A 140173-nucleotide genomic window follows, 5' to 3' on the forward strand; every position below is an offset into this window, starting at 1 on the left:
CCCTTACTTCAGACCGCCCACGGTATTTCTCATGTGATTATGGCTGAAACGAAAAATCTATATAATAGTAGTATGATTTATTTAGCCCACCATTTTGATTCTTGGAAAATAATTATAACCACTTTTCAGAAATACAAATTTCCAATTAAATTTGTGGCCTTGGTTGGATTAAAAGGGAGTAAAGTAGAAATCCTGGAGAGAGAGGAAAATTGAAAAAGAGAATAATCCAACCTTTGAGTATACACCAAGCAACATCTACTTCAATAGTATTTTATAATCCCATAAATTAAAGTGCAATTTGCTAAATATCACCGATCACTAATACCCTCTCAAATCAGGATAGTTAGATTTTCGCAGTTTGCTGAAAGTCCATCCGACAGTTTAGTTAGAGAGCTTAGACTAAAAATAATCATTTAAACTAAAAATACATTATTATATTCCAATTCATCCGTCCTCAAAACCACATTCACTCTAAAAAAATGATTTTTCTTCTACTCTTCAACTAAGTTATTTATTTTCAATCTAAATTGGTCGATGGACTTTTTGCAAAGTCAAAATAACCGAGCATAACTCCCTGTTGATGTCACATAGTCTGCACATACACCTTGTGCGCCGCTCTATACATAAAGACGATCGAGTGGTACAGACGTGCGCGAAATGGTACTGAAATTTCTCATGGCAAAAGCCACCTACATTAATTTTTTGGTGAGATTTTAACGAAAAACCAATATATCAATGTCTCTCTAAAAAAAAAATGGCGTACGCAACATATAATTTGAGATGAAAATTGCTAATTTAAAAATATTAGGGTGCAAAATACCAATTAGTGTTGATTTTTGAGGTGCATAACGCAATTCACTCCTAAAGCAAACTAGGAATGCCTAGGGAATTTAGTTTGTCCCTTAAATAATAAATAATGGACATTCCTAACTCTCTTTCTTTCTCAATAGTTGGTGGTTTACACTTTTATTTTATATGTGGATTACTAAAGTAATTGACAAATATGCAAATGGCTAACTTAACTACAACCATGTCAACCTAAGTCTTGAACTCTCTCCTCTTTGGACCACAACATATGGTGTAAAAATATAGTAGCTTACATACTAAAAGCTCCCAAATAAAGTAGAATTTAGGACAAGGTACAAGTGTTCATAGTTTCTCTCACTTTTAATCTCCACCGGTCCACCTTCTGGTTTAAATACGGTCAAATCAGAAGTCACTGGTGAAGGATCACCGATAAGTCAAAGTATGATAAGTACGGCGGAGTTTGACCCATGGTTGACGAAGCAAAGTAGCAAGAAAACAGTCAGAGGGGTTTAGAAGAGCATAAGGTATTTCAGGAGAAGCAAACGAGAAAATAGAAAGAGAGAGAAGAGAAAGGTATTTAAATGAGAAGTCAATAGTTTGGATCCGACGGATTGTATTAGAAGTAGAGTTTCACATTAAATACAACTGGACTCTCTTCTTTGTGGTATACATCAAGAATGAAATGGGCCTTAAGCCCATCAATTCATTTGAGCCGAGATATATATATATATATATATATATATATATATATATATATATATATATATATATATATATATATCAACAATATAATTTATTACTACTACATGATTCCCCAGAAGAAGCAAAAGTAATTGATGGTAGTAGATAGCAATATTATGTAAGAAAAAGTAAAGAAAAGGGCTAAACCCCAAAAAAAGAAACGTCACCACTCTTAATGGAATTTTTGTTTTTCAACAAAGTTAATAAATGTCCATACATTTTTTATTCAACACTCCTCTCTTGCTCCATATATATATCTACAATGCTCTGTTTTATTTATTCCAAAGCATAAAATTAAAGTTCCCTAGAATGAATGTTTCAAGGCTTTACTTAAATATATAAAAAGTAACTGATCACACACACACACACACACACACACATTATATATATACACACACAGTGAAACACACATATTGTTCACAAAACTCCAATATCTCCTCACATACAACTTCAAATCTCCAGAAATTAACTGGAATAGATAGATATACTTTGTTACCTCAGAGGTAATGTAATATGTATATTCTTACAATAATTAATTATATATTTTTTTTCAAATTACAATTGTTTTTGAATATATTCCTTTAATTAATTAGTTGGTCTAGTGAATGCAGTTCCTTTGATATGAAGAAGAAGACGATCGGAAAGAAGAGAAAACGGGGTTCGCGTTTCGGATGGCTACTGCAAATTATTATTCTTCTCCAGTTTTTCTTGCTTGCTCAATCAACAAGCCAGTTGAGTTTTTTTTTCTTTTCCTTTTAACTATTTTATTTAATCAATTATTTTTTTTTTATATATGAATAAATTAAAATATGCATGCATCTTTACCTACAATCTTTAATGACATGATTTTTATTCATTAATGCTCATCACTCCCATATTCTTTTCAATTTTTTTTTTGTCAATTTTTTTTTCTTTTGTCAATTTTAGTAATTTTAATAATATGCATGCATCCACTTAGAAATATTGTGGGAATATAATATAAATATTTATCTTACACGGCTCAAGAAGCGCATAGGTTGTTGTCACAAGATGAATATATGTAATGAAACAAAATTAAAGCAGCAAACCCCAAATTAAACCTGTGTTTGGTTCCAGGGTCTTTTCTGTTGACAAGATTTCTTCTTGTCCCCCCTCTCTCTCTCTCTCTCTCTCTCTCTCTCTCTCTCTCTCTCTCTCTCTCTCTCTCTCTCTCTCTCTCTCTCTCTCTCTCTCTCTCTCTCTCTCTCTCTCTCTCTCTCTCTCTCTCTCTCTCTCTCTCTCTCTCTCTCTCTCTCTCTCTCTCTCTCTCTCTCTCTCTCTCTCTCTCTCTCTCTCTCTCTCTCTCTCTCTCTCTCTCTCACACACACACACACACACACACACACACACACTCTCTCTCTCTGATCTCTTGAGAGTGAGAGAGATGTAGATGCATGCACATGGGATTGTGTGTATATGTATGATTCCCCAAAGACGCAGTCCCGTGATCACCTCAAATTTAAAGTTGAAAAAGTGCATTCCTATATTTCCTCCTAACAATATCTCTCTCTACTTAATTTTCTCCACTTTTTTCTTTTCTTTTTTTTTTTTTTTCCTCCACTTCGTTTGAGCTTTTAATATAATTCTTTATTTTAATTTTAGGTGCCCTTTTATATATATATATATATATATATATATATATATTTTGCTAGTGAATGGTAGTCAATGGATATTTGTTTTCTTTATTCGTTTATACTTGATTTATGGCCATTAATGAATATTAACTTACTCCCTCTATATACAATACATGTCGCTCACAAATAACTTTTTTTTATTTCATATTATCTGTCACTTTAAATTTTTAATACTGCATTAATTTCTTAGTTTTTCAGTTTATATCATTATTAACTCTTTCCAACTCTTTTTTTTTTTTTTAACTCGTTTTTCTCTCTTATTAGTTTATAAGACAATATCATTTTAAGTGTAAAAGTATACATTTTACTAAAATCAAGTCACATTTAATAAAATGGGTGCAAATTTAGACCGGATGGCCTGTTTTAATAGGAAAATCGGATGCCATAGAATGATTGACACGTGGATAGTTTAAATAAAAATATAATTAGAATTCTAATAATTGGAAAAAAGAAAAATCAAAAAGAAAATCCCAACATAACCCGTAACCTCTCTAACCATAATTATAATAGCGTTGATTTATTAAGAGTTATGACTTGAGTGTCACATGTCAGAAAATTAGTGGAATCCAATTTATATTAAATACTTGAGTGTCACATGTCAGAAAATTAATGAAATCCAATTTATATTAAATATCGGCTGATCCGCTCAAAATTTAATCTCTAATAAAATATTTAATCCTTGTAGAAAGCTAAAAATGACAATTTAAAGGAAACAGGGGGATTATAAAATTTTGCATTACATCCTACCTCTTACTCCCATTCGTTCCTAAACAATACTCTGTTTTTTTTTTCCAGCTTTGCACAAATATTTAGGATTTCAGTAAATATTTCTTAATTTTAGGAAAAATATATTAACAAGACTAAAATAACCTTGATTATTTAAAGATGTAATAGAGAGAATTAATATTAAAACTGAATAAATATGGGTAAAACAGGGAAGAAGATGTATTTAATAAAGTTTTGAAATTCTGAACTGACGGAGCAAAAAAATTTCTCTAATTAAACTAACAGTTACTGTGGAACACAAAGAGTAATTAGTTTTTATACAGCTTGTCATATAATTTGTGATTAACAAAAATAATATATTGAAAAAAAAATATACATATATATATATATATATATATATATATATATATATATATATATATATATATATATATATATATATATATATATATATATATATATATATATATATATGCAGCCCGTGAGATTCTAACATATACTTCCTAGGTAGGCCCCACTGAGTCTAATCTTTTGTTTTTTGTCAAATTATATTACAGAAGGATTCACAAGAAAGACAGTGACGATGATGATCAGATGTATTACCCTCCTGTTCAGTTGCATTTGTTTGAAGACCATGTAAGTTTAATTAAAGTCGCATTTCTTATTTCGCGATTTTATCTTAAAAAAATATAATATGTGTATATACACTGCAGGTGGTGTTAGATAACGGCATAGTCAACGTTAGTTTGTCAACTCCCGGTGGTATGGTGACTGCAATAGAGTACAACGGAATTGATAATTTACTCCAATTTGATTACAAAGAAAACAACAGAGGGTACATACAATACATTATACCATTTAATTTTTGGGTAAATTACAACCAACCCCCTCAGGTAAGGCCTATTTACACAAAGCCCCTCATTTTTGTAAAATTACATCCATCCCCTGCAATTTGTAAATTTCTTACATTAACACCCTTTTGTAGGGGGTGGACGTAAGAAATTTACACACTGCACGTAAGTGGATATAATTTCAAAAAATTGAAGGGTTTTTTTCGTAAATAGGACTTACGTCAAGGAGGTGGTTGTAATTTACAAAATTAGAATCATGTTTATATAAGTTTGAACTAATTTTTTTAGTTAATTTGATTGATTTTTTTTTAATGTAAAAATATTTATATAATCGAGAGGACGGATCGAATGCAGGTATTGGGATCTTATTTGGAGCAAACCGGACCATCCACACGACGTTTTCGATAAGTAAGTACTTCGTTTTGTTCGATAATTCTGCACCGTTTATCTTGTTGTTAGTATTATAATTTTAAATGAATAATCGAGGGGCGCGCGAATTTAACGATCCAGGCTCGATGGCGATAGTTTCGAAGTTATAATGGAAGACGAAAACCAAGTGGAGATCTCATTCTTGAGGACATGGAATTCTTCAGAAACAGGGCTTCCCCTTAATATTGACAAAAGGTGCATTTTTTGTAAGTCTTTAAGCTGTCACACTTCATTTATTTATTATTCACACAGAGCAAAATATAACATTTTATTTCTCAATTTCCTAACTGAAATACATATAAAATTAGGTATATAATGGTACGTGGTTCGTCCGGATTTTACTCGTACGCAATATTCGAGCGCCTTGAAGGTTGGCCCGACGTTAATATCGCGCAAGGACGAATCGTATTTAAGCTTCAGCAGAATCTGTAATAGTTAATTAAAGATCACTCTCACTTCATTCTTTTTACAAAAAAAAAATAATAATAATATTTAAGCTTCAGCAGAATCTGTAATAGTTAATTAAAAATCACTCTCACTTCATTCTTTTTACAAAAAAAAAAATATAATAATAAATTAATTAATTTAATTAAAAATCTTGAATATTGTTTATGTTTATTTAGGTTTAGATATATGGCAGTGTCTGATGACAGACAACGGATCATGCCGACTTCCGAAGACCGCGATAACGGTGAGGCTCTCGATTATCCGGAAGCCGTTCTTCTCACTAATCCAGCCAATGATTTTCTTAGAGGAGAGGTATTTATAATTAGTGTAATTAACATATGTAATAAGTGTTAGAATATATTAATTAATGAGGAATTTGTCTTAGATTAAATAATTCTTGCCCATCTACATTAGTAGATTTTTACATGTCTTAGGGAATAAGTCTTTCCTACTTGTTATTAATTATATCAGGTTGATGACAAGTACCAATACTCGAGCGATAACAAGGATAATCGGGTCCACGGGTGGATATGCTCCGACCCGCCTACTGGATTTTGGATCATTACACCGAGCAACGAGTTCAAGACTGCGGGCCCCGTCAAGCAGGATCTCACTTCTCATGCGGGCCCCATTTCCCTATCCGTACGTATTTTTCACCGTTACGTTATTATAATGTAATAGTAAGATCCCCAAATTAAACGGGCTGAATTAGTCATGCATGCATGAGTGTGCAGATGTTCTTTAGCACACATTATGCTGGACAACCGTTGATTCTCAAATTCCGCGATGGAGAGCCGTGGAAAAAGGTCTTCGGACCGGTGTTTGTGTACCTAAACTCGGTTTTAGAAGGCGAAGAACCACTTGCACTATGGCCTGATGCCAAGGAACAGGTACATCTCGATCTACAATTAAACCTCTATAAATAATACAGTCGAAAATGAGAAATTTCTATTAATTTAGCGATATATTAAATAATAGAACTAATAATTTAGTACGTCTTTACCGAATCGAGACCAGAAGAAATTATTATTTAAACGAGGTTATTAATTTATCGAGGTTTTACTTATGTATTATATGATATTCATTGGTGGAGCCGGCCATCATAGGGCCAAAGGGGGCCATGGCCCCCACCGCTAAAGAGATTTGTTATTTTTCAAGTCCCCCAAAAGAGAAACTTTAGTGTATATTTGAACTTATAAAAATTTTAGCTCCGCCACTGATACATTAATTTATACGTTGTTAGATGCTCATAGAAACAGAAAGCTGGCCGTACGATTTCCCAAAATCCGACGATTTCCCTTATGCCGACCAGCGCGGTACGGTGAGTGGCCGTTTAGTGGTCCGCGATAGGTATATATTGTTTTCTAAGTACTAATAACATATTCATGAAAAATGTTCATAACTTATTTTATTTATAAAAAAAAAACAAAAAAAAAGAAGAGAGAAAAATAAAAGAAAAAACTTATGTATACATGTTTAATTGCAGTTATATTAGTGAAAGGCTTATAATAGCAAGGTCTGCTTATATTGGATTGGCTCCACCAGGTGAACCTGGATCATGGCAAAGAGAAAACAAGGTTATTTATTTATTTTATTTTTTTCGATTCTTCGCGTAAAATAATTCAATTGTATAACAAATTGATACAGTCGAGGCTAGCAAAATTCTATTAATTTAGCGAAAAATTAAATTATCGAACTAATAATTTAATACATTTTCACCGAGTCAGGAACTGGAGAAATTATTATCACTAGTAGAAAATTTGCTTATTACTACGAATTTTTTTGCTACGGTAAAAAGCCGTAATAAAAGATACGTTTTACTACAGAATAATTTTGAAGTCGTAGTAAATACTAGGATTTACCGTAGCAAAAAAGTATTTGGTACGGCCATTTACCGTAGCAAAACTTTTGTCACGCCTGTATATGCTACGGGACAAATTCGTAGCAAATGCGTAGCAAAAGCTTTTTTAGTACGAATTTGATACCTTTTGCTACGGTTAATGATCGTAGTAAAAAGCATCTAGTTTATTTAAGCAAAATTATTAATTTATCGAGGTTCTGCTTAACAAAAAATATATTTCATCACAGGGCTATCAGTTCTGGACTGAAACTGATGATATGGGGTATTTTTTAATTAACGGTATACGCTCCGGGAATTACAGTCTCTACGCTTGGATCCCGGGATTTATCGGCGACTATAAATGTGACATTCAAATCGAAGTCCGGCCAGGTTAGGACATAACTCTTGCATATAATATTTATTAGCAAGGTATATTAATTAATATTATCTAAAACTTGAAATAATATTTTTTGTTCAATTTAAGGATGCAAAATTAGGCTCGGGTATATAATATACGATCCTCCAAGAAACGGACCTACACTATGGGAAATCGGAATCCCTGATCGTACAGCTGCTGAGTTTTTTGTGCCTGACCCGAACCCTACATTGATGAACCAGTTATACAATATCCAGCCCGACAAGTAAGCAACCGTACATATAAACGATCGATGTTTATTTATTTATGCGACGCTATGTTATTACATTGAACGCAAGAAAATGTTGGCTAACCGATTGTTGTACGAAATCGGACAGGTTTAGGCAATATGGATTATGGGATCGGTACACGGACCTTTATCCGGACGAAGATTTAGTTTATACGATAGGATCGAGCGTTTATCAAACAAATTGGTATTTTGCACATGTGAATAGGTAGGTAATTAAATTAAAGAGTATTTTTCAAATCGACATGTTAGATGCTACATCAGATGAAATATACTGGTTCTGGTATGCAGGAATATCGGCAATAAAACGTACGTACCGACAACATGGAAAATCTTGTTCGAACTCGACGATGTGGATGAATCAGCTAACTACACTCTCCAAATTGCTCTGGCTTCAGCTAATGATGCTGAGTTACAGGTAAAATTCTATAACAATTTTTTTTTTCGCATTCTCAACATAATTTACTATAATTCTATAAAAAAAAACCCTATGTTAATTTTATTAGCATTAAAAGAGTTTATGCTAATAAAAAAAGGTAAATTACGAAAAAACTCCTAAACTTAGGCTAAATAACGAAGAACACCCCCACTCATCCATAATAACCAAAATCCCCCTCTGATTAACTGTTGATCGAGTTTTTTTAACAGAAAATGTGTACAATCTATTATATCTTCAGTTAAATAGGTGAGAAATAAAAAAAAATCCGTGAAAAGTCCCACTGTAAGGGGTTGGTGTAAGACGGAAACAAACTCAGGGGGTTTTTGGTAATTACAAATAAGTGGGGGTGTTCTTCGTTTTTTAGCCTAAGTTCAGGGGGTTCTCGTAATTTACCCTAAAAAAGCAACGATTTTTTTTTTTTTTCGATTTATGGATTTATAATGTGTTCGTAGGTTCGAATAAACGACGAGACGACGGAAACTCCGTATTTTAAGACAGGGCTCATAGGAAAGGACAATGCAATAGCAAGGCATGGAATACATGGATTGTATTGGCTGTACAGTGTAAGTATACCAGGTTCTACACTTGTCTGCACAACTACAAACACAATCTTGTTGACTCAGTCAAGAGGGTCAACTCCATGGAAAGGAATCATGTATGATTATATTCGTCTTGAAGCTCCATCCTCTAATATGCATGCATAATTAAAAAATATATAGATTTTTGTTATTTAATTAAATGCATTTTGTTTTCTTTGAGGTGTATATTTTGGGTAGATTTTATTAAAATTTGAAATCTTGCATCCAAAAGGATTTTCTAAAAATTATTCTTATTTTTAAAAGGTTTTTAAAATAAAATATTATATGGGTGAATTACAAATAACCTTTGAGGTATATCTAAATTGTTATAACTAATTTAAAATTTGTATATAGAAGATATTATTTAAATATAATCGATGATAAATGGATGAAGTGAAAGAGAAAAAGAAAAACCATTTTATACTCATAGATGACTAAAATTAATCTATTTCATATTATCTGGAAATTATTAGCCGATCAGAAAAAATAGAAGAACAAAATGCACTTCGCTTCTTAGAAATTTAAAAAAAAAAAAAATCACCCCTATAAATTCAAAAAAGAGATTATCCTTCTTAAAAACATTGTTCTGGTTGCACTTTGCCCCAAATTACAATTCCTTCGTAATTTCAGTGGGATTGCAATGAATCCGTTCAATTGATGAAGGGCATTTGCGTCATTTTAGAGACAAATAATCGTAATAGCTGCTGCTAATTGAAGATTCTCACAATTTGAGACCACAATTGGCACAATTCATTTTGGAAGAAGAAAAAAATCCTAATTTTGTTTTCTACATTACTGAAATGAACTGTGTTTTTCGTCTATTAGAAAAAATATGAAATTAAGATTTGGATGGAATTAAGGGTTCAAGTTGGAATGGAATTTCCAATTTTCGCCGGTTCCGATCCGAAAAGTTCCAATATTGGAACAACTTTTTTCATTCCGACTTCCGAAATTCTGATTTCCGAATTTTCCGATTTTTTTTTATTGGAATTGGAATTATATAAAATAAATTTGGAATTTCCGATTTCCAATCCGATTTAATTCCAAAATTAATTCCGAAAAATTCCAATTTTTTTTCCGAAAAATACACCTATAAATAATATACATTATATAATACTTATTTTCCGAAAAATACATCTATTAGTTTTGTTATATGATTTTGACATAATGAATTGTTGTTAGAAGTTTTATTGAATATTATGCTGAGTTTATTTTTACTTATTTATTTTGAACCGAAATTGACTAGTTATTAGTTTTTCTTTTATCAACGTGGATGTTCTTATTTTTTAAAAAATATGAACATTTTAGAAAATTTCGCCTAAGTTTTGAAATTTTAAAGCTTATGTGATCGATTTCCGATTTTTTTCCGAAATCTAAATTTCCAGGCCTTTTGGAATTGGAATGAATTTTTAGATTTCGAATATTTTGGAATTGGAATTGGTTTTGTACTTCCGATTTTCTTTTTTGAATTTTTTTTCCGAAAAAACTAATTTCGATCCGATTCATCCGACTTTCACCCCTAGATGAAATAATTGAATGAGTCAAATAGATTGTGAAAATATTTGAATTTAATGTGAATGTATGAATTATGATGCAAAAAAGTCACAATAGAAAGATAAAAATGGAAAAATAAAATAAAAAATGTCTTCGTTCAATTATGCAAAGATGCCATCATAAATCACTAAAATAAATATACAAAAAAGAGTATTACAGCAATAATTAGTGGTTATTTCATTTCAGAACCAGCTAATTATTATTGGTTGGGCTGCCCAATTTTGTTCATATTTTCTAAAATTTCACAAATAATATATTCTAATAAAGATATTATTCTGAATTCAGTAACAACGGAAATAATTTTCATTTATGTGCATGCAATATCACGTGATCAAATTACATTACATATAAATATTGAAGTGATTTAGGGAATATTCCTTCGAGATTAACCTTTAATGAAAATAATTACATAAATAAATTTATTCTAATTATTTTCTGAAAGAAAAAAACAAGAAATTGTATTATTTAACTATGAGTCTTTATGTACAATTTTTTTGTTTAGTATAACAATTATACATTCAAATTTTATTATAAAATGACCCAATTAAAGTAAAAATAAATAAAATCAAAAGTCCCCTCTTTTTATAATTTTCTTGAGGGTTGCTTTTTTGTTTTCTTATATGTTATATCCGATTACATTGGATTAGGTAAGACTGTATTTCATTGTACTAACGATTCAGATGGTGTTTGGCTAAGCTTATAAGATGTTAAAAGGAGCTTATAAGATGTTTTAGAGCTTATAAGTACTTCCAAAGTGTTTGGTAAATTTTAAAAAAAAAATCTTAGTTTTTTTTTTTAAAATAAGCTGTTGGAGACCAAATAAGATTTTTTTTAAATAAGTACCTCTACCCCACATTTTTATTTAAGATCTTATAATGAGTAAAAATAGGAAATACGTTCATTATCCAAACACTCTAAAAATTAATCATAAAAATAAGATGTAACAGCTTATCAACTCTAAAAACATCTTATCAGACGTAAGAGACTTATCAGTTGTTTAAAATAACCTTAGCCAAACACCCTCCCAGTTGGTAAAATGTTTGATTTAGTATATTACATCTTGTATAAAAGTTATTAAATTATGATATTAATTGTGAATTGTCTACACAATCTTTTAATTAATAAAATTAGGATATTATTTGAAGGACAAAATTGTCATTTCCTTTTTTAATCACTCTCGGCAAAATTAATTGCATGGGAGAAGTGTATTACTAATTTAATGCAATATTTGTCTGTATATTAACATTATAGTACTTTTATAGGTTCTTAGTTGTAATTGACTCAATTCCATACAAATAATACACTCCCTCCATTTTAAAATTAGTGTCCTCTTGGATTGGTTAACACAGATTAAGAAAATTAATAATTTTAGGTTGGTGGACACATTTTAAAAATAATTAATAAATATGCATGAATTTTAGGGGGAATATATACCGCGTGACTAAAATACTCTTCTGATTAATTTTATTTTTGGAAAGTTCATAATCCAGTATTGATTTTAATTTTTTTGCAAACAATTGTGAAAAGAAAAATAGACGATTAATACATTATTGAAAAGTTTAAAGGGACATATACTATAAGAACAAAATAATTCTGCAAAATGATAATTAATTTAAAACAGAAGGAATAAGATACAATATATATATATATATATATATATATATATATATATATATATATATTGCAGATTTTTTAAATAAAATCGGATTTTATTGATCAAAATATCAAAACCTAGCAAAGCAACAAATCAAAAACTGCCTAGATATTAGTCGGCCAACCCTTAATTAATTCAAAGAAAAATAAATTCTCACTAAAACATTTAATTTTCATTAAAGTCCATAAGTAATTAATTTATTTGCATTTCCATAAATGAAACTGTTAAAGAACAAAGTGACCTTTATTTAATTTTTGAATAATCCTTAAATTAAGCTCATCCTTTTCCATATATATGCCTTTACCATATTTTCATTTCTTAGCTTTTGAAAAAACAATTTCACCTTTTTTTTTTTTTTTTTTTTTTTTCTTTTTGGGATTTTCTATATATATCTATATAATATATATGTATGAATCTCAGTCTGACTAATTAATTTCTTCTCTATTGACTCACCATTGTTGTTCTTGAAGAAAACATTATAAGCTCAAAAGGTACGTATTCGACTATTCGTCGTTCGACAAATGGTTTTCGGTTTTCGTTTTATTTATACTATTTTCAATTCTATTGTCTAACTAAATTATTTTTGCAGCCATATATACATACATATGATCTCGAGTTGATGTTGACGTCAAATTTACTTGTAAGTCATTTAATTATTCAATTGTATTTTCTTGATTTTTCGGTTTCTTACACTTTCTGCAATCCATTTCAGTTTTAGTTTTTGCCTTGTTTACAGTATTGCTGCAAACACACACATACACACACACACACACACACACACTTGAACGTGTTTTCGATTTTTCGATGAAAGATGTTTTCGAAAAGTATGTTTTGGGATAATAAATATGAGGATTGCTGTAATATCTGTCTGTGGGACTCATAAATATTTAATTATAATAATACATAATAAAAATACCAAATTTTGCAATACATGCTCATTAGGGGTAATTTAGGGATTTCGCTCTGAAAATATATCCAGTCATTTTCATATATGGAGAATTCTTGTATAATTTCAAAGAATTGTAATAAAGCCACCAAAACTCGTCAAACATTTTCTGGAAATCCAAACTTTGGTCAATCTCTTATAAAAATTATAATCTTATCATACACAAGAAAACATTTACTAAAAAATCTAATTAAAAACAATAAACAACAATAATTAATAAATTATATGAGTTCCCTATATATTGTATCCATTAATTAAAATTCCTAATTACGAGCGAATGAAAATTAAAAATAATTAATTTATTAAGATTAGAATTAATTAATTAATTAGAACCTATAGTAGTACAACCTAAATTCTGACTTCAGCCTTGTTGGGATTAATCTCCAGTCATTACAATAATTAATTATTAAATAACTAGGTACAGCAAAAGAATTAAAATACCATTCAACTACATTTGTACTACCTAGTGGTATATATCTATTCTATATGTATATGTGTGTGTGTGTGAGTGTGTGTGATTATTTTATTTTATTTCATTGTATTAAATTTGTAATCTTTTAGCAGGTTATTTAATGGTGGGAAATATGGTGATGGGTCGAAAGAACTTATTTTTGGGATCGCTCGGAATCGCGTTTTGCTTGTTTGTGCTTGTTGATTGTGCTGACAAATTCCCTGCAGACAGGTTAACGTAAATCCTTAATTAATCTCGAAATAAAACATGTGTTAATTTCGTGTATGAGGTTAGCAATTAGTCTGCATGCACATAACATATAGGCATTAAAAGACTCGGAATTAATGTCATGTTTAGTCATCGGTTGTAGTAATTTATGCGCGCCATTAAAGAAGTTGAAACTAATGGAATAGCGTAAAGGACGTAATTAAGTTTGGTTATTAATTCCAGTGGACTCGAGCATCGTCTGAGATTTTGGATGTCCTAAGCATATTCTGAAAAATTGTCCTTAGATTATTATTATCAATATTTCAAGGAATTTGTGGAATATGATTTTTTTTTTTTTTAATAATAAACTTAAATTGATTTTGTTCTTTTTGAAAGAAATGTGCACTTATAAGGCCCTTTAACTTGAGATCTAATTTTTGAGCAATTTTAATTGTCTGTTCTAATACTTATAAATTCTGGTATTATATATTAATACTTGATAATAAGTATTCATTATAAATTTATAATTATAGCTCTGTTCTACATATACGAAAATTAAAAAAAAAAAGGAACAAATTTGGTGCAAGTTTTATTAATACATATAAGCTCATTAATGCAAACTAATTAGTTACTTATTTGAAACTTGAATTTCTTTAAAAAAAATTAATAATAATTTCAATCGCACATAAACGTATTAGACTAAGGAGTTCTCATTTTGTGCAACGAAAAATAGAACAAATCGGAATTTTGTGAAACTATTATTTAATTACACGGGATTATTTACAGGTCGATTCCACAGATCAATCATGGCTCGTCTCCTCCGCTCAACCTCCATGTTTCGCGTTCTCATGTAAGCCTTAAAAAATGAACGACATTTAATATTGTTTAATTTCACGGGATCATTGTTCTTTTATTTTAAGAATTTTTCATTGTTTTTTACGACAAAATAAAAGACGGAGGAAAATGATTTACGGAAATTAATCCACCTTTTCAAAAAAAATTACAGGTTGACATAGACAACGGCATTGTAAAACTTACGTTAACAAAGCCGACAGGCTTGATGGCTGGACTTGCTTACAAAGGAGTCAAAAATATCTTGGAACGTCGCAATAAAGAAACACAAAGAGGGTATGTAAAATTTCGTGAAAAAACACACACGCACACATGGATGTGTGTATAGATGAAGGGTCAAAATTGTATTTCACTCGGTGTAGCATGCATGCAGTAGAACTTTTTTTTTACTACTCTCTATTTATTTTTTATTTAGTTTTTATTTTATTATTTTTTAATTTTTTTCCCTAATTTGTGAATTTTTTTTAGGTATTGGGACATTATGTGGAGCAGGCCAGATCAGCACAAAAAAAGCCGTTTCGACACGTAAGAATATTTTGAAATTAATTCAAGAAACAACATTTTTATGTATATAAAAAAAAGATTAATTTTTATTTTATTTTATCCAAAATATTGAATGAGAAATTGTTCAAAGCTTTTTTTTTTTTTTTTTTTTTTTTTTGCAGTATGCAAGCAACAAGGTTTAGGGTTATAGAACAAACTGAAGATCAAATAGAGGTTTCATTCTCTTCCACGTGGCGTGTCTCCCATGGTGAAAATTTAGTTCCTCTCAACATAGACAGGAGGTACAATATACTTTAGTTATTGAATAAATGTTGTCTTAATTAATTTATAAATCTACTAATTCATTATTTTTTTTTCTAATGCAGGTTTATAATTCTGCGTGGAGTTTCCGGTTTCTACTCGTATTCGATATTCGAACACGAAGAAGGATGGCCTGCTCTTAATATCGACGAAGCAAGAATCGCGTTCAAGCTCGATAAGGACATGTAAATTATATTCAATCTTATGTTTAGTGACTATTTTTTTTTTTTAATTAAATTATTATTTTTATTTAACTAATTAATTAATTGATGAAAAAATTGAATGAATTAGGTTCCGTTACATGGCTATTTCGGACAAGAGACAGAGGATTATGCCGACGGCTACCGACAGAAAACGAGGCCACGAGCTTAGTTACAGAGAAGCAGTTTTATTATCAAACAGTACCAGTAACCCTAGACTCAAAGGAGAGGTATTAATTAATTAATTAGTCATTATTTCTTTTAATTTAATAAAATTGCAATAAATAATTATATATATAAAATCCAGGTGGACGACAAGTACCAATACTCGAGTGACAACAAGGACAGCCACGTGCACGGTTGGATAAGCAACCGGCCTCACATAGGATTCTGGGTGATTACACCAAGTGACGAGTTTCGAGCGGCTGGGCCCGTTAAACCGGATCTTACGTCTCATGCGGGCCCCACTTCCTTAGCCGTAAGTAATTTTCGTTTTTCTTTAACCACAATTCAATCACAACTTGAATTTCTAACTAATAAACCTAAGATGTTTTGGCGAAAGATTTGTCGAATTTAACATGTTTTAAGATATAGTAAGTACTAATTGTGTGTACTAATTATGCTTATATAGGTGTTCTTTAGTGACCATTATGCCGGTGCAAATTACGGAATTAGATTACGCGACGGTCAACCTTGGAAAAAGGTCTTTGGCCCCGTTTTCGTCTACGCAAACTCGGATTCGGGCAATAACCACACCACACTTTGGGAGGATGCAAAAAGAAAGGTCATTTTACACGATTTTTTTTTCCCGCGAAAATACTAATATGTACTCTCAATTTTTTTTTTTATTTTTTAACAAAATTAGATGTCGGAAGAAACGGAGAAATGGCCGTATGATTTCCCAAAGTCAAAGGATTATCCACATGCAAATGAGCGTGGGACCGTTCGCGGTCGTTTACTAGTCCGTGATAGGTACATCGAACGAGACCTAATGCCAGCTAAATCAGCTTATGTGGGATTAGCTCGACCCGGTGATGTCGGATCTTGGCAAGATGATTATGAGGTTATATATCTATTTCTTACCAAAAAAAAATTATATATATAAAACAAATAATTGATTTTTATTTATGTTCTTAATTTGTGTTTGATCATAAAAAATATATCTTGTTTTATCCTTCGAATTAGGGCTATCAATTTTGGACAAAAACCGATGAAACGGGACACTTCACAATCAGAGGCGTTCGACCGGACACTTACAACTTGTACGCATGGGTTCCGGGAATCATTGGCGACTTCAAACACAAAAACGACGTTATTGTTCGAAAAGGTCCTAATTTCTCAACACATTATTTAAGTAACATAAATAATCTATTAAAACAACAAAAAATTAAAATAAAAAAATTCGAAATTTTTCAGGAAATGAAATTCTCATAGGTGAAATTATATACGATCCTCCAAGAAACGGTCCAACTCTATGGGAAATCGGAATTCCTGATCGGACGGCTTCCGAATTCTTCATACCTGATCCAGCTCCCGGGCTTATGAACAAACTATACATCAACAATGAAAAGTAAGCTCTATAATCACATTTATAATATGTTGTAACATTTTTTCATTTTTGTAATATTTTTTTAAGTTTACTGAAATTCGACGATTTATAATCCAGATTTAGGCAATACGGATTATGGGACCGATACACGGATATATATCCTAACAAAGATCTGATTTACACCGTTGGAGAAAGCGATTACCGCAAAGATTGGTTCTTTGCCCATGTCACTAGGTACTAATTTAGTACATTTTTTGTCTGTATTTTTTTTTTAATTCCCATATATAATTTTATTTATTTTTCAAATAAATATGATTATTGACCTATGTACAAAATTTCAGGAAAATAAACAAGAAAAATTACACAGGTACCACATGGCAAATCCAATTTGATGTAAGAAAAGTCATCACCACAGCATCATATACTCTCAGGATTGCTCTTGCATCTGCTAACTTCGCCGAAATACAGGTACGTAAAATATAATCTCGAAAATCTAACTATTCAATTAACACATTCGTCGTAAACAATTATAAATAAATAAATAAATAAAAATATATATATTGAAGCTGATATAAATTTTATTGGATCTAAATATATATTTATTTAGGTAAGGGTTAACAATCCGCCAACAAGGCGTCCACTTTTTTCGACGGGTCGAATAGGAAAAGACAATGCAGTAGCAAGACATGGAATTCATGGGAGATATTATCTTTACGGTGTTAGTGTACCGGGTTTTCAGCTTCAAAACGGAAGAAATATAATTTATTTAAGACAATCACGAGGTTTAACTCCTTTCGTTGGAGTAATGTACGATTATATTCGTCTCGAGGGACCGCCCGACGAAGATTACTATTAGGGTTCATCATGAATTTCACAATTGATCATCACAGAAATGTGTATATATGAAGTGATTTTTTTTCTTCTTGGTGGCATAAAGGTAAAATATAGCTGAGATAATTAAAATTTGATTTTTTTCCCATTTATTTAGACAATGAGAACAAATTGTTGGGTTTTTTTTTTTTTTTTTTTTTTTGAATTTTTTTTGGGTAAGTGATATAATATATAGTTGGTGCTTACATATTGATTGGCTTTATTGTTGTGGTTAATGATTATTGAAGGTATTTATATTATGATACATTTCATTAACAGTTTAGGCTTTTGCAATGATACGTCTCAATCTGAGGATGTCTCAATCTGAACATCCTCGTATTTATCAAATGCCCTATTTTTTTGGGCGTAAACCAATTTAAAAAATAAATGTTTTCATAAAAATAATATTAAAAGAAGATGGAGTTTAGGATGCTAGTACTCGAAAGTGGCATATAAGTTTCGGGTAAATCGCATAAAAAAAACTCAAAAATTCGAAAATGTGTGTTTGTGTCTGGAATAATCAAGATTTTCGAGCATTTCGTAATCTGTTAGGCTGAAAATTTTCCACTCGATATTGGGGCCCCACTTCTTGGGGCTGGGATCACAACTTACAGCCCGCTCAGGGATTTCGGGCTTGACAAGCCCGGGACTCACGTTGGGGTGGTTGGGCTTGGCGAGGCTAGACACATTGCAGTGAAATTTGCTAAGGCTTTTGGTTGTAGGGTGACGGTTATTAGTACGTCTATTCATAAGAAGGACGAGGCGATTGAGAAATTTGGTGTTGACGGGTTTTGATCGGATGCCGGTAACTATTTATTTACCTAAACTCGTTTATGCTTGTTAAAGTAACTATTTATTTATGCAATCCGAAAACTTCCAACTTTGGAACAAGTGTTTCCATCACAATTTTCAAAATTTCGATTTCCGATTTCCCCGTTTTAGTAAACGGAATTGAAATGTGTTTTTTCACTTAAAAAAAAAGGAATTTTTCCGAAAGTGTTAATTTTTATCCGTTCCGTCCGATTTTTTCCCCTAGTCCAAGATACAATGAGGGAATTTATGCTAATAAAACTAAGGGTAACCAGCAAAAAATCCCCTAAACTTTGGACGGTTTTGCACTTTACCCTCTTAACGGAGAAAAATTGCACGCGCATACCTGAACTTGTTAAATTGTTGCACCTGACAACTAAAAAGCTCATTTATAGCAAAATTTATGCCTGAAATGCACACGTGCAACTCACGTGAAAATGAAATAATGGGGACAATGAGGAAATTGATGCTAATAAAACTAGTATGTGGGATTTTATTAGAAATGGAAAATAACGGGGGATTTTATCAGTTTCGGGACCTCCATATATTTGGACTCACCCGTAACGTGGCCGTGTCTAGTAATCATTTTTTCCATTTGAAATTGGAATAAAATAAAATGATAAATTACAACCACCCTTGAGGTATTATCAAATTAACAAAAACTCCCTTCTGTTTGGGTAATTACAACCATCCCAATTATAAATCTTCTTACACATCCACCCTTGCGGTTTCAAATTTAGTGGATTCTTCGAGATTATATGGAATATTATCACCTTTGTACCTGTTTTATCCCATTCGAACTTAACATTTTGAAGCAAGATAATCATAATATGTGTTTTTTGGCTTGTATATATCAAATTGTGGTGTATCAGAAACTGTATTTTTACACAAAACGAGTACAAACTAGAGCACATTCCACGAAATCCAGATGATTATGTTGAATTTAACAACTATAAGGGTGAATGTGTAAGAAAAAATTATAATTGAGGGATAATAATTATCCAAACAAGAGGAGTTTTCTCGTAAATTGACCATACCTCATGCAGGTGGTTGTAATGTACGCTAAAATAAAATAACACTAAATACAGGTGTGTTGCCGACTTGTCGGTGGTGACCGGCCGAAATCATTGGTAATGCCTTCTCCAGCGGTTACACAAGCTACGTTGAAAAGTCAACACAAAAGTTGTGATATGGATTTTTTACAGTGACGTGGCTGAATCCCATTCATTCACAAGTGGGAATACCAATGATACGGCGCCGTTTTTATCAAATCTCCACATGCCGGTCTAGGCGGGTGAGAGTCGGATGGATCGGATCGGAATTAACTTTTTCCGTTTTTCGGAAATATTTCAAAAGTTTTCGAAAGTACAAAATCAGTTCCAAATTCAATTAATCTAAAAATTCATTTCAATTTCAAAATGCCCGGAATTTCGAAAATTAAATAAGTTTTAATATTTCAAAACTTAGCGGAAATTTTCTGAAATTTTCATAATTTTCCCAAATTAAGAATATCTGCGCCGATAAAAGTAAAATTAATAACTACTAAATTTTGGTTCAAAAAAATAAACAAAACTAAATCACATCATAATATACAATAAAACTTCTAACAACAATTCAATATGTCGAAATTCTAAAGCAAAACTTAAATCAAATTATTGTTTCAGAAAACAAAAAAGAAAAACTTTAAATAAGTATAATATAATATATATTATTTATATGTTTATTTTTCGGAAGAAAATCGGAACTAATTTTTGAAACTAAATCGGATCGGAAATCGGAAATCGGAAATTCCAATTTTTTTTTTATATATATATAATTTCAGTTCCAATCTTAAAAACGGAAAAATTCGAAAATATGAATTTTGGAATTCGAAATGAAAACAAATTGTTCCAAAATCGGAACCGGCAGAAATTGGAACCTCCGTTCCAACTTGCACCCCTATGCTTGTCAATTTAAATTAGTTACACTTCCACACAAATTTTCTCACTAATTACCCTAAAATCCCACTAATACAGAGAGTCTAAATCACATTTAGCGGGAAAAAGGAAATTATTCAAAACGTTAACTTGTGCAAATTGTATTCTTTCTAAAGCAATTAACGTGTGCAATTATACGATCACTCATCAATAACCGGTTCACAAGTTCGAATTGAAAACTAATTGGGCGGATTTCAATTCGATGACGTCAGCTGTGACGTCAGAGACACGGCCCCGAATAAAATGGAAACAATACATTTTTGGTATAAATAATACATTTTTTGGTATAAATATATGATATATCCACAGTGTGATTAACCCTTCACAGAACCTCCATTGCAACTTTCTGCTTGAGATTTTTTTTAATTAATTAATTTTTGACGAAAATGGCGAAAAATCACGAAACAGAGCATCCAGTCGGGGCATTCGGATGGGCTGCCAGAGATACTTCCGGCGTCCTTTCTCCGTTCAACTTTTCTAGAAGGTATTAATTATTATTATTATTGCAGGATTTTATATCTCGATTGATTTTTTTTTTTTTCAAAAACCTTCTCTCGAATTTTTGTTTCTCCATTTCCGAGGGTTTTTTTGATTTTGATTTTGATTTTTGTTTTGATTTTTGGGGATGGTGGTGCAGGGCTACCGGAGAGTATGATGTGCAGTTCAAAGTATTGTACTGTGGTGTTTGTCATTCAGATCTCCACATGGCGAAGAATGAGTGGGGTGTCACTCTCTATCCCGTTGTGCCTGGGTATCTCTCTCTCTCTCTCTCTCTCTCTCTCTCTCTGTGTGTGTGTGTGTGTGTGTGTGTGTGTGTGTGTGTGTGTGTGAAAGCTTATAGTATAGTTGTAGATCTGTTTCCCCTGTTTCTGTGTGTGTCTGTGTGAAGCTTTCTGAGTTATCAATATAATAAATATGCCTAATACATTAGCTTATGTATTGAATCCAAACTATTAAATTTTACACTGAATTTTGTTTATCTTCACTTGAATTCATCAACATGTGTGTGTGTGTGTGTGTGTGTGTGTGTGTGTGTGTGTGCATAGGTATAGGTATATTATTTTTTTTTTCTTCTTAATGTGTCACCTATGGAAGATTAAATAATGAGAATAACTAATGATGTTCTCTATTAATACTCAAATGTTTTGTCCATATTAACATACTTTATGTTCTACCAACTCGACACCGATTTAGTTATAATTAAATATACTACTCCCTGTTTTATCTTAATCAGTAGTAGAACAAAACAAACTCGTTTCGTTTTAGATATGACCGGTCTCCCTCGTAACTTACTATCACAAATATATCGCCTTCAATAGGATTTTATTCCTCTGGAATGTGATGACTATACATATGTCTATATATAGTAAAGAAAAGCCATCTTGTTTCATAGATTTATTTTAACGCAGGCATGAAATCGTGGGGGTGGTAACTGAGGTAGGCAGCAAGGTCAACAAAGTCAAACCAGGTGACAATGTAGGAGTAGGAGTCTTGGTCGGATCATGCCGCGAGTGCGACCAATGCACTAACGATCTCGAAAACTATTGCGCCAAACAAATACTCACGTATGGGGCTCAGTATACCGACGGTTCAATAACCTACGGAGGCTATTCAGACATCATGGTTGCTCACGAGCACTTCATTATCCGGTGGCCCGAAAATTTCCCACTCGATATAGGGGCCCCACTTCTGTGTGCTGGCATCACAACTTATAGCCCGTTGAAGTATTTCGGGCTCGATAAGCCTGGTATGAGTGTAGGTGTTGTTGGGCTTGGCGGGCTTGGCCATGTGGCGGTGAAGTTTGCAAAGGCTTTTGGGACTAAGGTGACGGTGATTAGTACTTCAATTGGGAAGAAGAAGGAGGCGATTGAGCTTCTTGGTGCCGATGAGTTTTTGGTTAGCCGTGATCCCGAGCAAATGCAGGTATGTCATATATATTATATTACTTGGGACTTAGGTGGGATAAATAGATTGAGTTTATTGCGTTTAGAACCCCTGTGATCCCGATAAGCTTTTAGGTGCCGATTTCCACTGATTTCCACTGATCCCGTTAAATATATTATATTTTCGAAAATAATTCCGAACATTTTTCATTTTCTTTTCCAGAAATAATATCAAAATTATTATGTATTTTACATTTTAGGTTACTAAAAAATGGAATTTTCCGAGTTCCGCTGATTCGGATACGAAAATTTCTGATTTCGGAACAATATTTTCATTCCAATTTCCGAAGTTCCAGTTTTTGCTTCTTCCTAATTTCTTTTTTTGGAATGGAATTGGATTGGTTTTTCACTTCCAAATAAAATTTGAATTTTCCGACTCCAATCCGATTTGTCTTGTTTCCACCCTACTTATGTTATATTGAATTGCCAAAAAGCTCTCTATATTATAAATATTCGCGTAAATCCCTCCATATGATGCATTTTTTTACTGATTAGTTTTTCTAAAACAAATTGCATCATATGGAGGTTTTTGTTAATGTTTATATCATGGGAGACTTTAAACAATTAGATTACATATAAGGGTGCTGAATGCAATAGACCCTAAATAAATTCTTGTAACTTGGGTAAAAATGTGATGAAATTTAAATAATTTGTGTTTTTTTTTTCTAAAAATTGGTAGGCGGCAATAGGCACGTTGGATGGTATAATTGACACAGTGTCGGCAACTCATCCTCTTCCGCCACTGCTAGCTTTGTTAAAGCCTCACGGCAAGCTTATTGTCGTCGGTGCTCCTGAAAAGCCACTCGAGCTTCCTGCTTTTTCCATGATTGCCGGTAAGTATTTCGCCCGTCTGTTTTTTTTTTCCGGGTTTTTTTGCATCAAAATTTTAATTGTCAAAACAATGTCAACATTAGTTTTTTATCATCATAAACTCTTTCCATTGGAATTTTTGGCCTTCATTTAAAATTATTCTCGCTTTTCTCCAAAATGAAATTATATTTGTTTAAACTTTTCCAATTGCTCAAAAACTTTTAAATGGTTTTCTTTAAAAGACAAACAATTGTATTACTTATTTATTTTTCAAAATTATCCTCCAAATTATATTTCTCTCCCATCACCTTCAAACACGATTTTGGAAAGTGAAGCTTAAAAACGATATTTGTTTTTGTAATAACGGCTGAGAAATGAAAATATGGCCTCGTTTTGGAATTGAGTTGTCGTGTATTTATTTCCATGTTATTAAGTTGGAAAAGGAGAGTATATAAAAATATAAAAACATAACAATGAAACGTGTCGTGAATAACAGGGAGGAAAACGATAGCGGGGAGCGGAATCGGAGGATTGAAGGAGACACAAGAGATGATTGATTTTGCAGCAAAGAATAACATTCTGCCTGAGGTGGAGGTGATCCCCATTGACTATGTCAACACCGCAATGGAACGTCTCTTGAAATCCGATGTCAAGTACCGCTTCGTAATCGACGTTGCTAAATCAATGAAATCCGAGTGAGATATTTTAAATCATTTTTTGGGGGCTTTGTTTAGTTATCTTTGTTGGATTTTAAGTGTTTTTTCTCTTGAAATTATCGGCCGCCTTTTTTTGGTACTTGCATATTTTACTAGTTCAAACTAAAACTTGTTGCTATAATTTGTGCCAAATTTCGTCGTACAATTAATTTTTATTATTATTATTATTATCATAATAATAATAAAAAATTATTATCATGAAGTGTTATTGAAATTATTCTTGTTGCTATTATTGGTTCCAAATTTCATGACATTAATTGTTGTTATTTTTATGATTATTCAATCTGTGTGACATTGTTTTGTGTGTTTGCGATGTTGTCTGATCTTTGTGTTGTAGTCAAATTGTACGTACTGTGGTCTGTATTTTGTGTGGACTTCGTAGAGAGTAAAGATTATTTTTTTGTGAATTGGTGAAAAGAAAAATTAAGAAAAGTGAAAAGAATATTTACAGATTTAGAAGATTAATTACAAACTTAATATAATTTTTCTTTCTGTCACTAATGGGCTGAGAGGCTGATAACATTGAACATGTTATAATCCGTTTCCATTACCCCAAAGAAAGAGAAAAAGAGAAAATACATACTACTTATTCGGATATTATTCTATGAAATTACAGATTCTGACATACAATAATATATATATATATAATATGAGTGTGAGAAAATTTTGGAGTATTTCTTATTTTTTAAGATTGAGAGCAAATAAAACTTCAAGTACGTGTAAAATAACCTATTTAATGTAGCTCTTTGGTTTGTGATTATGGAATATAATAAGAACGTAAATACCAATAATATAGAGTGGAGAAGGAGAGAACATAAATGAACAACAAGAAAGACAAACGTAGAGACATAGTTGTAGGCATCCGTGTGGAGTGAGTGTTTTTCATTTATATAGGTGTAACCACCGGGATGTTACCAAGAAGTTACATGTGGAAGTTACGTAGGAGTTACATCGCCACTAACACCATAAAAAAGATATCAGAAGTTAATAAACTAATGGGATAATTAGCAAGAACCCCCTCATCTAGGAAATATAGTTAAGGAAACACCCCCTCCAAAAAATAATTAGATAAAACCCCCTTATCTAATTTTCCACTCAAATAATATTTCATAATTCCAAAATTATCCTTAATTGAATAATTGTTCAATACACTCTCTCACCTCATTTTTCCTCATCTTCTCTACTTTACGTACTTTTCCTTTCTCTCTCCTCTTTTTTCTTATCTTCTTCCTCTTTCTCTCTCCTCCTTTTCCCCCTCTTCTTCTTTTCACGTACATACAAACTTTCTCTCTCATTTTTCCTCATCATCTTCTTCTTCTTGTACCCTCTTTCTCTCTTCATTTTTCCTCTTCTTCACTGTACAAATGGAAAAGATCGTCACTCATATCATCAACGGGATTGAAGCCATATACACATTAATATCTTTTTTTTCCTTACAATAAATCGCGTAAGAAATTAAGAGAGAAAAAAACAACACCCAATTTGTTTTGGGATTAATTTATGCAAATATATCACGAGTGTGAGTAGATCTGTCAGAATTTTCTGTTGATTTGGACAAGTTTACAGTTTGTTGGGAACAAAGTATGAATTTTCAGATTCTTCATCTTCTTTCTTCTCTGTGTTTTTTTTTTCTTTTTTTTTTCTTCTTGTTATATTTTAATGGAGTTTTTCAGTAAAGTCGTTAATGGAGGATTCTATTTCTTGAAACTGGGAGACTGGGAGTTCGAACTCCCACTATGGTTGACAAAGTGTGGTGTGGCGACGGTGTGGTGACGAAGTGGAGGTAGATTTAGGGTTTTTTGGTGGATCGGGCGGATGACGGCGCAAGTAAAGAAATTCGTGCAGGCTGAAACCTTAATCGACTATGTATGTTTTCAATAGTCGATTAAGTTAATCGACTATGATCTGGTAGTTGATTAAAGTTAATCAACTCCAATTTTTTTATTTATTGATTCCAATTGTATAAATCAATTATAATGCTTGTATATTTTTTGTTTTCTGTAAAATATAGTTGATTTTGCATTTTTTCGCAATTGTGCAAAATCAACCTCGGTTAGTACTACGCACAATCTTTTCAATCAACATATATTGCTTCATTAAAACCTTGTCGAGTAGCGAAAACCCTGTGGAAAAAAAAACCTCGCACAAAGGAAAAAGAGTACAACAGGACACTCGAGTATCTTCTGGAAATTGAGTATCTACAAGGTACTCCCCCTCAAGTTAACTCCCCCTGATGTCTACATGGGAGCGAGCTCGTATAATATATCAAAGTCAATAACATTAACATGGTTTTCCAAAGTGACTTTAGGCGAAAATATAGTAAATAAGTTTGCGTAATTAGCTTGAATCATGATCCGTGGCCAGGAACTAATTGCTTCAGGAAATCGAAGTTCTTCTGGGACTTTCATATAAATACTTGTATCTAGATCCCCATAAGATACTTTGTGACCACGTATTTAATAACATTTATCATGAGAGAGTATACCTCTTTAAAATCAAACTCAGGATGTTGAGGAAATTCTTGAACTATGAGATGAGTCTTCAAGCTCCCAATCTCATTTACTCATAAATCATTGTATTATGAGACGAGTCTACTGGCTCCCAATCTCGTTTGAGCTATGAGATGAGTTTTCAGGCTCTCAATCACGTTTAAGCTATGAGATGAATCTTCTGGTTCCCAATCTCATTTCATTCCTTGAGCTATGAGATGAATATTCTGGTTCCCAATCTCCATGCTAAACCCTTGCTGCCACCGCCTCCACTATTGCCATAACCACCCCCACCATAACCCACCACCACTCATATACTTGAACTCATCTCTTCCCAAAAACGATGCCACCTCCGCTACGCACTCCATCGCCGGTTCAGATCCACCACCGCCACCATATATCCGACACGCCACCATTACCCACTCCGTCGCCGCCTTCAGATCCGCCGTCACCATAGGTTCACTGCAGCCGCCACCTTAAGATTCACTGCCGCCCACTCCGCCGCCGCCTTCTTGTCCGCCGCCACCCCTGTTTGCTTCTCCAAGCATATGGCACATCTGACTCATGAGCCCAAACAAAAAACTGGTCCAGAGGGATATATATGGAGATCGGGAGAGAAAGAAAGAGAGGAAGAAAGAAGAGAGAGAGAGAGAGGAGAGAAAAAGAGAGAGAAAGAGAGAGAGAGAGAGAGAGAGAGAGAGAGAGAGAGAGAGAGAGAGAGAGAGAGAGAGAGAGAGAGAGAGAGAGAGAGAGAGAGAGAGAGAGAGAGAGAGAAAAGAGGCGAAAAAGGGGAGGGGAGGGAGAGAAAGAGAGAAATAACAAATATAAATAAATTTAGTTCAGAAAAAACGTGAATGAATATATAGATTAAAAGATTTAGGGTATAATGGCAATTTAGGGATAAAAAAATAATTAAGAATGTATGTCATAATCAAATTAAGGATTTAATTAAAAGATAGGATTTGAATTTGTCATTTACTTCAAATTAAGTTTCATTTGAGGGAGTCCTAGCATATTACCCCAAAAATTTATTCTCTCAAAATATAAAATGGAACATTAATACGAGAATGGTGCTGAAAGAGCACATCATCCAAACTCAAGATGCACGTAAAGTTTTTAACGTGGTAAAGATATTCAACTATGGATAGGTGTGTTTGGGAGAAGTTTATGCCCTTGTTGTTGGGCTTTAGTCGCGTATTGCTGGTGAGCCGAATGGTCGTGACAAAAAAATAGAAGTTGTTGAAATGTGCTACTGTTATGCCATTCGTACAAGAATTGATTGACATGTAAAATAAGATGTTTCCAAACAACAAAATGCGGATATCCACTCAACTAATATAGGTAACTCTAAGTCATATCCATGAGAACAAAATTAAAAAGGAGACTACTTAACTGTTGACGGGTTATGCCCATCAATGGTCCATATGTTGGTAAATAGATTTCCTAGCTTTAGTATCAATGAAGTGAAATCTCTTAAGGGTGTTACAGTGGATGAAATTTTATTGAACTGCAATAAAAATTATATCAACTCTTATTAAATGAGAAGGACCGAGAGTGTAAAACGGTGCTGAAATTAATGACCAAGTTGAAATTCTATAGGAAGAACATGCCATAAATTTGCTTCCTTCAACGATGAAAATTATGGTCATAAAAGAATCATGGGGTATTTTCTGGAGTGACTCTGGTTATGCCAAAGTCTCGCGTGACTTGATCACGCATTGTGGATGTAATATTCACCCGTTTGAAATGAGAAAAAAAGTGAACTCTTAATTTTGTCTAAATTGCTGTACTTTTTTCTTTGATTGGAAATTTTTGAAACAAAGTGCCAATGTGTTTGACAAATCTATACTTCTATAACTTTATGTTGTATTTACAAGTTGGTTGGTTTACAAATGGAATTTTATTCTTATATACAGTATTTCACCTCCCTAATTGACGATAAGATTGATTCAATACTACGGTCGCCAGTAATTCTATACAACATTCCATATTCTATTACATTTTAGAAGGTAAGTATACTCAGAGAGGTATTAGAGAGCTCTAACAAATCTTTAGAACTTAACAAGAAGTTCCCTTCAAGTGGTCTACTTAATTAGGTCTTTTTCTTTTGGGCTATTTTTTTGAAGGGTTTTTAAGGGATATAAAGCTAGAAATTCGATTTGTTAAATCTTAGTCTATTTAATTAGATTATATCTTAACATGTAAGATTTAAAAAAACTAATGTTATATAAAATATGAATAGTACTATATTATTAAATTTTACTACATTAATGTACTATATTTTCTTATTATGTATTAAATTGTTAATTTTTTTCACTATTTAAATAATATCCCGTGCATCGCACGGGGGAAAAATGCTAGTTATATAAATAAATGAAACATTAATGTATATGCCAATATTACCCAACCCTTTATACTCAATTCTTAATTGTAACCCCAATTTAATTAATTTTGTCCACAAAAATCCAATTTTGACCTTTTTTTTTTCAATTTTTTTTTTTGCCGCCGGATTCTGGCATTGACTTTTCGATTTTTTTTATTTTTTATTTTTTCTTTTCTTCCGGATTATTTCGCCTGTTTCCGGCGTTGACCCTTTTTAGTGTTTTTTTAAGTTTTTTTTTGCGGTTTTTTTTACGTCTGCCGCTAAACGTTGACCGTAATTGTGTTGTCACTGACAGTAAATTAACGTAATTATACTGTCAATGACAGTTAATTAACGTAATTGTACTGCCGTTGACAATACATTTATGTAATTGTTCTGCCATTGACAGTAAATTAACGTAATATTATTATTTTTTTTTTTGTTATTTTTTTTTTTGATTTGTTGACAAGTCAACATAATTATATTACTGTCGTTGACAGTAAAATAACTGTAAACGCAATACTATTACTGTCAACAACATCAATATTATTATTTTTTTGGGTTTTTTGTTTTGTTTGAGTTATTCACGGAGTAACGTAATAATATTACTGTCTATTATTGTAATATTACTGTAAACACAATAATATTACTGTGGTTGACGGTAATATTACTGTTGTTATAGTAATATTGCTGTCAACCACATCAATATTATTATTTTGTTTGGATTTTTTTGTTTGTTTAAGTTATTCACGGAGTAACGTAATAATATTACTGTCTATTATTGTAATATTACTGTTGTTATAGTAATATTACCGTCACTCACAGTAATATTAATTCTTTTGGCTTTTTATTATGTTTACATTTGTCGAAAGGTCAACATAGTAATATTACTCTATTACACAATAATAATGAGTTTTGTTGTGTTAATATTATTGTGCTAGAGATTAATATAGCAATATTACTGTGTTAAACTGTAGTTTAGTTAATTTTACTGTATTTAACAGTAATATAGTTAAGGGATTATTAGCAATACCCCCCTCATCTAGGAAATGTAATTAAGGAAACCCCCCCTCCCAAAAATAATTAGAGAAAACCCCCTTACCTAGTATTCCACCAAATATTATTTTTATAATTCCAAATCTACCCTTATTTGTCAATGTATTATTTTGAAACCCTAATTCCTCTCATATTTAATCGAGAGCATGTTGTCGGAGCTCGGCAGCTCGAGTAACGGATTCGATATGATTTCCGGTAATCAAATTGGAATCTCCTGCGAATCTAATGGGCACGACGACGACCTCAGGGCGATTCCCGGCGGCGCAATTTTCAGCAACAAATAGAAGGACGACGCCGTTGACCTCCCCGAGAGCGCTAATAAGAGGACGAGATCTGAATTTTCCGAGACTGGGTTTCTGCATGCCGCCGCCGCCGCGGCGGCGCTGCCGGTGATGGTGGTGGACTCGCAGGAGGCAGGGGTGAGGCTCGTCCACACTCTGATGGCGTGCGCGGAGGCCGTCCGGCAGGAGAACATGAAACTTGCCGACGCGCTGGTGAAGCACGTGGGCGTACTCGCGGTGTCTCAGGTGGGGGCCATGAGGAAAGTCGCCACCTACTTCGCGGAGGCGCTGGCGCGGCGGATCTACAAAGTCAGTGGTGGCGCGGCGGATCTACAAACCCTTAATCGTCAACCATCTCTGCCCATCACCACCACCACTATCTCTCCTCCGCCGTCCACTGCTACCGTTGTCAGATTGATGAAAGGTGCCTCCGTTGACCAACGCCGCCTGCCCAAGGATTCCGACTCCGTCAAGGCCTCTCTGACTACTGTTCGGACAAGAAACCTGCTGCGGTGAACTGGATTAAAGGGAGGGAAAAATCGGTTGTGTGCGAGGCCATCATCAAGGAGGAGATTGTGAAGAAGGTGCTCAAGACTGATGTTGCTTCATTGGTGGAGCTGAACATGCTCAAAACCTGACGGGTTCGGCCATGGCAGGAGCTCTGGGTGGTGTGGTGACGATGGGGAGGTTGTTTTTGGGTTTTTTTGTGCGGGTGTAGAGAATTTCGTGCAGGCTGAAACCTAAATCGACTATGTACATGTTCATAGTCGATTAAGCTAATCGACTATGTTCTGGTATTTGATTAAGGTTGATCGACTCCAGTTTTTTTTTATTTTTTTGGATTTCTTGTTTATTGATTTCAATTGTATAAATCATTTATAACGTTTGTATATTTTTCGTTTTTTGTAAAATATAGTTGATTTTGTATTTTTTTCGCAGTTGTAATTTGTTATGTTTAGTAGCAGATTCTTAATCGACTATGCTTCATCATAGTCGATTAATATACCTGATATAGAAAAAAAAATAAAAAAAACAAAAAAAAAATGAAAAAATGAAAGAATTTCCTTAATCGACTATGAAGCATAGTCGATTAAGGCTAATCGACTATGCTTCATAGTCGATTAAGAAAACTGATACAGAAAAGACGGAAAAAAAAATGCTGAGCGCGGACCCAGTGATGACGTGGCGGGCGGGGCAAAGCTGGAAAACATAATAGCTGAAAATGGGTGTGGGCTTTTCTCAAATGGTCTAAAATATTTTGGGCCTATCCCTATTAAAAAAAGTAATTGGGGGGTTATGTCAAAGAGCCCCTATAGTTAATATTACTGTCAATCACAGCAATATTACTGTTTAAACGAAAAAAAAGTTACAGAAAGAAAGAAAAGAAAAAAAAATTGAAAAGTCAATGCCGGAGACCGGCGTTGGCCGCCGGAATCCGGCGGGAATTTTTTTTTTGAAATTTAAAAAAAAATAAAAAAAATATTTTGGGTCAAAATTGAATAATTTGTGAAATTTTGGGTCAAATTGAGGTTAAATAAAGTTAAGAATGAAATTGGAGCATATTAAAGTATGAGAGGTTATTTTAATCCTTTACAAAAATCTGGACCATATGTAGATTTATTGATAAAAAAGTTGTTTATCTGAATCTCTTTATGAATAAGTACTCATTAATAAACTTATTTGTAATGACCCATTTTCTTTATTCGAATGAGAACCTTTAGCGAAATATCATGAAAATTGATCCAATATTGACGGACCGTGAAATCTCATCCTTTTCTTTTTTATTTAAGGGATAATTAGCAAGACCCCCCTCATCTAGGTAAATGAGTTAAGAAAATTCCCCCTCCCAAAAATAATTAGAGAAAACCCCCTTACCTAATATCCTACCCAAATATTATTTAATAATTCCCAAACCACCCTTATTACCCCTAACCCATTGCCGTTCTTTTTTTTTTTTTCTCCTCTTCTCGTCTTCTCTCTTCTGCCGTTCTCTCTTCTTCTTTTCTCGTCTTTCCTCTTCTCGTCTTCTCACTTCTCTCTTCTCTTGGCAATTACCTCCGCCATGGATTATCGGTTAGAGGAAGATGCCTTTGTATTCGCCACCCAACTGGCCATGGCGGCGGTGTTCTTCGGATCTGGATACAAGCAGCGGCCGAAATCTTCGGATCTGAAATATCCGGTGATCTGGTGGACGGAATCTGAGGAGGAGGAGGGGAAATCGTCTGCGGCGGGGTGCATATCGGTATGTTTTCGGGAACTTTGAGCTCCGTTTCTTCCTTGTCTCTCTTCTGAGCCATAGATTCGGTCGGGATGAAAGGTGTTCTAGGTTATCGGTGGGGAAAGAGAAGAAGAAGAAAGAAGAAGGGCTTGGTGTGCAAAAAAAAAAAGCAGAAATGAAATGAGTGGAAAATGAGGAAATGGGAAATGTGTGTTAGAATATAAAAAAATCCCTCCATTTGATAAATTTAGGGGCGTTCATTCGGTAAAAATTGTACCGAAATTTTGGTAGCCAAAATTTCACACCGTTTAGCGTTCGGTTCGGTAAATAACCGAATTACCAAAATTTTATTAAAAATCTGATTTTTTTTAATTAATTTTAGTTTAAATGCTAATATTACATATATAATTATATAATTATATTTACATATATAATAATAATAATAATAATAATAATAATAATAATAATAATAATAATAATAATAATAATAATAATAATAATAATAATAATAATAATAATAATAATAATAATAATAATAATAATAATAATAATAATAATAATAATAATAATAATAATAATAATAATAATAATAATAATAATAATAATAATAATAATAATAATAATAATAATAATAATAATAATAATAATAATAATAATAATAATAATAATAATAATAATAATAATAACAACCAATATAACCAATGACCGTAATCAGGATAGAAAAGATCGAGAGCCAATAGCAACACGTACCTTGAACAACTGCCTTCAAGGTCTCCAATCGGCTGGCGTATGAGAGCGTATGACCCGTTCAAACCCCTATGTCATGCTCAAATAGCAAAGGGGAACGTTCCAGTAGCAAAGTGGAATTCCTCCTCAATAGTCGTACGGTCGGCCACATGGACTCCAACAAGGAATAAGTTGGATTTCAAGTTATTCACTTGGAGCCCCGATGCTCGCCCAAACTCAAGCACCATCGTGGCAAGCGTGCGAACAGATGCAACATCACCTCTCGAGAAAAGCATCAAATCGTCAGCAAAGATAAGTTGCGTCACTTTGTGCAAGTGACACATCGGATGATAGTTGAGCTCTTGCTCCGTCGTTCTCACATGCAGCAGTCGGGATAGATTCTCCATGCAAATAACAAATATATAAGGTGATAACGGGTACCCTTGTCGTAATCCTCTCATCCCGGGAAGAAACCCCTCGTCACTCCATTAACCGACACCGTATAGGAGGCCGATGTCACACACTACATAATCCACCGAATCACCGTGTCCGGGAATCCAAGTCCCGTCAACATAGACCGTAGAAAATCCCAATTTACGGAGTCGTAGGCTTTTCGTAAATCCATTTTGAGTAAACACCGGGACGAAATACATTTGCGTTCCTATCCCCTCATAAGTTGTTCAACCATATGAATGTTGTCCTGATCGATCGACCACCCACAAAAGCCCATTGGGCTTTATCGATGATGGATGGTAGAACCTTCTTGAGGCGTTTCGTAAGGACCTTTGCACTTACCTTATAGATGACATTGCAGCAGGCGATGGGTCGGAAATCCCCCACCGTTTGTGTTTGGGCCGATTTCGGGATAAACACCAAGACCGTGTTGTCCCATTGTATGAGCAACTCACCACTTCGAAAGAACTTCAAAACCGCTTCCGTGAAGAGGGGTCGCACCGTCGTCCATGCGGCTTTGAAGAAGAGGGCCGTATATCCATCCGGGCCCGACGCTTTATCGTCTGAAATATCGAAAAGGGGTTCATGAATCTCCACCCCCATCACTGGCTGCATCAAACCTGCCCAATCATCCTCTCCAAGAACCGGACCGGTGGCAATGATTTGTGGGTCGACCAGTTCACACGGAACCCGAGTACCCAAGATTTTTTTATAAAAAGTCTCGAATTCGGCAAGGACTTCATCCCGAGAATTAGTAACCGAGCCGTCTTCCTTGCAAAGCGAGACAATATTATTCCGTTTGGAAATCCCATGGAAAAATTTGGTTGTCCGATCAATGTCCCGTAAATAGTGAAGTTTCGCCTTTTGGTAGAAAAAACTATCTCCGCTTTCCCCAAAAACCGAAATCTCTCCACATTGGCCAACATCTCCCCACGTAACTATGGATTGTGGGGGTCGTTGTGGTAAGCTTGCTGGATTTCCTCAAGTTCAATATCCGTCCATTTGAACCGCTCCGATATATGCCCAAACTCTCGTCGGTTGAGGCGCTTAAGTGGATGCTTAAGATCCTTGAGATTTTGGCATACATGCCATTGGCGGCTTCCCGGGTGGCAGGACGACCAAACCTCCCTTGTCATTGGAAATCTCCATGTTGTGTCCACATGTTGAAAAACCGAAAAGACCGAAAGGCTGGGTGCTCTGTTCCTCAAAGTTTCACAATTATCAGAGAGTGATCCGACACCGCCCCAAAAAGGAGGAATTGTGCCGAACTACCCTCAAATACATCCCTCCAAGATTGGTTCACAAGCGTACGATCGAGTTTGCTCCACACCGTTTGGTTTGTCCAAGTGTAGTGGAAGCCCGTTGAGGGCAAATCTTCCAATCCACATTGACGAAAGCATTCATGTATATCATTCAGCAAATAAGGGGTAAGCACATTACCTCCCGAATTTTCCGTGGGTTTGAGCACCACATTGAAGTCAGCCAAGCAAATCCATGGCGAGGTAAGGCTCGTCCCAAACCCAACAAGTGACTGCCCCAGCAGCCGTCGCATAACTGGCATGAAAAGGCCAATAGACAAAACTAACAAAGTATGGCCGTTGGGTGACAATACGTGTTACCTTGCAATGGATCACATATGCCGTCATTTCAACCACTTCCAATCGAGCCACGTCCAGGTTCCGCAATTAGAATTCGGCCTGCCGTGTGGAGATAAAAGTTGTTGAAGTTCTCCCAATGGTACAAACATCGACCCATGATAGAGGTCAGGGTTCCCGGGTTCCAAATCTTCGTTTCTAGTAAGCCACACCACAAGTTTTTGCTTCCCAATGAGGTCCACGACCTCCTTTTGTGTGAGAGAGTTGAGCAACCCCTTACATTCCAGCAACTAATGATCATTTCGACCGTGGGGGAACGAGGCCCCCCCGCGGCTCTTTCTCCTCTCGGTCCTCTCGATCCGAATCTTGCTAGGTCGACGGTCCCGTGCTAGCATCCTCTTCTTTGGGTAGAAGGATCGCATCCGGGGGGATGAACTTTTTCTTGGTGGTAATCATCGATTTTGGAGTTGTTCCCGGGGTTTTCAGAGAGTCAAGGGATTTAAACTCCACCAAAGAACCCTCGTCATCGTTATCCACTTCGTAACAGTCGGTGGATGCATCATCCGAGACTCCCTCATCGCCAACCACGGTGTCTTTTTTTGTCCCCGCCACAGTCTCCACCACCGTGTCATCTTCAATTACCGTGCGCTTGCCCGCCCAAACTGTTGTCACTGGTGGATCTTGTGCAACACTCACCACCGGTTTGGGCTTCCGGCTTCGCCCTCTCTTCAACACCGCCTCCCCCCGACATTGGTCCGTCTTATGCATAAAGGTTTGGCCTTTCGAACAAAATACCGGTTCATAGCTATACTCAATAAGGACCTCATAGCTTTTACCTTTCACATTGATCAACGTAGGCGATCGTCGTAAGGGTTTGGGCGCATCCACTTCAACTTGGAGTCGGGCAAACCCCAACCGTCCCATTTCACTCGCCACTTTGTCCATTTGTATTGGTTTGCCGATTTTATGAACGATCTTACTCAACGCCTTTTTGTTGTAGATTTTCGTCGAGATGTTTCGGAAAATCACCCACACCGGCACAAACATCATATCATTGATGTCGAAGTTGAAGAAGTCCGGCATGGCTCGGATATATAACTTCGCTAAGCCATGGTCAAACATCCACGTCTCCACCACCTTCATCCTATCTTGGTCCGTTGTGAATTTGTACACAATTCACCCCGTAGGATGGATTTCGAATTTCACCGGGACCTGCCATCGCGTCTTGATCTCACGTATAGCATCAATCCCGGAGAATTTCCCCGAAAAGTAACCAATAACCAAGAACACTCCATTCGTGCCCAAATCAACCTCGTCTTCTTCCTCAAATTGGAGGATGTTTGTGTCATCCACACCCTTCACCGGATCTAGTGCCAATTCCTCCGCTGGGGGAGGGGCGCCTTTGAAGAATTGGGACCAATTCATTCGTTCACCCTCCCCAGATGTTGGGACCGTCGTCGGACGTCGTATTTCACATGTCAATGATGTTTCGGCATGTGGGATGGTCTCTGTCGTCTTTTATGTAGGAATTTTTCTGCAGCAATCGCGACGGGGGGAGCCGTATTCGCTCCTCTTCCACCCCCGCCCCTGGCCTTTTTTCTCGCCGATGAGGCGCCTCACACCAAACCCTAACCCCTAGTGACTCCCTAACCCTAGTCTACCCAAACCCTAGCCGTCAAAGCCCACCGAAAACCCTAGCCGCCAAAGCCCACCGAACCCTAACCTCGAGCCCACGCCGCCAACAATGGCCGTCAACTCGCGGCCGCCGGATCCTGGTGCACCGCCCTAGGGCCGCCGAAAACCGCCCACTAGATCCAAATCCTAGCCACCGAAGCATGGCCAAAGCCCTAGAATTCGTAGATCCAACCACCCCACCAAGCAGCGAGCAATCTCTCACACCAACACAACCAAGCCGTCGTCCAAAACCCTAGATCTGCCAAAGAAGATGACAAAACGACACTCCCATAACCGACGACAAAACCCCACAAAATCACACTCAAATTGAACGCGCCGTTGAGACGAGTTTAATGGTGTTGCCACCGATCAAGTCCGCCCACCGGAAGAGGAGAAGCCGCTGCCCAAAGCACCTCCGTGGCCGAGAAGGGGAGAGAGGCGGAAAAATCTTTTCCTAACTTTGGGGAGCGTTTTTACTTTTTTTTACAACACATCTTACATGTGTTGGGAACTGACTCTCAAGACCCAAAATAAATGCATATAAAATTTATTATATATTATTTATGTACTTAATATGAAATTACTTATGATTCAAAAAAAATATTTTTTTTCCAAATAAATTAAAGAATTCATTGACTACAAAATGTAATATTATTTGCTAAATCACATTCACGTGTACATTTAAGTTGATATATTATAAGGGACATTTTAATTTTATTTGAAGAAAAAAAAAATATGCAAAGAAATAAAGTAAACAAATAATATAGAGAAAACTAAAGTAATACTCGTAATTTGGTTCTTTCAACTGCTACGTTTAGGAAAGTCGCTTGAAATTAAATATACACTTGAGCTATTCTACAAGTGATATAAAGTAAATAATAAAAGTATATAATTAATTATATTTAACTTCTATGATAAGTGAAGTTCAAAAGGCAAGATTGCAAGTGATAGATTTTACATACGAGAAATGAGATTCAAATAAATGAAATAGTAAAAAATGGGTAAATTAGAATAGACACGATAAAAACTGAAAGTTTGATAAATGAAATCATAAATTGATTTTTAAATATAGATTAATTATAAAATATAATATATTTATACGGGTCGGTTCCAACAAGACCCGTAAACACATACCCATTGCCATCCCTAGGCGTCTGGCCCTAATTTACACCCATAGCATATTTATAAATACATGCTACATAGCTAATGTGTCCGAGTCCTTTAAATTAATCAAATTCTTTCTATTTGTTCAAATTGCTAAATATATTCAATCCATAAAACTTCAAGACAAATTTATATATTGCTAAAGAAAATTCAGAAAACACAAACATCATGACAAATACAACCAATTCAGTAACAACAATAACTTTCAGCTACAAAGGCATATTTCAATGAGGTGTTGTACTTTGTACACACACTTGTAGCTGATAAAAACACTAATTCTCTACAGGCATTACACACAGTGTGACACAACAGAAAACACTACACAAACCCCACATCCGAATCATCATCAACAAAGTCAAACTCAAAGTCAAACACAAAGTCAAAGCTATGTATATATCAGTATTTCTAGTCATGCAATTTTATAGAGTTTTTTGACTTATCTTGACCACATTCTCTTCTTGCTATCCCTCTCCTTGACCGCCTGCACTGGATCCCTGCTCGTTTTGGTTCGAGCAACGGGCCCCGCTACGGGCCTCTGTGGGGCCACAACGGGCTTAGCAGTTGCCCTCGGAACTCGAGAAACGGGCCTTGGAGGATCCGAGTGCCTGATTTTGTTGTTGTTGTTGTTGTTGTTGTTGTTGTTGTTGTCACTTACTGCAACACTACTATTGTTTTCGACCTCACTGTTTCTTGATAATCTTTTCTTCCGAATTTCTTGAAGAGATTCGCTTTCCTTCACTACTACTGTGTGTGACGAAATTTGGCTCCCTCTTCGGTTTATTTGATGACTCAAACTTCTTAAAACTCGATGCTCGGAATCGTTTGTGATACTCTCTTCTTTGAGTGATTGCTTGCTTTCTTCGACCGGTGTGGATTTTAACGAAAAGGGTGTTTCTGCAGTTAGCTGCTTTTCTTGATCTCTCACTTTATCTTCAAGCTGCTTTTCTTGCTCTCTGGCATTTTCTGCGAGCTGCTTTTCTTGCTCTCTCACTTTATCTTCGAGCTCTTTGATCTGCCATTAGCAAAATAATACAATGTGTGTTAGCACTTTTGAGCCAAATTGTGAATTACATATACGATCATATTGCCCGCAGTGCACCTATAAATCGTTACTTAGTTATAATTTATAAACATAAAAAAGAGTCACCTTTTGGTTAAGTGAGAGACACTCTAGGTTGTCTTCCTGTTCTTTCAACTTTCCTTCGAGCTCTTTGACCTAAAAAGACGAACAATTTATTTAGTATTAATACTTTTTAAATCATTATAATAATGTCAATGAATCTCATTGCCTTATTAACGCAAATAATAACAACGTTTGCAACCTTGTGTTGAAGGATTATACAAGTGGACTCAGACTGTTGTACTTGCTCCCTTAGCTTGTTTTCAAGATCATTTACCTGTATTACATTAGGATGACAAATATAAGAAGCATATATATACATATATACATGTGTGTGTGTATATATATATATATATATATATATATATATATATATATATATATATATATATATATATATATATATATATATATAAAATAAACCAAGAAGAAAAAACGCTGAAAATTGCGGTATATGATAATAAATTTTTAGAAACCTTATTTTGGTAAGTTATAGACTGAATTTCTTCTTGTTGTTTGAGCTTGTTCTCTAAATCCATCACCTTCAAAAACGAAAAATAAAAATAATACAATAATAGATTAGAAAAAAAACACGGAGAATATTATTAGTAAACATAAATCGTTGAAAATGAAGTCCAATTTCTACCTTCTGTTTAAGTGTGGAACAATATTCTTCCTTGGCTTTTAGTTTCTCCGAAATACTTAAAACTTGTTTCTCGGATTGGCAATGTAACGATGCCTTCAACTCGATTTGTCCTTCGAGCTCTTTTATTTTATCCAATTGGTTCTTGTAAACCTGGTCTTTTCCTTTGGCCTTGTTTTCTAAGTTGTGTAAGTTTTCTTCGAGCTTTTTCACAGATTCGTCTTTCGACCTCGATTCTTGCCTTACTTTCTCAAGCTATAATAATAATAAAATATATAGATATATATATATATATATAGACACACACACACACACACACACACACATATATATTAGACAAATACATAGAAATAGTGATTTTCAATATATTTGCAAAGAGGACATACCATTGTTTTCATCCTTTGAAGCTCACTTGTATCTATTTGTTTTCTAATGGGACCCAATTCGACCCCTCTAACTCGGGTTGCAAAATTTAGCGAACTAAGCGTTTCGCTTAAATCTTGATCCGACGGACTGATTTGTACAAACATCAATGTTTTCGAATCACCACCTATAAAAATGAAGAACCGTCATTATGTGTATTTAAAAAAAAATTAAGTAATTTGTAAAATGCCAAGGAAACAATTAATCAATCCATTTACCTAATGAATCCTGTAGTATATGAGTCAGCTTCGAGTTCCTGAAAATAATAACCATTAAATAACAAAGTCAGGCTTTTATATACACCAGTGACAATAGTGAAGAATTTCTTTTTCGAAATTCCAATTTTTTTTTTTTTTTTCCAAAAAGAAAATTACAATTGTGAATTAGTGAATTACGGGTGAAAATCGTGATGGAATTTTTGAATTACGTCAATTCTCGTCCGAAAATTCTCAACTTTTTTTTTTCATTCCGTTTTCCGTAGCGGAATCGAAATTAGTTTTTAAAATTGGATATTTAAAATTTACCTGTATGGAATATGGCTGCTTTTATTAGCTAAAGCAGAGATGACATCACCGAGAGCCGAAAGTGACCTATTAATATTCTGAGCTTCTTTAAGCCTTTCACCCTGCACATCAGTCTTTGCAAGCCTTTCACTACCTGCCAAATCTACGAGCCAAAGCTTGCTCTTCGTATATTCCCCCGTGATCAAATTCTTCGCTTTTACCGCAATGCAAAGCATGCTGATTTAAAAAATAAATAAATTAAATAACACCCTTTATTTATATAGCCATATAAATCTTATTTAGAAAAAAAAAAAAAAAAAAAAAAGTAGCCGTTATACCAATGAGAGCGACTACTATGCTCATTCACATTATTTGATCCAACGGCTCTTGCACTACTTCCAGCCTGTAGAACATTCCACACTTGCTGTGTGTTTTCGACTTTTGCTTCCACAATTCCAGGTATATGATGAAGCCCTTCAGAAGCTTGTTTGATCTCCAACCTTGTAATAAATCAGACAAGAATATATATAATTAGTATAAGACAAAATGTAATGAACTATTTCAAATATTGAGGAAACACGAGTTTTTTTTTTTTAAATTACTTTTTTGAGGTTTCTACAGCGAGCAAATCGCGTATCTGTTCGTTGTAGACTTCGAGGACACTAACGGAAATATTGTAAGTATATGTTTCGGTTCTTTCATTGGCAATCTTGAACAGTTCTTCGAGGGTTCTGTAGTTGACTCCTCGGTTGACCTCAGTACCCTCCATTGTGAATGTTTTTCCCGTTCCTGTTTGTCCGTATGCAAATATACATACATTGTATCCGTCTAGTACTGATATTACCATAGGCGCAGCATCCGCAAAAACATCAACTGTTCAAACAAACAAAAAGAAGGAGTTAGTAAAAGACTCACACACACACACACATACACATGTGTGTGTGTGTGTGTGTGTGTGTGTATATATATGTTGAATGAAATAAATTCGTATAGTGTTTATTGCATTTAATAACCCTGTGTTATATCAAATTAGCAAAAACCCCGTATAATGCAATTTTTTTTTTTTGCACACACCCCCCTAAATGGTGAGGTTTTAGGGGGTAGTATGCTTGCATTACGGGGGGATTTTGATAACTTTAAAAACATGAACACTTTTTTTAAAATTAGAGTAAATACAGATATGTGTGTGTATGTGTGTGTGTGTGTGAAGCACCTTGATCATCTTTTGGAGTGTAAACGCGATCGAATTTGAAGGTTTTTTTGTTAGAGTTGTTGCTTAGAATTCCAAGTTCTCCATCTTTGGCAGAATCGAAGTCGATCACTGATGCACATCCACTTACAACCTCTGTCTTGCTTAAGGGACGGCACCGACAAAATACCCTTATATTTCCTGAAAAATTCAATAAGATTAAATCTTGAATATAACCAAGGAAATAGTTGTTTACGATTTTAAGTTCGAAATGACAAAAAATAAACCTTTTGCCTCCTGCAATTGGTTATGGAGCTTCCGTCTCTTGATTTGCTCTTCGTTGTACTTCACTTTGAGTTCTTCACACTGGTCAACTGTATAGTAATCCACATTAAATTTATAAAATTAAATAAATACAAAAAAATAGTATTTTATTGGAATATGGGGAGCTTACCAAGTGATTGAACTGCGAAAACCATTTTATTCAAGTCGGGGATTGAGTCGACGCATTCGTGTGCTTCACGAGAAAGCTGAGAGTGCTCTCGTTTCATCACCTGTACAAGTAAAAATTTCAACTTTGCTTTAAATATTGCAAATAAAACTGAACTCCATATATAGAAACAAATGATTTATTTTCGAGTCTCGGGTTTCGGGTTTTTCGAGTTTTGCATTATAATTAGGAAAAGCGACTGAAAAATCAATTACCTTTACTTTCTGCTCTAAAGTATTAACTGCAACTGTCCAGGACTTCTGGTCGTGCTCATACTTGCTAGAGATGTCCCTAAGCTTGTCTGCTTGCTTCTCTAATGTTTGGTCTGTAAAATATCGAATAACATTAAAATATTCTGTGCTTTTTATTACACACACACACACACACTATCCAATCATGTTAAGAAAATTTATGCATATCTAAAAGAAAAACTTAAAAAAATAAAAATAAAAAACTGAATTAGGCAATTGTAAATCATACCAAGGGAATATGCTTTGAACGTCTTATTATCGAGGTCCATTCTGACCTTCTCAAGCTGTTCGTTAGCAGAAGTCCAAGACATCCAAGACTGATAACACTCGTCAGTCTTCTGCTTCAACATATTTCTCAACTCTTGTATATTTTTCTCGTACTTTGCTATGGATTTCGTTCGCATAACTTTTTTCTGCATTATCCAAAAAATGTATAACTAACTACGAAAAAAAACAACACAACACTATATTTGGGGCCTTGCCCTTTAACTTAGTCGAAGCATACGTGAATTTCTATGCCATACCTGGGCTGAAGGTAATTCGATTTCAGTTGAACAATTCTTGCAAACGAAAAATTCACGGTCGAGCTGAGAAGCTGCAACCAATTAAATATTATTATAAAAAATCATAAATCACTTTCTACAAACTCAAAGAATTAATCCGAGAAAAAAAAATACCCGAAGTTTTAGGTGCTCTTCTAACACAGATTCCACTAACTACCGGATGTCCATGTATCCCTTCAAACTTCAAGACAAGAATTCCATCATCTTTAACTGCAACTCTAACACCAACCAATTGCAAAGGTTTTTCCGATCCAACAATCGAGAAAATGTCAAAATCAGACAGAATCTGCAGTAAGAATAGCTCTAACTGTAAACAACAATCTTACTCATTATAGAACAGTAAAAGCGATAAATAAAGGTCACTTGCCTTCTCATCTTGCATAAAAACGTTAAAAACCCGCATGCCTTTGGGCCCGTTAATGTTTATAATTTCTACGAAATGAAGATCGAGGTAATAATCGCCAGGTGGAAGATTCTTGATACTGTAGGAGAAACTTCCCAATCGTGCTGATTGATAAATGAACGAACAATCTCCACCGTTGGATATGAACTCCTCGGTTTGAAATGTGTCCCCCCCTTCGAAAAAATCGTCTTCGAGGATTTTTATACCGGAATCTAATTCTTTTGACGTATTAGCACCAGCATTGACGAAAAGCACAATTTCATCTGATTTGAACAGAGAAATAGGTAATCAGAAAAATAAATTGAGTATAACACACAGCACATTTTGTTTCAAGTTCAATAGTATTGAGGATGAAAAGGCCGATTTTCAGAATTTTTTTAACATGTGCCTAATTTTCAAAATCGAAAAAACACGGAATTTTTATAGCAAGTTTCAGAAATTTACTCTCTACAGCAAAAAAAAAAATGTTGTAAGAAATTATCCATCTTGATTTATACAATTATTTCTTACAAAAAAAAACAATAACCCCCAAAATTGAACTTAATTACTCAGATTCTGACATTTTCCCCAACTAATTTTCAGCAACATTGACAAAATCAATAATTTATAAATATCACTTAGGGTTAACAAACGGGTAAATTTCCAAATTTCCCAGAACATAAAACCCCCAAATGAAAACCTAATCTTGAGTTCACAAACCTGAACAAGGAGGATTGATAAATCCACTCGGGACAAGTCTCGAACCAGAATCGCAAACCATTAAATCAGCTAAAGACTCTCCATTCTCATCTTCTTCCATAGCAGAAGCTTCGATTTCTGGATTCGATTTTTTCGTATTTTCCCAATTAAAATCGCGGCAGGAAACACACGGATCCGGGATTTGAATTTCTGGGTACTGCTCAAACGAGTTCTCCATTGGAATTTGGCGACTAGGTTTTTTTGAGAATTTGAAAGAGAATTGGGGGGTGTACTTTCTCTGCAGCAAGAGTGCGTTTTTTGTGTTTGAATTTTTGGGCGTTTTGGGGGTTTGAATTTGCATTCACTGTCCGTTCAAATTATATGACCGTTACTAGACGTACTGCCTTTTTTGGGACTACAGACTTTAGAAAAATGTTGAGGTGTGGGTATAACTACAATTAACTAAAGTGTGAGGGGCGGAAGCGCAATTAACTTTTGTTATTGTACTCCTTCCATTTCAAAATAACTATCACTCTCGGTTTATCTATTTGTTTTTTTTTTTAATATTAAGTGCCACTTAGAAATTTTAAGGTAAAATTTAATTTCTTGGTTGTTGAAGCTGACTAAATTGTCCAACTAATTATCTTTCCTCAAGATTAGTAAAGGGCAATTTAGGACTTTTTATTTGAAAATTTGGCTCTTTATTAAGTTTCTTAGTTTTTGCGCAATTACTTTAAACGATATTTATTTTATACTTTTATGTTTTTACTTTTTTTTAGTCGTGTTACAGTTTGAAAGAAATTTGTCTTGTGGAATTTGGAGGTGTAAATGAGCCGAGCGAACTCGACGAAAGCTCGAATTCAAACTCAAATTTTTGAGCTTGAGCTCGAGCTCGCGAGCTCAAGCTTTCTGATGAGTCGAATCCAAGCTCATTCTTAATTGTTCGTGAGGTGTTTTTTTTTTTTTTTGGTTTTAATTTATTCTTTTTATTTTTATTTTATGTATTATTGATATAAAATAAATACAAATTCATAAAAGTAATAAAATAAATAATTTACATGTCATTTTTTTTTAATTATAACTTATAGTAATAATATTTTTTTATTTAAAAGTCACAAAATAGCTAGAGCTCGAGTCCAAAAACAAATACTCGAAGAGCCCAAACTCGTCAAATCAATCAAACTCGGCTCGTTTACACCCCTAGTGGAATTTTATTCTAACGTTACTGACATACTAATAAAGTGAGAGAAGATAAAAAGTTCCAACAATATAAAGGGGCAATTTGCTATAGGTCCTCCTATAGTATATTTTATGTCCATAAATCCAACTAATAAATTTTTATTTTTATTAAATTTATTGTTCTTATTTTGTCAAAAATACCCCTAATAATATATGGAAAAGAAAAATACAAAATAAAAGTCTATATTTATAAAACTTTTTAATTCTGATTTTTATCCAAAAGATCCGTAATCAACTCTTCCGCAAAATTCCCAAAATCATTGTGATACGATCCGCACAAGCTCCAAGACAAAGAATTGGAAGAAGAGAAAGCGAGTGAGATTAATGGAGCCGTTCGTGTTGGGATTGAAGAATAAAGGCTTGAATCAGGCATTTGAAGAGTCCGTGGTTTGGAATTGGAAGAAAAGGAAGAGGAAGAATTCGTTGGACAAGTCGAATTCCATGCATCCGAGATTCTCGCCTATTCTGGCAGAGTTTACCATTCGGGTTATAACTCTCGCATCCGAAGTCCGATTGAGATGATTCAAAATGATTCGGAAAGCTAACTGAAAGATCTACAACTTCATGTTTTGAGCGAAGAGATATTCGAAGTGGAACAGTGTCGAAATTGAGCTTTAATTGCATGCACGTGCACAGCCCAATGTCGCGAGATTAGAAGGGTGATCGAGAAGCCGACTTGAAGATCAAGTTATTTAATTTATTTATGCACGTTTTTAATTTAGGTTTTATTTATTATATTTTTATTATTTTAGAGTCCTTTATGGTTAGAATTTGCTTATTTATTTATTTCCTTATTATAGTTTAGGTAGGAGTCCTTTTCCTTGTGAAAAAGGAGTCTTTTTAGACCTTATAAATAGGTTGCCACTTTAGCTTATTTTAGAAGACGAATTTTAATGAATATTTGAGTATTTTGAGAGTTAATTCTCCTTCGCTGTTCTACAGCAAATTTCGGGATTTTACAAGTGGATTCTTGTAACTTTCTTAGCGACATAATATTGGTTTCTGGTTCTTTATAATCACGGGGTCAATATTATATTTCACCTTGATAATAATGGTTTCTAGCTCTTTATAGCTATGGGGTCATTGTTCCTTGCTTCCGCCAAACTTGAATCTTGGTTTTTGGATGTTTTCGATCTTGCTTCCGCGTAGGGTATTGGGTCTCGTAACAAGTTCTACGGGGTTCGTATCACATTGAAATTTTCAATTCTCTCCCAAAAAACCACTGCAATCTACTAACGCTAAATTTCTCCCGAAATTCACTGCAAATCGCAGGCCCTAACTACGAATTTAACCCATAAACCGTTTGTTGTTTGCGAACCCAAAAACCGTTTGTTGTTTGCTAACCCAGAAATCGTTATATTTTGCTTTGATTTTCGTTCGTTATTTGGTGTTAAAGAAGATTGTATCTACGTTTTGATGTTCGGTTTTTCAATTACCTCATAACACCAACAACGAAGGACCTCAATAGCAAAAAAATGGTGCAAAAGCGTAAAAGGCTTGGTAAGTAACTTTTTCGCATTTATTCCAGATATTTTGGAAGAAACAATGTTATAGGTTTTTTTTTCTGTTTTTTTCGATGTTTTTGAGGTCTGCATGTTGAGTTCTTGTGTTGGAACATATTGTTTCTGATAATTGGGTCTGTAGATTATTGTCGTATGTAACGTTTAGGAAGTATTGCTAGTTGTTCTGTAATTTGATTATATTCGTAATTACAGTTTGCACATTGCATCTCTTGATTGTAATCGAAGTTGTTATTTGTTGTTCGCAAATGGCAGTTTATGTTTGCATTTAATTTGCTTGTGTTATGCATTTTGTTTGCTATTAATTTGGTCTGAATTTTATCGTATCAAACATGGGGTGGACATTTTAGAAAAAAAATCTCTTCCGTTTGTTGCTTGTAAAGCAAAAAGTACTTGTTTGCAACTTCAATTTGCACTTTACAAGTATTTGTAAGGCCAATTCTTGTTTGCACGTGTCATGCTCTTGTGTTATGCATTGGTTTGCTTTTTTTTTTTCTTTGTAATCCTCGTACTGCACGGGCATTTAAATTAAAAAAAAAAACAATCAGTTTCTACATGTTCGTAAGATGTACATGTTTACATGTTCTGTTTGCACTTTACAGTTATTGTATTGAAATTGCAGTTATTGTTTGAAGTTTGTAATGACATTTCTTGTTTGAAATTCAATTTTATGTTTAATTTGCGATTAATAAATTGTTGTTGAAATTTGCAATTTATTGTATGTAGTTGTTGTTCTAATTTTTATTTTTTTGCAATGTGGTTTCGAAAAGTTGCATTTTACTGTTGCTTATTGGTACCACATTGCATTTTGCATCCTAAATTAACAAATAGATGTATACTTCTTTTTAAGTTAACTTGGTGTGTTGTATTTGTTCATTCAACAATCACTTATATAGGAGGGAATCACGAAGTAAATGAGGCGTCATCCTCTTCGAAAAAGGAAAACTAAGATTGGATCAACTCAAGACTGCATACCAGCCATCGAATGATATTGCAGAAGAAGCGACAAAACATAGAGAATTTGAAACAAAAATAGTAATCAAATCCTTTTTTGGTTAATTACACCATTGCAATTTTCAATTTGTTGTTTTTAGATTGTTGTTTCACATCGTCCAATGATTTTATAATTTATTTTTTAGTCATAAGTTGCAATCTGCAATTTTCTATTTTATGTTGCAAATTTATTTTGTTATTCAAATTTTGTTTTGTTTTACTATTTGCTGAAGTAAAACCAGTTAAAAAATGAAATGTAATACAGATGAAATAAGAATTAAAATCCAAAATATATGGTTACAAAAAGTTGGTGATTGAAGATTGCTAATAAGATACTTATGGAAACAAAATTAAAGATTTTTTTTACAAGAAATGAAGAATAAATGTTTAGAATAGTTGGAGGCTTAAGAGAAAGAAAGACGTGAGTGTGAGAGAGAGAGAGAGAGAGAGAGAGAGAGAGAGAGGCATGTGTGGGGAGAGAGAAAGGAGTGTGACCGTGTGAGAGGGGAGAAGGAGAGAGAGGGGGAGTGATTTGTGGGATTTATTCCCTCAATTTGCAAAATAATTATTTATATATGAATATTAACTAAGGGTATTTATGTCTATATACTAATAATTTATTTTAATTTCTATTAATTTTATTCATTTTAAGGACCTATGCCTATATTCTTCTAATAGAATGGATGTCTACCTATATAAGTTCATATTAATGGGTGTCTAGCAAATTTCCCCCAATATTAGGTATAAAATACCTCATGTTCCCAAAGTGGTGATAATCGAACTAAATTTTTCGACACTGATTTGAGCTTTGTTTATTAGTATAACTAACCAAACTTGAACATACACGATCAATAAGCTAGAAGATCGGCTCGAGCACGATTCGATTTTTTTTTTTTTTTTGATAAAGTATATTAAAAAATAAAATCAAGCCACTCGAACTCAGTTCGTGTTCGGCCCCAACTTAAAATTCATTTAAGCTCAATAAAATTACTTATGAAAATGTGTTCGGCTCGATTTAAACTCATTTGAGTTCATAAACAAATTTTAAGTTCGATAAAAAAATTCAAAAAAATAAAAATTGAACCACCATATGCTCAACTATTCCTCTTTAGTTAAGGCATTTAAGCAAACACCTAGTGGTGTTTTATTGCAAAATTGGCCGAAAAAGAAATGAAGCTATAAAAACTTGCCCAAGAAAGAGAGAAGCCATAGCAAATATTAACACAAGAATGAAATGTCTGAACAAATTCTTCATTTCCACAACTCCATTTACTCTCACTACTAGTTCACCAAATTCGCCGGCCAACAACAAGTCTTCGAATTTCCATCCCGGCAGCAGAAGAACCCACAGAGTTCATCTTACCCCAAAAGCTCACAACGACAATGGCAGTAAGATTGCGTCGAAGAAGACGATTACTTTACCTCCAAATGCTACAACCATTACCAGCACTTCAAACCCATTTGTGAAACACTGCGTCAAGATTCGCCAGAGCTCCTCTTACCGCCATTTTCATGGCTATGTTCTTGTAGTTGGCGCCACTCCGATAAGGTAAAACCTCTACTTTTTTTGTGTTTTGGGTTTATCAGTGTGATGCTGTATTATTGTGTGGAGGTAGTGGTGTATATGCTTTGGTTTGTGCTGTATTAATGAATGATGCACACCATGTGTTTGTTAAAAGGCTTCAACTAAAAGAGCTTTCTAGTTTCTGTGCTTTTCATTGAAAGATTTGAAGATTTTGTTGGAGTTGGGCTTTGAATGAATCCAGTACAAACACTTTTCAGATGATTGTATCTTCTAATAATTGATTATTGACATTAGTATTCGTTGAATTTTGACTTGGATTACGTTTTGGTTGGTTCGCTCTGCCGTAAATCTTTTGGCGAGAACCTCGTAGATCCATCGTAAGTTAGATATTTTTTTACAAATTACGATATTATAATGAATACATTAATATAGTTATTTTTCGTATACGGTATTTATTTGGGAACATCGGCTGAACTATTACATGTTGCAGGGAAATATGCAGCTTTCATAAAGCAGTGTCGGATAGGCCTATAATTGAGTGCTTGTTTGTGCTCGACAACTATTTTATCCCCGAAGAAATTGATGACAATGATGTTCGTGTCATTCACGTTAATTCGGAGGTGATAAAGAAACTTTCTGGTGTACAATCTGTTGATTCCGTTGAACTCATTGCTTTGGTCAGAATCCCTTCGATGTTTCACATTGCCACCGATAAAGGTTTCGGTGGATTGTTTTCATTACCTCATCGAATTCTAGTTCTTGATGGAATCCAGGTATATACGTAAGCTTCATTTTTTTTATTTTTTAGCAATTAACTGGTGTCCCTACTTAGGGGTAGAAATTAGAAATGAATTTCGTGATTCCGCCGATTTCGATCCTAATATTTCTGATTCTGGAACAATATTTTTCATTATGATTTCCGATTTTTTTTTGGCAAAGTACACTAATAAAATATCATTGTCATTGTGTAATTTTTTTTTATGGTGATTGAAATTATGAGAATTCCGAATTCCGCCAATTCCGATTCGAATATTTCCGATTTTGGAACAAGTTTTTCATTCCAATTACCAAAATTCCGATTTTCGATTTCCGATTTTTTTTTTTTTTTTTTAAATTACACTTATAAAATATCATTGTTATTGTGTAATTTCATTTATAGGTGATTGAAATTATGAGAATTCCGAATTCCGAATTCCGCCGATTCCGATTTTGGAAAAAGTTTTTCATTCCAATTACCGAAATTCTGATTTCCGATCTTTTCTTTTTGTTTTTTTTAATGCAATCTGAATTAGTTTTTTACTTCCCGAAAAAAAATTGGACTTTTTTTTCTTCTGAAAGTCCTAATTCCGATCGTATCCATCTAATTTGCACCCATACCCCTAGTAATAGAAAGCTATGGGATCATCCAATGTTTACCCATGGCATTTAGTTAGACTTAGAAAAAAAAATGGAAATATGCTGCGGGAAAAATACTCGATTTCATCTTAAGCCGTTGGAAATTAAATTATCTGACTTCGAATTTGCTTGGACGACAGTATTCATTATTGGTGTTTGATTCGACAGTTGAACTCATGTAATAACTTTTAATTGCAGGATCCTGGCAATCTAGGCACACTCGTTCGATCTGCTACGGCTTTTAGATGGGTAAGAATTGTTACGTAAAATCGTTTTAATATTTTCTTGAATTATCAATTTAATATTTGTCATGCAAAGAAATAAATCGTTTTATTTTTATTTTAATATTTACTGATTGAGCAGGACGGAGTTTATCTTCTTCCTGGATGTTGCGATCCATTCAACGACAAAGCACTTCGTGCTTCTCGAGGGGCATCTTTTCAGATTCCAATAGTTTCTGGTAATTGGCAACAAATAAATATTCTCAGACAAGAATTTCGAATGAAAATGTTTGCGGGCCATCCATCAAATGAATTAGTTATCGGGCTTTCAAAAGAATTTGCCGATTCTGTAGCGAATTCGCCTCTGTGTCTGATTTTGGGCAGCGAAGGAGGCGGGCTTTCTGAAGATAGTATGAGGGCTTGTGAGCTTGTGAGTATTCCAATGGCTGGTGATTTCGAGTCTTTGAATGTTTCTGTAGCTGGTGGAATTTTCATGTATATGTTGCAAAATCAGAACAAATAAAACCGTTTTTTTCGATTTCGTACTTGTACGATTTAAATCTTTCATTCTTTTTTTGTATTGTTTACAATTTATTGAGTTAGTTGCAATTTCGGAGATGTTGATCTAAGTCCATCTGCATTTAGTACTCGTGTGTTATATCGAATTGTCAAAACTCAAAATACTTTCTGTGTTATTAATTTTAGCAGGAAAAAAAGTATTCCTATGATGAATTTGTTTAGCATACAACAACTCCTAAGGACACAAAATTATAAGAGATCTATACATACAAGATAAAAATAAGGCGGCGACTGTATGCAATTGTAAAAATTACTTAGGGGAAGACCAAATCTAATTTTTCACCAAATGAATTACTAAATGACTATTATACCATTACTAAAATACAAAATCCACAATTACAAAATTCCACAAATTTTTTTTGTGCAAGACCACACAATCAAAACTCATTTCATCTTCCTCACAAATCCATTTTACACAAATTCTTCAAGAAAAAATTCTTCATCTTCTCAAAAAATCCTCAACACCCAAAACCATCAAATCTTACTAAAACATATGCAAATGATAACATTATGGAGTCACGAGACATCAATATGGAGAATTCTATAGAAAAAGTAGAAAACAAACTATGAATTAATGTATTTTTGTAGTTAGGTAATCGATTTTTAAGTTATCAAAAAAAAAAAAAAAACGCGCAGTAAAAATTCGACATATACATGTCGATTTTTGTCACAAAATTCGACATTTAGATGTTGTTTTTTTAGCAAAAAATCGACATCAACTCTAGATGTCGATTTTTGTGACAAAAATCAACATCTACATGTCGATTTTGTTGACAGCAATCAACATCTCATGTCGGTTTTTCGCCAAAAAATCAACATCTAGATTTTCTGCCAAACAGGTCGAATTTTCTTCGTTTTCTTCTTTTTCTTCTTTTTTTTCGTGTTCTTCTTCTTCCTCATCTTCTTCTTCTTCTTCATGCTCTTCTTCTTCTTCCTCATCTTCTTCTTCTTCATGCTCTTCTTCTTCTTCTCCCCTCCTCCTTCTCCTCCTTCCTCTTTCCTCCATCTTTTTCTTCTCTTCCTTTTCAAGTACCCGCGGTTGGGCGGCGGCAATTCTTCGGCGGCGGATGGGCGGCGGCAATTCTTCTCTTCTTCCGCTAGAGCATTTCCTCTCGTTTTTCAATTTCTTTTCTTGTTTTTTTCTTTTTGGTCTTGCAATAGTAACTAGGTCTAATTTGAATGAATAATATCAAAATCAATATTGGGATTATATTTGTAATTTTCAGTCTTGTTCTTAGTAAATTTATTTATATTTTGGTCTTACATAAAGTAAGGTCCTATCCTTACAAATTTTAAGATTGCAAATAGGTGCAGCAAAAAATAAAGATACATAAGTTAATTGAATTATTAAATATTGTAGCAAAAAATATATTAAAACTCTAATAAAAAGTTACCTTTGCGTATTTTACTTATATTTTTTTGGATTAAAGTTTTATTTGTCAAAATAATGCCTCATATGTTGGTGTTATTAGCTTATGTGATCTTACATCTCGTCAAATACATTATGTGATTTTAAATTGTTCATCTACATAAATAACTAAGCACACATACATATATATATATATATATATATATATATATATATATATATATATATATATATATATATATATATATATATATATATATATATATATATATATATATTCACACTCTTCCTTCAAAGTAATTGAGGAAAATCATATTAAAAGGTTAGTAAATATAAATATAACACTTGGAGCTCGATTTATGTTCGACTCGTATTCGATTCGGTTAAAGTTTGTAAAAATTATATTCACATGATTATTATATTAAAAACAAATACAATTTTTGAAATTCAATTCAATTTTTCCAATCAAGAAATTCAATTCAATTTTAAATAATTTCAACATTTCCTATTCATCAATATTATAAATAGGGTAAATTACAAACACCCCCCTGAGGTATGGTCAAATTACAAAAACCCCCTCTTGTTTGGATAATTACATTTACCCCCCTCAACTATGATTTTTTCTTAGACCTCCACCTTTATGATGCCAAATTCAACATAGTCATCTAGAGTCCGTGAAATGTGCTCTAGTTTGTACTCGTTTTGTGTAAAAAATACAGTTTCCGATGCACCACAAACTGATATATACAAGCTAAAAATCACATATTATGATCATCTTGCTTCATAATGTAGAGTTTGAATGGGATAAAACGGGTACAAAAGTGATAATATTCCATGTAATCTCGAAGATTCCACTAAATTTGAGGAGTTGAGGAGGTGGTTGTAATTATCCAAACAAGAGGAGTGTTTTTGTAATTTGACCATACCTCGAGGGGTGTTTGTAATTTACCCTTATAAATAATATTTCTTTTAACGTATTTGTGATTATTATAACTGAATTTTTTTTTATAGAAATGAGATAGGAGCAAAATACAGTAACCGAACAACGCAAAATAATTAACTCCGAGATCAATTCGACACTCCGCCACCACAACACACCGGCAAGGGTTACTCAGGCGACCACCACTCCGCCACGGGAATGTTGGCGGCGAAACTCCCTCCGCCACCGCCCTCCGCCGCACTCACTCTCCGAAGCTCCCTCCTCACACTCGCCATCATAACACTCGTCTCCTTCACTTTTCTCTCCCTTAAATCCCTCCACTCCCCTTCTCTCCAGTATTCCCCCTCCACCAGCCCTACCCCCCTCACCGTACATCCTTCCCTGCCCAAGGTACTACTCCCAATCCACGATTACCTGCTTCAATTTCACTAATTTTTTTTTTTTAAGTTCAATCTTGTTGGAATTCTTGTAGGCTGTTGACGACGGCGACGTGGATAATGTCGAGAAAGTGGCCGCGTCGGAAAATTATGGATACGACGACGTTTACCATTTTCCGGAGGTTTTCAGGTTGAATTACGAAAGGATGCGGAGTAGATTTAAGGTGTACGTTTACTCGGATGGGGATCCGAATACCTATTACCAGACTCCGCGGAAGCTGACCGGAAAATACGCGAGCGAGGGTTACTTCTTTCAGAATCTCAGGGAGAGTAATTTCGTGACGGATGATCCAGATCGGGCCGATTTGTTCTTCATTCCGATCTCTTGTCATAAGATGCGAGGCAAGGTATGCTGCCGATTGTTGTTAAATTTCGATTGAAATTATTCTTTCGTTTCGATGATTGTGAATTTGAATTTTATTGCCTGGTTTTGTATACTGTGTTCGACGAATTTGAACAATAATGGGGATTTTTGAGTGGTTTCTTGATTGCCAGTGTTTTTGGTGGCTTCTTCTTGAGTTAATTGAAATTCATTTTTCTAGTGTTGTTGTGTAGGAATCATTCGCTGATTGAGACGTTGAAATTTCGTAAAATTTTGTTATTAATTGAAGGTGAATGAATGAATGGAGAAGTTTTAGCTTATTTAAGAGGACGCAAATCTGAATTCTTGACTACGAAGTATATCAGGTTAATATTTTATGGTGTGATCTATATTATACACAGAAGATAGTTTATTTTGCTAGAGGAGTTAGGAGGGGCAGGTCAAGTCATTTTCTCTTTTACGCGAATCAATTAACCACCAGTGTTTCTGTTATGCCATATTTCTCGTTTTAACTCATAAAAGAGTACCAATTTTATGATTATATGTTCCCCGTTCCTGAGAATGCCTAATGCTCTTATTCACGATATATATATGGCATTCAATAGTGCATTTTGTATACTGAGTTACTATCTACTTTAGCACTGGTTGGCCATTGTCAGTTATACCACTCTAAAAACTGAGTTCTAATTTCCACTTTTCCTCAATTCCCATTCCTGTCAACTACACTACCTTGGTTCTATTTTTTTCCCGTTTACATGAACTCCTGTATGTGTTTACTTGCGTATAATAAAATGCTTTACACTCTGTTCACCTTCACCAATTTGTTCTCCTCTTTGACATAACACTATATATCTACTCTGTTGCCATCCTTCACTCCTGAAGAACACACATGTTAAGCCATTTCTTGGAAATTTATGTTAACATACCTGCCATTTACGAGAGTTATTAGGTCATTGCTTCTTTGAAATGCTTTTCTCCTATTCTTTCGTTGTCTTGATAAAAGTCAAAATGTTATCCTGCAATATGGTTCTAATGGTTTAATGTCCTACCAAAGTTCGAGGCTCCTGATCGTAATATATGATCTTCTTAATATAACTTGCAGGGTATATCGTATGAGAACATGACTAAAATTGTCCAGGACTATGTGGAGAGCTTAATATCCAAGTATCCCTATTGGAATAGAACTCTGGGAACAGATCACTTTTTTGTTACTTGCCATGATGTTGGTGTTAGGGCAACTGAAGGACTTCCAAATCTTGTAAAGAATGCAATTCGTGTTGTTTGCTCTCCCAGCTATGATGTTGGCTTTATACCACACAAAGATGTTGCACTCCCACAAGTTCTTCAGCCATTTGCCCTTCCAGCTGGAGGAAATGATATTGAAAATAGGTACTATATTTGCAACATTTAAATTCTTTAATTCTTGATCCTTTACGATTTAGATATCTTTTTGATGTCGTTCTTTTATTTTCTTCATTGATGTTTAGCTAAAATATCAGCATGGTGATCTTGTCTGAAGTACGGTTTTCCTTTTGCTTCAGAATGTGTTAATTAGGCATTGAACCCTCTGGCAATTCTAAATACTTAGAACATAGAAAGAAAAAAAATTTGTAGCCCTTTTGAACATGAAACAATGAGAACTACTCATTTCTTGGGACCCCATCAAATAACCAGTAACAAAAGAGGCATGGCTTAATTATTATCTTTTCTTTCTAATACTTAAGAAGTCCAGAATAAGTGCCTAGGCTTAGCCTGTACTAGAAAAGATCTTGGTATCCAGCCTATGAACTGGGTTAGAAAATTAACATTTACTTTGTGGGAGATTGGGCTTCATGGTGTTTTCTAGTATTCATCATTACATTGATGTATTCTGCAATTGGACTTTGGAATAGTTCAAAGATATTCTTTTAAGAATTCTAAAACTGCTTTCTGGATCAAAATGGATCTTTTTACTTGTCAGTTTGCTCTAGCTTATACCTCTGCTAGTGAAAACTAACCTCAAATACCCTCTGTACGGTCAAGCTTCAACAATTCACAAAATAATTTGAGGTTTTGCTGGGCATAATGCATAGAGCTAAGATCTTACAACAACAATGTGTGCTCTAGTCCATTAAGAAGCTGAAGGGACCTGAAACAGAATAATTGAGCACTCCGTAAATAAATAAATCATATGCAGACCTCTAATTAGGGAGAAAATAACTATTTGATGTTTCTACAGTCTAATTGTTTTTCAAATTCATTTATCTTTTTTAATGGTTCATTCTTACAACACAAGAATAAATATTTCAACTAGTCGTTTTTCTTTGACAAATGAAAATGTTGAACAAAATAGCTACAATCAGCTAGTTTTTTGGCCTTATAGAACTATTATTTTCCATCAAATACATATAGTTCTGGAACGATCACTATTACATTCTTCTCCATTTGTGTATATTATTATAACCTTTATCCTTTTATAAGTTTCAAAAGTTATTAAGGATATTTTGTCCTAAAAATAGCAAGACAGTTGGGTCAAGAGCAAATAAGTTCACTGAAATGATTTGTTGATACCATCATTTCCATCCAAAACCCTAATGGTAGGCATGAGTTTTCTAGAGATAGTAAATTTAGAGATGAGGATTTTGTAATTATGAAAGAGGAGGGAGACGTTGGTATTTAGCTATTCTATTGATGAGTTAAGTGTAACTAATCCTAGTTTTAGACAAACCTCAGCTTGCTCTGTTTTGTGCAACGGAGTAGCATGTCAATGTTTTTCTCATTATTCATATGGTCTAGATATTTATAATTAACTCTCCCTATATAATATCATTCTTATTTCTCCTAGAGGGTCACATGAGCATCATCGTTCTTATTTTCTGCCAAGTGAATGAATATTTTATTGCAGGACGACACTCGGATTCTGGGCAGGGCATAGGAATTCCAAGATTAGGGTCATATTAGCGCAAGTATGGGAAAATGATACGGAACTTGACATTTCAAACAACAGAATTAATCGAGCAATTGGACCTCTGGTGTATCAAAAGAGGTTTTACAGAACAAAATTCTGCATTTGCCCAGGTGGCTCTCAGGTCAATAGTGCTCGCATAGCCGACTCTATACATTACGGATGTATACCCGGTGAGACCTAATACCCTCTCATCCCATATATAAATAATTGAAAATAATTTTGAATATATATTAGGATTATTCTAATTCTTATATGAATCATAACTTGTGCTAATGTAATGTTGTCCTGATTGAAAGTCGGATAATTGATAATGAGATTTGAATCTGGACGATTCGTGAAACAGTCAGTGGTTATACTTCAACTATGTAGCATCATTACATAACTGGAATCTGAATTAATGAATAAATATTAACTAGTACAAATAATAGAGATAATAAATCATGAGTATGCAGTGCAATATTAGTTCTAAATGATTCGTTTGCTTTTCTTCGATGATCTTAGTTTTTCTCGTATTTATGCTTTATATATGACAATTCTTGAGCCAAGTGTTTCACTGTGATTTCCGAACATTTGAAGTGGCTGTAGTATTTATGGTTTATGTCTTCAGGCTGTGCTTATTTTAAGCAACTCTTTCGTAGAACATTTGCTTACAAGAGATTGAACTCTTCCTTTCAGTTTTTCTCTTCCCAACTTCGTGCCATATGGCGAAAGGCATAATCTTTTGGACTATATTTTCCTATCCAACTCTGTTTCCATTCAATTTTGTTGTTTAAAAACTCCGATTTAAAAGTTAAATGAAATTTGTTATTCATTCTGATGTTTAAATCTGCATGATTCTCCTTTTTTTTTTTTTTTTTTTTTTTTTTTTTTCTTTTTTGTCATTAGGCAATTGCATTTAGTTCAAGAAAATCATCATATGATACTTCTCATGTATGACATGTACACATTCATAGATATGCATTTTTCTCTACAGTTTTTGTTCACTAACTTTTGGTGGTCGTGTGCAGTGATACTCTCTAATTACTACGACTTGCCTTTCAACGACATATTGGATTGGCGTAAATTCGCAGTGGTACTAAAAGAGAAAGATGTCTATCAACTGAAGCAAATTCTGAAGAACATAACTCAAGACGAATTTGTCACACTGCACAACAATTTGGTCAAGGTACAAATCTACCCTTCACTACAGCAATACAATGGATAACCTTCAGTTTCAAGTGTATTGTCTTCTCGGGGGCAAAATGTACAACAAAAATACTCAAGGGGGGCCGACCAATAATATTTTGTACACAAGAAGTACAGATGTCTATACAAAAATATTAAACTTTTTGACAAGCTGTGGGGGGCCATGGCCCCCATGGTTCATCCCTTGTGCTCATTAGCAATTTTTTCAAGCAAAGTTTTATTATGTAGTTCTTAATATCCATTCGACAGCGTTCATTTTTGGATTTTCAACTGATATCATATGATGTTTTATTATGTAAACTATAATTATGTTCCTCTGTGGTCAGGTCCAGAAGCACTTCCAGTGGAACACACCTCCAGTAAGCCACGATGCGTTCCATATGATAATGTATGAGCTATGGCTACGCCATCATATGGTCAAGTACTAACTTGTATAACTGTTAACACCAAATCGAGACACGGCCAGGTAATGCTGTCTGGAAATACGAGAACTTGTACATTACTACTTTGACAGTTTCAGTTTGTTCTTTCATTCTTATATCTTCTTGTTTTTTTTTTTTTTCCAAATGTTGGATCTTAGAATAGAAGCCAGAAAATCTGATAAATCTGTTTGTTTGTTTGTTGAGTTCTTTTTGTATCTATAGGATTTAGGTTTATAAATGCAACTGCTAGATTGAATATTTCTGCTACTATATGTTCCGTATTTCTTCTTTTGCCTAAGGTGCATATTTGACAAAACAAAGTAACTTGTATTCTTGAGGAAAGAGAATGTTTGGTTACAATCTCATTTTATTTTTATTCCTTTCCGAAACAAATTCGTGTTTGTTAAGCTTTTCAAAAAGAAATTCACAAAACAATTTCAAAAGTTTATCTCTCGTCTAGATATGATTTGACTGTTATAGTAAAATGATTTGAGTATTTGACTGCTGCAGTAAAATATCTAGGGTCTTTCATTCGTACTGGATTTGAACCGAACTATTCGGTTCAGTACGATTTTCTACCGAATTAATTCGATTTTTTTGGTTCGGCACCGGTAAAACTGAAAATATATTTTCTTATTTTAAAGAAGGGAAAAAATATTTTATCTAATTAATTCTTGAATTTGACATTAAAATTTCAATAAAAACAAAAAAAAAATAATTATCAATAGACGTTAATTTGTAAATGATGGAATTTTTTTTTTATCAATCTATAAGTATTTTATTATATGTTATAACCTTAAAATGATTTAAAATAAAATAAAAAAGTAAATATATATTAAATATTTTGGTATTTAGTACGGTACGATATGCCGGGCATCATTACTGTATACCGTACCGGGTATCGAAACGAATTTTCGATTCGGTATTTGGTGCGTATCGAATTTTCAGTTCAAAATAGGTAAATAAAAGATCACAATTATTATGTATTAGCCATTGTTATCGTGACAGCTTTATAGTGCAATTGCAGGCCGACTATAAAAAAGAAAATTAAATAATTTTCCATAAGAGACATTAATCAATAAGTGCTCGAGAGGTGACCCAAACCCAAATTTTGCAACACAGTTTTTGTTAGCAATATGTCAAATAAAATTGAATACTACCAATCTTTCAATTCCATTACTTTTTATTTTATTTTATGTTTTCGAAAATAATATAAAGGTTCAACTATTTGAGAAGATGAGTTCTTCATTTGCATAATAGCATTCAAGTTCAATAAATACGAATGGTAGAATATCACGTTATATCGATGAGAAATTGACTGTGTACAGAATATTAGTATACCGCAATTCTTGGTACAGTAACTATATAAAAAAATCAATCAGCAGATACAACTTGAATTAACATCATATCGTTCAATAACTTCATAAGTGATACGAAAGTTACTCGACATATAGTAGTAGTAACAGCAGCAGCAACAACGACGACGACGACGACTACGACCACGATGCAAACATGAAATGCAAATGCTCATGTGCTATTTGCTTCAATAATTCATTATCAACCAACCCCACTCTGACCCAATGTCCCAATCTCTCAACCACCACGTTTATTATTTATTTTTCTCCAAACAAAAAAATAAATAAAATAAAAACGTTTATTATTTATTATTTTTCTAATCGAATAATATAATATCGAAGACTTGGTAATTGTTATACATTTAGATTTATTTTAGTATGCTAAAATTACAAAATAATATTTAATCACATACATTTGATCGACACGCGTCTTTCCTATACGCGTGATTGTGCGTAGATCTACGATAATATATTATATACCGTTACCGGATGAGAGCAATAAATAAACCAAATTATACTATGTAGTAGATTAATAATATATCGCCTACCACGAGGATTCATTTTTAATATATTTTAGTCATATATTGTTGTGTACACATTGGTGTTATTTTTTTTTTTTTTTTTTTTTTTATACTGGAGAAAGATATTTTAGGAGAAGAATTTGAGGATAAAAATAGTGTTTGTTTGTAATTTAACAGTAAACCAAAATAATGTATCGATCAAATCATGTCTAAAAATATTGAAAAATATATTTCATAAGAAAATTTTGAAAAATAAAGTAATTTTGTTTGTTTTTTTAATGATTTATTTTTTACTGGCGATAACACAATATAATAAACAAAGTTTAAATTGAGCCGAGCTGGAGAAATTTTGAGTGTGTCAAAGAAGCGAGCTTGGCAAATTCAGTGAGCACGAGCCCAATTTTGATTAGCTCAAGCTCATCAAACTTTTATATACTATGCTCGAGCTCTAGTTGAGTTTATCGAATTCGAGCTCAAGCTCATCTTGTTTATTTTTCTATATATATATTTTTATAAATATTAATAGTATTAACTTTTGTTTTTATAAACTATTTATACTATACTTCAAAATTATAAATAAAAAATGAATTGATCTTTTTCAAAAAATTTTTTTACATATATTTATTAATTTTATTTTATACTATTAGTATTATTATTATTGTTACATGTAACAAAAACAGAAGATAAAATCAAAATTATGAAAACTCGCATAAACAATTAAAACTGAACTTGAGCACGCGCTCGAAACTTTTGACAAGCCAGTTCACGGTGCTCATGAATGGACTCAACTCATTTACGCCCATAGGCGGCAACACATAGTATTGTGGGATGAACTCAGTTTCATTATTCATATCACTATATGTATCTGTGGTAATGCTAAAAGCATTATTAACCAACAAAATCAAGATCGATCCAAAAATTCGACGCCTAGATATCGAAATAAGAGTTTCCCAAAAATTGACATTTAAATGTCGAATCTCGCCTCCGCAATTTTTTTTTTTTCCAAAAATGATAGCCTAGCTAATAAAAACATAAATGCATACCTCCGTGGGTTCTTCCACCGTAGAATCTTCCATTTTGATGTCTTTTGACTCCATACTTGCCCTCTTTGTAAGGTTTTGTCGAGTTTTGAGGTTTTTGAATGTTGAGGTTTTGTGGGTTAATGAAAGAGGAAGGAGCGCTATTGCGATTTTTTAGTTCATCGCATTGCATTAATTTAACTTTTTTTAACAAGGATATTATAATATTTGTACATTAACTTTCTTATTTTGGTCTTGTACTTAATAGAACTAGTATTGTCAATAGACGCGGCTAAGAATAAATCTCCACCTTATATATATGAACCACGAGGAAATGGCTTTTTGTGTGTTTTTCGGTAAATTTGTTTTCCCGACTATCCCTATCTATATATAGACATGTGTAATGTGCACATACAAAAATTGCACAATGTGTTTATATAAACTTTATATTTTCATATCATCTGAATAGACGAATTGTAACAAATTTTCGTTAGGAGAGTTGGTACATAACCTCTACTATTAGAATAGAGATTCAATTTAATTCATCTAATTTATATAATTTATTCCACCCAGTCATGGAATTTGTTTTATAAGTTAAAAATGCACAAGGGATAAATAGTTTTATAAGCAGTTAATACAATTTAAATAGTGAAATGTAAGTATCTTCAAGGTGGTGTTTGTAAATGCTTTTAGAAATAGATTATGAGTTTATTTTCTGCACGTAATTTGTTTTTAGGTGTTTGCAAAACAAACTTTTACTTTTAATTCTCTTAAAATAAGTTGCTTTAAGCTATAACTTTAAAAACACCCATGTACCTAATTTTGCTATTTTAGTTAGTTTTCCAGCTAATTTGCAAACACCCTTACTTATAGATTTAAACACTTAATGTCAGCTTAACTCACAATCACTAACTTCTAATTTTAAATAAGCTTTTATAAACACAACCTAAGTGGTTTAAATGATCATATTTTGGGCTATAGCTATAAATAAAAGATTTTAATTTGTGTTTTTTAGTTAAATGTCATAGATATTTACTATTATGTTGCCTATGGCTAAAAATTCTTAAAAGTGGAATTATGAACTCTTCCCCGAACACCGTTTTCTTTCTAGTTTACGGACGCCACTTATTAATACAGTGAACCTTGACAAATTAATAATACCGTTTAAATAATATACTTTCTCGATTCCAACATGTTAAAAAAAATGTATAATTTCATTAATATTTCGCTAAATTAATAGAAATTAGTTGGTCCCGATGGTGTTAATTTATCGAGATTTAGCAAAAATAGAAGTTAGGATATAATGCACTCAGATAATGAAGATACCCTTTTGTTACAAGACAAGCCAATTAGCAACTAAAAAACAATTAACAAAAGTAGTAATTAACTTTTAAGGTGATATAGACTATTAGCAAAGCATTAGTTAATTTTAAGAATCTTCAGTTAACTGCCGGCTTCATCTTGTTCTTCTAACGTTAAATATTTGTTAGAATTTTTCAATTTTTATTTTATTTTATTTTATTTTGTCGTACATGGTGATGTTTAAAATAATTGACAAACAATATAATGTTTAATTTAAATTAATGTTTCAATACACTATGCTGAGTTGAAGAGAATCAAAATCCCTTAGGTTTCTTCCTCTCTCAACATTTTTGATTCCTTTTGTCTTGACTTGAGCACTAGTATGGAATCAAATTTGTTGGATTAAAAAAAAATTAAAAAAATAAATAAAAAATTTTGTTGGATAAAACTATAATTACAAAAAAATATCTATGTGTGGATATATAAATAATTCGGAGACAAAGGAGAATTTTCGTAGGTTGGATCCGTGTGTGTGTACATGGCATCAAATTGGAATTTGAAATGAAAATATTTCAAATGATTCCTCTATCATAGTGACAAAACACACACAAAAAGAAAAAAAAAAAAAAATAAATAAATAGAGAGAATGGTACCAAATCTTGACTGAAATAGTATGTTATTGATCGGCAATTATTAGATCTGATAATCGGGTTATGTGAGCTGAGCTTGTGTTGACTCAAACTTGTATACTATCGGACTTTGTTAGTATACTCTTAAGTCTTAAGCTCGTATACCATCGAGTCTTATTAGTATAGGCTCAAGCTCGGCTGATAAATTTTTTTCAGTTTTGGGTTTATATCTGGTCTCATTATTATGGAAAAACAAGTGATAAATAAGATTCTTATTTTAAATATTCCTTTTTATTTTTTTGGCAAAATAAAATAATGTTATTCGGTTGTAACTTGTATGTTCAGCCAATTAAAATAATAAATATATTATATATTTTATTGTTAAATTAATCGGTCGGACCTTATCCGAGTTGAGCTATAGTAAGCTCAAACTGGTCTCATAAATAAATTATGTTTAGTAAAACGACTCAAACTACTCGACTCGACCCACTATAAAATATGCTCGGCTCAAGTATAATGGGGTTGCGCCATCGAGCTTCGGTTAGACCCGACTCAGTTGCCGGTCCTAGCAATCATTGAAATCTAAGGATAATTTCTTGAACAATATACAATATAAAAATACTTCACCAAGTCTCTTAGAGACGACTCAACTAAGCAATATAAAAATAAAAAATGATTTCACACATGCATATGGATGAAGCATACTTTTAGGATCAAGCATAGCCCAATTTATATTATTTAATAAATCATACAACCGTCCAAATAATCAAAAGTATTTAAATCAAGAAAAATTTCTACTAAAATAAAAAAATAAAATAATAATAATAATAATAATAATAATAATAATAATAATAATAATAATAAATAAATAAGTAATAGCAATCCGTTGTGGTCATGTATAGAATAAGGACAAATGGACAATCTCTCGTGGGAAATGGGGTAAATTGTTTTTATTAAAATTTTCCATAAATTTAAAAATTTATTAAAAGCCGCTCTTCGTTGCTAATTATAAATTCTGTCTTCGTTGTCAACTTCTCTCTACCCATTTTTACTCACACACAAAAAAGCTGATCTATATATATATATATACACACATATATACATATATATTCTGTCTCTCATCATTTAATTAAATTTAAATTAAAATTCCTGAGAAATATACAGCAGCTTAATTCCATCAAGAATGGGTGTTCATGGAGTTTTCATGAGAGTAAATCAATCTGCTACTACTCTTCTGCCATGTTTTCCATCTCCTAAACTCAACCATGGTGGTGCCAAAATTAAGCAGGTTTGTCTGTGTTTTCCATTTTCATCTTCTTCCCATTTATATATGTGTGTGTGTGTGTGTGTGTGAGAGAGAGAGAGAGAGAGAGAGAGAGAGAGAGAGAGAGAGAGAGAGAGAGAGAGAGAGAGAGAGAGAGAGAGAGAGAGAGAGAGAGAGAGAGAGAGAGAGAGAGAGAGAGAGAGAGAGATGAGAGATGAGAGATGAGAGATGAGAGAGAGAGATGAGAGATGAGAGAGCAGAGAGATGAGAGATGAGAGAGCAGAGAGATGAGAGAGAGAGAGAGAGTACAAGGCTGTTTTTTTGTTTTTTTGAATTCAGGGTTGGGTTATATATCTTATGATTTTCAAGTTATATGTAATGTTCAATCTTTTCTTTGATGGTGGATTGGTGGTTCTTTAATATTAATAATTTATTTATTTATTTGAATTCATTTTTTTGGTGAAAAATGTTTAGTTCTGCGTTAAATCATCGGCCGCCGGAAATTCAGAATCGGAGGAAGGAAAGATGGTAATAAAGAAAGAAAAAGAAGGTTGGAAGATTGATTTCTCCGGCGAAAAACCGGCAACGCCGGTGCTCGATACAATCAACTATCCGGTTCATATGAAGAACCTCTCCACAAAGGTATATATAAACATAAATCACTAATCTCGCACTAAATTTTTTAGTATTACATTAATTAACGTCTCGGAATTATGAAAAGTCTATTTTGCCCTCAGGATCTCGAGCAGCTAGCAGCAGAACTTAGAGCGGAGATTGTTTATACGGTAGCGAAAACCGGAGGGCATTTAAGTTCGAGTTTAGGTGTGGTTGAGTTGACTGTGGCTCTACACCATGTTTTTAATTGCCCTGATGATAGAATTATATGGGATGTTGGTCATCAGGTAAATATAATTAAAAAAAATAAAATTGATTAAATTAAATTTAATTGAGAAATAAATAATTATTTTTTTTCGATTTTTTTCGATTTTCTTGATTGGAAATTGCAGGCTTATGGGCATAAAATTCTAACCGGTAGAAGGTCTAAAATGCACACTATAAGGAAAACTTCAGGGCTAGCTGGATTTCCGAAAAGGGATGAGAGTGTTTATGATGCTTTTGGTGCTGGTCATAGTTCGACGAGCATTTCTGCTGGGCTAGGTAACTTTTTTTTTTTTTTTTTTTTTTGTGACTAATCGTTGTATTTCATCTGATGTAGCATCTAGGTTTCGGATATGATTTTTTTTTTTTTTTTTTTTGTTTGGGGTAGGTATGGCGGTGGGAAGAGATTTATTGGGGAAGAAGAACAACGTGGTGTCAGTGATTGGTGACGGGGCGATGACGGCTGGACAAGCGTACGAGGCGATGAACAATGCGGGGTTTCTTGATTCTAACCTTATTGTTATTTTGAACGACAATAAGCAGGTTTCGTTGCCCACTGCAACGCTTGACGGGCCCGCGACGCCTGTCGGGGCCCTCAGTAGCGCTCTCACGAAGCTTCAAGCTAGCCCCAAATTCAGACAACTTAGGGAAGCTGCAAAGGTAACTCTAACTTCTTTGCTTTCTCCTTTCTCGAATGTGTCTATGCTTGAAATCGTTGTATCTAGAATCGTCGTCTACCTTAGGGCCACTAAAAAAAGGATACCTAACTTCTTACTACAAATGCTTAAATATTGGTTGGTTACTTATTGCAGTGAACCTATATGATTGGTTGCAAATTATTTTTTAAGAAAACAGAAAAATATATATAGTTATAGGAATTAACACTTTTTGCAAAAATCCCAATTGTTTTTTGGGTGAAAAAACTAATTACAAAATTGGAAATTTAAACAAATTGGAATTTGGAATCTAGAAATTGAAATGAAAAAACATGTTCCGAAATTGGAAATTTAAAGACATTTAGAAAAACAAATCTGAATTTGGACCTTTATTAGGATTGAGACATTTTGTATTGGAAAATTGGAATGAAAAAAAAAAATTGTTCCAAAATCAGAAATTTTCGGATCAGAGAATTCAAATTCCATTCCAGTTTCCACTCCTATTCCCGAGAAAATCTTCTTACAGTTTCGATATTTTCTTGAAATTCGACAGAGCATAACGAAGCAAATTGGGCCACAAGCGCACGAAGTCGCTGCAAAAGTCGACGAATACGCAAGAGGGATGCTTAGTGCGCCTGGTTCAACACTCTTTGAAGAGCTCGGATTATATTACATAGGCCCGGTCGACGGCCACAACGTCAATGATTTAGTCACCATTTTCGAAAAGGTAAAAGCCATGCCTGCACCCGGTCCAGTTCTAATTCATATCGTCACCGAAAAAGGCAAAGGCTACCCTCCGGCCGAAGCAGCCGCCGACAGAATGCACGGTAATAATAATATTTAAAAATCAAATCCAATCCCACCATTTTTAAGAAAAACATTTGTGTCTGATTTTTTTTTTTTTTTTTTTTTTAGGTGTTGTGAAGTTTGATACCAATACCGGAAAGCAAAACAAGGCGAAATCTCCGACGCTTTCGTATACGCAATATTTCGCTGAGTCGCTTATAAAAGAAGCCGAAATAGATAGCAAAATCGTGGCTATTCATGCAGCGATGGGAGGAGGAACCGGTTTGAATTATTTCCAGAAACGATTTCCCGATCGTTGCTTTGATGTCGGCATTGCGGAGCAGCATGCGGTGACGTTCGCAGCTGGCTTAGCCACTGAAGGGCTCAAGCCGTTTTGCGCTATATATTCGTCTTTTCTCCAAAGAGGATACGACCAGGTAAAAAAAAAATCGAAAAAAAAAGAATCTTTCTTTTTTTTAGTAATTATGATATTTTTTTTATTATTTATGATGATGATTTTTGAAAATTGGTATATGAAAAGGTGGTGCATGATGTGGATCTTCAAAAGCTACCGGTCCGGTTCGCGATGGACCGTGCGGGTTTAGTTGGTGCGGATGGGCCCACGCATTGTGGAGCGTTCGATGTCGCGTTCATGGCGTGCTTGCCTAATATGGTGGTCATGGCACCGTCGGATGAGGCGGAGCTTATGCATATGATTGCCACGTCAGCAGCTATAGACGATAGGCCGAGCTGCTTTCGCTTTCCGAGGGGCAATGGCGTTGGGGCTTCTCTTCCACCTAGTAACAAAGGAATACCACTTGAAGTAAGAATATCGACCAACACTCAAAAAACTAAATGGATTTTCGTTTTGTTCAGTAGATTAACCATGATTAACTAAATAAAATGGAGCCTTATTTGATATTTAATCAATTCAACACTGGATTGACCATGATTAATTAAATAAAACTGCCATATAGTTGAACCTCGATTAAATAATAGTTTCTTCAGTCCTGACTTGATGAAAACGTGTTAAATTATTATCTCAATAATTTAATAATTTGCTAAATTAATAGAATTTTCCTAGTCGTCCCAACTGTATTAATTTATAGAGGTTTAACTGTATCTGGTATTTGACCATTTTAATAACTTTGTGGGTCGATCCAAATATTTGGAGACGGGCTAAAAAAAATGATCTTATCGACGGATCTTATCTTGGCTCATTGGATAATTGTGATTGCACGTAATTTTATCTTGGTTGATCCAATTGTAGCCACCAAACGTGGCCTAAGATTTCATTTTCTCGACTAATTTTTAATAGATTGGGAGAGGAAGGGTACTCGTGGAAGGTAGCAGAGTGGCGATTCTTGGATACGGAGCGATAGTTCAACAGTGTTTGGGAGCTGCGGAAATGCTGAAATCCCACAACGTATCGATAACGGTGGCCGATGCAAGATTTTGCAAACCGTTGGATACGGAATTGATCAGACGATTGGCCAAAGAACATGAAATATTGATCACCGTGGAAGAAGGTTCGATTGGAGGCTTTGGATCACATGTTTCACATTTTCTCAGCCTAAACGGTATTTTGGACGGCCATCTCAAGGTAAACAAAAACACTGTTAGGCTCCGTTTGGATGGAAGGATTAAATATTTCAGATATTTAGCTTTCGACTAACTTTTGATTTTTTTTTTTTTTTTCGACATGCAGTTGAGATCAATGGTGTTGCCCGATAAATACATCGATCATGGAGCACCACAAGATCAGATTGAAGCAGCGGGCCTCTCGTCGAGGCATATTTGCGGGACGGTTTTATCGCTCTTGGGAAGACCGATCGACGCTCTCAAACTTCAATGAAAAAAAGTATAATGTATCAATAATTGAGTGAATTTGGTTACATCCAAATATAAGATTTTAACATTTGGAGGGGATATGATGAATGTATTGTGCAATATATCATAGAAATCGAAATATTTATTCAATATCCAAACATCAAAATTTAAAATGAAAGTTTACTTGAAGGGAGTTTATGCCAAACTTTTTTAGTGTTACAACTTACAACATAGAAAAAGTATCATATATTGGAGAGAGAGAGAGAGAGACTGTATATTAGGTGGTCTATTCATAATTAGTTGGTTGTATGAGGATATTATTATGTAATTGTTTTTTATAAATAATTACTATTTGCACATTAATTATTAGGGGTCTTAAGATATATGTCCCTAGTGATAAAACTAATTAGAACTAAATGACAAGCTCAACTAAACATTTGCTTCACATCCTTTATAAAATTTATTCCGAAAATGCCCTTTCACTCATCTTTATTTTTTCAATTTTCACTCTAACATTTTCTACATTATTATAAACCGTTTTTTTCCCTTATTTTTTATATTTTATTGGAAATTACGGGAAACAAAATTGTTAAATAATTCAGCAAATTTTAAAAAATACCATGGTGCACTATGATATACTATGGTGTACTATAATTTTTACACTATTATTAAAAAACAAATCCTACATGATATTAAAAATTACGAAAAAAAAAAATTCATTTTTGTTAATTCAAGCTACATATATTTTAATTTTTTTTTTTAAATTTATTTGTTGTGAATACTATAGTATACCATGTAGACTATGTAGACTATGGTATATTATAGTGTATTATAGTCTACTACGGTGTACTACCAAACCCTAGCACCCAACAACACCCAATCTCGCCAACCCTAGTCATAAACACAGCAGTCGTCAAACCCTAGAAGCCAACACCGCCAACCACCACAGCCCCCCCAACACCGCCGACCACCGCAGCCCCCAACACCACCGACCACCACAGCCCCCAACACCGTCGACCACCGCAGCCCCCAACACCGCCGACCACCACAGCCCCTCAACACTGCCGACCACCGCAGCCCCCAACACCGCCCCCCAACACCGCCGCACAATCCCCACTGCACAACCCTGCCGCACAACCCTTTGAAACCACCGCCTTCTCCATCACAACCTACGCTGCACCTGCTCCTGCTGCTGCTCCCTTTGTGGCCGCCGCCGCCGACCTTCATGGAGAGAGAGAGAGAGACCTGCGGCCTTCATGAAGAGAGAGAGATAGACCAGCTGCCTTCATGAGAGAGAGAGAGAGAGAGAGAGAGAGAGAGAGAGAGAGAGAGAGAGAGAGAGAGAGAGAGAGAGAGAGAGAGAGAGTGGGGGGTGGGGGAGAAACGAGAAAGTCAGAATAGGTGGGGGTTGTTAAGCGGCGTGAGATAGAGGGGAGGGGAAGAGAGAGAAAGAGTGATTTTTATTAGGTATTGTAAGGGTATTTTTGGGTTAAATAAAAAATAAAGGATGTGTCTCAATTTTTATTTTAAAATAAGGGTGTAGTTAAAATGTTTTATTTGAGATTGTCACTCATATCTAAGTAGGTTTGGTTTGAGGGGTGTGATGCATATTACCCCTAATTATTATTTGTGTTAATGATTGAGTGAATGATTTCTAATCACGCAACCCAATCACATGATTCGTTAATTATCAGGACCCCCATCCCTTGGCCCGACAAGGATTGATGGAGGAATGTAAATCATGTAACTCAAGGGCCCATTAAGGTAGCAGACCCGGACCTGGTGTCATATAAAAACTAATTTTTCAAGTCATTTAGTGCGATTTATTTTCTTCATTGAAAATACCAGTATTAAGAAGAAATCATCCTCATTAAGTTATAAAAAAATCAATATGGGGGCATAATTGTGAATGATTTATTGTATTTTGAGGATGCAAACTGATATTAATAAAATCCAAACGTATAAAATGCCAAAATGCTACATTTTAAGGGTGTAAAATGTAATTAAAACATTTCTAATCAAACTATCCCAACACATGATTCAATAATTACACCTGTATTAATGATTGAGTGGATGATTTCTAGTCATACAATCCCAACTCATGATTTATGAGGATGTGGATAGTGGGCCATAGTATGTCATCAGTTGACTTTGTCAACTCCATTAATATAATTAAGGTTGGTTTATTGCATTCGACAACTCCATGTTTACTCTAATTATTAAAAAAATCCATATGCTATTTTGTTTTAATCACAAAAAATCCCACATGTTTAGTTTTTTTAAGCAACTACCCCTAAAAATTCACCATTTAGGAGTTTAGTTCTTCATAATTCACTCATTATAATTTGCTTTAAGAATGAAGAGTTTCATGCACAACAACAACATTTGATTTATTACAAATTACAACTCAATCATGTATTTTATTTACTTATTTATTTATTTATTTTAATTACACTATTCTACTTGGTTAAACTTTACTTACGGGGATAATAATAAATCCAAAGAGCACGATTCGATTGTTAAAACGAAATGAATGCATGAAGTAAGCTCTGTGCAATCTGGATTCGCTCAGGCGTCCCTGATATAATCACATTCCCACTATTTTCTCCCGGACGAGGATCTTTTACTATGACCGTTGCACCTGATATCTGGCAAAAGAAAATCGAATATAAAAAAAAAATTTGACATTATAATGAGAAAATAACCAAAATGGGAATTACTACTATTTGAAACTACAAATACCCCTTCCTAAGTGTAAATTACCGAAAAACAAAATGGAAGCACATACGAAGGGGAAATTAGTGGTTTAACTTGGAGGATAGTTCTCGTAATTTACCCTTTCATAAATACACCTACCTCTCTTAGGCGAGCGAGGTTGCTTCCATTCTCACCGTAGACAAAATCAAATACTTTTTCTGGGACCTCAACCTTGACCGTTAATTTTGGCTCCTCTTTTCTAACATTACTGCAAAAGAAATTCGATTGAATTTGTCAAGCAAATAGTGGTACCATTTGAAATCAATATTTAAGAAATTCGATTTAAGTAGAACCAGAAAGAGCCGCGGAAAGTTTCAGACTCGTAAAAAATCAATATTTGAAATGTTTGATTTGAGTTTTCCAACAATCAAAGGGATATCTATATCGTTTTGCTCTGGAGAGAGAGAGAGAGTTACATACCTTTGATGCTTAAGCCCACTTGTAGTAGTTGTCAAGGCTTTAGAACTATTAACATGTCTCCGAATACTCCGTGCACTGTTTTCCTGTGAAAGTGAAACCAGTAACAATGAAATATCTATAAATAAAAGAGATCACACGAAAAGGAAATATTAGAACAAAACCTTTACCGGTTCCGACTGTGATCCCGGTATGTGAGAAGTGGTTGATTTGTGTACAAATCCTAGGTGATGAAGTTGATCCACGTAAGAAAGTTTCGACAATTTTGTCTCTCCACCATCGGGAATTATTCTAGGAATACCCGAGTGTGAACAATGTCTGCATTCTGCTTCCGAAAAGAAGCTCTCCCTCAGTCTTCCAGTTATTTGAGATACAGCGCCTTTAACATTCTCATAGTTACTGGTAATTCGTGAACGAACGCTTTCATATAATTGATCCATGTAAGAAAGTCTCGACAATTTTGTCTCTCCGCCACCATTGGGACTTGTTCTAGGAATACCCGAGTATGAACCATTTCTGCATTCTGCTTCCGAAAAGAAGCTCTCCCTCAGTCTCCCAGTTAGTTGAAATACAGCGTTTTTAACATTTTCATAGTTACCGGTAATCTGTGAACGAAAGCTTTCGTATAATTGATGTCGACCACATTGACGTGCGCGAACGGAAAAACGGTAATTTTCATAAAAAATAAAATAAAAATAAGGAGAAACGGTAGCAGCTCAAGCTCAAACCTGGACAACATTATCGCCGATTTGAGCGCATTTTGGAAGACAATCGGGTCCCACCACTATGATCTCAGCACCCGTTGCTATACTTATATCCGGAGAAACTCGTCCACCTTCATCCATCAAGCAACCAATTTGACTCGATCCGACCAGAAGTCTTGTAGACACGCTCTCGTGTTTGCCTAAGCCTGATATCAACCGCTGGTCAACGCTAACCTCCATAGACCTGGCGAAAACACGAACTGCGGCAATTTGTGCGGGAGAGAACAACGGATCATGACTCTGCAAAGACAGGATAAGATTCGTGTGATCAAACAAAAGACTTTATCGAGAAAAAAAACAATAATAATATAAATTAACAACCTCCAGTGCGGAGATAATTGCGACACGCTCCGTCGAGCCGGATGCAGGTGATACAAAATTTACTGAAGCCCCCGTTTCGTTTTCGAGACATCTTATAGTATTTCCACCCTTTCCAATCACGCCACCAGCTATTCTGCTAGAGCACAAAATTTTGAACGTCACTTTTCTCGAGGAACTATCTTCGTGCGAATTAAGAATTTTGTCCACATCAGCTGACGAAGAATGGCCAACAGAATGATACTCGAGATCAGTTCCTGCGGAAGACAAGTGGCGAGTAGCTTCTCCCCGAAGGGTCCGACCCTGAAGAAGACGAGAAACGGCAAGTAGTGCTTTCTTTACCGCCATAATTCCACCCGTGATCTGCCAGATAATTAATATTCTTCAAAATGTACAAGGAGTCGAAATTTCGAAGAATAAAAAAAACGAGAGTAGCAACTATCCTGAACTGACATGCTGGAAACCTTAATTTCATGTGATAAAACAAACTCAATACCATCATCGACAAGGACAAAAAATAATCTTCCCGTTTCGATTTATTTTAGACTCGAGTGTGCAGCTAAGAGAGCTCGTCCTACGGGCTACGAAGCACGGGAAATTGTTACAAAGTAAAAGGCCAATGACAAATATCCATTAAGAAGCAAACATATTAAACTCTAGGCACATATCCGATGAATGTGTAAATATGAGTTGTGGCTTGGTAATAAGGATGGCAACGGGTCGGTTATGGGGCGCGTTTGCCTAAACCCGAGAAATATATGAACCAAGACCTGCCTCGATCCATACTCAAATGAAACGTTCTGACCCGTTAGACCTGGTAACATCATACAAAAAATTCAATATTTTTTTAACTTTTATAATATTTTGCTTGTATATTTTATCAAAGGAATCTCAAAATTAAATGCAATTAGAAAAAACCTCTACAAGTGATATAAAGTGAATAATAAAATTATATAATTAATTATATTTATCTTCTATAATAAATAAAATTCAAAATGCAAAGACAGACTAGCGGTGGTCGATAAATGACAGATATGATTTACGAGAAATGACATTCGAAAAAGTAAAATAGTGAAAAATGGATAACTGAGAATACCCACAATGAAATTTGAAAGTTTGATAAACGAGAGTTGTAACCCGACCCAGCACCATTCGTTTCTAGAAATATAGAGAACCGTCTATCTTACTCAGACCCGCCCGAAACGGGTCGGTTCCGAATCCAATGTCCTCGAAACCCGAACATGAGTTGTTTCATTGAGAAAATTTGGAGGATCAAACTGCAAATAAAAACTCCGATGATCAATAATGATAATTACAGAATTACCTGAATCAGCTCATCTTTGGGGCCTGCACAAACAGGAAGCTGCTCCTTCTTAAGAACCCTAATCTTCGCACCGGAGCTTTTACGAATCCCATCAACAATCTTACCTCCTTTCCCCATCACCGCCCCGACCCGACCCGTTTGAACCAATAACCGGCAACAATTGAACTCATTATTTTCTCTCTCCTTATTCTCAGAGTTCGATTCTACTTCCAGAACCCTCTCGAAAACTCTCAGCAAGCCCTCCTGCGCTTTCGACACGTCAGCCGTTTCGTCTTCTCCGACGGATATTCTCTTCTCGACGGCGGCATCTCCGACGATGTTGACTACGCGCTCGTGGCAGCTGGGGAGGCCTTCCTCGAACTTTATTTTCGACCCGGTGAGGGTTTCCAGGCGCCTGATTACGGATCCCGAGTTTCCGATCACGGCGCCGGCGGTGCGGACGTGGCAGAGGAGGCGGAACGCCACCTGCGCGGCGGCGGGAGGGTCTGGGTTTTGGTGTTTGGTTTTACTGGACGCGCCGCCCCGCGCGGTGGGGCTTCGGTGGTTGTTTGGCTGTTTTGTTGTTTCTAATTTGGTGAGTTTCTGAGATGGAGGAGGAGGAGAAGGAGCTGCCGCCTCCATGTTTTACGGGTGGATTTCAACGACGGCGGTGGTGGTGATGGCGTTGGATGTAAAATTACTAAATTAGACAGGGCCAAGATAAATATTGATTTGTGAAGGATTAATTGCCTAATTGGGTGATTAATTGCGTAATTGAGTCTATACAATTTACATGAAGATGCATAACAGAAAAAAAAAATCTTAAAGTTCTTTAATCTAATATCCTTTCACATTAGCACGTCGTAAATGTATTTTACATTTATTAGCTAAGTTTTTAGTTATGATCTTTTTTTATTAATTTAACACAACTTGAAATATATATATATATATATATATATATATATATATATATATATATATATATATATATATATATATATATATATATATCCTTGTTAAATTCTTTAAATAATTGTTACCTAATCTAAACTCTTTTTTTTTTAACATTATTTTGAAAAGACCGTATATGTTTATTAAGTTTTCTAGCTAATTTTTTTAATCTAAACTCTCGTTTGTCAGCTCTCTATATAAATCCTCACATAATGATAACTATTTAAATCCTCGCATAATGATAATACAATCTATGAAATGTTACATCTAATGTAACACATTGAGTGATATGAAAATTTATTTAAATAACTATCCACTAACACGTTTGATATGCGTATGTTACTTAAAAGTCTCTTATGGAACTATTATTTTTATAGAGATACACTACTTAAAGTACATTGTTTCATAAGTTTTGTATCCAAGGAATAGTTAGTATCTTAGTTAAATTCCACTTAATCAAAGCCTAGTCAAACCAAGTAATGCGTTGTAAAGTCTGCATAGGTGTAGTTCAACTGGTTCCGGAGATGATAAATTGGTACAGGGTTTTAGGATCGAATTCTAACAGCCGTAGTGTGAAAATTTCAACTTCAATGAGGGTTGGCTCACTAGGGACACTGAGTCCGGAGCCACTATCCTAACAGACCGTTGAGTTATCATGATTTACATTTATCAAGCAAATACTTGTTGAGCCAAAGGATTGGGGCCGGGGTCTAAGAATTTCGCCTTTTGTACAAGTAATGCGTTGTAAGCCCGTATTATAAGACCAATTATTTTTCAAATAATAAAAATAATAGTCAAATCCAATTAATTCGTTTTCATGAAGTAAACAAAATAGATGTGGATATCCATAATTTACTATTCCACACACCAAAACACTTCATATAAAATATTTAGCTTATTTTATATAGTCCTTAGGTATCAAAATAAATAGGGATAAACTCAGGCCAAAATCATCTATATATATATATATTCCTTGGAGACAAAAATATTATACTACTCTTATATACAATTTCAGTCAAACTGCATTCAACATTTTTTGTCTTACATTCAACATTTTTGCTAATTTATTTATTACTTTTTTCTCTCTCTTTTCTTTTTTATTTCTTTTTTTTTATTTTTTTATAAACCTGTTTATTTAATTTATATATATTTTATTAATTTTTTTATTTTTATTTAATTTTTTTTAAATTAAAAATATATATATATATATATATATATATATATATATATATATATATATATATATATATATATATATATATATTTTTTTAATTTTTTCTTTTTTTGTATTTTTTTGTAAAATCAATTTGTTTACTGTACTGAAAACAACTACATGTAATTGTAGTAAACTATAGTAATTCGTAGTTATGATCTTTTTTTCACCCCATATTTTTAGTCTATCCACTATGTATACACACGGATACTGGCTTATACAAAAGAAATTTATAAACCCAACAACAAAAATTTACAAATTTCAATATTTATATTATAAATCACCTCATAACCAATAAAATACAAATCGAAAATACACAAATATATACATATGTAATTTAATTACATGTTAGTATATATATGTAACTAGTAATGTATAGTAATGTATAATAATGTATACAATTTGTTGAACACTGTAACTTAAAGCAAATGTAACTTCAACCAACTTTTTGACACCTTCAAGGAGAGGATCAATGGCTTTTATTAAACTGCAATTGCAAAATCAAAACAAAACAAAAAACCTATTTTAGTGCAAATCAAAAAAATTGAAAAAATATCAAAATGTTCAAAAATCAACAAACACTAGAGAGAGAGAGAGAGAGAGAGAGAGAGAGAGAGAGAGAGAGAGAGAGAGAGAGAGAGAGAGAGAGAGAGAGAGAGAGGGGTCATAGCTGTAAAATGCTACGAATTTTAGACCAAACCGCCTATGACTCCTCACCCCAATTGCCTCGTACCAAAATCCTAGCGGCCGCTAACCGCCCAAGGTTCCGCACTCAGAAATGAAAAAAATTACAGAAATAAATCTAACAATATAAAAATGAACGAAATTTCCATCAAAATATAGATCTCAACGAGAAGAATTCAACAGTGGGTTGCCCGTCAAATTCCGACTAGCGGAACAGAAAATACACCTCCGGCAAGACCCCCCGTCGTCGAAATACGAGCTGGCTGAAAAAACAATTGCAGAAAAAATATCCAGTGCTCCAAACTAAATGAAATTACCACCAAAAGAAAGAGCTCGACGAGAGGAATCCAACGGTAGTTAAACCATCGAATTCCGACCACCGGATGGAGAGTTATGACGTTGGGAAGCAACTTTGCCGGTTGGAGATCTATGGAGGTGAGATTTGAATCTGAGAGTTGAGAGAGGAAGAGAGAGACGACTGTGAGTGGCTAGGGTTTGAAATTTATTTTAAAAGCGCATTTTAGATACATCTGGATGGGTTAGGGAGGTCTCTCAAATTAATTTCAAAATGAAGGAATATGCACAAGAATGTAATTAGTTTGGTGGTTAGTTATATATAACTTACATATAACGGATCTCTAAAATAAATATTATATAATTATATTCACGACAACATTAATTAGGCCTCATTTCCTTAATGCTACTAAGCTCCATTAACTAAATAATAGGGGTCAGTAAGATGTTTGGTTGATGAGATTCGTATCTATTCTAGCCCGTTACTATATCTAAAGCCCGCAATTAAATGTTATTATTTGGTTAAATTAGTAGCACTCATCCCCTCCAATTAATTTAGTAGAGGGTGATTAAAAAATAAAAATACAATTTTATCTTTAAAACAATATCTTAATTTTGTTAATTAAAAGACATTTTAGACAATTCACAATTAATACCAAAATTTAACAAATTTAATACTAAATTTAATCTAACGAAACAAACATCTTATTGAATAATTAATTAGAGGACTTTTTTTTTTTGGAAAATGATGAAATCTCATTAGGCAAAAAGCTTTTTCTTCTTCCAAAGAATGTTCAGTACCAACAATAAAATCATTAGCCAAAACTTTTGCTAAAATCTCGGTCATTTGTATTCATTTCTCTCCATGAAGCTCCCACTCCGAGAGCTCCCATGTAGGTAATAAGGTTTTCGTGTACTGGCTCTTACCGATAGGAAATTAAAATAACATGAGCTCACCGTAAATTTACTATTATCGGAGATATGCCAGGTCCAACAATCCTTAACATAAGAAGAGCTCACCAGACAACGCGAATTCGTTCTACTTCAATAGACCAGAAAGTCGAATTTAATAACCAAATTCATAAAATTAGCCCCTCAAAGTGTCGTAATGTTTTACGTTAAAAAAAATGTCGTGAACGTTATTAAAAAAAATGTCTAGGTTTTAATATTTTTGTTATTTAGTTTAGTGATTCAAATAAATTTTGTTTATCATTTATATTTTGAAGTTTGAACAATAGTTAGTACATTATTTTTTAACTTCATATAATAATAATAATAATAATAATAATAATAATAATAATAATAATAATAATAATAATAATAATAATAATAATAATAGAAATAATAATAATTTTATAAAGTAATAAATTATTAATAAATGTATACATTAATAATTATTAATTTATAAATGTTTTAATATGTTGTTAATATAATAGGATTAAAATTATTTTATATTTAAAATAATCCGTGCGAGAATTTAAACTAGGGTAAATTACAACCACCCCTGAGGTTTGGTCAATTTACGAAAACAAATTTCTTGTATAGATAATTACATCTACCCCTTCAACTACGATTTTTTCTTACACCTCAACCCTTATGGTGTCAAATTCAACATAATCATGTAGATTTCGTGGAATGTGCTTTAGTTTGAACTCGTTTTGTGTAGAAATACATTTTTTTATGCACCACAATCTGATATATACAAGCCAAAAAACACATATTATGATTATCTTGCTTCAAAATGTGGAGTTCTAATGTGATAAAACGAGTACAAAAGTGATAATATTCCATATAATCTCGAAGATTCCACTAAATTTGAAACCGCAAGGGTGGACGTCCGTGTAAGATGATTTAAAGTTGATGGGTGGTTGTAATTAACCAAACATGAGGGGAATTTTCGTAATTTGACCATACATAAGGGGTAGTTGTAATTTACCCTTTAAACTATTTACTTTTTTATTTTATGAAAACATAAATCGGGCTTCTAATTTCTCCACTTCACCAATACGGGCGGGCGGGCGGGCGGGCGGAGCCCCATATTTCGGCGATCCGACCCAACTAGCAATCCCTACTCTCACAGCAGTACTGTAACAGACAACCAAAACCCTTTTTTTCTCCATTTCCAATTCCAATTCTCCCCCTCTTTTCATTCCTTCCTTCATCATCTTCTTCTTCTTCTTCTTCGATCCATGAATCTCTGCTCCTAATCCACCTACACCAAAAGTAGGTCATTCATGAATGGCGTCTTCCGCTCCTCCGCCGCTGTCCGATTCCTCCCATTCACAATGATACGATCGGCCGCCGCCGCCGCCGCACCGCCGCCGCCACTCCTCTCCTCCGGCCACTCCTCCATTTTCATCCTCTCCCCATTCTCCAAACCACTCTCATTCTCCGTCGCGCCCGAACCCGTTCCCCAACCCGATTCGCCCGCATCGGACCTCTCATCCCAGCTGTTTTCCCTCCTATGCCAGCCCAATTGGCAGAAGCATCCCTCCCTCAGAAAATTGATTCCGACGATATCCCCTTCTCTTTTCTCCTCTTTCCTCCTCCAGCATCCCCATCTCAACCCTCAGATTGCCCTCAATTTCTTCAATTTTCTCACACGCGCCCCCACTTTCAAGCCCAATGTCCAAGCGTTTGCTTCCCTTCTGCGCATTTTGATAAGGAATCAGTCGTTTCGGGATGCGGAGAAAACCCGGATTTTAATGATCAAGTCTTGCCAGATCGAGGAGGATGCCAGCTTCGCATTGAGTTTTCTCCGCAGGATGAATAGTGGTGAAGATTGCGACTTTAAGTTCAGATTTAACCTTAGGTGTTATAACATGCTTCTGATGTCTCTGGCTCGGTTCGTGATGGTCGACGACATGAAATCTGTATACAGGGAGATGTTGGACGATCAGGTGTCGCCGAATATATATACATTTAATACAATGATAAATGCTTTCTGTAAATTGGGTAATGTGAGAGAGGCTGAGTATTATATGAGTATGATTTTGCAGGCTGGTTTGAAACCGGACACTCATACTTTCACATCGTTCATTTTAGGACATTGTAGGAAAAAAGATGTTGACAGTGCAAGTAAAGTTTTCTCGACTATGCCGGAAAAGGGCTGTCGGAGGAATGAAGTTTCGTATAATAATTTGATGCATGGGTTGTGCGAAGCGGGCAAAGTGGACGAAGCGAAAAGTCTTTTCTTGCAAATGAGGGATGATAATTGTTTTCCGAATGTTAGAACCTACACAATTCTGATTGATGCTTTGTGTGGTTCGGCTAGGAGATTGGAGGCTTTGAGCTTGTTTGAGGAGATGATGGAGAAAGGCTGTGCGCCAAATATTCACACTTACACTGTAGTTATTGACGGTACGTGTAAAGATGGTATGCTTGACGAAGCCAGGAAAATATTGAGAGGGATGTTAGATAATAGGTTGGTTCCTAGTATAGTGACATATAATGCTTTGATCAATGGGTATTGTAAGAAGGGAATGGTTGGTTCTGCTTTAGAGATATTCGACATGATGGAGTCGAAACATTGTGTTCCAAATGTGCGTACTTATAATGAGTTGATTTTTGGATTCTGTGAGGTGAAAGAAGTGCATAGGGCGATGGCACTTCTTAGTAAGATGCTACATCAAAAGATTTTTCCGAATCTTGTCACTTTTAACCTTTTAGTATGTGGGCAGTGTAAGTCGGGTGATGTAGATAGTGCTTTTCGCCTGCTTAAGTTAATGGAAGAGAACAATGTAGTTCCTGATCAGTTAACGTATGGTCCTCTCATTGATGCTTTGTGTAAAAAAGGGAGTGTCGATAAGGCGTATGGCATATTTAACTCTCTCAAAGAGAAAGGCTTAAAGGTGAATAAAGTTATGTATACTGCTCTAATTGATGGATACTGCAATGTAGAGAATGTTGACTTTGCCCTTGCTCTGTTTGAAAGAATGCTTACTGAGGACTGCCTTCCCAACTCGTACACTTACAATGTGCTGATAAATGGATTGTGCAAATTGAAAAAATTACCCGAAGCTTTGAAATTGCTTGAAAAGATGTTGGAGGGTGGGATGAAACCGACGATTGTTACTTACTCGATTGTCATTGAGCAAATGTTGAAAGAGTTCGACTTTGAAAGTGCCGATAGAGTTTTGAGTCATATGATTGCTCTGGGACATAAACCTGATGTGTGCACATACACCTCGTTTCTTGTTGCTTATTGCAACCAAGGAATGCTGAAAGAAGCAGAGGATGTAATGGCTAAAATGAAAGAGAAAGGAATCTTGCCAGATTTAATGGCTTACACGGTACTAATTGATGGATATGGGCGTTCGGGATTTTTAAATCTTGCTTTTGATACCTTCAAATCTATGGTTGATGCTGGATGTGAGCCATCTCATTATACGTATTCCGTTTTAATCAAGCATCTCTCACATGAAAAATTAATCAATAGAAATGGTGGATCGATTAATATAGCCGATGTTTGGAAAACTATGGAACACGATACAGCTTTGAAGCTCTTTGAAAAAATGAAAGAATGTGGTTGTGCACCGAATGTAGGCACCTATAATGCACTTATCACCGGACTTTGCAGAGAAGGGCGTATTGAAGAAGGTTGGAAATTGGTTGATCATTTGGAACAACATGGAATATCTCTGAACGGGTATATGTACACCAAATTAATAAATTGTTGCTGCAATATGAAAATGTACGAGGAAGCTTTGGGTTTAATTGATGCGATGCTCAAGCGTGGACTTTTACCTCATTTAGAGTCGTATAAGCTGCTTGTTTGTGGGTTATATGTGAAAGGAAACGGCGAGAAGGCTAAGGAAATATTTTGTAAGCTGCTTCATTGTGGTTACAATTATGATGAGGTGGCATGGAAGGTCTTGATTGATGGTTTGCTGAAGAGGGGCTTTGTGAAGATATGCTCTGAGCTGGTCGGTGTAATGGAGAAGTCTGGTTGCACACTTAATCCTCAAACTCATACAATGTTGATACAGGGGATTCTCGATCAAGAAAAGGGCACGTAGAAGATAATATATTTAATCGTTTTCTCTCGGCTGGTCTAGGAATTAGCAAGACAGTTTCGGTGGTTCTGTCATTGGACCAGACAAATGTCCCCGTCTTTTTGTCAGATTTTCTGCATAATATTCAGATCTGATAATTACCTTATGCCATGAGATCATGCAGTGATTGGGGGTCAAAGAGCTCGACTGGCTGTTGATGTTTATTTCAGTACAGGAAATAACTATAGACTATAGACGGAGATCTTAAAGAAATGAGGCAAGTGATTTTTATCTTCTCTGTTCAATTTTTTTTTTCCTTCTGATTTTTCAGGTTACAAATATACTTATCAGAAATTTCTTTTGTAATATCTATGTTAATCTACATGATTAATGTACGTTAAATATGGGTACGGGTCACAAGTAGTGGACTCTTCGTGCTAAACGAATACAGAGAGGGAGGGAAGTATACGATTTATTCTATTTGTTACAGAAAAATGATGTGAGCATTTGATTCTCTTTGACTTGCAGGGCCAAACATATGCAACTCATATATGCCAGGGGTGCATCCGTCTTTTCGAAATTGCGGATTTAGAGAATTTGGCTGTGCTGCTACATTCTAGATTCGATGTGAAAGCAATGTCACGAGGTAATTACTTCTTTTTGGAATACTTAAGTGCTAATTTTCAAAAGAAAGATCTTACATAGTATTCATTTATCCTGGATCCGGTTTCTGCGTCGTGTCATTTTTTAAGATTTTAGATGGATTGGAGCCCACTTTTTAAAATTCATTCATGTTGCTCTTTTTAATTCTTGAGATTTCTTCGTGGAAAGACGACTTGATTGTTTTTTAAATCTTTACATATCCATTATTTTGCCTTTTATTCTTTCTCGGCTTGTACTTTTGTTTCATATGTTTCATTATGCTGTTGGTTTATCTGCCTCTTTTGCATGCAATCTCTTTGGTTAATGCACAACAATATGAATTACTATCTCTATTTACACGTCTAATTCTTATACACACTATTAGAAAACAGAACGAGCTCTAAGATGAAAATACAGAAAGAGCTCGAAGGCGAAAAGCTTTTTTTAGCAATAATGCAAGAAGATTCGTTCAACCTACATTGACGAGGGTAAGAAATCCAGCTGTCATCTTGTGTATACTGTATGCACAAATTATAGTTGGCTAGTTTTATGGTTTGGTGAAAATCGAAATAGAAAACCAAAACTGGATTAATACCATATTTTTGTAAAATTTAAAATTGAACACAAAACCGATGATGGTTTTTTTTTTGTTTTTTTTAATAATTTGCAGGGATATATTCTGATAAAAAAAAGGCAATCTTTCTGCGACGTAAACTTGGAAAGTGGTGGCAATTGGAAGCCTGGTTATGGAGCTGGCTGCTGAGATGTCGAATTGCTTCTCTCTCCTCTATCAAGTGGTAAATTGTATTCTCTTTTCAGAAGTTGTTAGCAGTAAAATGGTAGATATTTTTATTTTTTATTTTTTTTACAGAAATATAAAGTAAATAATTTTTCGTACACTGTCGCTACTGCGGTGATGAATGCAAAATATACGAAAAAATTCTTTAGTTAAATAAAACATACCACATTGGTAAACATTGTGTAACACTGTCTCTCACCATTTTGTTTCTTTTTACCTGATGTTTGCTTGTGCAAGCAGTTTTATGGTTTATCTCGAGAAACAGCGTTTATCAAGATTCGATTATAAAGTATTATTTTCTAGATTTGATTAGAGACTGATTATGATTTTTTCTTTTGAATTAATTAAGGAAGTTCTACATTGGATAGACTCTAAAATTGAGGTTCTTTATGAATTTTACTAGTTTTTCTCTTTGCATTCTGGTATAATATTTTTGATGTTGGATGCATGCAAATGTTTTCAAATTTATAAGGGTAAGTTACGAACAAACCCTTGAGATATGCCTAAATTACGAAAATTCCCGTATTAAGAAATATAGGAATTCCACATCACCAAATATTGTAGCCATTTTTGTAGCTCTCTCTATACCATAACAAGGGCAATTACGGAGACCCCTGACTTATGGTTAAATTACGAAAACCCCCTCCTGTTTGGGTAATTACATCCACCCCCTCAACTATGTATTATCGTATGAAAATACCACTCTTGAGTTAAATTTAGGGATGTTAAATCGGTAAAAATCGAACCGAAATTTCGGTACGCCAATATTTCATACATTTTACCGAACTAAATATGCGATTTGGTTCGGTAAATAATCGAATTACATAAATTTCATGTAAAAATATTTTAAAGAAGGGGGCGGCTGTAATTACTCAAACAAGAGGAATTTTTTCGTAATTTGACCATATCTTAGAAGGGTGGCTGTGAGTTGCCGAACATAACAATTATCAAACAATGACCAAATTAAGAAACTAATGTGTTTGTAGACATATTTCTATGATGTTCTAGGAACTCAATGAATTTGTCTATATATCGACCGTGTAATTCCGTATCACCAAATATGGCACCAAATTCTTTAGCTCTCTCTCGAAACCTCTTCCCATCATTTTCCAGCATCACGAGCTTCACCGAGTCAGCTACCGAGTTACTTGTGTACGACCCGTTTTCCTCGTTTCTTGGAATTTCGACCCCTACTTGCTTTTCGGCAATAACCCTAGAATTCAAACCTTGGTCAACCAAAAACGGCAAAGTTATCAACGGATGACCAAACATCAATCCTTCAACAATAGAACTCCACCCGCAGTGAGTCAAGAACCCACCCACCGAGTCATGACTCAGTATTTTCAGCTGAGGCACCCAACTCCTCCACACGATCCCTCGACCATTTACCCTCTCCTCAAACCCATCTGGCAACTCGACCGAGTCATCAGACTCGGTCAACCCAGATGGTTTCCTTAGAACCCAAAAGAAAGGGACTCCAGATAACTCGAGCCCATGAGCCAACTCACTGAGTTGATCTTGACTCGGTATCACCTCACTCCCTAACGCCACGTAAACCACCGATCCTTTATTCTGACCGTCGAGCCATTTTTTAATCGAAACCCAAATTTCTCCATCCGAGTCATCTTTATTACCATCTTGTGGTAGTTGAGGTGGCATTAGCCCAAGTGGAAACACGGGCCTACGGTGAAGCTCCTCGAGTAGAGTCAACCAATCCGGTTCGAACTCGTGGCAGTGTCTCGCGAGAATCGCTTCACAGCCAACTATCACTTTTCCGACCCGGTAAATATCCGAATACCCCGAACCGTTCTTCCGACCCGACCCGACCATCCAGTTCGCTTCGAAGCCCCGATAAGCAACCTCAGTCTCGAACTCGACCCACTTTGGCGGAACCATGTAATCTTCACGCTTGGTCCGATAATCCGACCCGCTTATCATGTCTTCGGCTCCAGGCCCGAAAAAGGCCAGAAACCAAGCATTGAATATGAGGAAGAAGGCCCGAGAAATTCCAAGCCGGGCCGCGATTGGAGGAAGCCAGTGTGGAGCGAAATCGCAGATGATCCAATCCGGATCCGAATCCTCCAAGAAACTGGTCAACCCGGATTCGAGCCCGTCGAAGGCTATCTTGAGATAGTCCATTTGTCCGCCATTGATGTCCATTGTTGCCTCTGCGTTTTCCGGGAGCTCGTCGAGTTTTGGGAGTGGGATTTTGACTAATTCAATGGAGGAAGACAAATGCGGAGGCAATTTCGGGAGGCGATCGATGTTTCTTGGAGTGGAAACGAAAGAGATTTTGTGGCCCTTTAGAGCAATGAGTTTGGAGAGTTCGAGGTATGGGATTATGTGTCCGAAAGCTAGCCATGGAAACATTACTATGTGCAGGCTCTTGTGTTCTTCTTTGGCCGCCGCCATTGATGGTTTGGCAAGTTCGGAGAAAAAGTTGATGAGATGATGATATGTTGTGAGGGATTTGGGCTTATTAGTACTTTTTTGTTTATTTTTGGCTATTTATGCAAAGTTTTAGATATTTGAAATATACAAGGTGTCCAATGGAGAAGTGACCACCGACACTGAGGCCAATTTTTTGAATAACAGATATTTTAATTTTATAGTTTTGCCTAAATTTATTTGAGGGTGGAAAAAAAATAAATCACATGTTTAATACTCCTTCCAATCTCGGAAATATACATATCTATTAAACAAAAAATCAAATCGACTGCTTTTAAATGTTTTCAAATGTAAGATATACAACTAAACCTCTTTAAATTAATACAGTCGGAACTAACAAAATTCTATTAATTTTACGAAATATTAAATTATCGAACTAATAATTTAATTTTTTTTTTTACCGAATTTGAACCGAAATAAAATATTATTTAAGCGATGTTATTAATTTATGAAGGTTGTATTACATTACAACAAAGAAAAAACTACATAGTCTTAATTACATACAATAAATTAGTTACCAAGCTTCACCTATCTTCAAGTGGTTGGTAAGAAGTTTGGCAACTGATTGCTAGATGTAGGTAGGTTGGCAGGTAGGTGCAATAAGACTAGCTTGAATTTATTGAAGAACAAAATAACAGTCAATCTCAATGTATTTACTTGGAGATATTAATAATGAATGATACGTTTCACTAATAACTTAAACTTTTAGTTGAGATGTTAATTCAACATATTTGTTTCCTGAATTATTGAAACTAATGTAAAAAACGAGATATGTAAAATAACCATTATAACTCAGGAGTAAGTGTACGTGGCAAGAGAATTCGATATTCGACTTTGGTAGAAGATTGTTTCTCGAGTTTCCACTAGATCGGGTTACAACTTAACATGGAGAAATAACTAGTTGTGAAACGATGAATGGTAGGTGTAGGACAACCCAATTTGAATTAGCAAATTAGACTAAAGTGAGATAACTTGATTCGAAAAGGATAAACATGTCCCATACTTGAAAGTTTCTAATAAAAATATTGAATTATACTTTAATAAATGATCTACTATACATTTGACTTTTAATCACTTTTCATTGAGAAACTCATTTGGTATAAATATATATATATATATATATATATATATATATATATATATATATATATATATATATATATATATATATTGGATGTTTGGTTATCTTTCTAATGAGATTTTCTAGTTTTCAAAATTTTTGATGAAAAAGATAGATGAATTGGTTTTTGTGTAGAAATTGAGAATATGTTAGGATGAAGTGGTAGTTTTAGTTTTATATAGATGTAGAAATGAGAATATATTTGGTTGTGTTGTGTTTTCTCTACGAAAGTAATATAATGATTGATGATGATAATGGTGATTATTATTATTATTATTATTATTATTATTATTATTATTATTATTATTATTATTATTATTATTATTATGATTATTAGTATTAGTATTATTATTATTATGATTATTATTATTATTATTATTATTATGATTATTATTATGATTATTATTATGATTATTATTATTGTTATTATGATTATTATTATGATTATTATTATTGTTATTATTATTATTATTATTATTATTATTATTATTATTATTATTATTATTATTTTTATTATTATTATTATTAATGAGATGTGAGAAAAATTGGAGGAGAGAGAAATATGTTAGTAGGTATAATTGTAGGTTTGAAAAGTGGGAAAAGTATGAATAGTGTATTTCTATTGGAGAAAATTTTAAGAAAAGTAGGAATTTCCAAGTGAAAATTATAAACAAACATAATCCCGTAATCCCGATTTTATGTATAGTATAAAAGTTGGAAAGTGGTTTGAAAACGAAAACAAACATCCATAATATTTTTTGATTTTGTTTTCATTTTTTCTGCCTTGGGCCAATCGGACTTGTCCAAATAGTGTTAAAAATAAGATTGTGCATTGGAGGTGTTATCGACCCGCCAACCTACTATTGAACTATTTTTCATGGCTGATAAACGATTACTAATCGATCCATAGAGTTAGATCGACAAGTTTAACCAGCCGATAACCGACTTTTTTAATAATAACATTTTATTATAAATATATAAATGTTAATTTAATAAAATTATGATAGCATGGTTTTACTGAAAATCAAAACTAAAAAATTAAAATAATATATAAAAGAAGTCAAAATTCAAAAGCTTAAAATTCAATGTTATAGATATGGTCGTGCTATTTTCTTTTATAATTGATTAATTTCTATTCGTCTTCATATATTTACTTATAATAGCAATTTAGTAGAAACTCTTAAGGTAATTAAGGCTTTTGCAAGAGAAGGTTTCTACCGATAATTTGAATGTCTTTTGAAAATATTTTAAACAAGTTAATAGAATATTGATTCGACCTAAATGGTTCGAACAAAGAAATGAGAATATATAATGGATTGGGGAACTGTTTAAGGAAGGCCTGAAGAGAAAAGCCCAAGTCAAGCCAAAACGACCTGTAAAAAAAGAGTACCGGAAGGAGTTTTCCGGCGTTAACACTTCGATTAGCAAGTCAGTTGGGTATTCGAAGATAGGAAGAAAAATATGACAATGAAAAGTCCGTCTTTTCTTATACCTCAAGACTCCTATGATGGAGCTAGTGGCAGCCTCGTGGGCGTTTGGGCCTAAAGAAAAATTCTTAGCGCAATCGTGCCCGGATCAAATGTCATATTATCTTTGTGAATCTTTTATATTTTTTAAAATTATTAGATGATCAGTAATACCAATGAAACAATCTTTTTTCCAGCCGACAAAGTCCCAATGGCCAAGCCATAATAGTTTTCATTATTCAGCAAATTGATCGATAGGTAAGTTGGATCGGGTCGGGTCGACAATTGTCTGATAACCCGACCCATGCCAAGCCGAGTTAAAAGGATAGGCAAGTCGGGTTAGCAAATAACACAGGCTTTGCTAGGTAGATAGATACATTAAAAAAAAACATACATACAATACCTTATAATTATTCATAGATAGTATGCTCTTTCATGCGAGGCTCTCCAAACAAATTCGCATGACGAACATATACATCAACATGCCATAGTAATAAACTAAGCAATTAACGAACTAATCCGTCGACGACAAACTCTTATGATTTTCGAGAAACTCGATGAACTTGTCCATGTATCTACCATGGAGATCAACATCACCAAATATTTCAGCCATTTCTTTAGCCCTCTCACTAAACCTTTTCCCTTCATTTTCAAGCATCACGAGTTTCACCGAGTCGGCGACCGAGTCTCTCGTGTAGGATCCGTCCTCCTCGTTTCTCGGTATTTCCACCCCTACTCCCTTTTCCGCAACAACCCTAGAATTCAAACCTTGGTCAACCAAAAACGGCAATGTCAGTAAAGGAAGACCTAACATAAGTCCCTCCACAATAGAACTCCAACCGCAATGAGTCAAGAATCCACCCACCGAGTCATGACTCAGTATCCTCAGCTGAGGCACCCAACTCCTCCACACGATCCCTCTACCCTTAACCCTCTCCTCAAACCCATCTGGCAACTCGACCGAGTCATCAGACTCGGTGGTCGACCCAGATGGTTTCCTTAGAACCCAAAAGAAAGGGACCCCGGATAACTCGAGTCCATAAGCCAACTCACTTAGTTGATCTTGACTCGGCGTCACCTCACTCCCTAACGCCACATAAACCACCGATCCTTTATTTTGCTCGTCGAGCCACATTCGAATCGAAACCCATATTTCTTCACCCGATTCATCTTTGCTATCTGGCAATACTTGAGGTGGCATTAACCCGAGCGGAACAATAGGGCTATGGTAAAGCTCCTCGAGTAGGGCTAACCACTGCGGTTCAAATTCACAGCAGTGTCTCACAAGAATCGCTTCCGACCCGTCGATAACTTTACCGCTACGGTAGATATCCGAGACACCCGAATCGTTCTTCTGACCCGTCCCGACCATCCAATTAGCTTCGTAGCGCCGGTAAGCCACTTTAGTGTCGAACTTGACCCATTTGGGGGGAACCATGAAATCTTCGGGTTTGGTTCGGTAATCCGACCCGCTAATCATCGCGTCGGCCGGCCCGAAGAAGGCTAGGAACCAAGCGTTGATTATAAGAAAAAAAGCCCGGGAAACACCGAGTCGGGCCGCGATTGGTGGCAGCCAGTGTGGAGCGAAATCGTAGATGATCCAGTCAGGATCCGAATCCTCCAGGAAACGGGTCAGCCCGGATTCGAGCCCGTCGAAGGCTTTCTTGAGAAAGTCCATTTGTCCGCCATTGATGTCCATTGTTGCCTCTGCGTTTTCAGGGAGTTCGTCGAGTTTTGGGAGTGGGAGTTTGACTAAGTCAATGGAGGAAGCGAAAATTGGAGGGATTTTAGGGAGGCGGTCGATATTTCTTGGGGTTGAAATGAAAGAGATTTTGTGGCCCTTTAGAGCAATGAGTTTGGAGAGTTCGAGGTATGGGATTATGTGTCCGAAAGCTAGCCATGGAAACATTACTATGTGCAGGCTGCGCTTCTGTTCTTCTTTGGCGGCCGCCATTGATGGATAAGAAGAAAAGCTTGAACGAGGAAGATGATGAAGTGTTATGATTAAATTTAGTGGTTCTGAGTCCAGCGTTTATATAATGAAGTTATTGCATCAATTAAAGATTATGACAGGCTGTGGTGTAGAGAGAGAGAGAGAGTTAGAGAGAGAAAGAAACGTGAAAATATGTAAATTAGGGAATAAGCTTTTAATTGTGGGAAACTAGAAAAATATTAAATTATAACTTTCGAGGGGACAGTCGGTCCTACGAAATCAGATGCTTAATGAATGAAATAGTAATTTATTATGGGTTAAATTACAACCACACCCCTGAGGTATGGTCAAATTACGAAAAAACTTCTCATGTTTAGGTAATTACATTTATCCCTCAACTATGAATCTTCTTACACCTCCACCCTTATGGTGTCAAATTCCACATAATCATCTGGATTCCGTGGAATGTGCTCTAGTTTCTACTCGTTTTCTGCAAAAATACAGTTTTTGATACATACAAGCCAAAAAAACATATCTTATGATCATCTTGCTTTAAAATATGGAGTTGGATATTAGAGTATATTATATTATTAGATATTATAGAATATTAGGATTATATTATGATTCGATTACCTAGATTAGTTAGGATTTAGTTACCTAGTGAAACTATATTACCTCGTATTATTTCTCTATATATATTCCATGTAAATCAACCCATAAACATAATGGGGGTTTCTCTTACGTATTATTATTTCTCTCTTCTTCTCCAATTCTATTCTTCAATAGCCGAATTGGATAAAATGGGTCCAAAATTGAGAATATTACATATAACTAGAAGATTACACTAAATTTGAAACCGCAAAAAGGACATGTAAGAAGATTTATAGTTGAGGGGTGGTTGTAATTACTCAAACATGAGGGGTGTTTTGTAATTTGACCATACATCAGGTGTGGTTGTAATTTACCATTTATTTTATTTTATATATATAACATATATATATATATATATATATATATATATATATATATATATATATATATATATATATATATATATATATATATATATATATATATATATATATATATATATATATATATATAATAAAAATTAAAAAATATACATCTGCACACAATATTGTACATGCTTACAATAATTATGAATTCAGCGCCACCTGACCAATTACAGCAGCATTCTTGTCTTTTTTAATGAACAAACAAAATGGTTTTATTAAAAAAAAAATGATTAAAACAACGTTTTTTTACTATTCAATTGAAAACAAAAAATCAAAATCATTTTTTTTGAAATTGGAAGACATGTTATTTCAGAATATATTTTCAGTAATATATTTGAAATGATTTGATGTCATGTGTGTTTTGATATATTGTGTGTGTAAAATAAAAGTACGTTTGATTTACATTTCAATTAAAAATGAGTTAATGTGTGTGATGAAAATATATTTTATTTACTATAAAAATAAAATATAAATAATTATAAAAAAAAAATGGTTTCAATTAAAAATGTGTTAATGTGTGTGATGAAAATATGTTTTATTTACTATAAAAATAAAATATAAATAATTATAAAAAAAAAAAAAATGGTTGAACTGATGCAAGCGTGACCGAGTAACTTGTCCGGAGTGCAGTCCGGTTTTCAAAACATGTATGTATTTTTTTTGCAGAACGGAAGAAAATAAATTTGCTAAATATACTTCATACACGTTCAAACTATGCCCTAGACATTGGATTCTCTCTAAACTTTAACATTATCAAATAGACCCCAACTTGTAGAAATTGCGTCAAATACCTCCAAATATATTAAAAGTTAAAACCATCATAAAACCCTTCTGCGTAACATTAGTTTATTTAATACAATGAACATCTTGATTAAAATCGAATTATTTTCGACAATTTTAAGGAATAATTGAAGTTAGATAATTTGCATTTGATATTGTCATGTTTGATGTTTCGTATCGCTAACTAATGTGTAACTTCTATAGTGAATATATGTACATTGTGCTACTATTTAGTTGACATAGTTGACGTCTTCGTCGTAAGTTATATCTAGAGCGTGAAGGAAAAATTAGTCGAGTCGACTCATTTAGATCACTTCGTCAATGGATATCTAAGAACCAAAGAAAATGAAAATTAGCTGAGTCGACTCATATATATAATATTTAAAAATGAAAATAGAACCAAAGAATTAGCTCAAGTTGCCCTCAATATTTATTGTAATGGAACCCATTCCCACATCAAGTTGGCTCTTAAATTCATTGACACGTCATTATCGAATTTAAACCTTTAGATATTTTGAGAGGCTTGGCTTCATATGAATAAATAGTAAAAGGCTAACATTTTTACCAGTAGTAAAAGTAAGTGATATTTGAAATTTGATTTTGAAAATTATTAATAAGAATGATATAAATAGTTCCTAGAAAAATAAATATTACTTCGAACTCTTTATTGTTCGGCAAGCGCAGAAAATTTCATTGCTTCATAAATATATAAGTTGATGTGTTTGCAAAAATAAAGTTTTTTCAGCTTATTTTTGTAAAATAACTCTGAATATTCTTAAAGGAATTTAGAAAGAAAAATAAATAAATAATATTCAATGCAACTTTAAGCAGAGACAATTTTGGGATTATAGCTTAAAACGGGCTTATTTGAAAAGCAAAAACTGCATTCGCAAACATATTAGCCAAAAAAATTGTAATGTAAACATCTCTCGAAACATTCATCTACAGAAAATGTATCTATCGTGCACGAACATATAAAAGCATACCAAAATTAATAAATATGTACTATGAAGGGATTGCATTCAATAACTCGATTTCAGACTGTTGGCACAAGGAGTATACCTATTTAGATTTTTTTATACATACAGATACGCGCTACTTTTGAGGAGAGAGTAGCTTATTTTCCTCCGAATCGTGCTTAATTGAAGAATCCCCACCCATCAGCTCCTGAAAGCCTTCAACCTTTACAGGTGGTGCTCTCGGCATACTCATGCTCCTGCGCCAAAAAATAAATAAATAAAACACATAACTCAAAAAAAAATTAAAAAAAAATAAGGGTCGAAAATAATAATCTTACGGAGATAGAATTTGTGGGATTTGAAGAGAAGTCATTGGCCTAAACACGTTGTTGTTGTTGTTGTTGTTGGCTTGAACCTGTTGAGCTAGTTGTTGTTGAGCTAGCTGTTGTTCTTGTTGGTGGCGAATCTGTAATAACTGAGGATGTCTGGAATTTACTGCGGCAAATGCATTTGCATCGAGCGGAAATTCGGACGGATTTTCCATCTTCACTTGCACTAAAGGCCTGTTGTCCTTATCGATCATGTTCGTGTTCGTGTTCATGTTCATGTTCACGTTCGTGTTCGTGTTCATGTTCATGTTCATGTTCACGTTCGTGTTCATGCCTGGACGAGGTGCTGGCTGTTGTTGTCTCCTTCTCATTCTCTCCCACTGCTGCTGCTGTTGTTGAAAGGCTAAATACTGGGCATTGTTCATTTGCTGCTGCATTTGTGGATTTATTTGCCTCGGAATCTGTGAAATATGACCGAGTAGTAAATTAACGAAAAATTGCGTGTGTTGAAATATCAGAAACGCTTAAAAGAGCAAATAAGTCATTTTCAAATAAGTCTATTGTTAAGGCTGCATTTCGGGGCCTCGTTTCTGAATGTTGATGGGGTTTGATAAGATTGATGATTGAATTGGTTAGGATTGCATTGTCCATGATAATATATATTGTGTTTGGGATTATGCAATAGTTTTATTAGGTACTATCATTCATAGGATTGTGAAATAATAGGGGCGGAGTTTAAGTATCCTTGTTCATATGCTTAATTAAAAACCAGGACTTTTTTTTTTGTTTCTTATCATGAACTTGAAACCTAACCACCAAATATTTGACAAACCTTGATTATGTTGTCTATCAAGTCTTTATCCTAATTCACAAACGAGGGCCAAGAGTATTAGTTTAAACTCAAAGTTTCGTGTGAACTCCAAAACACATATAGAACGACTGTAGAGCAAGAAAATGGAAGAAATGCTATATATATATATATATATATATATATATATATATATATATATATATATATATATATATATATATATATATATATATATATATATACCTGCTGCGACGGCAGAATGGAAGGCTGCTGCTGCATTTGCAGTTGTGCTTGGATAGCCTGTACTTGCTGCTGATTTGGTTGTACACCATTCTTGGTGTTATCCTTTATAATTTGGACTAGAGCCCCCATGTTATTACTGGGAAAAAAGGCAGAAACATATTCAATATCCAATGTTAGAGTTCAAATTATATTCACAAATCGGTAAAGACCAACAAATAAAAACATTTCCAGAGAGTTGCATCACTGACCTATAACCAGCAGTTTGAAGGAACATCTTCACTAACTCATTAGCCGAACACTGCTTTCGGTAACTATCAGAGAGGAGCTTCAACGTGCGCCCCAATTTACCGATATGACAGCTCAAAAGCTGCGGCAGAACTTCTAAAGACGAGTCTGAACAAGATTCAAACCCCACATTCGTTAGCAAACGTGCCACCACTTTCTTCGAGATCTGTGTGGCTTGTTCTTCACCACGAATTCTCATGCTTCCACTCCTTCCACGAGTTTGTTCCATGTTCAGAAACTCAGGCCTTATACCAAGCCTTTCAATCATTATAGGACTGATCATTGTACTCTTTGTCATGATCTGAGGTAAATTGTCCAAAACCCCATTAAATTGTAGTTTCTGATGGTTTGCGAGTCCGCTTGTTTGCAGCACTGCACTATCGGGAACACAGTTTAAAGTAAACATTGTTTCGGGGAAAAGGGGTATATCGTCAAGCTCGGACAATGAGTTCGGCCGCAAATTTGAAGTGTTGTCCACAAAAGCTACTCTCCTTCTTTTGTGATTTTCGAGGACTCGAAGATAAGTAGACATCTGTTCGGGTGTCCGTTTTTCTGATTCTCTATCTCCAAAAATCAATCTATAAGATTTGCTGGCTCTATATTTCTCAAAGAACTGACTGTACCATGTTTCGGGTAATTCTTCCAGCTTATCCTTATCCATTTCCATTTCATTAAATCTTGATCCAACACCAACGGATGTTTTGGAGTAGCCCTGTAAATTATAAATTAAACAGCCATTTGTTATGACAGTTTTATATATAAAGTTTAGAAGAGAGGTATTGACCTTCAGTAGAAATCAAGTTTACTAGGTTAATGAAATGGAAAATTATTCATTAACAAGACGGAAACTCATTCTATGTAGCTCATCTAGCAGAAGCTTTCAATTTAATCTCAGAGCATTAGTCCACTCAATTTGTTGCCGTAAAACATGATCATATATGTATATGTAAACTACCATATATCAAGTTGCCATACAGATAAGCAGAAATTCTTGTGCATTGAACACTAATAAATGTAACGTGATATTTATTCGACAAAACAATTGAGAGAACAACCCGTTTTGAAAAAGTTTAGCAGGGCAACAGTCCTTAAAAAACTTCAAGGTGCGTTCGCTGTTAAAAGTTTTCTAAGAAGGAATTGAATTTCCTGCACTAAAGAAATAGGTGAGTTGGCTAATTGCATCTAAGTTTCTCTACCCCCATGTTTTAGTTTTTCTTTTATCCTGTTAGTTTCTCTTATCTCACTACAGAAGAAGTATCAGAATACAAAATCTTCGTAAGCGATAGATCAGGTTGAAATATAAGTTTATAAAATGAGATTTAAAAACCTTTGACGACGTAGTATTTGAAGCAGCTAGGCCTGGTTGGCGTTGGTCGACATCCTTTGCACCATCTTCGAAAGTGAAATAGACATCATCTCCGTGCAATTCCAGATCTGGACCGATTTTCATAATATGCACACAATAGAATAAGATAAACAAGATTATTTATAAACTGAAAATTATAGAAAGGACAGATATGAAAATAGAGATTACTCGATATATGCATATCAATACTTACTCTAAAGATGGAAAATTTGACCGTTATTAGAAATAGAGAAAAGAAAAAGACGACAAAGACGACGCCTTATCCAAAAAACGTAAGTTTATTAACTTATAGGAACTACGAATATCAAGAAAGGATCGTACATATAAATACATAATAAATGGAACAAGATAAACGTAGAGGCTTAGTATATTGGGCAATCCTACCCCAACAGTACAAATGTACAGCATAACGCAAGAAGCGCTACCCCTAAGAATCAACAACACATCAAACGATAGGGAAAAATTAAACATTCATGCGAGTTCCGAAAACAAGAAACCGAAAACACCGACGCGCCATTAAATTGTAATAGTGTATATAACTAAAATATTTCGTGTAATTATTTTACACGTCGATTTAGTACAAAAATCAATTCAGCTTGGAAGGGTAAAATATTGCTTTTGAGCATTCAAATCAACCTACAATAAGAGGACATAGATTAAACTAAACCAGACTACCATTACATAATGTAATACCCACTAAACTAAGAAGCAAAAGCCAACCAAAGATCAAATTAAAACCCCCAAAAAAAAATTGAAATTTGGGAGGTTAAGTAAAATTGAAAACAAAATACAAATTTGAAAAATTAACACCACGATCACATGCCCAAAACTCGAAAACCCTAATTTCTTCTCAAAATCGAATTCCAATTCAGCAAGCACAATCAACGATTGCCGAAAACATACAGAAAAACTGAAAGAGAAAAAAACAAAATTAAATTACTTACAATTAGGATTGAGCTTAGAAACTGGGGCGGGGGGAGGCGATTGGGTGAAGAGAGAAACGGAAGCTTTATCGAAGAGGAGAGCGCGTGCGCGTAGCTGGAGATAGATCTGATCCTTAGTTTTGGATTTGTCTGCACGCATGAAGTCGTCCCATTTTTCTGGGGACGCGAGGGAATTAATGAAGGCGGAGTAATGGGCGTCGCCGAGCCACGGCCGCCACACGCCGTGGCTCTCCAGCTTCCGCGCCAACTCGAATCCCCGGCCGTCGTCTCCCAGTAACGCCATTTTTTAAGGGGTTCAGTAAAATCTCTGTTGAATTTCTTTTTTTTTTTTGGGCAAATTACCAAAACCCCCCTGAGGTAAGCCTAAATAACGAAAATCCCCCCCATGTTCTCGTAATTACGAAAACCCCCCTGAGGTATGCAGACGTCTTACAAATCGCTCTAACGGTGTTAGACTCGATAGAATCTTTTTGATTCTCCCGAATATTCCTCCGATAATACCAATTTTGCCCTTGTACACGAAATTAACCTTAGGGGGGTAATTGTAAGCATTTTATTTAATGAGGGGTCATTATGAATGTACAAAATACTTATTTTTCTTAAATTCAACCCAACTATAATCAATCATTATGAATGTACAATGTATTTTTATTGGATTAAAAAAAATCAATGAATGAGATTTCAAAATTTAATTATTTTTTAGATATAAAATTAAATATTTTACAATTCGAGAAATACAACCATGCATCATTCAAGCTAAAAGCATAAATCCGTATGAATACTCCTCTGGATAAATAAAATCAATTAAAATATATAAATAAAAAAATATATAAGTGTCTGCAAAATACTTATTTTTCTTAAATTAAACCCAAATATAATCAATCATTATGAATGTACAATGTATTTTTATTGGATTAAAAAAAATCAATGAATGAGATTTCAAAATTTAATTGTTTTTTATATATAAAATTAAATATTTTACAATTCGAGAAATACAACCATGCATCATTCAAGCTAAAAGCATAAATCCGTATGAATACTCCTCTGGATAAATAAAATCAATTAAAATATATAAATAAAAAAATATATAAGTGTCTGCAAAATACTTATTTTTCTTAAATTAAACCCAAATATAATCAATCATTATGAATGTACAATGTATTTTTATTGGATTAAAAAAAATCAATGAATGAGATTTCAAAATTTAATTATTTTTTATATATAAAATTAAATATTTTACAATTCGAGAAATACAACCATGCATCATTCAAGCTAAAAGCATAAATCCGTATGAATACTCCTCTGGATAAATAAAATCAATTAAAATATATAAATAAAAAAATAAAAAATTATAATATCAAATTATCAATACAAATTACAAAGTAATAAATAAATTTATAAAAGCAATAAATCATCAACTGAAAGGGATGCCAGGGGGGATTTTCGTTATTTAGGCTTACCTCAGGGGGGGGTTGGTAATTTGCCCTTTATTTTTTACATATTTAACAGAAGGATATAATAGACATTTCACGTTTTCGGTTAAAAAAATTCGGTCAACCGTTAGTCAAGGGGGGTTTTCGTAATTACGAGAACATGGGGGGGATTTTCGTTATTTAGGCTTACCTCAGGGGGGTTTTGGTAATTTGCCCTTTTTTTTTTTACTCTATTTTATTTTTCTCGGGTTTTAGCATGGATTATTTTACTGAAATGTTAAATGGCGTTTCAATTTTACTAATGTCGTTTCGACTTCGAACCTGATTTTGACATATTTCTATTTTAGTTTTGGCAAAATTTGAAACACGAAAACTGTAGTCATTTGGGTTAGCTTTCTAATCCAATTTAAATCCGCTAGATTGGATGTCGTGTGACAAAGTTATGGATGAATGAGTCACATTTTGAATTTTAGATATCTCAATACATCAAAGTTGTGGGCAGTATCCATTGATTCATGTATATCTTTCTCGTCCGACATCCAATTTTGGTGATTCAAGTTGGATTAGAAAACTAACTCATAATACTACAAATTCTATTTTTCGGGTTTTGCAAAATCTGGAATTAAAAATGATCAAAATCACGTTTGAAGTCGTAACGGTATTATTAAAGTTCGAACGACATTTATCACGTCCCAACAAAGATTTGTTTAATTTTGGGTATTAGTTAATAGATTTATGACAATAAATCATTAAAGAAAAAAAATCGCCATCGGTCAACATTGACCATTGACCGTCCTGTGATTGTCCGGCTATTGAGCTAAATTGGTAAAAATAATCTATGTTTTTTACCTTTGACGGTAAGATTATGCATTTTCATTGCTTGGATTTATTTTGATTATTATTTTATACGAACCATGATTGCACTTATTAAAATTGTATTACATAGACCATCTATGACCGGTTGTGCAATGTTCATATTTCATAATTTTATAAGCTTTGGTGGTGTAGAATCTACACCTTCAAGATATCACTCAAAATTATACTCTTCTTTTAGATCGTCGGAAAGTGCATCGGACATCAAATCTTGGATCGGCGATGGTGAAATAACAAACGGAGAATAATAAATGTTAGAGAGAGTTTTGGAAGAGAGTATAAACGTATTTTTATTGATCTTAAATCGTATCTTTAATCGTACTCATCACACGACTTTATATAGGAAGATCAATCTAACCGCTTCCTAATTTAACTCGCCTTAATTAGGTTCGAGGTTTACATTGATTGCTCCATTATTAATACTAATTTACATTTTCCTTATATATTTAGAAAAAGTATCTCCGAGTCTTCTGTTTCTAATGGCTCTCGTTCAGCTTGCCACATACCCCGTTAATTTGTCTCAAACATGTTCGGATAGGCTTGCTAGCTCGTTAACCGCGAGCTTCTAAAGGGACTTGTCTTTGACGTATATTGGGTCGGTGAGCCCAATAAATCTCTTTTGACCCATACATTTTATCCTTATACTATTTAATAAGCCCAATATGGAGAATTTGACCCAAACTTGCCAATCTGATCTATGTTTTTACCTTTGACGGTAAGATTATGCATTTTCGATGTTTGGATTTATTTCAATTATTATTTTCTAATACGAACTATGAATGCACTGATTCAAATTGTATTAGAAAGACTATGGATGACAAGTTGTGCAATTTTCATATTTTATAATTTATAAGATCTGATTTAAAATCGCATGTCTTATTGTACCTGAATTATATAAAATTCTAATATGTAATCTTAATACCTGAATTATTTTAATCATATTTTTTTCATACAATTAAATTGATGGAAGTTGCCGTATAGAGCCCAAGTAAAAAAAAAAAAAAAAAAAAACGCCTCCATATTTGCAGTTACTTATATTCGATTTGCTTCATCAATAAAATCGCATTTGAATGTTACTGTCTTTAACTTTATTGTCATAGTGATGACATTAAGATTATGTATGTAATCTTACAGCTTGATTCCACTTTGCATCCTGAAATATAGCATTTTAACACTTTGCATCTGATGATGCTATAGTTAGATCACCTTAGAGTGTTGAAGTAGGATGAGCTGGAAGAGCAGAGTGGATCACTGGCTCACAAACTTGATGACCTTGAGATACCTGCGATCATAGAACACGTGAACTAGGCCGGGGGTTGATCCGGCGGAAACCCATCCGACGCTCAAGTCAGACGTGCGGATAGTGGAAATAGTCCAGAGAATACATGTTGTAGTATTGTTCAATTAATAGGACGTACCTTAAGGAATGAGTTCAAACATTTATTGATACCTTAGTTGAGATTGTCGGGCCCAAACCTTACTTGAAGGTGATTGGGCATCGGTGGTAGTGGTCTTCAATATTGGGTTCGTGACTCAATAGGTAAAGGAATTGTAGGCCCATTGGGTTGGCCCAATTATGCATATCAGCATCCTTAAAAAAAATTATACCACTTTGCACCCTCAAAATACAATAAATCATGCGTAATGCACCCCGATTAAATTTTTAAAACTTTGAAGGTATTTAATATTTTTAGATGTATTTTTTAGAATGTCCAATGTCAATTCATTTTTTTTTATTCATCAATCATTTCTAAATTACAAAGTGCAAAAATAAAAACACATCAACATATTAAACTATGATTTTTTTTTCACAAAATAATATTTTACAAAAAACAAAAAAGAATAAAAAACATCCTTCAACTATTTAGGTATCAAATTATGTGAAAAATATATTTTCTTTCAAATATTTGTATAGTTACAACATAAAAATCCGTCAATCGAATAATTTAGTAAATTTTTTTTAAAGAAAATATAGTTTTTTCAGTAATTCTTTGTCATTTTTGTTTTTTTTCGTATTCCGTACGCTCAAACTTATGTTGGGTGGAAGAAAATAATAATTTAATTTGTTATTTGCATCCTGGAAATAAAGAAAACCAATAAAAAAAATAAAAAAAATTATCCTTATTAAGTTTTAAATTCTCAATTCATGGCGCATTGTTAATGATTTATTGTGTTTCGATGGTGCAAACTGCAAAATGCTATTAATTTGTTTTTAGGGTGCGAAGTGCCAAAATATCATATTTTAAGGGTGCAAAGTGAGATTAAGCCTAATCTTACAATATGAATCAATGTTTTTAAGTATCCATATTTTTCTTTAAATGGAAGCTAAGTACGCAGGGAGCTGCCTATTGACAAGGACCGCCGATTGAAGGGTAAGAGAATGGGAATTAAATTTTACTTTAAAAAAAAAATGATTTTTCCTAAGTGTTGATTTCAATTTGATTTGTTTGATTTTTTGACCCCTGACTAAAATATTATAGTTGGCTTGCATAATTAAGAGAACCTAGAAAACTAATTTTTATATCATTCTCAATCGATATCTCAAGTCATTCATTTTATAGTTATTCTTTAGTTTGTATTTTATATTTAAATTCTTGGGGGAAAAAAATATGTCAGTGTTTTACTTCTTGAAAAAGTAGTATCTTGTGCTCTAAATACAAGATATAACTAATTACGTCAATGTTTTACTTGCTAAAAAAATCACGTCACATGTTTCGGATCTCATTTGGTTGGAGAGATTAGTTATGATTACCTAAATAATTGGACTTTGTTTGATGTTTAGTAAGTTCTATAATTTTTTGGGTTGATCCAAAAATATTAATTAATCTCACCTTTTAGGGAAAATATTTATTGGACCTTACATGTAGTGATGTGAACGAGACGAGCTCGCCTCTTTTGGTAGGCTCGAGCTTAAGCTCGAGTCTATTTTATCGAACTCGAGCTCGTCGAGTTCGTTTTTTTTTTTTTTTTTGGCTCGAACTCGAGCTCGTGCCATTTTGTCGAGCTCGAGCCCGACTCATTTTGTTGTTTTTCTTTTTTTAATACTTTTTTAATTATAATTAAAAAATATTTAAAAAAATTACAAAATAAACAATAAATTGTAATATATATATATATATATTTAAATATATTTTTTTTCTATAATATTTTATAATATTATACATTATTTAAATAAAAGATAATATATAAAAAAATAAAAATAATAAATAAGGCTCGCGAACCGGCTCGTGCGCTCACGAATAACTAAAAATTGGTTCAAGCTCGGCTCGTCAGAAAGCTCGAGTTCGAGTTTGAGTTCTTTTCGAGCCGGCTCATCGAGCTCATGAGTCGGCTCGGCTCGTTTACCACCCCTACTTACATGGTCTATTCATACAACTGAGTTTCATTAAATTATTTAATCTTATAGTGATTAATCATATTTTGACAAGCAAACGAGGTCATGGAAGACACAATATTTAATTTTTCAAACACATTTGTCGTATTTGTTTTTTGGCGTCAAAAGTAGACATGGCACGGGGCGGGGCGGATCCGTTTCCGGGTTGGACCCGCCGGGTTCGGGTCCGACTTTTAGGGGACCCGAACCGACCCGTGGAGAAGCGGGTCCGGGATCGGGTCCAAACCGGTTTTTCAATTTATTTTTTTTGTTTTTTTTACAAGAAAGAAAAAAAAAATATATTAAACTTGAAAAAACTTGAGATTAACTTCAAATTCAAAATTAAAAAAAAAAAAAAAAATTGAATTTAAACACTAAACAATTTTAGAAAAAAATGAAACGATTAAGGCCTTGAGACATAAACTAAATAAAATGAAAGTTATGAAGATTGGATTATGGGTATTTTATAAGTGAAAATAATAGTTGAGAAATTTTTCAAAATTTCAAAATTCAATCTTTCTTTTAAATTAAATCATATTTTTTAATATTTTTTAAAATTAAATATATATGCATTTTTTATTAGTCGAGATTTTTGATATTAATAATAGTCAACTTGACAATTAATAATTTATAAAACATTAGTTATACAATTATTATAATTATTTACACTGTTATTTATATTTATATATTTATAGTTAGGATTATTATAACAAGGAATATATATAACATAACAAAAGGTATAAAATGATTATAATAAATAATGTTAAATAGATTATTAATTATCATATTCATTATTATTAAATAATTTTAATTAAATTATTAACTAAATATAATATAATAATAAATAATTGAAAGGACTTGAGCTTAATCCATTTAAATCTTACCATTCGATTCTAATATTTGAATAAAATGTAAATGTAAAAAAAATAATTAAATAATATGACCTACGATTTAATTCTTACGATTTTTACAAATTAAACCAATTATTAAAAGAGAAATCACATCATAATATTTTAATTATACTCGTCATATATAGTTTTATTTTTAAAGTAAGAAATTAATTTGAATGAGATATAATCTATTTTTGTTAAAATAAACATCATCTATATTTTTAAATAATTATCTTATGATAAAATAATCAATAATTTTAATAAGTTCTTGTCAACAATTGAGGTTAATCGATTTAAATTAATTGAAATGAGTTATAATCTATTTTTTAAAATAAACATCTTATTTTATTTTTCATTCGAATTTTTCACACTATCGATTTTAATAACATAAGTGATTTCGTATTAAGTCAACACGTTTGTTTATATATTGAATTGATTCAATACTTTATATTTTTCAATAATGGAGATAATATTGATATAGTATATATATATATATATATATATATATATATATATATATATATATATATATATATATATATATATATATATATATATATATATATATATTAACAGTTTCTTATATTGCATTTGTTATTTATTTAATTAAAATTATTTAATAATAATTAATATGAAATTTAATAATTTATTTAACATATTTATCATTTTAAACAAGAGTTTTATATTATATATATTTATTGTCTACCTTTAATTATATATGTTGGTTGACCCAGTGGTAAAGAGCTGCCCATTCTTCTAGTGTCCCGAGTTCGGACCCCCATATGTGCATTTTTGGACAAAAGACCGGAAAATCCGGGTTGACCCGACGGGTCCTCCGGCCCCCCCTCCGGGTAGACCCGTCGAGTCCCGGGTCCAAATAATCGGGACCCGAAACCGACCCGTACTTGGTCGGGTCCGGGTCCATGGTCAACGGGGCGGGTCGGGGTGGTCTTCGGGTCGGGTCCGGGCCGGGTCTAGGTCAAACCCGGCCCGTGTCCGTGTCTAGTCAAAAGTACATTTCAATTAGTTATAGAATAGGGATAATTACAGTTTTTGTCCTTATATTATACACATTTTTTCAATTTTGGTACATAAACTTTTTCTGACACGAAACTGGTTCCCAAATAATTAGTTTTTTTACAATTTTCCTTCCACCATTTGCAACTGATGTTATTCTGGACCGAAAAACCATCCTGAATTGGAGAGGAATGATGTTTGTTTCCAGAATTATTAATAGGCTGAAACTTACATTGGAGTTGATAAAATAATAACATTTGAAAAGATAATATTTCAAATACTGAATGATGTAATTACCTTTATAATAATAACTGGATTGGTTCAGCAGAATCACTTTCAACCATGCACTTTGAATAATTGCACTAGCTTGAGCCTTAAGTGCAGATTGATGTCATTACATTTTTAAATATTGCAGATACATACACACACGTGTGTGTGAGTTTAATTTGTGTATGATTCATAAATTTTCTAATTTTATATATTAAGCTCGTCAAACATCGTTAGTCTAGTTTGGTTCATATCAACTAACTATTTTTCAAGTGTAATTTATTCTATTTTGAGTGATTGTGAATTCCTTTATAATATATGAAATAAAATAAAATAAATAATAGTCAATTAATAGTTACATATATAGCCATAAACATATACAATACTTATCAATATATATATATATATATATATATATATATATATATATATATATATATATAAATAACAATTTAACATCACATCCATATATTTCTCTACTCATCAAAGTTGGTGCCCCACCTTTGAATTTGGAGTACCAAATCCTACAAATATTTTTTTTTCTTTTCTTTCTTTTTTCTTTTGCTGCTTAACTTTTTTATCTATTATTATTTTTATTTTTATTTTTTTGTGTGTGTACATATTCAAAAGTGCAAGGATTATTTTGCAATTCAATTTGAATAATTTAAAAAGAAAATATATGTTTGCCCATGTGTTAAATATATAATTACTTGGAGGTAAATTTGGAATTTTACGAAGAACAGCCACGAAAATCTCGAAAGCTATTTTACTACGGACTACCATCGTAAGAGGTTAAAAACACAACGGAGTAATTTATCTTTTCCAATAGTTTTTACTAATTCATATGAAACTCATTCATTGAACAAAACTTACATCAAATTGAGTTAAAAATCACCAACTCCTTTGAACAATCTTGAACTACTATTTTTATATTTATTTCATTTTTTATTTTTTAATTTTTAATTAATTTCCCTACATGTTTGACTAAAACATACTTTGGTGAGACTTTGTGAGAGTTTCTGTTAAACGTACTTCTCTAACTGTATGAGGTTGTTGGATTTAGCAACATTGTACTTCGTGCATGGCACGTGTTTTATAATATAATGATGTTTAATTTGGTTTTAACATATTGTATTAATTTATAATTAGTGCTTGCAAGATTTGGTTTAGTTCACCAACTAAACTAATAAATATTATTTCTGCCCCATTAATTTGACTCTTCATGTATACTATGATCTCACATATCCTCTATTAAGAGCCGTTTGGCTAAGCTTATTTAAAACATCTTATAAGCTCCTACATCTAATAAGATGTTTTAGGAGCTGATAAGCTCTTAGATTTTATTTTAAATTTTCTTTTTTTTTGTTTGGATATGCAGCTTATAAGTCACTTTTAATTTTTATAAGTTATTCATGTGTTTGGAAATAAAAGGTCTGTTTATAGCGATAATGACAAAAAAGTACATGACGTCATTATAATTGTTATACTTATTTGACTCAAATACTTTTGTTCCTAATATATTATTATAATATTTACAAATTAATTTTTCAAATAAAAATAATAATATAAGATTAATATATTAATATAAAATAAAGTTTGTAAAAGAAATGTAATTTTTTTTATAGATAAACGAAATATAATTTATTATTGAGATAATAATAATATTTGGGTGTTTTATATACATAAAAAATGTAAATAGAGAACAATCTTTTTACAATTATTATGATAATTATATTTTAAGTTTTTTTAACTAATAATTAATCTTGATTACAAGAATGCGTTGTTTTGATAAAATATAAATGTTATTAGTATTCATGTAATATAATAAAGTATTTGACGGTAATTTTGTATTTTATGTGTTTTAGTAAATAATCAAATAAGATCTTAAAGAAAAATGTGGGGTGGAGGTACTTTTCTAAAAACATCTTATAAGCTCCCTAACAGCTTATTTTTTGGAAAAATAAGATATTTTCTAATTTCTTTACAAAACACTTTTAAACAACTTATAAGCTCTTAAACATCTTATAAGATGTTTTTAGGAGTTTATAAACTTAGCCAAACAGGCTCTAAATATTAATCTCTCCGTGCTATTAAATTGTTTCTTAAAAATAAAAAAATATCATATTATTTATAGGTTTCAACGCATCCATATATTTCTTCATCACATCCATATCTTTCTCTACTCTTTAAGGTAAGACAGTTAGCGGTGGTCGACAAGTTTAATAGATATTACTTATGAGAAACAATATTCAAAAAAGTAAAACGGTGAAAAATTGGCAAATGAGAATAGACACGATGAAAGTTGGAAGTTTGATGAATGAAATCCTAAATTAATTTTATATATAGAATAACTATTAAATATGATATATTTATACGAGTCGAGTATGGGTCGATTCCAATAAGACCCGTAACACGACCCAAAACAATCCGCTTCTAGAAACTTAAAGTCATTACCCGACGCCAAAACCCTTTAACTTATCCAAACTCAGCCTAAACGGGTCGATTCTCGGTCTAAGACCCAACAAACCCTTACCCATTGTCATCCCTGTGGATTTAGCAATATCGTGCATGACACGTGTTTTATAATATAATGATGTTTAATTTTGTTTTTAACATATTGTATTAATTAGTGTTTGCAAGATTTGGTTTAGTTCACCAACTAAACTAATAAATATTATTTATGCCGCTTTAATTTGACTCTTCATGCGTACTATCATCTCAATATCGTCTATTAAAATATTAATCTCTCCGTGCTATTTTATTGTTTATGAGTACTCCAATACATAAATAATTATTTATATTTTATCATCTTATCCTTTAGTTTATAATTAATTTGTATAAAAGATAATTTTAAGGTTTCTTTTTTCAAAATAAAGACTATGTTACACCTATTGAAGTCTATACCGGGTGGAACTTTACTGTTCAAATACACATATGACATACGAATATGAGTGTGTGTTTTGTTTGTGAATAAATGGTAAAAGTTTATCCATTACAATTTTTTTGGGTAAATTACACCCACACCGTAGTGGTATGATTAAATAATTTTAAGGTCCCTATGGTATCGAATATCGATAATTACACTCACTCCCCTCAAACGTAGTTAGAAACTCTAACGGGATAATGCATTGGATACATTATTCCGATAGGGTTCTAATGGACTATTTTTTTTAGCTAGTGGTGGAGATAACATAGAGTTATGGGGTGACATGGCTCCCCCAATATTTCTTAAATCACCCATAACTCTTTGTTGTCTCCACCACTTCATGAAACCAATAGTCCGTTAGAACTCTATCATAATAACATATCCAATGCATTATCCCATTAGAGTTTATAACTACGTTTCAAGGGGGTGAGTGTAATTATCGATACCACAGGGACCTTAAAGTTATTTAAGCATATCTCAAGGGTGTAGGTGTAATTTACCCTATTTTTTTCGAATGGAATATAGAAAAAATAGAAATACAAAACAACTATAAAAACCATTATATTGTGATTTCTACGACTCTGTAAGTATTTTTTTAAGCTCTCGTGCAAATTGCGGTAGAGCTTCCGTAGAAAACTAATTGTTCTTATTCCATGCCAACAATTTTGTGAATGTATCATGAGTTCGTCAAAGAGCGATTTGGTCGGTCCGCGTATCGTATTTTATCATTTTCGTGGTCTACATATTTTCCTTTATTTTTCTATCAACACATAATCATTTATTTATCAACTATATCTATTGAATAATTCAATAAAAAATGTATGCTCATATTCAATAAGTTTATCAAGGATTGCACATGCTAATAAGGCCCTTTAAATTATTAGGTTTCATATTTATGGGATGAATGAATTATGTTAAAGTTTTGTCCCATTATTGGAGACCAAAGTAAACATATAATTATTGATAAGTCGGCAAAATAATTGACACTATAGACAGAAAAAAGTTTATTGCATTTGACGTCCTTATATTTCCTATATTAAGTTTTTCATTTTTTTGTGAATTCTACTTATGTGTGTGTGCGCGCGCGCGCATGTATGGTGGGGGATTTTAATTTCCGATCCAATTTAAATTTTTTTTAGGGTAAATTACGGCTACCCCTGAGGTATGGTCAAATTACGAAAAAAACTCCTCTTGTTTGGGTAATTACAGCCACCCCCTCCTTTAGAATATTTTTACATCAAATTTATATAATTCGCTTCTTTACCGAACCAAATCGTATATTCAGTTCGGTAAACGATATGAAATGTTGGTGTACCGAAATTTCGGTTAGGTTTTACCGAATTAACATTCCTAAATTTACCTCTGGAGGGGTCTTTTCGTAAGATAATACATAATTGAGGGGATGGCTGTAATTACCCAAACATAAGGGGATTTTCGTAATTTGACCATAACTCAGGGACGTGACCGTAATTTGCCCATTTTTCTAAATAGTTTTGAAAATCACTTTTCTCTCCAAAAATAATAGTCTAATATCAATAGTAGAATGTGTTTCATATATTAGGTGAGGGAAAAAAATGCAATTTTTGCATTCCACTTAATCCGATCTAAAATTTTCCAATTTTGGAAAAAACTTATCACAATTTTCGCAATTTTGATCTTTTTATTTTTTTTTTTCCGATTTTCTTCGAACGAAATGAAAATAGTTTTTGACCTCTGAAAAATATAAAAGTGCTAATATCGATTTGATTCTAGTTATCCACACTCCCATCTCTCAAGTGGTACCAATATTAGGGCTGCAACTATAGAATTTCTTGCAAACTGAATAATTTTGAAATCTCAAATTTGGCTTGCATAAGTTATATTATACTATATTGAATTCTGATCATCATTGTATCAAAAGACGAAATCCCACGTCTCCAGGGCCCCTATCTTTTGGTCCGACAAAACTTTGATTATCATGATTCAAGGAAACCAATGAATAGAAGTAAACATTGAAATTTATATTTTGTGAAATTTGGACTTGATATTGGTCAATTCGAATAACATAATAAGTCGTACGATCATATAATTAATTACGAAAAACGATAAAATTGTAATTGTACTTGCGATATTTTTCATAAACCCTTTTTTTCACGTGAACTATGACTACATTTAATTATCAAATACAACAATAAAACAAATTGTGGGACAATAAAATTATGTATTTTGGTTTTAGTTAACCCTCTAACACAAATTTTTATTACACTAGTTCAAGTTACGTGGGAAAACAAAAAGAATAGTTCCATAACGTAACTCTCGCGTATCGTATTGTTCCACATTCGAGTTGCATAATTATCAAATATTCAAATGTACAACGTATAAATTATAAGTTATGCGATAGTGAAAATAATATATTTTGGTCATAACTCTCTCATATGAATTTCAATGCCCTAAAAGATAAAGGTAATAAATGATTTGTCTCATAAAATATTTACTAAGCATGCAAAATCTTGAAGCATGTTGACCAGTTTGTAGTTTTTCACATTTACAACATTTACGTATAAATATTAAATATTTTTTTGTGAATATAGAATGTAGAAAAAAAAAGTAAATTATGGTCGCCCCTGAAGAAATGTCAAATTATGAAAAAATCTCTCATGTTTAGGTAATTATAACTATCCTTTAATTATGAATCTTCTTACACGTTCACCCTTATGATGTCAAATTCGACATAATCTTCTAGATTTCGATGAATGTTCTCTAGTTTGTACACATTCTGTGCAAAAAATGCAGTTTTTAATGTACCACAATCTCATATTTACAAACCAAGACACACATTTTATGATCATCTTGTTTCAAAATGTGGAGCTCGAATAGGGTAAAACAGGTACAAACTAAAGAATATTTCATATAATCTAGAAGTTTCCATTAAATTCACATTGTAAGGATGGACGTGTAAGAATATTCATAGTAGAGGGGGCATATTATAAATACCCAAATATGAGGGAGTTTTTTGTAATTTGACACTAACTTAGAGGGATGAAGGTAATTTATCCAAAAACAATATACGTCTACAAGAAATGAGAAATTACCAAAAAGCCCATAGAAATATAACACAAAGTTGTCAGTTGGGTTCGTTAATGTGGGTGTGGAAGCGGTAGTTGCGCCCAAATTCACGAACTCCCCAGATTTCATCATCTTAAACAAAACGACAAATCCCCACTCCAAAACTCGATTATTAATTTATTATTATTATCATAACTTAATTGTATTTTAATTATAATTATTATTAGAAGAAAATACGAATTAATTAATTAAAAAGTTATAAATATAGCTTTTATTAATATTCCATTTTCACCACAAACACAAACAAAGCTTTAGTTTTAGTTTTTGTTTTTCCCTCTTCCTCGCTTCCTCTTCGTCTCTCCTCCTTTATCTCTCTACAAAGTTTACAGGAAATAGTAATACCACCTTTCTTCCTTTCTCTCTCTATCTCTCTCATCTCTCTCTCTCCTCTTTCTCTCTCCTCTGTCCTTGCTTGGCAGGAGAGGGAAAAAAGGAAAAATTCTTCAAAAAATTCAATTCGCCGGAGATTTTTCCGACCATCTCCTGAATAATTTCAGTGAAGTTTGCACGCAGTTTGCCCCGAAGCTTCTCGATTGTCTTCGTGAACGAAGATTAGAGTATCGCCATGGCAATCGAAGGTAAGCTCGTGATACTAATTGTACATAATGATTTCTTCCGCTGCGGAATCTGATTCCGGCAAAATCACAAGTTTCCATGCAATTTTTCAATTTTCCACACTTAATTGTGTGTTTGTGTGTTTGTTTTGTAGAAGCTGTTTCAGAAAATTGCAAAATTGAAGAGACGCGGAGTTCAAAAAACGGCGCAATTGAGGAGAAACGAAATCATGAAACAGAGTCCTTCGAAAAGGGAGAGGGCGGAGCAAAAAAGCCCTCGGAAAATGACGAAATTGAGGAGCAATCCTCTCCGAGGGGCGTTTTAGAGGTGCCGATTTCGGGCTCCGGTTCCGATTCCGACAACAGTAGTGTCGACCGGAGCGGCAGCTTCGGGAGCGAGAAATCCCCGACGGTGGGGGGAGAAATCGCGGCTGTATCGGCGGCGGTGGAATTGAGTTACGGCAATTTGAACTGGAAAAAAATGTTCGGTCAGGTGAAGAGGACTTCCACGGTTTGGAAAGTGTCCACTGTTTCGATGATCATGGGATACGGAAACGATCTGTCGAAGAAAACGACAACAGCTACCTCAAAGAAGAAGAAGAAAAAGTCGGAGAAGAACCGTATCTCCGAGGAGGAAGACGCAATTGATGTCGATGATTTCGCTATGCCTAAACCATCTTGGAGGAATTTTACTTATGAAGAGCTTAAACTAGCCACCGATGATTTTAGCCCCGGTAAGTTAATTATCCTGATCTTTATTATTTTGTCTTATGTTCGATTCGATTCGATACGATTTTTACTGAGTGAGAAGTCGAAACTCTACGAGAGTGAATTCTTGGTGTATTATCGAAGCCGACGCTAGCTAGATTGAGGTGCATTATTTTTGTTGGCATTCAATTGAGTAATCCCATCACATGTGAAATTGCTGTCACACTTGACAAATTATTATGAGACTAATAAATGGTTGCAATTGCAACCTATGTGTTTTCACTTTATTAATTTGCAGAGACATGTCAACTGACAATGTTTATTTAATAATGGGTGTAGCAATTTACTGAGTCATAATGGTGGCTTCAATAAAATAGTTGGTAGGGTGTCAAGTTATGGAACTAGTAACTACCCCACTCGAAAATAAATCGAGAGCTAAACCATTTGACTGTGTTCGATTTAAGATGGTGTATTAGTTTTAAGTCCGAGTCTTAAGTCACTTTTCTTATCGTGTTCCCGATGAATATTTCTCGAGCCATCAAATATCGATGGGACCTACAAAGTTGTTACATGTTAACTGACACTTGGACTCGTATTTTTTGATTTAGATGTGTTGATTGGGAAAGGGGGGCACGCGGAAGTGTACAAAGGGTGCTTATCAGATGGACAAATTGTGGCTGTAAAGAAAATAATAAAAGTAAATAAGAATGACGAGGATAAAGTTGGTGACTTCTTGTCTGAACTTGGCATCCTTGCTCACATTGACCACCCTAATGCTGCTAAGTTAATCGGCTTCAGTTCCGATGGTGGTTTGTACCTTGTCCTCCAATTTTCTCCGTATGGAAGCCTCGCCACCGTACTACACGGTGATGTTTTATTTTATTTTTAATTATTTTTTTTATTTTTAATGTACGGTAATAAAAGACAACGAAAACGAACCACAATTAGATCATGTGATGTTTTGTCTAATGAAGAGGAGTTCAGTATTTCAGGTTCTGTAGAAAGCTCTTTGGATTGGAAAATACGATACAAGGTGGCAATCGGAATAGCAGAGGGATTGCAATATCTGCATTGTAACTGCCAAAAGCGAATAATTCACAGAGATATAACTGCCTCAAACATATTACTGTCCGAAGATTATGAAGCTCAGGTTCCTCCTCTTTTTTTTCTCGAAGTAGAATCGGAAAAATATCAGTTCATTTTCATGGAAAATAAGAACATTTCATTTTTAATTTTTTTTTTTGGCAGGTGTCGGATTTTGGACTAGCGAAATGGCTTCCAGATAAATGGGTTCAGCTCGTTGTTTCTCCAATTGAAGGCACATTTGGGTAACAAAAAAAATAGACCTGCAGATTCACTTGCCTATCGAGTTCGGTTTTTTACTTTGGTTCTTTGCTTATAAAAATCTGTATCACTACTTTTGTTTTGTTCTGTGTTAAAAATCAGGTACATGGCTCCAGAATATTTCATGCATGGAATTGTTCACGAGAAAACTGATGTATTTGCGTTTGGTGTTCTACTGCTCGAGCTCATAACCGGGCGTCGAGCAGTTGATTCTTCTAGGCAAAGCCTTGTGATGTGGGTATGTATGCTTTTGGTTTTCACTTTTCACCTCTCTATTTTTTTAACCAAGAAAAAATTGTGTATCTTAATTTACAACCGTTAAGTAATTCGGTTTTGCACTTTGTGATTGCCAGGCAAAACCACTTCTCGAAAAGAACAGTGTGAAAGAAATAGCAGACCCTCGATTAGGAGAATCATTCGACATAGTAGAAATAAAACGGGCCATGTTTGCTGCTTCAACATGCATTCATCACTTGCCTACCATGCGGCCTAACATGAAACGGGTGCCAACTCTCTCTCTCTCTCTCTCTCTCTCTCTCTCTCTCTCTCTCTCTCTCTCTCTCTCTCTCTCTCTCTCTCTCTCTCTCTCTCTCTCTCTCTCTCTCTCTCTCTCTCTCTCTCTCTCTCTCTCTCTCTCTCTCTCTCTCTCTCTCTCTCTCTCTCTCTCTCTCTCTCTCTCTCTCTCTCTCTCTCTCTCTCTCTCTCTCTCTCTCTCTCTCTCTCTCTCTCTCTCTCTCTCTCTCTCTCTCTCTCTCTCTCTCTCTCTCTCTCTCTCTCTCTCTCTCTCTCTCTCTCTCTCTCTCTCTCTCTCTCTCTCTCTCTCTCTCTCTCTCTCTCTCTCTCTCTCTCTCTCTCTCTCTCTCTCTCTCTCTCTCTCTCTCTCTCTCTCTCTCTCTCTCTCTCTCTCTCTCTCTCTCTCTCTCTCTCTCTCTCTCTCTCTCTCTCTCTCTCTCTCTCTCTCTCTCTCTCTCTCTCTCTATAACCTTGAATTCGCGTTTTTCGCAGGTTGTTCAGCTGCTAAAAGGTGAAAACGAAGGAGCGGAAATGAAGCAGAAGTCGATGGGAGGAAGAGCGTTGCTTTTGGATGCTTGTGACTTGGATGACTACACTTCCACTACATACCTTAAAGATTTAAATCGACACATGGAATTAGTTATGGAATAAGACGTTAATTTATTAGCTCAAATCCGGATTAATTAATCTCTGCAAATCGGCTGCCATGGATATGTGCAAATGTGTGTCTGTAAGAAAAATTGGAAGCATTGTGGTCATGCAATGTGTGCTGTTCTGGAGAAGGATTGATCCAACTTAATTTATTTTCCTTTTGTTTAATGAAAAATAGTTTATAAAAGTGGAAAAAAATAGATTGTGATGTATATATGAAGTTGTAGTAACTGATTTATTGCTTTTTAGTTGTTTTTATAATTAGGGGACAAAATTGTCGTATGGATGACAATTTTATTTGATGAATGAAATCTTTCAATTAGATTTTACATCATTTATCATGTCTCTCAAACTTAGGGTAAATTACGGGCACCTCTGAGCTAAGGTCAAATAAAAAAATTAAAAATAAATAAATAAAATATCTTATTTGGATAATTACAAACATACATCAGCTAAGAATTTTTAGTGTCAAATTATGTAGAATCTTCTAAACTATATGGAATATCCTCTAGATTGTACCCATTTTATCACATCCGAGCTTCACAATTTGAAACAAGATGATCATAAGATGTGTCTCTTGTCTTATAAATATCAAATTGTGGTGCATCAGAAATTACAATTTTTGCACAAAATGAGTACAAAATAGAGAACATTTCACATATTGTAGAAGATTCTATAACATTGAGCACTATAAGGGCAAACGTAATTGAGTGGGTGGTTGCAATTACCGAAATAGTAGGGACTTTTTTGTAATTTGATCATTAACATAAGCATCAGCACAATGACCAGAAAAGAAAATAACAAGTGCCACCGCTACAACAAAAACTATTTGAAACATTTTGTATTGTTGTAAGATTCTTCTTTTTTTAGATATATGCTAAATTAAGCAAAATTGATTGATAACAGGAGCAACTTCTCGGAAATGGAAAACGAGTCGAAAATTAATCCATAACCGAAAACCGCCCCCGTATATCATTCAGCATACATGTAAATATTAGACCTATTCAAGAGAATTAAAACAGAGAGCCTACTTACAGCATATTCCAGCTTCTTCTACCTAGAATCTAAACCCCAACCCTAAACCTAACCTTATCGGGTCATACAAAGGTCAGTTTTACAGCAAAATACCGCAAAAAACACAACAAAATATCGGTTAATCATATTAGTAGAAGACTAGCACTGCCTAAGTAGAGTAGGTAATTAGCTAAACGCTAAAAAGGTTACTTAATTTATTTCATATTCAATATGACTGATGAGGCCAAATGAAGAACTCCCCCGGCGACTGTGATGATGACGACGATGATGTCATCAGACTCGCCGGAGCACCAGTGGTGGCGGCGGGGTTGCTGCAGTATTGGTGGAAGAGGTTGTGATGGTAGAACGGCGCTGAGTTGTCATACGGGACTCCGTACGGGATCATGGCCCCCGCTGCGAAATTAATGTTATTGCTCGCGTACGGAGATTGGAAGGGGGCGGGAGTGGTGGTGGTGGTGGTGGTGGCGGTGGTGGTGAGGGGTAGCTTTTCTTCGACTTTGAGGCGTTTGGCGGAGTTGCCGCCAATTGGCAGAGCGCTATTGGCTATGGCTTCAACATCGTAACGGTTCATCTCGAAATTGGTGACGGCGTTTATTCCTCTGAACTTTATTGCAGCTATGTCGTAGGCCTCTGCTGCTTCCTCCTCAGTTGCTGCAATATATAAGAATCAGTTTAACTGTTAGTTATTCATAGAAATTTTGCATCTTATTTTTTATTTTAATTTTTAGAGACGATTTAAAACTCTGTTATGGATGAGAAAGAAGACGAGTGGCGGGATTTGGACGTAATCTTTGACTGTTATCAAGGTCAATTCTCGTAGAAGTTAATTGCCAATTCAACTCGAGTATAGAAACATATATATGTATTATATATAAGCGACTAAACATACCAAATGTCCCAAGGTAAAGATCTTTATTCCCAGCAACACGACCAATCCTTGCTTGCCATCGACCTTGTTGATGATGCCTGCATACATTCACATTTTATTAGTTTAAAAAAAAAAAAAAAAAAAAAAAAAAACCGAGTGCAGGTTCATTGACAAATTACGGAAAAAATGATATTATTTAAAGAATAAGTAGTTATAAATAAGTTAGGGGGTTCGAACCTTGTAACACCCCGATAAATCGAGGCTCCCCTAGAGAAACCGCTACTCTTCCTAAACAAGGTATATACAAAATTGCAATGAGAAAAAATACTTCATGGCTAGTTATAGTTTCGTTTCACTATTGTTGTTTCTATGCAATTTGAAAAAATATCGAACCTTCTAATCGATGCAATGAACTCTTGTTTAGTCATATTCTGCATCTCATCCACTTCTTTCGAGTAACTGGACATCTGAGAGTACAATTTTTAAATTAGAATTAATAGCAAAAAAACAATATAAAAAAATAATTAAAAAATGGGAGGAAAAAAACAGCATATTTACCGGAAAGTTGGTGGTAGCGGTCGAACCCCAGTACTTGAGAGCAGCTAAATCGTATGCATGTGCAGCCCTTTCTTCCTTGTCATACCCACCTTCATACACCACATACTACAACATTAATAAATTTCGCCATAGAAATATAAATTAAATACGACTAATATATAATAAATATTACTTACCTAAGTACACTGCAGCATATAATTCCCGTTTCCAGCATTATATATGCAAAAAAGATAGAATCCATTAGAACCCGAAAAACAAAATCGACCATAAACAACGAGATATACGAATAAAATCCATTACGAATGCATATATGAGAAACTCCTTAAACAAATTTTATTTCGAATTTTGTAGTTATTATTTTAAGAAATTCTAAATACAATAACCGTCGTTGTCGATTGTGATCAATGCATCATTTAATATAAATCTTGTTGCTTCAGTTAATAATGGGAATAGGATTGATTCAAACTGGAGCTTCTATTTAAGGAAAAATAAGTGAATTCAAAAGTATCCCTATTTAAATTCAAAATATTAATTATAAATAAATAAAATAAATAAACAGAAAAAGAGTGAAATTCCAGAAAATAAGGTGGGCAGCAGTTCATTTAAGTTTTCATGTGAGTGGGTTGGTCAAACACCCCTATTTCAGAGTCATTGTCCCATAAAATAAGGCAACAACAAATAAATTCAATTAAATTAAATTAAATTAATTGAAATAAAAAAATAAAGGGAAAAAGCTAAAAGCAAATCTGATAAAAATTCAGAATTTCAGGCACTAGTGTTCAGACTAGCTGATGTAATGTGTGTGGTCATTACATGCTATAACAAGAAACAAAGTGGATCAACAATTTCAATTACTCTTTGGATAATATTTTCCTTCTATATGAACATGTATCTATATCTATATATATATATACACTACTATTTATTCCATTCTACACCCGATGACATCATCCGGTTATTTCTATGTTATACCCGGGTGAGGTGTATTTTTACCATTGAAACACACCGATGTTGGTGTGTGTGTATAAATTATACACTACTATTCATTTCATTCTACACCCGGTGATTTTTACCGTGGATCTACACACACAAGTGTTGGTGTGTGTGTGTTATTGTGCTTATAAATAGTAACGATCAGTCCGGTGTATTTCACCCGATGTAGTATGGTATAAACCGACTTCATCTATTAACACACATCCACATGTATACGTGTGTGATTGTGTGCAAAATACCACCTAGTATAATTCACTAGTGTAGCATATATATATATATATATATATATATATATATATATATATATATATATAATGGATAAATGTGGCGGCCCATGACATTAAATTGAAGAAAGATTGAAAGAAAATTTAGAGAAGAAGATATGATATGTACTTGAAATATGTACAAATATCCATCCAGTCAAATCAATCTATCCATCATCATAAAGTATCTGATTGAAAGGAATTTGCTAAAGCAAATATATATATTTATTTAAATTAAATTGATTATTCAATTTAATCCAGAGAAGAAAGTACAACCTCACAAAGCATGAAAATAAAAGGAAAGAGTTGTACCTTGACGGCCTTTTCTTGCTTGGCCCTCTCTTCTACAGCTGTTATCCCATAGATGCGCTTCATATCTCCCTGTCCATCTGTGCCTGCAATGCATCAATTCAACAACATCACCATATTAGAATTAAATTAAAATTAAAATTTAAAATTTAAATTAAAACCCATTTTATTTTAATGCTAAAAAATCATGAAAAAATGGATTTTTATTTGTTTTTGGTTTACCTAGTGACGCCTCTGTAAATTGAAGTTCTTTGACCAAACGTGTCACTAATTTTCTTGCCGCTCTGCCTATCAGCAGCAACAATGGCGGTGGTTTTGTTGTTGTTACCGTTTACTTCAACGGACAAACTATTATTATTATTATTATTAGCAGTATTATTATTATTATTATTATTATTATTATTATCGGTAATGGGGTAACAATGGGAGTAGGGCACCAACTCGGCGGCGGACTCAACCGGCGACCGAGTCTGGGCGGCGAACGCCGAGTCGTCCACCTCTGAGCCCGAGTTGGCCGAGAAGGCTTGGAACCCAACCACGGTCTTCAGATCTTGCTGCTCGCCGTTGCCGAAGTAGGCGGCGCCGCCTCCTCCGCCGGACGCGACTCCCTGGTGGTGATGGTGGTGGTCGTAAATGTGAGTCAAGGACGAGTCCTGAGTCTCAGTCGAGTCGGCGAAAAAATCCTCCAGCTTCGGCGGCGCGTGCATGTACGTGTTGAAAATAATGGACGCGTCGTCGTTGTGCTCCTTCGCTTGGTGGTGGTGGTTCTCTGCTTCTGCGTACATGGCTTCTTCAGCTTTCTGGTTTGGCCAACCTGCACCCAAAAAAAATATATAAACACACTCGTGTGTATATATATATGTATGTATATATTGAATGGAGAAAAGCCAAAAAGTAACTGAATATGTTGATTTTGAAGAAGAAAAAAAAAACAGGGGGTCCATTTTTATTTGTCCTTTTCCTCCATTGATTTCAAACATGTTTTGCTCAGCAAAACAAACGGAGCAATCGAGGTTTCTTTGCCATTCAAAAGATTCCATAAACCCTCCAAAAAAGCTGATGCATATATATATGTGTGTATATGTATGTATATGTATGTATAAACACACAGAATGTGTGAAAAAGTGTGATTTTATTATTTACCAGCACTGGCATAGAAGTTATCGGCGAAGGAGTAGTAATGGTGGGCGGCGGCCTGCTCGTGAGTCTGTGAAGAAGACGAAGGCGAAGAGTTCAGCATCTCCATTGAAGAGAGAGAAAACGATAGCCAGTTGTTTTCCGGCGCCATTGAACACAGTATACAGAGATAATTAATTAATTAATTAATTAATCAATTAATTAAACCCCCAAATAGTACTTCTGCAAATCTTCAACCAAAAATCAAAACCTAATCCTGCAAAATTAAAATAAAATTAAAAATTAAAACCGAGAATCAGGATCATGAGTAGATCAATTAAATCAGAAGCTGATTAAATCAAAATAAAAAAGAAGAAGAAATTAATGCACCTCATTATCAAGTAAATGTGCAGTAGAATCCATTTAATTTAAGAAATTTGGGGGTTTTGAATGAAGGATGAATTCTCTGACAATGAAGGGTATTATTGGAATAAGAATTTTGAAGTGTGAAGAAGAAGAAGAAGAAGAAGAGAGAGCACATGCAAAAGATTGATGAAGCAGGGGAAATTTACTCGAAGGAAGAAACAGCTAGCGAAACAGCAATCGCAAGCAAGTAAAAAGGAATGGTGAGAAGAGAGGTAAAATGGGGTTGAGTAAACAGTAGAGAGAGAAAGTAGATGACAGTAGAGAGAGAAAGTATAGAGAGAGAGAGAGAGAGAGAGAGAAGGGTGTTGCAGCTGCAGGTGGAGGAATATAATGGGGAGATAAAGGCGGTTCAAATCTGCCATTCGGCGTCAAACCAGAGGGGGAACTAATTTTTCTTTTTTTCTTTTTTTTTTCTGATTTTTGTTTTTAATTTAGCTTCCGTTGGGGTGAATTTAATTTAGAAGGAAATTGAATTTGAAGAGGTGGCTCGATAAAAGTTTGAGCTCGAACTGTTTATAAGTTCATGAGCTGGCTCGTGAGTTTCTATTAATTAATTATCAATATTAGCATTTTTTCCCCGTGCGATGCACGAGATATAATTTCAAAAGTAAAAAAGAATAATTAATTTTATATACAATAAGATAATATAGTACAATAAAATAGTTTATTTAATAATGTAGATTTATAAATGTTAAATATTAATATTTAACAAATCGAATTTCTATATGTATCTCTTAAAATTTGAGATATATTGATGAAAAATAGAATATTAATAATTGTTGAAAATTATAGTTAGAAAATTAGTAGATAAAAAAATATTAAAAATAAATAATTAGAAAAAAAACATTAGGGTTTTTAGGGTTGAAAAAATGTTTCTTTCTTTTATATATAAGATATATTCATAGAGGTGAAATTACGAAAAAAAAAACTTTTCATGTGTTGGGTAAATAAACATCTTTCACTGTGAATCTCATTTTTACAAGTTCACTCTTATGGTGTAAAATTCAATCGAATTTTCTATATTCTCTAGTTTGTACTCGTTTTATGCAAAGTGCAGTTTCTGATGCACCACAATCTGATATTTACAAGCAAGAAACACATTTTATGATCATCTTATTATAAAATGTGGAGCTCGAGTATAGTTAAATGTGTACAAAGTGACGAATATTTCACATAATCTAGAAGACTTCACTAAATTTGACACATCAAGGATGGTCGGGTAAGAAGATTCATAATTGAGAAGTGGTTGCAATAACTCAAAAATAAGGAGGATTTTCGTAATTTGACCTTGCCCAAGGGATTAGGCCGTAATTTACCCTAAATAATATATATGTATACATACACTAATATAAATATATAAAGTTAAAAAAAATAAATATTTGTTCATTTTAGTTATACTATATAACACTAATATTTTCTATTTTTTCTTTTTGTTTTTAATTTAGTTTCAGTACCAGAAAAAATTAGAAGGAAAAAGAATTTAGTGAGGTAGCTCGTTAAAAGTTTGAGCTCGAAATGTTTATAAGTTCATGGGCTGACTCGTGAGTTTTTATTAGTTAATTATCAATATATATTAATAGGGTAAATCACGAAAAAAAAAAAAAAAAAAAAAACCACTCGTGTTTGTGTAATTACAATCACCCATTAACTATGAATCTTCTTACATGTTTATCCTTATGGTGTCAAATTCAATATAATCTTCTAGATTATGTGGAATATTTTATAGTTTGTACTCATTTTGTGCAAAAATGCGATGCACCACATTCTGATATGTTCAAGCTAATAGACACGTCTAAGATCATCTTGTTTCAAAATATGGAGCTCGAATGGGTAAAACTGGTACAAACTGTTAATTATTTCATATAATTTAGAAAATTCCACTAAATTGGACACCGCAATGGTAGACGCATAAAAAGATTCATAGTTGAGGAGTGGCGCAATTACCAAACGTGAGGGGTTTTTCGTAATTTAATCTTATCTGACGGGTTTACCCTAAATAATATATATATGTGTATATACAATAATATAAATATATAAAAGTTATAAAATTAAATATTTGTTCATTTTTAGTTATACCATATAATATAACACTAAAAAGATATAACATGGATATAAAAAAATCAAAGAAAATAAAATAAGCTGGAGTTGATCAGCCTGAGCTTTATCTCAAAAAATAAATGTTCGAGTTTAAGCTCGTCAAATTCAACTTGGGTTCGAGTACGCTTAATCAGTTGGGCTCGGGTCGTACTTGTGATTGACTCATCTACGCCCATAGATATGAATTAATGATTTTGAAAAGTGACCAATAATCGAATTCTTATATGAATCCCAATTATGATCCAAGACAAATCGAAATTCCTAACATATAGTATTTTCTAAAAATGAAAAAAAAAATGTATCGAGCAAAATACAATTATATTATGTTAAAATTGAAGAAAGTGAAAAAAAAAAAAAAAAAAATTGGGGGGTGGCCGGTGGGGTGGGTTTGTGGGGGGTGGGGGGGGGGGGGGGGAGGGGGGGAGGGGGGGTGGGTTGGGGGTCGGCCTGATCAGAAGGAAATTGTCTGCAGCAAAGGGTCGCGAAAGATACGGGCTGCTGGGTTGGTGCTCTTTGTCTTTGGGGCAATATTTTTTATTTACATTTTATTATTATTATTTTTTTTAATTAAATGCATGTTACTACTTACTACCAACTATTTTACTATTTACAATGTTTGGAATATGCTTGGTTGAGTTTACAAATTAATTATTCATAATATGGTCATAACATTCAAAACTGAATTATTAATAATTAGTCTACATTTCACGTATTATTTACAAGTTATTATATAATTTATGGTGTTACCCAATGAGTGGATGTTAATTTCCTTCTTACTTCTCAGTAAAAATTAAAATAAAAAACAAAGTAGGAAATAAAATAAAAATATCCATTCTCATGTGATCGTGCAAATATGCACATGATCAAGTTTTCTTCGACTATTATCTCTTTTAACTGCTGAAGTTAAGATCTTCCAAGAAGAGTTCTCCGTCGGATTGACTTCGGGTTTGGGAGGTAATTACCGAGAGAAAACGCATATCTTTAGCGAATTCTCGTGTAAGTTAGAATGATTTTGATGGAACTACGTCTACCGGAATAATACACATGGGATTTTTAAGTCTTGTCACGTTTAGGACTCTTTATTCCTTATTTACAAAACATGTTCCACAAGTTTCGGAATCTCTCGGATGTGATCTCGGTTTTCGGAAAAGACAATATCCAGGGTTGCTCGATTGAACTGGGCTTTGATCCGGGAAGCAAGATTAGTTCGGCGCATAAACTCTAGCCCGTTATGCGAAATCGACTCCATCATATATAGTGCATATAAATTTTTGGGTAAATTCCACTTTCCCCCTTTTACTTTGGCTAGGTATTATTTTACCTCGTTCTACTCTCGATTGCATCGATTTATCCTCTGCACTTGAAAAATTGTCTCAATGTGGCTCTAGTTGTTTTTTAGTTGTCAGACATTTGACCTCAATACCGTGTTATTTAAGCTCTGAAATTACACCTCCCACAATTTAAATAATTATTAAAAAAACATCAACAAAAAAAAAAATATTCAAGACAACAAGAAAACATAGTCCACGACGCTAGCCACAATTTTTTTTTAATTTTTTTTTAATAATTATTTAAACTAGGAGGGGTGACTTTTTTTTTGTAATGTTCGGACTAAAATCAAACGGTGTTAAGGTAAAAACGTCTGAAAACTAAAGATGATGGCCACATTGAGACAATTTTTCAAATACATGGGGGCAAATCGACGCAATCGAGAGTATGAGGGTGGAAAGTGGAATTTACGCTAAATTTTTACAAGTGTATGTGCGGGTGGGGGTTAATATAAATATGTTAATTAGTACCCAACTAAGGTTGCAGTTGCACACATATATGACGAGACAAATGGGCGAATAAACAGGAGAAGTATGAGCCGGTGATTAGGGCTTGTTTGGTTCTCATCAATTAATTAATAAAATAAAATAAAATTGTGAGGGCATACCCAGGAATTAAGGTGGTCCTATATATATATATATATGTATGATGCCACATCGAGACTACCGTAGCCTATAGTAGACCCTCACCCCCAACATTGTTACCTATCTTGTCTCCTTGTACGTATATATGTTTCCATTGTGACTGTGTATGTATTTTTTGTATATATGTGTATATCTGTATTTTGAAAATTAAATTCATTTCAATTATTATTTTAAATAGCTTTAGTGTAGATCGGATTTGAATAATAGTAATTAATAATAATTTTAACATTTCATGTACTTGTTCTATTCCAATCGATGTAGCACGGACACAAAAACAGTGGTACAGGAAAAAGGACATGGGGAAACAACATATACTAATATTGGGGATACGGGAGCTTAGAAAAAACGCGTTAATATTAATATTATAGGGGTATATTTATAAATATGTTATTTAAACATATATAAGTTTTTTTTTATATATTTTCATACGAACATATTCAAAATAAATTTTGCAATCAACTATCTGTTTAAAATTGATCATTAAATCGTGTAAAATAATTAGGGAAGCGATAAAAGTATTTGAAAATTTGTTATTCAAACATGTAATAACTTTTTAGAAATTACAAAATAACCCGTGAAATATCCAGCAGGTGTCCTCTAGCATCCGACACCAAACGTGTCCAAAACATGAGTCGAGTCGCTTCGGGATTGGGTTCAGGACCAACCCGCCCGGACCAAGTTGCACCTTTTCCCTTCATTTGGATCCGAGCCAAACCCATAGGATTATTAAAGTTGCTAAAATTGGATTTCATTAGAGTGAGGAAAAAAACCGAAAAAACGATTATTTTTAAGTTATTATTTAAAATAATTTTAGTGTGGATCTGATTTAAAATTTATTAACTTGTAATAATTTTAACTAACATTTCACTTTTTTATGTACTCGCTCGATTGTCATCTATGTAGCACGGATACGAAAAATAGAGAAACGGATAAGGGGAAACATCGTATCCCAAAAATGAGGATACGGGAGCTAAGGAAAAACGTGTAAATATTAAAATTATAGGTGTATATTTATATATATACTATATAAACATATACATAAGCTTTTATTTATATATAAATTATTTTTATATATTATCATACAAAGATATTCAGAATAAATTTTATTATTCACTATCAATTTACAATTGATCATTAAATCGTGTAAACAATTAGGAAAGTGACAAAAATATTTTTAAAAATCTGTTATTTACTCATAAGGTGTTCGGCAGATTTTCTCGATACGCATAAATATTAAGAATGTGAAGTTTATGTGCTATATATTTTGGCATATCTAAGAATTCCATACGGTATGCGAGTCGAGTCGCCTCGGGTTTGGGTTCAAGACCGACCCGTCCGGACCAAGTTCCACATTTTCCGTTCATTTGGATCCGAACCAAACCCATTGGATTATTAAAGTTGCTAAAAATTGGATTTCATCCTTTTGACTAGTATCAATGTATCCACGTGACGTATCACATGCTCTACTTATTACTATAAATAAATTAATAAATTAATTAATTAGAATTAAGTAAAATTAAAAATAAAATACTGCCACGATTTTGTCGAGCGTGTGCACTATCATTGGTGACTTATGTCGTTGAACCCCACTTAGATATTTATTTAAATGTTTTTTATTCAACAATTAAAAATTTATACTCGGAATAGTTCTTGAATACAACATCAAATTGACCACTATTTCTCATCTAAAAGATTACATTAATTATTATCAAATTAGTCAATAACTTTAGTTGTTTTTATTATAATTTTAAAATGTAACTAGTTAAAATAAATTCAGAGACTAATTAGAAGATATTAGAGAAATATTAAATGTGAGTATCAAGATTTGGAAAATTGACAATGCCAAATTAAATATAATAATTAAGTCCAAAAAATTAAATAAGCGGATTTCTTATTATAGTATGGAGTATCATTTTTTATACGTAAATTTAAATTGAAACTTTTGTTTTTATTGAAACACGTGTAACAAAATTCCAGCAAAAGCTCCTATGTTTACACGTATCGAAATACATTGCATCGTGCCAAAGAGTGTATATTTTAATATTTTTTATTTATAATTTATAAAGCCAATAGTTTATTAAACTTTATACATACACTATACAGTGTGTGTGGGTATTAATTTGTATTTAATTAATTTTGCTAATTCGTATTTTAATTCTTTAATTATTCTTTAATTAATTTTGCTTCGTACTTTAATAATTACTCTACTTTATTATTAAAAAAATAAGAAAAATATATAAAAATATTTATTTTATCATGTCATTTATCACTTATAAGAGTTCCAATGCATTAATTTTTTCTTCTCCTCAATTTTGCTCCCATCAACATAACTAAGGGACAAATTACATGAGAGATAAATAAATAGGAAATGGTATTTTAGTTCAATTAGTGAAATTTATTTGGAATTTATGCATATTTATTTGTTTTCTTAAATGTCGAAACCTTAAACGACATACTATATAAAATAGATAAAGAACTACTTCATCGAGCTATCTCTTATAAGCAGTGGCGATTGTTTTCTTAGCAATTGTCAGTCACTAAAAATTTGAACACCCTTAACTAAAATTCTAAATCCGCCTGTATCGAAGACCCGACATTATATATATATATATATATATATATATATATATATATATATATATATATATATATATATATATATATATATATATATATATATATATATATATAACCTTATGAATTTATTACTTTCATTTAAGGCAAGTGTGAATCAAGATAATTTATTTATAAATAGGAATTAATATACTTTCTTTAAAACCCATTTATAAAGTTCAAAATTGAACCTTATATAATTACATAAATTGGTTATTTTATATTATTAAGTTAAAAATATTACTCATAATAACTAATTGTTTCCTATTATCAGACAACTAATGTATCTAAAGACAATTAATAATAACATAAATCAAAATGAGGTGAGTATATTAAGTTAAAAATATTAATAATAACTAATTTTTTTTTTAAACTTTTTTTTTTTTTAAATTAGAACACAAAATAGAATAATTTAAATTTAAAAGGGTTTTGCAAATACTCGGCTCGTGCAAGACAATCACTGCCTTTTGACCTTTGACCAGGGGGGAAAGCACGTGCGTGGCATCGTTTGACTCAAATATCTCGACAACTGCGGGGAGGCGCACGTGCAGTTTTTGTTTTATTTGGGCATTAATTATTGTTAAACATAGTTAATAGGATCTTAGTAGTATTTAAAAGTATGATCATTTATTTAGGGACTTCCTTTTCCTGTTATATCTCCTGCCATGTCAGCCTACTCAGCACCTATTGCAGAATTCTTGTTTCATCATGGGCCCCCCCTTCTTTTGATTGTTAAATTATTTCATTTTTTTTTATCTAACACCCTAAGAACAACTTCTATAATTTAAAACTTCTGAATGCCATTTTAGGCCGGTGGTAGGACTACTGATTTCGATTTCGATTTCGGTTTCGGTCATTTTTTTTATCTAACACCCAAATGAGAACTTCTATAATTTAAAACTTCTAAATGCCATTTTAGGCCGGTTGCAGGACTACTGATTTCGATTTTGGTTTCGGTTTCGATTATGCATCTCCTGCAAGATACAAATTAGTAGTTCTAGAAAAACCATATGAACAGTAATTCGTTAATGCATAACTAACTATTATTTAGAGCATGTTTAGCTAAATTTATTTTCAACAACAGATTAACTCTTACATCTAATAAGTTGTTTTAAGAGCTGATAAACTATTACGTCTTATTTTCAGAATTACTCTTTAAAGCGTATGAATAATAAACTTATAAGCTATTTTTACTCATCATAATATCTTAAATAAAAATATGGGGTGAATCTATTTTTTACAACATATCCTAAAAACCCTCCATCAGCTGATGTTACTTTTATAAATTACTAGATACTTTGAAAGAGTTTTGGTGATGCTAGAAAGTAGATCACCTTAGAGTGTTAAAGTAGGATGAGCTGGAAGAGCAGAATGGATCACTGACTCACGAGCTTGATGACTTTGAGATAACTACGATCACAGAACACGTGAACTAGGCCAGGGGTTGATCCGGCGGAAACCCCTCCGACGCTCAAGTCAGACGTGCGGATAGTGGAAATAGTCCAGAGAATACAGTTGATAGTATTGCTCCGTTAATAGGACGTACCTTAAGGAATGAGTTCAAACCTTTATTTATAGCTTAATTGAGATTGTCGGGCCCAAACCTTACTTAAAGGTGATTGGGCTTCGGTGATAGTGGTCTTCGATATTGGGCTCGTGGCTCAGTAGGTAAATAATTTGTAGGCCCATTGGGTTGATCCAATTAGGCATCATATCATTAAGCCCCCCACTCTCGAGTCGAAGGGCCATGTCGAAATGGATTCTCGATCGTGTCGAGAGTAAAAATTGTAGTGGTCGCTCTTTGGCATATGGCCTGATGGTGTGCGAAAACGCGTTGGAGCGTATGTCGGAGGGGCGTGAAGGCGCGTTGGCGCGTAGCGCGACCAAGCTGTCGCGATATAAGTTACTTGAGTTGTCGGTGTTGTCCCGCGGCGATGTAGTAGCTCGGATCAAGTTATCTCCTCGTGGGAGTTGTCTCTTCGCGGGGTAATAGAGTTGATCGAGTTTGCTCCTCGTGGGAGTTGTCTCGCGATAATGTAGTAGCACGAAGCGAGTATTCTCCTCGTGGGAGTTGTTATTTATCGACATTGTCAATGTTTTGACGCGTTGCTTGTATGTATTTACATATAGCCTGGAGCGTGATGTACTTGAGGAGGGGATCAGGCTCTCAAGATTTCTTTTTATGGGGATCGTGCCCCTTGTTAGACCTCGTGGGTCGTAAATATTTTTTGGACTGTGGCCACGTTTTAATGAAGGACCCATCGAAAACAAGTAGATAAATTTTGAGTAATCAAGCTGGCCAGACTATCTAGATTCCCATAATATCTCTAAGTGTTTGTAGGGTTGTAATCGTGCTAACTTGAGCTTGCGATTAGATAGTGAATTTCGGGCGAGTTGTTACCTCATGGGAGTTGTCTCACAGCGAAGTTATAGGAGCATTAGACGCGCGACTGGGGAGCATGCGGATTCATGTCGCTCTGAGCGAGTAGTCTCCTTGTTGGAGTTGTCTCGCATCGAGTCTTATTACCGAGCGAGGTAGCTCCTCGTGGGAGTTGCCTTGCAACGGGTTCGTAGTGCCGAGTGATTTGGCTCCTCGTGGGAGTTGTTTCGCTGCGGGTTGGTAGTACCGAGCGAGTTGTCTCCTCGTGGGAGTTGTCTCTCTGCGGTTTGGTAGTACCGAGCGAGTTGTCTCTTTGTGGGAGTTGTCTCGCTGTGGGTTGTAGGATCGAGCGAGTTGTCTCCTCGTGGGAGTTATCTCGTTGTGGGTTGTAGGCCCGAGCGAGTTGTCTCCTCGTGGGAGCTGTCTCGCTGTGTGTTGTAGGACAGAGCGAGTTGTCTCCTCGTGGGAGTTGTCTCGCTGTGTGTTGTAGGACAGAGCGAGTGGTCTCCTCATAGGAGTTATCTCGCTGTGGTTTCGTAGACCCGAGGGAGTTGGCTCATCGTGGGAGTTGCCTCGCAACGGGTTATATGACGGAACGAGTGGTCTCCTCGTGAGAGTTGTCTTGCAAGCCCCCCACTCTCGAGACGATGTGGGAGCCAAGTCGCAAAGATCGCATCGAGAGTAGATCGGTGTTGTGGTGTACCGTTAATTGTTGGCGAGGCGCGAAAAGAAAATGATAATTTTTATTTATCCGTTAAAGAGTACACGCGATTTAGTAAAGTGTGTTGAAAATCTCGCACAATTTAGTAAAGCGAGGTGAAATCGGTAGGTGATTTGGCGGTGTGCAGTGCAAGTTGCGCGCGACTAGATGAGTGAAGAAGGGGGCCGCGCGCGCCATTTGATGTGGTATAGGGTGGCGCGCGCGATGTGATGGTGGCTGGTGTATGACGCCATGGAGGATGATGTGATGGTGGCATCTAGCCACGTGCTGCTGCTCCTTTTGTTTTACTTTTTTTTTTTTTTTTTTTTTTTTGTTACACCGCGCGCGCCTTCTCATGAGCGCGTGGCAGTCACGCGCGCGTGCTGGGCACGCGCTGCTCCATTCCTTTTTGTTTTTTTTTCCTGACGCGCGTCAACCGAGACACGCGGCGCCCCTCGTGGGCGTGCCGTGCACGCGCTGACAGCTTTTGTTTTTTTTTTTTTCCTGCTATTTCTTTTTTCTTCATCTTCTTCTCCTTTTTCTTTCTTCTCCATCTTCTTCTTTTTTCTTATTCTTCTATTTCTTTTTTCTTCATCTTCTTCTCCTTTTTCTTTCTCACGCGCGCAATTTGACCCCCTCTTATTTTTTATTTTTTTTGGTGGTTGATTTTCACCCCTTGGGATGTTCTATTTTTTGAGTAGGGAGATTATATTCGTCTCTTGAGATGTGATGTGAACCCACTTGGGATTGAAAGGTAAGGGTGATGCCCAACCTTGGGATGGGATAACCGTCCACTGTAGGATGAGGCGCTCGAGACCTATGGTCTGAGGTGGATGCGCACGGTTGTGTCGTTGCTTCAGTGACAACACGAGTTGAAGCTTTCGCGGTCGTACACTGGAGGTCCTCATCGGTTATTTGAACCGTTTGATGAGCAAATAGAAGTTGATCTTGTTGAAGCTTCAGCGATCATGCGCTGAAGGTCTTCATCGGTTATCTGAACCGTTCGAGGAGCAAGTAGAAGTTGATCTTGTTGAAGCTTTAGCGATCATGCGCTGAAGGTCTTCATCGGTTATTTGAACCGTTCCAGGAGCAAGTAGACCTTGGCGAACGAAATATTTTGGGGGCAGAGGTAAGCCCCCAGGGAGTCGATAACCCTTGGCGAACGAAATATTTTGGGGGCAGTTGTAAGCCCTTAGGGAGTCGATAACCCTTGGCGAACGAAATATTTTGGGGGCACTATAAACCCCCAGGGAGTCGATAACCCTTGGCGAACGAAATATTTTGGGGCCAGAGGTAAGCCCCCAGGGAGTCGATAACCCTTGGCGAAATATTTTGGGGGCAAAAGTAAGCCCCCAGGGAGTCGATAACCCTTGGCGAACGAAATGTTTAGGGGGGAAGTTAAACCCCCAGGGAGTCGATAACTCTTGATAGCGTTGAAGGGCCTCCTCGGTTGTCTGAACCGATCGAAGGGCGGGGAGAAGTGGATCCGAGGATCTAGTGGGACATCACGAGGAGGGTCTCGTGGTGGATCCCGAGCATGGAGAGGAGGAAGTGGCAAGCCAGAGCCTCCACGAGGTGGGAGGTTGTAGGTAGTGTCACACTTCCCTGGGCAGAAGTCTCCAGGCCATCTTGCGCGCTACGTGATCTTGTTTGCCTTCCCACAGACGGCGCCAAAATGGTGATGCTAGAAAGTAGATCACCTTAGAGTGTTGAAGTAGGATGAGCTGGAAGAGCAGAATGGATCACTGACTCACGAGCTTGATGACCTTGAGATACCTACGATCACAGAACACGTGAACTAGGCCGGGGGTTGATCCGGCGGAAACCCCTCCGACGCTCAAGTCAGACGTGCGGATAGTGGAAATAGTCCAGATAATACAGTTGATAGTATTGCTCCGTTAATAGGACGTACCTTAAGGAATGAGTTCAAACCTTTATTTATAGCTTAGTTGAGATTGTCGGGCCCAAACCTTACTTAAAGGTGATTGGGCTTCGGTGATAGTGGTCTTCGATATTGGGCTCGTGGCTCAGTAGGTAAATAATTTGTAGGCCCATTGGGTTGACCCAATTAAGCATCATATCAAGTTTATAAGCTCTTAAACATTTTATAAGCTATTTTTAACATCTTATAAACTTAGTCAAATTCCCTCTAGTATAAGAAGACTTTACTAAAAATGACTCAATTGTCAATTTGTCATTTGTTTTTGTCACTAATATTGTGTATTTATACAGAGTTCTACAGTTAATTGGATAACTTATTTGATAAAAGCCGACAGCATGTGTTAAAGTCATGTCAATTTAGTGCAACATTTTTTTGTACTTCTTATAAGCCGATTTTTCTCAGACAGAATAAAACCCAATATTTGGAGAAATTGTTCCTTTTTTCCTTTTGTCTAATTTCTTTTTCTTTATTCCTTTTGATTGGCCCCTTTTTTACCTTTTAATTAAATAAACAAAACCCAAAATTAATTAATAATTTGGATATTTTGAGTTGATGATTCGGGCTCGATTCTTTAACATGGGCCAGTTGAAATATAGGTTAGGCCTAATATAGGAGTTCCAATATGGCCTCGAGAGCATGTACAATGGACTAGCTAAAAAACCATCTCCAAACAGTGGGGTCCACGTGCCATGTACTCATTTTCATTCACTTTATTACCTCTCTAAAAGTGGGTCCCACATTTATCACTCTTTAAATTTAAATTGCTCCAATGGGTATATTTTATTGCTCTCCAAAATGACACTTCAAATATTAAACTATAATAAAATATTCTCTATTAATATAAAAGAATACAAATTAAATTTTCAAGAATTTATATTGAATTAATAAAATTGATATAATTAACTTGACTTTGAAATTAGGCTAATTTACGTAAACAAAAATTACCATTTAATCATGTTGTGATTTACGTTAGTTTATTTTTTTATTTCTTATTTTCTGTAATATATAAAAAGCTAATTAATAATATGAAAATTTAATGTAATATCGTAGTTTAGTAATAGGTTTTATTAATGATCAATTTAAATTTACTTTCATTTTATCATTATTGATAAAATTTGTTGAAATACTTAATTATTATAAAAAAATTAAGAATATAAAATTAACAAATAACATAAAATTTTATTTTATTTACTAAATATATTGTTTTTCGTTTGTTCGCTTCAATAAGCAAAAAAATTAAATTTGAAATTTAATTAGCATTTAAAATTTATAAATATTTCAATTTATCATTTAAATATACACATAAATTAAAGTTAAATAAAATAGAAATAATAGAACAAGTAAATAATATAAAAAGATATTGGTAAAAAATAAATGGGCCCACATACCTTTGATAGCTTGCTCCATAACTGTGGCGATAGGTTTAGTTACTCTCCAAATTTGGAGAGCCATGAAGAGCCTTTAACTATTCCACTGGAGCACAATTTCCTCTCCAAATTTTACCTAGTCTTAAAGTCTGATACAAAAAGAGCTTTTAATGAGCCCATTGTACATGCTTTGAGCCCATTATACCCTTTAATACTACATTGACATACCCATCACATTTAAAATTGTCCATTATACCCTTCAATACTAGGTAAGGCCATCTCCAACAGTTGTTTCAAAGTTGATTGTTCATATCTTTAATTTGACACACGTACACTGTTATGCACCACTACTTTTAACTACATACTCTAACAACATTGCTTACAATTTAAACAACAACTATATTTTATTATTTTTTCATATTTTAATTTTGAATTTTCCGTAAATTTGTAAATTAAAAGGGATGGGTTGTTGTTGTTTTTGCACAATTGATTAAAGTTTAACTTTGGTTTTCCAAATTTGAGAAACCAAATTTACGATTTGTTAAAATTTGCATTTTTCCACTATGTTGTTGGAGTTCTATTTTTGTCCTCAAAATGTGTAAAAAGTGCAAATAATAGAATTGCACTTGACTGTTGGAGTTGCCCTAACACACGCTATTAATCGTAAACTATTCCTCTTTTCCCCTCTCCCGATTTATCTCTCTCACCGCCGTCGCCGCTCGGCAATAATTATTGATTCGGGACAAATATTTAAAAGTTGTTTATATCCAAAAGGAAAAGATATTTACGATAATTCTCTTTGTGAGCAGGATATAATAAGACTATACACGTGCTTAAGTTGCGATAATTGGATGATTATCATCGAAATTACCTACCGACGCATAAACAAGTTATGGTTAAGAATTAAGACGGGCAGTAAAATTTCAAACCTTCAAATCAAACAATCAAGTAAGAAGCTATTAATATATAGAGTCAATGACGCGCCCCCCCCCCCCCCCCCAAAGTTAGGCAAAATTACGAAAACACCCCCCACCTATCCGTAGTTACCAAAACCATGACGTTTGTTTCCATCTACACTAACCCCCTTACAATGTGATTTTCACGTAATCTTTTTTATCCGAAGTAATATTTCCCTGAAAATACCGATTCTACCCCTACAGACGTGACATTTAACATTTAAAAAAAAAGGAAAAAGAATTTAAAAAAATCATCTCTCCTCTTCTGGTAAGGCATGCACTGAGGTTCAGCTAGAGAAGGCAGTGAGAGGAAGAGCCAATGTGGTTCAAGAAACGGAGGAATTGAGAAAGAGTAGAGATATTTTACAACGAAAAATCGAGTTCTGTATAGAAAAAAGTAGCAAAGAAAAATAATGGGTTCGATTTTTTTGATTACAGACAAGTCTCTGCTGCAGAAATCGTAACAACAATTGAAGAATTCTCCGAATGTTTCAAACTCAAATCTAGCTGTAACTCAAAGAATATTGTTTATCGGGGCCGAAACAATCATATAACAGTTGCAGTTAAAATGTACAATATGTCAGCAAATGAAACATCCCTTGAATTCGTCACAACCAAGGTAATCAATTGTCTAACAGAAAATTGATAAATGAAAAAAAAAAAACGATGCTAACTAAACAAGCTTTTTCGACTGTAGGCGAAATTTCTTGGCCAAAATAAAGCACCCTAATGTATTACGAAAGAATCATCATTACCTAAGTTGGCATGCTCGTAAATTTATCGCAGCCAAAATATGCTCCCCTCTCGGATTTCTTCACAAGGCAAAGGCTCAGCCAATTATACATGGCAACTTAAATAACGTTCACGAAAATCAACGGTTTAAAGTGTCCTTTGTTGTACGATGATTATTAAACCCGATATCAAGTTAGATAGACAAGTTTTTGGGAACTTACTTGTGCAGCTTCTGACTGGTAAGAAGTATTCGTCTGTAATAATAAAGCTATTCCGAGTTTAGACCATTCAGCAAATTAAATTGCATTTTTAATTTGCGCCCTCGAATTAAAAAACTGCGTTTTGCTCCATATCATATGAAAGTCGTTTAGGTGCAGTTGCGAGCGAAAATACTATACTAGTCGAAAAAATACAACCCTCTATCCAAAATACAAAGTTGGGGGCCATGGCCCCCCGTAGACCTATGCTAGCTCCCCCACTGAACTAATTATCACTAATACAGTGACCAAATGTGCAATACAAAACATTACTCAACAAAGACGACTCTCAATGTATTCAAGTACCTCAAAAACTCGAACATTTCAAACCGTTCTAATGCTTCGAAGAGCTATTGTAGTAAACGGGAATTTCCGTTCTTCTTCGAAGCTCGAACAAGTGAAACGGTGCTATATACAGTTAAACCTCTATAAATTAATACAGTCGTGACTAGCAAAATTCTATTAATTTAGCGAAATATTAAATTATCGAACTAATAATGTAGTAGGTTTTTACCGAGTCGGGATCAGAAAAAACTATTATTTAAGGGAGATTATTAGTTTATCGAGGTTCTACTGTATATATTTAGCGAAAACAAACAAATGCAAATGTTTGAAGAATCATGAGCCAAACACATAGAATTTGTGGTTTTAATTTTTTTTTTATGGAAGTGATTATTATCACAATTAACGTCAGAAAAAAAAAACCATCACTTAATCAATCCACTTGATCATTTACACACATTCACCAAAAACAAAATTAAAAATCAGGAATTATTAAGGAAAAAAAATCGAACGCGCGAAGAGTTATTTTGGGGGTACCGAAAGCGGAGGAGAGTGGCGGCGCGTGATTCATACCTGCTGTTGTGCGTGTTGGCGCCGGAGGTAGGTTAAGACTATTACCATAACGCGAGCCAACTTCATCCTCGAATCGAGGCGGCGAAGAAGCTCGGCTTGCTTGGCTCGGACGCGCTCCAGCAGCACCGCCGCCTCCGCCAGGAGCTCCCTCAGCAAAACCAGGTTTTCCTCCGTAACCGGTGGGGTTCCGATGATCTCGTCTTTCGACGGCAGCTGCTCCCTGATGTAGCACATGGTTTCGATTTCTGGCTTCTTTTGGTTGTACCTTTGATTTTGATTTTTTTTTTTTTTTTTTTTTGATTTTTTTGATTTAGAGGCCGACATAATTGATTTTAATTAGCGAAAGTATTAGTAGGGTTGAAATTTGGAATTAAATTTCTAATTTTGGCCACACTTCTCATTGGCTAAATTCCGATTTTGGTATAGTTTTTTATTTTTTTGATTTTCAATCCGATTTTTATTAGAAATGGTATTTATTTATGGGTTAAATTACAACCATCTCTAAGATATGATCAAATTACGAAAAATGCCATATCGTTTAGATAATTACATCTGCCCTACTCAATTATGAATTTTCTTACATCTCCACCCTTATGGTGTCAAATTCAACATAATCATCTACATTCCGTGTAATGTTCTCTAGTTTGTACTCGTTTTGTGCAAAAATACAGTTTCTGATGCACCACAATCTGGTATATACAAGCTAAAAAACACATCATATGATCATCTTGCTTCAAAATGTGGAGCTCGAATGGGATAAAACGGGCACAAAGTTGAGAATATTCCATATAATCTAGAGCATTCCTTTAATTTGAAACCACACGGGTGGACGTATAAAAAGATTTATAGTTGATGAGATGGTTGTACTTACCCAAACAAGAGGGGTTTTTCGTAATATAACCATATGCTAATGGGTGGTTGTAATTTACCCTTATTTATTTTATTTACTGCAAAAATAATTATTTTTGCATTTATTTCACTTCTTATGAGTTGTGTTGCAAAGTTCAAAGTCTATGATATTTTTCCTCTTTAAAAAAATATATATACGAACACTTTTATTTTGGTTACATTATCGAATGTAGCTAGACGATCAACTATTTTATTCCCATTCCTTTCAATAAAAGAGAACGAACAATTTCCCAAATACAAGATAATGACTCTATGACACTCTTCTATCAAAGCATCATACGCTGAGAAACTCTTTGCAGTGAACCTAAGTGCGTTGACTTATCAAAAAAAAAAAAAAAAACCTAAGTGCGTTGATCACTTTAATGCAGCTTCCTTCGAAAACGAATGTGGTCCGTGCCTTCTATATGACCGTCAAGATTGCATGTAAAGTTGCTCTAGCTTCGCCCGTTAACCGTTCTTGGACAACTTTAATGTTTAACGTCCTTTTCTTTTTCTCTTCCATTTTATTCGTCTTATTCACAAAAAATACAAATCTTTTTGTAAGTTTTAGAATTACTTATGTGATTTTCAAAAATTTTGGTATGAGAATGGATTTCTAGATTCTAAAATCTTTAGAACCAGAATTGGAAAATGTGGAATTAGTTTTGTACTTCCGATTTTTTTTTAAAATGCTAATTTTGATGTGTTCCGTTCAACTTTCACCCGTAAATATTAGGGATTATTATTTAGAAGTTCAATGAGCTATACATCTTCATTTTAAGGACAAAAGAACTTATTTATCTAGAACTCCATATGTATATATAAAATTTCTATAAATTCAATACGATATTACTATCCCTAAATTTCTATAAATCTTAAGTTCACCCAATAAAGTTCTCGCTCCACCCCCACGAATTGATTTGTTTTCTCCATGTGTGCCAAGTACAAATAAAAATAGCCATATATAATTATACATTAAGCGCGCACACATGAGTGTCAGAGGCGAAGCTAAGTCGAGTGTTGGGTGGGCAGACAACCCACCCTCACTCAATTTTTTTTAATGGTTGTTTAATATAATTAGCTCATTCAATTCATTTTTAGCCCACCAATTGTAGTTTAAAAACCTACAATAATTACATTTTGAACATTATATTTACTCATTTTGTTATGTATTTTACGAATAGGTTCTTAAAAAAATTGGGGGCGCTGCCGCTGAACCCCGTAA

The 140173-nt window shown here is 34.1% G+C and overlaps 14 protein-coding genes and 1 long non-coding RNA gene across 21 annotated transcripts; 9 read left to right on the plus strand and 6 right to left on the minus strand.

Moving 5' to 3' along the window:
- Nucleotides 1-1826: 1826 nt before the first annotated feature.
- LOC105965158 (putative rhamnogalacturonate lyase B) lies at nucleotides 1827-9346 on the plus strand. Of its 3 annotated transcripts, XM_012989680.2 has the most exons (17): nucleotides 1827-2051; nucleotides 2160-2279; nucleotides 4484-4562; nucleotides 4640-4761; nucleotides 5132-5185; nucleotides 5288-5401; nucleotides 5515-5634; nucleotides 5830-5965; nucleotides 6125-6295; nucleotides 6388-6543; nucleotides 6897-7003; nucleotides 7140-7230; nucleotides 7742-7883; nucleotides 7978-8134; nucleotides 8247-8363; nucleotides 8447-8573; nucleotides 9047-9346. In XM_012989680.2, exons 2-17 carry the CDS (start codon nucleotides 2170-2172, stop codon nucleotides 9296-9298), a joined length of 2055 nt encoding a protein of 684 aa, XP_012845134.2. In that variant the 5' UTR covers nucleotides 1827-2051; nucleotides 2160-2169; the 3' UTR covers nucleotides 9299-9346. The 3 variants fall into 3 exon arrangements, with proteins under 3 accessions (XP_012845134.2, XP_088678600.1, XP_088678599.1); XM_088822474.1 differs by lacking the exons at nucleotides 1827-2051; nucleotides 2160-2279; nucleotides 8447-8573; nucleotides 9047-9346 and having other exon boundaries at nucleotides 4489-4562; nucleotides 8247-8367; XM_088822473.1 differs by lacking the exons at nucleotides 1827-2051; nucleotides 2160-2279; nucleotides 4484-4562; nucleotides 4640-4761; nucleotides 5132-5185 and having other exon boundaries at nucleotides 5288-5412.
- A 3310-nt stretch (nucleotides 9347-12656) lies between these two features.
- Nucleotides 12657-18553, plus strand: LOC105964939 (uncharacterized). Of its 2 annotated transcripts, none has more exons than XM_088822475.1 (17): nucleotides 12657-12871; nucleotides 12970-13020; nucleotides 13891-14008; nucleotides 14771-14834; nucleotides 14991-15112; nucleotides 15305-15361; nucleotides 15502-15621; nucleotides 15706-15825; nucleotides 15932-16070; nucleotides 16148-16318; nucleotides 16472-16624; nucleotides 16706-16903; nucleotides 17026-17167; nucleotides 17257-17410; nucleotides 17507-17623; nucleotides 17731-17857; nucleotides 17997-18553. In XM_088822475.1, exons 3-17 carry the CDS (start codon nucleotides 13899-13901, stop codon nucleotides 18243-18245), a joined length of 2043 nt encoding a protein of 680 aa, XP_088678601.1. In that variant the 5' UTR covers nucleotides 12657-12871; nucleotides 12970-13020; nucleotides 13891-13898; the 3' UTR covers nucleotides 18246-18553. The 2 variants fall into 2 exon arrangements, with proteins under 2 accessions (XP_088678601.1, XP_088678602.1); XM_088822476.1 differs by having other exon boundaries at nucleotides 12701-12871; nucleotides 13888-14008.
- A 2763-nt stretch (nucleotides 18554-21316) lies between these two features.
- Nucleotides 21317-24743, plus strand: LOC105965126 (geraniol dehydrogenase 1). Its single transcript, XM_012989646.2, has 5 exons — nucleotides 21317-21529; nucleotides 21683-21796; nucleotides 22455-22968; nucleotides 23668-23821; nucleotides 24295-24743. The coding sequence occupies exons 1-5, from the start codon at nucleotides 21432-21434 to the stop codon at nucleotides 24495-24497; spliced, it is 1083 nt and encodes a 360-aa protein (XP_012845100.2). The 5' UTR covers nucleotides 21317-21431; the 3' UTR covers nucleotides 24498-24743.
- Nucleotides 24744-38649: 13906 nt separating this feature from the next.
- Nucleotides 38650-45319, minus strand: LOC105964940 (Di-glucose binding protein with Kinesin motor domain-containing protein). Its single transcript, XM_088822477.1, has 19 exons — nucleotides 44817-45319; nucleotides 44082-44380; nucleotides 43829-44000; nucleotides 43676-43746; nucleotides 43381-43564; nucleotides 43116-43225; nucleotides 42865-42964; nucleotides 42698-42784; nucleotides 42435-42611; nucleotides 41824-42094; nucleotides 41560-41721; nucleotides 41243-41458; nucleotides 40937-40974; nucleotides 40682-40845; nucleotides 40299-40550; nucleotides 40129-40194; nucleotides 39855-39929; nucleotides 39680-39748; nucleotides 38650-39544 (listed from the first exon to the last, which is right to left on the minus strand). Exons 1-19 carry the CDS (start codon nucleotides 45154-45156, stop codon nucleotides 38969-38971), a joined length of 3429 nt encoding a protein of 1142 aa, XP_088678603.1. The 5' UTR covers nucleotides 45157-45319; the 3' UTR covers nucleotides 38650-38968.
- A 1914-nt stretch (nucleotides 45320-47233) lies between these two features.
- Nucleotides 47234-48706, plus strand: LOC148768882 (uncharacterized). The gene is made up of 2 exons (XR_016032936.1): nucleotides 47234-47534; nucleotides 48451-48706. It is a non-coding gene; the product is annotated as an uncharacterized LOC148768882 (long non-coding RNA).
- A 970-nt stretch (nucleotides 48707-49676) lies between these two features.
- On the plus strand, nucleotides 49677-52309 carry LOC105965018 (tRNA/rRNA methyltransferase (SpoU) family protein). Its single transcript, XM_012989528.2, has 4 exons — nucleotides 49677-50096; nucleotides 50563-50845; nucleotides 51666-51716; nucleotides 51831-52309. Exons 1-4 carry the CDS (start codon nucleotides 49777-49779, stop codon nucleotides 52209-52211), a joined length of 1035 nt encoding a protein of 344 aa, XP_012844982.2. The 5' UTR covers nucleotides 49677-49776; the 3' UTR covers nucleotides 52212-52309.
- A 2278-nt stretch (nucleotides 52310-54587) lies between these two features.
- LOC105965127 (Exostosin family protein) lies at nucleotides 54588-60282 on the plus strand. The gene is made up of 6 exons (XM_012989647.2): nucleotides 54588-54966; nucleotides 55049-55360; nucleotides 56438-56724; nucleotides 58220-58452; nucleotides 59290-59447; nucleotides 59794-60282. Exons 1-6 carry the CDS (start codon nucleotides 54775-54777, stop codon nucleotides 59893-59895), a joined length of 1284 nt encoding a protein of 427 aa, XP_012845101.2. The 5' UTR covers nucleotides 54588-54774; the 3' UTR covers nucleotides 59896-60282.
- A 5327-nt stretch (nucleotides 60283-65609) lies between these two features.
- LOC105965129 (1-deoxy-D-xylulose-5-phosphate synthase 2, chloroplastic) lies at nucleotides 65610-70335 on the plus strand. The gene is made up of 10 exons (XM_012989649.2): nucleotides 65610-66003; nucleotides 66454-66621; nucleotides 66717-66881; nucleotides 66987-67137; nucleotides 67247-67518; nucleotides 68068-68341; nucleotides 68430-68737; nucleotides 68842-69123; nucleotides 69619-69903; nucleotides 70009-70335. The coding sequence occupies exons 1-10, from the start codon at nucleotides 65899-65901 to the stop codon at nucleotides 70153-70155; spliced, it is 2157 nt and encodes a 718-aa protein (XP_012845103.2). The 5' UTR covers nucleotides 65610-65898; the 3' UTR covers nucleotides 70156-70335.
- A 2139-nt stretch (nucleotides 70336-72474) lies between these two features.
- LOC105965131 (KH domain-containing protein HEN4) lies at nucleotides 72475-76606 on the minus strand. Of its 2 annotated transcripts, none has more exons than XM_012989651.2 (7): nucleotides 75711-76606; nucleotides 74390-74749; nucleotides 74033-74308; nucleotides 73475-73909; nucleotides 73308-73390; nucleotides 72987-73095; nucleotides 72475-72778 (listed from the first exon to the last, which is right to left on the minus strand). In XM_012989651.2, exons 1-7 carry the CDS (start codon nucleotides 76329-76331, stop codon nucleotides 72650-72652), a joined length of 2013 nt encoding a protein of 670 aa, XP_012845105.2. In that variant the 5' UTR covers nucleotides 76332-76606; the 3' UTR covers nucleotides 72475-72649. The 2 variants fall into 2 exon arrangements, with proteins under 2 accessions (XP_012845105.2, XP_088678604.1); XM_088822478.1 differs by having other exon boundaries at nucleotides 73469-73909; nucleotides 75711-76458.
- A 4196-nt stretch (nucleotides 76607-80802) lies between these two features.
- LOC105965132 (Pentatricopeptide repeat (PPR) superfamily protein) lies at nucleotides 80803-85442 on the plus strand. 2 transcript variants are annotated; one of them, XM_088822479.1, is made up of 4 exons: nucleotides 80803-84102; nucleotides 84354-84471; nucleotides 84853-84955; nucleotides 85138-85442. In XM_088822479.1, exon 1 carries the CDS (start codon nucleotides 81066-81068, stop codon nucleotides 83847-83849), a length of 2784 nt encoding a protein of 927 aa, XP_088678605.1. In that variant the 5' UTR covers nucleotides 80803-81065; the 3' UTR covers nucleotides 83850-84102; nucleotides 84354-84471; nucleotides 84853-84955; nucleotides 85138-85442. The 2 variants fall into 2 exon arrangements, with proteins under 2 accessions (XP_088678605.1, XP_088678606.1); XM_088822480.1 differs by having other exon boundaries at nucleotides 80889-84102; nucleotides 84860-84955.
- A 692-nt stretch (nucleotides 85443-86134) lies between these two features.
- LOC105965207 (putative UDP-rhamnose:rhamnosyltransferase 1) lies at nucleotides 86135-87891 on the minus strand. The gene has a single exon (XM_012989736.2). The coding sequence runs from the start codon at nucleotides 87676-87678 to the stop codon at nucleotides 86230-86232; it is 1449 nt and encodes a 482-aa protein (XP_012845190.2). The 5' UTR covers nucleotides 87679-87891; the 3' UTR covers nucleotides 86135-86229.
- Nucleotides 87892-90657: 2766 nt separating this feature from the next.
- On the minus strand, nucleotides 90658-92438 carry LOC105971084 (putative UDP-rhamnose:rhamnosyltransferase 1). The gene has a single exon (XM_012995932.2). The coding sequence runs from the start codon at nucleotides 92252-92254 to the stop codon at nucleotides 90815-90817; it is 1440 nt and encodes a 479-aa protein (XP_012851386.2). The 5' UTR covers nucleotides 92255-92438; the 3' UTR covers nucleotides 90658-90814.
- Nucleotides 92439-94895: 2457 nt separating this feature from the next.
- Nucleotides 94896-99297, minus strand: LOC105965134 (transcription initiation factor TFIID subunit). Of its 2 annotated transcripts, XM_088822481.1 has the most exons (7): nucleotides 98967-99297; nucleotides 97984-98090; nucleotides 96620-97368; nucleotides 96372-96507; nucleotides 95619-95778; nucleotides 95327-95582; nucleotides 94896-95245 (listed from the first exon to the last, which is right to left on the minus strand). In XM_088822481.1, the coding sequence occupies exons 1-7, from the start codon at nucleotides 99247-99249 to the stop codon at nucleotides 95125-95127; spliced, it is 1812 nt and encodes a 603-aa protein (XP_088678607.1). In that variant the 5' UTR covers nucleotides 99250-99297; the 3' UTR covers nucleotides 94896-95124. The 2 variants fall into 2 exon arrangements, with proteins under 2 accessions (XP_088678607.1, XP_012845108.2); XM_012989654.2 differs by having other exon boundaries at nucleotides 95327-95778.
- A 13684-nt stretch (nucleotides 99298-112981) lies between these two features.
- On the plus strand, nucleotides 112982-116949 carry LOC105965175 (receptor-like cytosolic serine/threonine-protein kinase RBK1). Its single transcript, XM_012989698.2, has 8 exons — nucleotides 112982-113428; nucleotides 113560-114138; nucleotides 114721-114978; nucleotides 115105-115262; nucleotides 115361-115440; nucleotides 115559-115694; nucleotides 115810-115959; nucleotides 116462-116949. Exons 1-8 carry the CDS (start codon nucleotides 113416-113418, stop codon nucleotides 116618-116620), a joined length of 1533 nt encoding a protein of 510 aa, XP_012845152.2. The 5' UTR covers nucleotides 112982-113415; the 3' UTR covers nucleotides 116621-116949.
- A 549-nt stretch (nucleotides 116950-117498) lies between these two features.
- Nucleotides 117499-122360, minus strand: LOC105965349 (AP2-like ethylene-responsive transcription factor AIL6). The gene is made up of 10 exons (XM_012989895.2): nucleotides 122153-122360; nucleotides 121790-122039; nucleotides 120869-121460; nucleotides 120650-120732; nucleotides 119258-119266; nucleotides 119082-119170; nucleotides 118917-118990; nucleotides 118761-118811; nucleotides 118545-118621; nucleotides 117499-118306 (listed from the first exon to the last, which is right to left on the minus strand). Exons 2-10 carry the CDS (start codon nucleotides 121932-121934, stop codon nucleotides 117861-117863), a joined length of 1566 nt encoding a protein of 521 aa, XP_012845349.2. The 5' UTR covers nucleotides 121935-122039; nucleotides 122153-122360; the 3' UTR covers nucleotides 117499-117860.
- Between the last annotated feature and the right edge of the window lie 17813 nt (nucleotides 122361-140173).

The sequence above is a fragment of the Erythranthe guttata genome, chromosome 8 (assembly GCF_056151865.1).
Source record: "Erythranthe guttata isolate IM_541 chromosome 8, IM_541, whole genome shotgun sequence".
NCBI lineage: Eukaryota > Viridiplantae > Streptophyta > Magnoliopsida > Lamiales > Phrymaceae > Erythranthe > Erythranthe guttata.

What these genes read in the sequence shown, in the direction of transcription:
- LOC105965175 (XM_012989698.2), top strand. An exon ending in CCTCGCCACCGTACTACACG is followed by an intron (nt 114,979 to 115,104) that starts GTGATGTTTTAT and finishes TCAGTATTTCAG; the next exon opens with GTTCTGTAGAAAGCTCTTTG. An exon ending in CCGAAGATTATGAAGCTCAG is followed by an intron (nt 115,263 to 115,360) that starts GTTCCTCCTCTT and finishes TTTTTTTGGCAG; the next exon opens with GTGTCGGATTTTGGACTAGC.
- LOC105965126 (XM_012989646.2), top strand. Translation starts at nt 21,432, where the DNA reads ATGGCGAAAAATCACGAAACAGAGCATCCAGTCGGGGCATTCGGATGG. An exon ending in CCGTTCAACTTTTCTAGAAG is followed by an intron (nt 21,530 to 21,682) that starts GTATTAATTATT and finishes ATGGTGGTGCAG; the next exon opens with GGCTACCGGAGAGTATGATG. An exon ending in TGCTTTTTCCATGATTGCCG is followed by an intron (nt 23,822 to 24,294) that starts GTAAGTATTTCG and finishes CGTGAATAACAG; the next exon opens with GGAGGAAAACGATAGCGGGG.
- LOC105964939 (XM_088822475.1), top strand. Translation starts at nt 13,899, where the DNA reads ATGGTGGGAAATATGGTGATGGGTCGAAAGAACTTATTTTTGGGATCG. An exon ending in AATAAAGAAACACAAAGAGG is followed by an intron (nt 15,113 to 15,304) that starts GTATGTAAAATT and finishes AATTTTTTTTAG; the next exon opens with GTATTGGGACATTATGTGGA. An exon ending in CTATACATCAACAATGAAAA is followed by an intron (nt 17,411 to 17,506) that starts GTAAGCTCTATA and finishes TTTATAATCCAG; the next exon opens with ATTTAGGCAATACGGATTAT.
- LOC105964940 (XM_088822477.1), bottom strand. Translation starts at nt 45,156, where the DNA reads ATGCAAATTCAAACCCCCAAAACGCCCAAAAATTCAAACACAAAAAAC. An exon ending in AGCAGCCATATTCCATACAG is followed by an intron (nt 40,975 to 41,242) that starts GTAAATTTTAAA and finishes TATTATTTTCAG; the next exon opens with GAACTCGAAGCTGACTCATA. An exon ending in GTCTCTCACTTAACCAAAAG is followed by an intron (nt 39,545 to 39,679) that starts GTGACTCTTTTT and finishes TGCTAATGGCAG; the next exon opens with ATCAAAGAGCTCGAAGATAA.
- LOC105965018 (XM_012989528.2), top strand. Translation starts at nt 49,777, where the DNA reads ATGAAATGTCTGAACAAATTCTTCATTTCCACAACTCCATTTACTCTC. An exon ending in GTTGGCGCCACTCCGATAAG is followed by an intron (nt 50,097 to 50,562) that starts GTAAAACCTCTA and finishes TACATGTTGCAG; the next exon opens with GGAAATATGCAGCTTTCATA. An exon ending in TAGTTCTTGATGGAATCCAG is followed by an intron (nt 50,846 to 51,665) that starts GTATATACGTAA and finishes TTTTAATTGCAG; the next exon opens with GATCCTGGCAATCTAGGCAC.
- LOC105965129 (XM_012989649.2), top strand. Translation starts at nt 65,899, where the DNA reads ATGGGTGTTCATGGAGTTTTCATGAGAGTAAATCAATCTGCTACTACT. An exon ending in TATGGGATGTTGGTCATCAG is followed by an intron (nt 66,882 to 66,986) that starts GTAAATATAATT and finishes TGGAAATTGCAG; the next exon opens with GCTTATGGGCATAAAATTCT. An exon ending in AGCCGCCGACAGAATGCACG is followed by an intron (nt 68,342 to 68,429) that starts GTAATAATAATA and finishes TTTTTTTTTTAG; the next exon opens with GTGTTGTGAAGTTTGATACC.
- LOC105965349 (XM_012989895.2), bottom strand. Translation starts at nt 121,934, where the DNA reads ATGGCGCCGGAAAACAACTGGCTATCGTTTTCTCTCTCTTCAATGGAG. An exon ending in TAACTTCTATGCCAGTGCTG is followed by an intron (nt 121,461 to 121,789) that starts GTAAATAATAAA and finishes TTTTGGGTGCAG; the next exon opens with GTTGGCCAAACCAGAAAGCT. An exon ending in ATTTATCGGGGTGTTACAAG is followed by an intron (nt 118,622 to 118,760) that starts GTTCGAACCCCC and finishes GAATGTATGCAG; the next exon opens with GCATCATCAACAAGGTCGAT.
- LOC105965207 (XM_012989736.2), bottom strand. Translation starts at nt 87,678, where the DNA reads ATGGCGGCGGCCAAAGAAGAACACAAGAGCCTGCACATAGTAATGTTT.
- LOC105965132 (XM_088822479.1), top strand. Translation starts at nt 81,066, where the DNA reads ATGAATGGCGTCTTCCGCTCCTCCGCCGCTGTCCGATTCCTCCCATTC.
- LOC105971084 (XM_012995932.2), bottom strand. Translation starts at nt 92,254, where the DNA reads ATGGCGGCCGCCAAAGAAGAACAGAAGCGCAGCCTGCACATAGTAATG.
- LOC105965158 (XM_012989680.2), top strand. Translation starts at nt 2,170, where the DNA reads ATGAAGAAGAAGACGATCGGAAAGAAGAGAAAACGGGGTTCGCGTTTC. An exon ending in CTTGCTCAATCAACAAGCCA is followed by an intron (nt 2,280 to 4,483) that starts GTTGAGTTTTTT and finishes ATTATATTACAG; the next exon opens with AAGGATTCACAAGAAAGACA. An exon ending in CCACACGACGTTTTCGATAA is followed by an intron (nt 5,186 to 5,287) that starts GTAAGTACTTCG and finishes TTAACGATCCAG; the next exon opens with GCTCGATGGCGATAGTTTCG.
- LOC105965131 (XM_088822478.1), bottom strand. Translation starts at nt 76,331, where the DNA reads ATGGAGGCGGCAGCTCCTTCTCCTCCTCCTCCATCTCAGAAACTCACC. An exon ending in CAATTATCTCCGCACTGGAG is followed by an intron (nt 74,309 to 74,389) that starts GTTGTTAATTTA and finishes CTGTCTTTGCAG; the next exon opens with AGTCATGATCCGTTGTTCTC. An exon ending in TCGGCGATAATGTTGTCCAG is followed by an intron (nt 73,910 to 74,032) that starts GTTTGAGCTTGA and finishes TTTCGTTCACAG; the next exon opens with ATTACCGGTAACTATGAAAA.
- LOC105965127 (XM_012989647.2), top strand. Translation starts at nt 54,775, where the DNA reads ATGTTGGCGGCGAAACTCCCTCCGCCACCGCCCTCCGCCGCACTCACT. An exon ending in GTCATAAGATGCGAGGCAAG is followed by an intron (nt 55,361 to 56,437) that starts GTATGCTGCCGA and finishes TATAACTTGCAG; the next exon opens with GGTATATCGTATGAGAACAT. An exon ending in ACATTACGGATGTATACCCG is followed by an intron (nt 58,453 to 59,289) that starts GTGAGACCTAAT and finishes GGTCGTGTGCAG; the next exon opens with TGATACTCTCTAATTACTAC.
- LOC105965134 (XM_012989654.2), bottom strand. Translation starts at nt 99,249, where the DNA reads ATGGCGTTACTGGGAGACGACGGCCGGGGATTCGAGTTGGCGCGGAAG. An exon ending in TTCTAAGCTCAATCCTAATT is followed by an intron (nt 98,091 to 98,966) that starts GTAAGTAATTTA and finishes AAATCGGTCCAG; the next exon opens with ATCTGGAATTGCACGGAGAT. An exon ending in ATCCCACAAATTCTATCTCC is followed by an intron (nt 95,246 to 95,326) that starts GTAAGATTATTA and finishes TTTTTGGCGCAG; the next exon opens with GAGCATGAGTATGCCGAGAG.